The 144,179-nt window shown below is 37.6% G+C and overlaps 2 protein-coding genes across 9 annotated transcripts; both read left to right on the top strand.

Moving 5' to 3' along the window:
• Nucleotides 1–57,655: 57,655 nt before the first annotated feature.
• Nucleotides 57,656–63,762, top strand: GMF (Glia maturation factor). Its single transcript, XM_071598456.1, has 4 exons — nt 57,656–57,754; nt 57,846–57,942; nt 58,018–58,200; nt 60,310–63,762. Exons 1-4 carry the CDS (start codon nt 57,752–57,754, stop codon nt 60,447–60,449), a joined length of 423 nt encoding a protein of 140 aa, XP_071454557.1. The 5' UTR covers nt 57,656–57,751; the 3' UTR covers nt 60,450–63,762.
• A 16,828-nt stretch (nt 63,763–80,590) lies between these two features.
• LOC139700018 (ceramide phosphoethanolamine synthase-like) lies at nt 80,591–138,457 on the top strand. 8 transcript variants are annotated; one of them, XM_071598455.1, is made up of 9 exons: nt 80,591–80,801; nt 81,113–81,345; nt 122,851–123,012; nt 123,474–123,565; nt 123,652–123,838; nt 123,923–124,069; nt 124,451–125,023; nt 125,363–125,482; nt 136,682–136,777. In XM_071598455.1, the coding sequence occupies exons 5-8, from the start codon at nt 123,737–123,739 to the stop codon at nt 125,432–125,434; spliced, it is 894 nt and encodes a 297-aa protein (XP_071454556.1). In that variant the 5' UTR covers nt 80,591–80,801; nt 81,113–81,345; nt 122,851–123,012; nt 123,474–123,565; nt 123,652–123,736; the 3' UTR covers nt 125,435–125,482; nt 136,682–136,777. The 8 variants fall into 8 exon arrangements, with proteins under 8 accessions (XP_071454556.1, XP_071454549.1, XP_071454552.1 ...); XM_071598448.1 differs by lacking the exon at nt 125,363–125,482 and adding an exon at nt 136,895–138,457 and having other exon boundaries at nt 80,598–80,801; nt 136,682–136,804; XM_071598451.1 differs by lacking the exons at nt 80,591–80,801; nt 81,113–81,345; nt 125,363–125,482 and adding exons at nt 90,830–90,906; nt 136,895–138,457 and having other exon boundaries at nt 136,682–136,804.
• Nucleotides 138,458–144,179: the final 5,722 nt, after the last annotated feature.

The following is a 144,179-nucleotide window of genomic DNA, read 5'->3' as shown; positions in this document are numbered from 1 at the left end:
CCCGAGGCGCCCTAATTGCGAGGCATAGGCAGTAGCTATCCCAAGAGCAGCACCGCCTTGGATTAGCGCACGCAAAGGGCAGAGCGGGCGGCCGGCAGGTTTTGAGTCCAAAGCAAACGCGCTTTCGTGACGGATGATTGCCACCGTTGCCCCTCCGGGAAGAGGAGGGGCGGATGGTTCGAGCGGGGTGGGGATGGTAGTAAAATGGAGAGGCATTGGGAACGTGCATATCAGTTGCCTAGCATTAGGAATCGTCACGTGTTGCGAGATGGAATCGGCCGAAGATGGAGGGACCGACGAAGGGCGAGTTTGCTAAGAGGCTAGGATAGGTTTTCGAAGAAGACGTTGAGGCTTTGCTGAAAAACCAGACGGAGGCGATGGGTGAATGATCATGGGGCGGCAGGGAGGAATAGTTCTGTTTCTTCGCTAATGGTGACTCACGGTTACCGGTTTTCCAAGGACTTTCAGATATTCACTTCGTTTAACTTAAACGGCATTGGCAACCTATACTGAGAGTCCAGTGACGGAATGGTAAATCAAACGCCCCATATTTTACAAGTTCACTGTTGCCTATGCGTATTTCAATCTGTACTCAAAGCCTTCATTTATTCCTCCTTCACTGAAAAGCGTAGGGTAAATTCAAAACTATCGACTGATCGAATAAAAATGTAAAAGCGGTAGCCTTTTAGTGAAAATTCAACAAGACAAGCCCTTTTTAGCGATAGGATCATATGCTTCAATTGGATAGTAAAGGAAAATTACGGTAGGTTATTCACTTCATATTTCATATTATTCATATTTCATTATTCATATTAATTCAAAGACCATGGTTATATTTTCCTACAAAGATAACTATTGTCATGATTTTTAATAAACTAATTTGATCTTAATGTAGGAATTTCTGTATTATCTTAGGCGCCGAAACGCATTAAAACTCAATCAATCTGGCAAATTTTGAATTTTCTCACATTACAAGTCAGGCATTATCAATTATCTCTTCTGTTCTGACCAAATTTACCAACTAGATATAATATCCAGTCAATATTTCCAAGACATTTTTTCTACATTCCAAGCCATTTTGTCAGCTAACATGAATTATGTCAACAAAAGGAGACCTTTATGAGTTACCGTTATTGATAAATTATTTCGAAAATGGTATAATTTAAAAAATATAATTTTGTAAAAATCACTAACTTTTTTAATATGGATTAAGTATAATATGCTCAGTTCATAAATACATGAAGATTTTCCTAAAAATAGAATTGGGTCAGGAGTACATGTAATTAAATTTTCAAGGAGCAAAATTTTGTTATAGGTGCCTACTTAGCCCTTTTATACAGGTAAGGCCTATTATACAGGTAGCCCTGTATACTGGTAATATTCTATATTACGTAATTATTATAATTGGCAGTTTAGTGCTCAAGGTAATTTTTGGATAGGCTCGGAGTGAACATAGCTACATATCTCAGCTCAGTCTAAGAAGACACACCGAGACACCTAAACAGCATTAAACTGTTCTTCAAAATCGCATACTTCCTATCTTTATTCCGTCCAACATGCATATTCTTTTCCTCAGCGTACCTCGCCTGCCTAACGTTATTTCACTCTATTACAGTCCTCAACATTCCATCCATACTCAATGCTTTGTACTTTATATGCTCCGCACTCACCTTTCCCGCCTCATTTAGATAATTCCTAACAATCCTCTCTCTCTCTCTTCCCTCACCATGCCTAGTACTTCATTTTTTGCATTTTGTCTTTTTTACCTCCTTCATCCTCCTTCACACCCACAACTCAAATGCCTTTAATCCACGTCGGTCATCTTGCTTCAAATTCTAAATTTCCTCTCCGTACATTACCACGCTCCATTTCAAACATTTAACGAGTATTTTCTTAATTCCTACTCAGCGTCTCTGTCATCGCTTATTTCCTCCTAGTAAACGTTTCTCCTTCTAACACAATTCCTCTCCTTGCCCCTTACTACTTCGAACTTCTTGGTCCAAAAGTATTCCCAAAATAAGTAAGCCTGCTACACCCGCTCTATTTTTTCTCTCCTTCAGTATTTATTTATGCTTTGTCTCCATTGAAAACCTCAAAGCTTTCGTTTTATATGTAATACCTATCACACTGCATAAAGTGCTCAGCAATGATTGCAACCCCTTGGCTGTCTAATTATAGCTTGATCATCCGCAAATCTATCTACAAGCCTATCCTCATCTACTTTCACTCCTGCCTACAGCTCGTTCCATGTTTTCCTTGCCATTACTTTCACATGTATATTAAAAAAAACTTGATATTAGAAAGATCTCTCTCACTCTCCTGCCTATCATTGCCCACCCCGTCTCTCCATACTTTATTAACATAGAATAAATGTTAGTTAAACCCGTAAGAATTTATAGGAAACTTAATTATCGTACATGTTCAAGGTGACCTCCACTGATTTCAATAGGAGTTATTAGTGGAAGCTACTGCAGTTACCATATTAAGAATATATAACTCATAAGAACATGTATAAATCTCTTCAGTACACGCTATAATTTTCACCTTCTGATAACTATTGCTGTACGTGTAAGTAGGAAAAAAAAATTCATTTTCATAAGAATTTGTAATTGTTTCAACTAGAGATTTAGTGGTTAATTCTGCAAGGGTACTCTTATTATTTGGTCCTATTGGTCCTCTTATGCCAAATTATACTTTGTACGAAAAAGTATTATTGAATATTTTGACATTATATATACATATATATACATATATGTGTATATATATATATATATATATATATATATCAATTACATATATACGATAAAAATAAACAATACATACTATATATATATTTATTTATTTATTTATATATGTGTGTGTGTAAATTACAATTAAAATGTTCTTTATCTAATGAAAAATATCAAATTCTGGATTTATATTTTTTGGCTCGCAGATAGGTGATATTATAAGGTAAATTTAAATTCACAAGATAAAGCTTAGAACAATTTGTGAATACATTTTTTTTACGTAAGTGAGCCAACGTAACCGAAGAAAATTCCTGGAGAGAATTTTTAGATGATAGATATATGGTGAAATCGGCATTAAATGCAATCATTCTAACCTTCGATCAATGGCACGTGTTGAAGGAAGATCGCTAAGCAATGAATTCCATTCATATATACTGGAACGTGACGTGCTCTTCTGCGATCACTGAGATACGAAAAAGCTTTGAGCATTGTTTTTTGTGTGAATTCTGCTGAAAAAAAATTGGACGAAACATTTGAGTCGTGAGTCGGAAGGAGGAGTTGGGTTGGAGCAATAAACCCAATCAGCAGTAAATGTGGGGTTCAAGGGAAATGCGAGGGAAGAGGCGAGATGCCTCCTCAAAAACTCGATCACGCTGATTGCAATTCACGACGCAGTAAAAAAAATAAGAGGAATTCTCAACGGAGAGAAAAACCGCGCGGGAAAAGAGGTATGAGAGAAGGAATCCCCCGGGAAGGAAACACGCCTCTTCAACCTTGGATTCTTCAATATGATCGCATATATTTATCTGCACACATACCTATATAAACATACAAGCGCATACACACCCACACGAGTATATATAATTCCAATTGCTTTCAGCATAGGGAACACAATAAAAATGGGCGGTCAAATAAGTGAGAGCAGTATGAATAAATTATATTCAGGTACATACTGCGTTCTAAAACGCGTGCGGCCGTCTTCTCAGCGTCTAACGAAACGACTGGCGCGAGTTTGTTCGCGGCGGCCGTTAAAAGGCATAAACGATTGCTCCGATGAGACGGACGTCTCTATAACGCCAATGTCATCCCATTAAAAAGCTTTCAAAATTGCTCGCAAAACCTTCGAACAAGAGCACGCACGTAACCCGTGAGCGCTAATTTCTCCGGCGGATTGTTGGGATAAGCCGATTTGTAATGTTCCCTCCCTCCCTTCCCCTCAATTTTCTATTTCCTTCACCAAGCTTCCCATGCGCTTTGCGCTCCAATTTGGCCGCGAGCCGTGATTGTTGCGTAGCCCTGCGCGCGCCAATCCATTAATTGAGATGTCGTCTGTTACATGCCCCCGCGTATTACGGCCCTTTGCATGTTTCACCGGAAGAAACGCGTTTGCATCTTTTTTTTTCGTGACACTGCTTCTCTTCGGGCGAATATAAAGTAGGCGTAATGCTCATTGATTGCTTGAAACGTAGTTTGAATTCCTGCATCATAGAGAAGAATCAAGCGACTTTACCACGTATGATTTTTATTCCCATGCCTCGTCCTTGAAGCGTCTGTCACGGATAAAAAGACCACTTGAGTTCGAGATAAAACAAGATAAAAAAATGTACAATAGAGAAACCTGTCGACACCAACGACTTACTGTCCGATGATTGATTTATTGTACCTCTACACTGTGTTTTCTTCGTTATGTCTACACTCGTTCGCTAAAAATATCTTCTACTTACCCATTAGCTAGGATGTGACAAGGGAAGTTAAACGAATCTATCACGTCTGTACATGGAGCCTTTCCCACTAGAAAAAGTCGAAGCACTTCAACTATTTTTGGCGACAAAGGATCATTCGCTATACCACAATTTTAAAAACCTCACGATGCATAATTTTGTGATCCCTCCTTTCGACCTTGAATAATTTTTGAAAATCCATTTTTTTATTATTTCCAGCAAATTATTATTAAAATATATTCGTCATTAATGAAATAGTATTTGAATATTTAACGTGCATTACAGGGAGAAGTTTAATAATATACGTATATTACTATACTAATTATTAAATGAAAATAATGTTGTTATTTTAGGTTTTTTGTGATTTTACTAGTTTGTGCCGGTAACATAAACGATCATAAACAGTACGCGCATAAAATAAGCATGGATATCGCTTGAATGTACAATGCCTACCAGAACCGATGGCTTAGGAAAAGTGAGCATTAAAAAGATACCCGCCCGATTTTTTGCACATTACTATTACTTTTAGGAAAATAACCGTCTTTATCACGAGAATTTAAAAAGCTGCAATTCTATTTAGATTGCTCTGGATAGATGAATAAGTGATATTTAGTGGACAAAACAGGTAAAATCGTTGTCGCCATATATATGACGAGAACATAAGAGTATTGATTCGTTGCCTCTTCAAATACGTTACTCATTATTTATTTAACAAAAGGTAGGTTTCACGATTGTATTTTGAGATTCCTCGTTTATGCTGTGAGTAGTAGATTTAATTTATTCGATAAATTGAGATGATTCATAAATATATTTACCCTACTACAAATAAACACTATTCCCAAAATCGTGTTGGTAGCATTTATCCCATAAAAAGTGTTTCTTATTTTTTACGCCTCTTTTTAAATAATTTGTACGCATGGTTAAATTATGAACACAGCTCATATTGTAAATCCAATATTAATTAACATTATTGTGAAGCGAGTTTCAATTGCTTACAAAGGGTTGAGAGGGCTTCATTAATAGCATATCAACACATGTTTACGGATACTAATTAGTCTATGGTTGATTGAAGACTAATTTAAAATTATTTTTGTTGAGGACATCGGCGGCGTCGTAATAGCCTTGTGGGTAGGGCAATGGTCGGCGGTAACCGGCCATTGGGACTAGGTTCAAATCTGGGTAACGAGCAGAATGCAAACAGTATGATTTCAGGTCTATTACTGGTGATGGTTTTGTGAAAATCTAAAGAGATCGTCTTTAATAAATCATGCAATCCTTACTTTCGTACTTTACTCTTAAGTTAACCCTTGGTCTTTGCAGGAGACAAGCCTCACGCCTGCGAGTTATGCAACAAGTGTTTCGACCTGGCGTGCAATCTTCGGGCGCACAGGAAAACTCACTAAGGTAGGTGGTGGCGCCATCGGGTGACTATCTCATGAACTTCATCGACCACCACCCTTACATTCTTGGATATTCAGCCGAGCATTGAGACGACACTGAGCGGCCTCGCATGCAAAAGACGTCTAAGATAAACAGAAAATACAAAATAAAAAAACTAATAACGAAATAATGCATTTAGCTAATACCATTATTAAAAATAATATCTAAATTAGACACGAGGAAAAATTTTTCTAAAATGTGTTTTTCATTCTCATAGCTACTGGCGGTTTACATTAGTGTTTCAATGAAATTTTTATACAGCAAACAGAAGATTTTCAATTAGTTTACAGTAAAATTCCTACTCTCATAATAGTAAATTTGGTTACTCCTATGTTGATTTGTTAGCCATTTAAGGTTATTTGTGCATTTTCCTTGCCCCAATTGTTGTTAAAGAGCGAGAACTGAAAACCCGGCTTAGCAATATCAAAGGAAATGAACACTCTGAGGAAAAAGAAATTCAATAATTTTAATGAGCCCAATGTTTACTATCCCTGTTTTCAATTAATTTAATACGTGTAAGTAGCGTGCAATTTGGGGTTTTTCTACACAATAAATCAAAGCCCTTTGTCTGCGCCGGACGTAAGTTTACACTTGCTTTATTTAAAAGTGTATAGTTTATTAACAAAATTGAATTATACTGGAATTAAAACTTGATAGGTGAAACTTGACTACAGGTCATTCTACTACTTCAATAGTTTTCCTATTTGTAATTTCGTGTAATATATCTTGTAATAGCATATCTCTTGCTATAGGATATAGATAGCTAGAGATATAAATAGATATCTCTTGATTTATCAGTTGAATGCCTCATATTTCATCCCAAATTCCCCATTCACCTAAAAATTATATTTACGGAATCATTTTCCCCATTTGACTTTTAACCAAATTCACTTTAAGTAAACATTATTGATAACATTTTCTCCTTGAATAAAATTCGCCCCAAGTTTTTAATTGAGCAATTTTTTAAAACCTTCAACGAGATCTAGATTCTAAACAAGATGTTAGGATAGAATATTTAGATATATGAGTGCAGAGATGGATGGAAAAGGAAAATTAAAAGGAAAGTAAAACAAGCGAAGAAGTACTAGGCATGGAAGAGGATGAAAAAGGAATTTTGAGAGAAATCCAAAGGAAGCATGTAAGGTGCATGCAGAAAATTTTGATTGGCGATGAAATTTTAAAGAGTAATAGAAGGGATGATGTTTGACAAACGAGGTATGAGAGAGAAAAAGGATATTGGACGGATCGAGGGGATGTAGAAAGTAATTAGAATTGAAGATCGGTTTAAAGCAGTGTGGGACATCAGGTTATGTCTCTTTAAAAGAAGCTAATAAATTAAGGGATGTTAAGTCTGTTGGAATTCTACACTTACCTCAAACGGAAGACCGCCATTACTAATAATACAGGTAATTCTAAAATTATGAAGCACGATAACGTGGTCTAAACTTGTTTGTTTGATTGCCGTACGTCAGATAGGTATTTGATTGTTTCATTGGAATACTGGACCAAGAATTACGTATCACCCTTTGAAATTCTAATTAGTTGGTATTTACAAATTTGTGCTAAGATTATTCCAAAGAATGAAACACTGAATTTTGCTAATTTGGATGAGTAGTTGTCAGTGTTCATATATAATGTATGTTTCATCATATACTCAATGTAATTTCATTGGTTATTTCACTGGCATTTGAATTGAATATTGCATATTTCATCTTAGTGATTTATTTAGTTCTCTCTGATCAATATATACAGATAAACCTATATGTGGGTTTCTGGGGCCCTTATTTGCGTGCTGAACTGACCGGAAATCTAGGCCAGAAATACCAGAGCTACACGATCGTAAATGGAACTAAAATTGGCAACCGCTATATTATCAAGCGGGTGCATAACCAGAATAACTAGACTTACGTCAAAAACATGATCTTGTTTCCTCAAGAAAATTATGATCTTCCTATCCTAATAGAAAATCTTTGCTGTGTAGGTGCGGTTTATATATAATTTCACGCTTCAGAATCGCAGATAAAGGGTAGGTTTTTAATATAAAACGCTCTATACTTAAAAATATTATATTTTGACTAGAAACCTGAACTTGACGACTAGATGAGGGAATATTAATTCCTATTGGTCGAGGAACAAAACTCAGCCATAATGTCGTTCCTATAACTGCGAATAATGGAAGAATGGTCCCAGGAGTTCAGTTGCTCATAGCTTAAAGCATGGAGATAGTTTCACGAAATCCGTGCGGATAATTTTCTCGGTAAGCTTTTCTGACAATTTTCACCAAGGAAATTTGACAAAAGCGAACTGTTTCAGGCTAATATTTAGGGTCATCTGAGTCGAAAATCGTCAAAATTGATGACCGAAGCAATCTTTGAAGAAGTCCTGTAATCAATACTTATTCTATTTTAGAAAAATGGTGACTTCAATTAAGGCCAAGAGCTCTCCACCGTCTGATGAACGACCTCGCGAATGTGGAATTTACAGGTAACGCTTATGGAAACGACGAGAACTGCCCACGGGACTCGTAAGAGGTATTTTACTATGGGCTCATTGTAGAATGTCTGAGTCAAATTTGTAAATTGCTGGGAGTAAAATTTGAAACCATGCGGTCTCATTCAAACGATTCCATTTTTCGTTCCAATGTAACCTTACATTTTGGTATCAGCATTGGCAGTCAATTCACTTCAAGTACCAAGAGCTTTAATGAGAAGATGGGCGTCAGCGAATATCTTAACAACTCCAAATGCATTCAGAAACCTTTCAAACATTTTTTTTCTCCCCCAACGCTTTGCTCAAGGTGCAAAAGTCTCACCCTCCATATCAGTCGCATTTAGAGTTTCAAACTTGGTTGCCAGGTCGTATAATCAGAACCGCGAAATAATTTACGCTTTCCGAACCTCAGGTCTCGCTTTACCGCCCATTCACACACCAAGTGATCCACCTGCGACCACTCAAATCATCTTCCCGTTCCCCTAGTAACCTTTTCTCTCGTGGGTCCCTTAAACGTGAAGTCTGCCTTCTCATCATTCTCCCACCCTCAAGTTAATTTGACAACCCCGAACCCCTGAAAAGGGCCCCAAAAGGACGAAAGAAGGAGAGAAACTTGGAAGGTCTGGATGCATTCCGTAATTTTCAGCAGTTGAAGCATCACAATTCTGCCATTTCACATTGTCTGCCATTCACCACAGATTGGCTCAGCAATGAAAGAGACTCAAAGTTTTAGCATGGCTAAAGGTCCCTCGGCCAAGAAATTGGTTTTATTTTTTCGAGAATTGGCCACTCGATGTCTAATGACAGTCGTAGAAACTTAAACGAGAGCAATTCATCTGGCAAAAGGTTCGCAATTTATCAATGGTTCCTGGTTTTTTTGAAGTAAACACTGTTCTTTCGTCAGATTAGGTGAAATCTTATGCATCTTTTTGGCACAAGGTCGACCTCGCAGAGGGTACCAGGCAGTTAGAGTGAGCATTTTTAAGCTGAATGAAACTTTTCCTCATCCTCCAGAAAAGTTATATAAGAAAATTATGTGCCATAAAGGTTTTACAATCGGAAATTCGGTAGAGGGAAGGCAAATCATTTATGTAACCATTGAAGAGATTCGATGGTTTCAACTTTGTGGAAGTTTTTGTCCATTAAATGAAGAACACAATGCATTTTTCCGCTGTTGGTACTACTAGTTTCAACTATTAGGCGTCATTATCAGGCGAAGAGATATTTATATGCTTATAGAGTAAAGATATATTTAGATGTATAAAAACAAATTGATAATGGCGTTAACAAGTACTTGGAAACGCCAATGAATGATTTTTTTAAACCTTGAAGCACGACTATTTTATAAGTCTTGCATTTTTAATTGTCAATCCATTTCTATTGATTGTCCATTGTGATTTTTAACTTTTACGTCAAATTCAGTAAGTATATAAAACTATGAGCGCACGGGTGATCACACGGGCTATGTTTTGTTCTGGATTTAAACCATGCATGGTATCATTGTTAAATAATCAGTCACGTTTCAAGATAAATATCATTGGTTTATTTTCTTTGTGACAATACCTTACAATATATAGGCTCAGATAGAGATATCCCGTTCGCATGAGCCCTTCAAGAACTCGCATTGCGATGGCCTGTCTAGGAAATCCCACTGGCAGAAGGATTTTAACTATTTGAAATCTTCTCAAGTAAAATTAATTTTAATAGTACATTCTATAAGTTTTTAAGTAGTAGGTATTTGGCGATGGACCTCATAGGTGCACGTGTACTCGTTAGACGGTTATATATTTCATTCTTGGCCAGGAGGTATGAATGAATTATAAGATTTGTAAGAAATACTCTGTGGAATCAGTGAGTTTTTGATGAAAGATGTGAAGGAGCCAAAGTTGGACATGTAATATTAAGAACGTAATACACGTTTTTTCCGTAATGCTCTCCACACGGTTTTTATATAATTATCGCAAAACGAATTAAACTTACACTATCCCCGACGGCGCTTTAAATCCACACTTCAGTGTGAAGGTCACTGAATCCTTGCTTTGTGGCAATAGTACGTATGTATGATTAATCCGTGATCTTTCTTTAGATGTATGGATATAAACGAGATTTTGAGCGTCAAGCGGTGAGAGGGGATTATAGCAAGTTATTCTAATTCATTTTCTTCTCTCTCCGCCAATGTTTAATGACAGATTCATCATCCCAAGATATTTTATTTATTACCATTATAATTTTATTTATTGACCATATGACTATTTTCTTGAAGAATTTGATGCAAAATCAATTGAAGATTATGATATATCATTGAAATTGTCATAATTTTTATGCAACGTATCATGAAATATTTTCTGGGGTACTTTGTTGATAAGCATTTTCCTCGTGATATAATGTATCCCGAGCGGTATTGAATTTAAGAAGCTATGCTAAATTTTTATTCTTTTATTGTTATGAACTTGAAATATTTTCTCAAATTTATGTGTTTAGTGATCTCAAAAATTTTCTAGTCATTTTAGCATGATGGCAATAAAGATTTATTCTAGCTCCCGGTATTTTTTCATATAGCATAGCATATGCAAGTTTCTATTTTCGACCCTGTATCTCAGCATGATTGGAGTAGATGTTTTCTTAACGCTTGCCACCACTGGTGGAACATCTTCCTTCTTTGTTATGAAAGCAGTGAATGCCTTTACTAAGCCCAATACCTCTTCTTATAAAGATTTGGTACATTCAAAACGTTTGCGATATTTTTAAAAGGATTATTTCGTACTATCTTGGTTTTTATTTACATTTATTTTATTTAACTTAAATATTAATACCTGTGGTTTTCGGGTTTTCAAAATTTATTTTCTAACTCTGAAAATGCATAAAATATTTCATGAATTATCAATGAAGGAACCTTTTTGAAAGCATGGCAAACGAGCGTTTTACTAAGCAACATACACTGATTTAGACAGTGTGTGAATTTAGAATTAATTATCCATTGAAAGGGTGGAACGGAACTCGGCTGAAACAGTAAGAGCTAAGGCGGGGTGTAGCCTAAGTCAAGATATATATGCATCGTTTTGTCGTGCATACAGCAGTGGGCCGTTTTTGTTTTATATTTTGAGCAGAGCGCTTTCTTCGAGAAAAATCTCTCGTATTCGATGTTATACTTGTTTCCATTGCCGAATTACCGCGTCACAGAGGCTCGTGGCAAAAATAGAGGCAAGCTTCATCTCTAATTTTGTGTAGCATCGATATTCTTTAGTGACCTTCTAACCGTTGACTGCATTCATACACTCTTTATCTACCGGCCTTTCATAGAGAATGAAAATAATTGTGGAATTGAACAGAGCTCGCTTTCACTATTTTGACCTTTCTTGTCACCCTTGGCATAGTTTAGCCACAGGCACACAACACTTTCCAAGATATTCATATATGAAGCGAATATATTTCCACAAATCACGAAAGCATACTGGAATCCTAAATCCTAAGGAAAATCACCCGAAAGTCGCTTCTTTCGTAAATATTTTAAGTTCATCTAAATGAACTCCCCTGAAAACATTTCTCTGTTGGTGTCAATTTGGAATCCGAGGTACATTCACGTTAGGAAAAAAATCGGAGCATAGCCGACCAGTGTCAATACTCGAGGATAACCTTGAACTCCGTTGAAGCTCTTCACGAATGCAGATGGACACGTTCATTATACTATAAGGAGAGCATTGTGCGAAGCGGCCATTTAATTAACTGGCAAAATCAGCACTTCCAGGAAGCCGCAGGGATCTCGTTGGCGCAGTATTCATACGGTTACGTGGAAGGACGCGAGGCTCCGGCCTTCTGCGAACCGTGCGGAAACTGGGCGTGTCATTACCGCGAGCTCCGCGACAATTGGCGACGCGTAAAGATCCGGAGCGTCACGCTCCACTCGATTGGGTAGAAAGAAAAAATGCGAGCGACTTAGTCGACAAAAGAAGAGGCCGAGCAGGAGTTGAGGGGTCTCTACTCCCGTCCCCCTTGCAATCGCCTCACGGTCCATTGTCTCGGTTCCCACCCCGTTTCTAACAGTACCCTACCTTCACCAAGAAGCGATCCGTCCACTCACTACGGCAAGGGTCGGTTTTGTCATTTCTTAACTGGGCGTGAAGGCAATTATGTCTCTGCATTCGACCTCATGTGTTTCGATCACCGCTCCTCCTCAAGGTCAAAGGATTTTCAGGATGAGGAGCGTATGAAGGCGCCAAGACTTGCAGGTAGTTACTTTATTAGGAGGGGAAACGAGATTTCGTGTCATCGCATTAGAATGAATAAAACGTCCCATCACGAAGACACGGATGATGATCAAGAATGAGTACTCTTTCAAAAGTTATGATCTTTTATAAAAAAGTTATGATTTTTAACCGATACGGCATGGCTTTATTATCGTTTATTATTGCTGCATCTTTCGGAAAATGAGTCACGATTGGATTTTATCCAGTATTAAATGTGATATTTCAACTAACAGCATGGTTTTTCTAAAATATAATTTAAATTATGTTATATGAGGAGTTAAAACAAATAGAGCCAAAAATCAAAAGTTTAAATGTAACTTTTAGCGCAAATAACATTAGTAGTAAGGTTTCATTATTTTACTATTCCTATGTTTAGTTTCAGTCAATCTTTAATTTTTAGAGGGTCAACGTTCCGACAAAGCTATTTAGATACAAGTAGTACTTATATTTTTTTGGTATTGTAATTAACTAAATTAACTATGCGTCTTATTTTCGACAAAAACTTATTTTTTATAAGAGTAATTGCCATTTGAACGTATCTAATAGTGGTATTCATCATATGAAACCCTTCCCACCCTGAGGGCGCGGGTTCAAATCCCGGCGGTGTTGAATATTTTTCAGAGGTATCTCGATCCCTACTTGAGGTGCTTTGTGGAGGGTACTTTGAGTGAGTACGCCGTCCGTCGGATGGGACGTTAAACTGCGGACCTCTTGGCGCCTTTCGTAAAGAGTAGGCTAATGCCGACGCCGGGTTTCTCTCCACCCTTCATCCTTTCCTGTCCATCCCCTATGGCGCAAATGACCTTAGCTGTCGGTCGCCTCCCCTCAAAACTACTACTACCCATATGAAACCCTTTATATAGTTAGCGCTTCTTGGAAGGTGAAAATCATATTCAATTCAGCACTATGTGTAGAATGTTCAGTTGTTAAATAATACAATTTTTAAGGGTGCCAAAAAACTTCAAACTCTTTCAAGAAATAATCTTTTGCATAGTTATAATAGGTTCCCTAGTATATCACTTGCTAACATTTTTTTATGCATCACCCTGTGACATTGGGTTGGTAGACTGAAATTGATCATTAATCGAAAACTGGTTTATAATGGCACTTCTTGGGATTCCAATCTCTTTTCCTTTCACTCTTTTCGTTACATTTTACACGTTTATCTACAATTGCCTATAGCAGACATTCCATTCTCGTCCCTCCGATGCAGTAATACCTCCTTCTATAATTTCCCTGAGGACTTTATCAGTAATTTAAGTGTACCCAATAAGGCCTCTTGCGTAGAGATATCAAAAAATGTTGCCTTCCCTTATGGTTCCCTGATGACAAGTCAGCAGTGGCTCATCAGGACCCTAGGGGCATACAGACAATCGGATATATCCGGTGAGTAAAAAAAATTGGAATTTCGCAATTCGCTGATGTTCGCCGTACGAATTTGCATCAATAATTTTTTTCAAAAACTTTTCGCCAACAAATCCTTATTGGACACAGAATTCAATGTCTTCCCCTCTTTCATATTTGCTTAAAAAATTCGATATTTTTCCACCCTTTCACTTTCTTTCCTCCTCTTCGGGAACCGCATTCCAGTCTCTTATGATCAATATGTTTTTTTGCATATCCTCCTCAATATTCTTACATTTCCATTTTCAGATTTCTCAGTTGTCCACATCCTTTAAGTGACCTGGCATTCTTGTTACCATTCTTAAATAGTTTTTTAAACACACTTGACAGGTGTACCCCCTCGAATCACCACCTGCAGTTTCGAATGGGGTTTACCACGAAGTTATTTTACTTGAGAAAGTCCTATTATGTCCTTTGAAAATTAATGCAAGGGAAGGAAATGATGAGATTCTGCTCCTTTGAATAGTAATCTTCGGTTTTCCTTTTTCATACCACGCTACAATTCAACAGAGGTAGAAATAATTTTTATCTTTCATTCCAGTATTGATATGAGTATTACTTCAGCGACCAATGTGAATAAGTGCTCTGCTCATCTGGATTGTTGATGATCTATCGGTTAGTGACTTCTCCTAGTATAGTCATGACTCATTCACGGAATTCTGTAGAATTTGTGCACGCTTACCAAAGGATAAAGCAAATAATCTCCTAATATCGGCACTTATTTTCCACAGAATTTATTCAGATACAGGGCTTGTCTTACAGATAATATCTGTTTAATATTCAACTCCCCTATCTCAAAAAGAATTTACGCTTAAGCACGTGAAATTCGTCATACATACCTACTCGTATTCCTTCCTCCGGCAAATCAGAAGCGGAGGCTGAGTCTTACTGGCCTTCAGCTCAGTGAAAACCACCTCAAAAAGCTGAAGGAGGAGCGAGAAAACATTAGAAGGAACTAGAGCCAACTGAAGAATATTTATTTGCATAGGCGGGAATGAATGGGAAGAGGAAGATGCTGATGAGAAAAATATAATGAAATAAACCTCATCGGTCAATAAACAAGCTAATGACCATTAATGTGCAACGTCTACGATAAACATAATAACGGGAGTAATAATTGGAAGCCGGACAAAGACAAGTCAAACAGATGAAAGTTTCGTTACTTAGTAGTTTTTCTTGTAAATAAAACGTGGCAAAAACATCATAAAATAATGCATGCTGTTATAGTTTATTAAGATTAAATATATACTAAGGTTATATAATTAGTCTAGGTACTGTTTGTTGCTCTAAAGTGTGTATAAAAGTTATAAAGGCAGATTTACAAAACTTACAAATCCGCTTTCAAAAATGTCTTGCTGAAATCAAGGTTTTATAGTTTTTATAGTTTCTTTCAGTTTGGCAGAGATTGGGATTCTTCTCCCCACATTGAATGATATGAATCCCTGTTTTGCCTTAGACTCTCAGCCGAAATCCAATGTACCTCTATGCTGTGCGTACATGTTTGCCCTCTCCACTCTCCAGCTGGGTTCGAAGTATTACGACCTTTGGCACGACTTCAAACTGAACACGAGAATATTTTTTCTGTGTTGTTTCCTAACCAGAGCCTCCTAAATTTTGAAAGTTGAATCATTAGGGTCCATAATCTCAAGGAAGAAGATCCTAAGGCCAATAAAAATAATTACGAAGAACTCCTATACCGGTATTTCGGTCACACAGGTGACCATCAACGGGGAGAAAATCAAATAGGGCACTTGAACTAAGAAGAGGAATGTGCACAGGCACCGTCCAAAGTCAAGTGGGTGTTCAGGTCGGGGGGTGAGGTATATATACCTGGAGGGGCAAGGGGGGAGGGGTTAATTGATGGTCCGTAGGTGGGGGGGAGTTTGTTGAGGTCACGTGGGAAGGAGTGGGGGAAGAGTGGTGGCTATTAGGAGGGGGCTGTCTGTTTCTGAAATGACTAACAAAATTAAAAAGTGAACTGTTGATGATGCCTGGTTCATTGTTCATAAGTTTATTCTTGTTTAAGTGTATGTGTAAGCTCTCACAGGCATCGAGTTTATAGTGTTGTATCGGTTTTAATAATGTTAAGTCGTTGGGAGTGATAGAGTGTTCCGTTTCAAAAATGTGTTTGGCGACCGCTGATCTATCGAAACGTCCGTTCTTAAAGTGTCCTATGTGTTCCTTGAATCTGATTTTGGGATTACGTTTGGTCTGTCCAATGTAGGAGAGTTGGCAGTGTGAGCAAGTAATTTCGTAAATACCTGATTTGTCTAACTGTGGTGTTATGTCTTTCGGGTTCCCTAAACACGTAAGAAGAGTGTTACGGTTCGCGTAAGTGACCTTGGTACCAATTTGTTTAAAGACCTTATCAAGGCCTCAAGGTCTGTTTTCTAAAAATGTCAAACTCTAAGCCCTCATGGTTTTTAATTACTAGTATGTCCAAGAAAGGCAGTGAGTTATGTTGTTCGACTTCAAAGGTGAATTTTATGGAATTGTGTTTTTTGTTCAGCCGGTCCAAAAAGTCATTTATGTCACACTTGCTGGTGTCAAAAATGGCAAAAATGTCGTCTACGTATCTAAGCCAAGTGTTGGGGAAATAGTCAAACGTGTGTTTACAGTCTTTTTCAAAGTAATGTAGGAAGATGTTAGCGACAAAGCAGGAAAGAGGATTTCCCATAGCTGTGCCTTGCGTTTGTTTGTAAAATTTTTGGTTGAATTGAAAGTATGTTATGTCCATGCAAGTTTTAGTAAGAGTAACGTATTCTTTAATTTCAATGGGTGTTATGTCTTTTGTGTGTAGCCAATCTGCGATGTTTTCAAGGGCTTCTTCCACAACGGAAAGACAACAATAATAAATTTATCGCATTACCTTTCTTCCCCACATTAACCCGAGGCCTTGATAAGGTCTTTAAACAAATTGGTACCAAGGTCACTTACGCGAACCGTAACACTCTTCTTACGTGTTTAGGGAACCCGAAAGACATAACACCACAGTTAGACAAATCAGGTATTTACGAAATTACTTGCTCACACTGCCAACTCTCCTACATTGGACAGACCAAACGTAATCCCAAAATCAGATTCAAGGAACACATAGGACACTTTAAGAACGGACGTTTCGATAGATCAGCGGTCGCCAAACACATTTTTGAAACGGAACACTCTATCACTCCCAACGACTTAACATTATTAAAACCGATACAACACTATAAACTCGATGCCTGTGAGAGCTTACACATACACTTAAACAAGAATAAACTTATGAACAATGAACCAGGCATCATCAACAGTTCACTTTTTAATTTTGTTAGTCATTTCAGAAACAGACAGCCCCCTCCTAATAGCCACCACTCTTCCCCCACTCCTTCCCACGTGACCTCAACAAACTCCCCCCCACCTACGGACCATCAATTAACCCCTCCACCCTTGCCCCTCCAGGTATATATACCTCACCCCCCGACCTGAACACCCACTTGACTTTGGACGGTGCCTGTGCACATTCCTCTTCTTAGTTCAAGTGCCCTATTTGATTTTCTCCCCGTTGATGGTCACCTGTGTGACCGAAATACCGGTATAGGAGTTCTTCGTAATTATTTTTATTGGCCTTAGGATCTTCTTCCTTGAGATTATTTCTTTAACAGCCAATAGCTCCACATATTCCATTAGGGTCCACTTTGCTTTTATACATCACTTCTTCATTTTCAAGTGCAATGGAAACAATACTACTACTGACATTACCTCATAAGTAATATCCAACATAAAAACTTGAACATTCTAAGATTCAGTTTTTCAAATTTTTTTCTTAATCTTAGATAAATTTTGGCACTCCATTGTACGAATTAGTAACCAACACTCATATGATATTGATGATTTTTAAGCCCAAAGATATTTTGAGCTAAATATTGGACGAGGAACGCCTCTCTCTTTGACCTTGGTCATTACGCCGATTTTATATGCTATGAAATCGCTTCACGGTAGAAGTGACGCCGCAATCGTCGGTGAAGCGACATCTGTGTATCCACTCACAATGTAGGCATATCTTAGTCTCCGCGAGAGATTTCATGTTTGGGATCGGTCATCGGTGGGGGAAATAATGTCCCCCACTCGGAATCGAATGCATCACCTTTCTGCATCATCACCAGAATGTGATGCCGCGGCGAGGCGCTGCCCAAGGTGTGGATGGGAGCGCCCTTCACAACTAGCCAACTGGGGGCCAAGGGATGAGGAGGGGGATGCAGGGTGGGAGTAAGGCCGAGGAAAAGAGAGAGGATGAGAGGTAAAGATAAAGGGGAGACTTTGGGCGTGGTTATTCCATTGGCTGCAATGTTGAAAAGGTTGGCGTGTCAGGTTGTCGAAGGTGTCGCGCGTTGATATCTCGAAGAGTCAAACGTCTCAGGGCGGGGGGGGGGGACCTCGAGAATACGTTGCAGCGCGTTCCTCTTCCCTCTTTCTCTTTTTCTCTCCGCGGACAGACGGCGTTTTGTGTTTTATTTTCCCGGTCTTGTTCGATGACGGATTGATCGGTAAAGTTGCGGAGTGTTTTGTCCCCTCCCAACTGTCGCTACGATATGTTATGCAGTCAAAAGGGGAGTGCGTAGTAATTCACGCGTGATCGGAGGACGTTTCTGAGAAAGATGCATATCTTGCAGAAATACACGGTCCCTCTAAATTGGATGAATTTTTACCGTTGATAAATCCGTGAATAATCAACCTTGGGCTAGAAAATAAAAATTTTGGTGCTCTTTTCACGATTGAAAAGCAGCTGCCTGGTATCTCTGGTAGTCATTATTTCATATACTGCATTCACTAAATTCTTCAAGTAAGATAGACATATTGTGTCTAGTGATTATATTAAGCCCATAGTTTGGACGATTTAATTGGAATAACTAAAGTTTTTTTTCAAATCGCAATCTTCAAGAATGCAGATATTTTTCCGAAATGAATTTATCTAATATCGTTTCACGATGGCAGTTAATTTTATATTTTTCAATTCCAAGTTAGTTCAATATCCTCCTGTCGCAAAGCAATTATATTTCTCTTTATGAAATGCAAGATCTCAAATGTACTTACTCTACTATTAAAATTTTTATTCATTGGATTAAGCCTCTTCGAAGTCATACACACACATACGAAGTTTCAAGTATTATGCTTAAAATAGTAGCAGTTATTACTTTCATGATTAGCATGTTCAGCTATTATTTAGTGGAAAGAGTAGGGCTGATGATCACACGCCTACTACTTTCAATGTTGCGGGCTGGAGTACTTAGTATGGATGGAATGTTGACTCCTGGAGAATCGGCCTCAAGAAAACCTAATAAAAAACTATTATGTAATTATAGCATTCCGAGATAGCATACGATTCACTTTTAGCTCTCTTAACGTTAAAATAAATCCCATTTCTTGAGTTAGCATTTACATTAGCTTAAATTTTACCAAGGTCATAATATCAGCGGATACTTGGTTCTGAAACTTTGCTAATATATTCACTAGACTCTTAAAGATATTACATTAAGGAAATCGTCTCAGGCGTGATTTCTTGGAGCTGCTTCATTATTTAATAGACCTTTAAAACTTTGGTGATTCCACATAAAAAATGGAACTGTTCCGTAGAATTAAAAAAGTTTTTAATATGTCTTAGATAATCTAGTTGATGATTTATGTTCATTACCCTTTGGGAACCAAAGGAAATTTGAATAATATCTCTTGCTGAGAAAATTCAAAATAAAGTTTGATAATAGCTTCGAAATGGATCATTTCCTTTCCAGGACAAACAGTTTGGCACAATGAGAATGGGGTTATAATAACGTCTTTTCAATCACTTCTTCTTGATAAAAGAAATAGATTTCAATCAACTGCAACCTCAGATGAATTTTATCATGTTCTGGAACATAATATTTTTACAATGGCATTCATAACTCTCAATATTATTCAAATTAGGTTCATCTTGATGCAATTTTAACCCCTTTCTCATAATGAAATCGTATCAAACTTTCAAAAGGAATTTTAAAATTGAACTTTAACAAAACCATCCTTTTTAGATTGTTTTAATAAAGGTTTATTATGGCCCAATGAGGCGGCGCTCGCTGCATCGAAGGAATCGTATTCTTTGAGTTTACATACAGCTTTAAGAATTCGAAGTTGTCCAATTTCAGCTGCAGTCGACGAGATATTCCGATGTTTCATTTTTTTATCAAACCCTTCCCAAGATGACCCCATAGTTGGCGAGAAAAGGGACAGATGAACTGAAGAAGAGGAAGCTGCTCCTCTAATTAAGACGATCGGCGAACGGTGACAGCAGCTCCACTTATCGCTTTCCATCCAACATTCTCTCCTCCCGCCAAACCTTTCCTCTCTCTTTCTCCCTTCAACCTCTCTCCCTCTCTTTCATTTATCTCTTTTTACGCTTCCTCTCTCGTCTTATCCTCCTCCTCCTCCTCCACGAAGCCTTCCGATATGGAAGAGGCCATCCTTATACATCATCACGACTCTCCTTCCCCGTCCACCGCCACAACCACCACAGCCCCTCTTCGACAAAAAGAAATGAGCGTCTTTTTATCTCCCGCCCCCAACTCCCAGCCTAACATGCTCCTCCCAGCTGTCCATCCAGTTACCACCGAACAGGCGATACCTACATCCCCCCTTTCTCCTCGAGCACCGGCGGCTGATACGACCCCTGTGAGAATGATATGCCTCCCAACCCAACCGCTAATCCGACTTCCAATCACTTTGATTCGCATACTTGCTTCCTTCTCCTCGCCCGCCCGCCCGCCCACTTCGGCCCTACCTCGCCTCTGCTTTCCCGTTTTGAACTTCGTCCTCACCAAGTTGTATTAGATATATTGTCTAGCCGAGCTATCGCGCTTCGTCCACACCACAGGAAAAATACTAGGTCTTCCGAGGCGAACATTTAATAGCATTTTGAAATGTACTCTAAGCACACTTTCCACGCGAAGTCTTTAGATATCCTGGAGGAGACAGTGATTTTTTTTAACCTGACAGGGGAAAAGAGTGGTTTTTACCAAGAGTCACGTAACTAGTAGGGTGAAGGAATCGTGGTTTTATCGTGAATACTCGCTACTCTGCTCCACAATCAAGTAAATATGTACCATAAATTAAAAATATACGAGTAGATGTTGCCATTATTTGTTTCCGAAATTGGGATGAGTTTTACGTACTATTTCCGAGAGTAAAAGTAGGATATAGCAGGTCGTAGAGGATATTGGAACTGTATTATTTGAATTCAAATCTAGCATTAATTCAATCCAAAACTAAAATAGAGAATATGCTCTTTAAAAATAACTTTTTGGAAGTAAAATATGACTTGATTTCCGAAAAAATCAGTTAATCTAAATTCAACGGAAAAGGTGTTCAAGTAGTAACTAAGGTGACGTAGTGTATTTACTTTATGTACTATATCGCAGTCAGAAGCAAAGTCACTCGGCTGAACATTCACATTTTAACTAAACTTTAACAATGATAAGAAATAAAGTTATCCATGGGTATTATTTAAAATGATTTTTGCAAGGAAGTAGGTATTTAAGCAATAGAAATATTTAAAATATATTTCCTAAAAGCTACTGATTTTGACTTTTATGACAATATCAAGAATTTTTCGCTCTCTATTATCACACTTCTTGATATAATGAAGAGAGTTGTACATGGTAAAAGCAAAAATAAACATGATGTATAACGATAATAGTTTATCAATTAGAATCTAAGGCTTCATGGAAGTTTTTAGTTTCCATATCAAAAGATTTTGTGCTTTTCCGCCAACTTAAGTAGGTGGAAAAGAAAATAAACTTTTGATATAGATAGTTATATTAAGTTATGAAGTTGATTAGACAACGCGTTACCTTAAAATATATCTAATCTTCGAGTTTTTTACTACCACTGTCACTTATCAATGCTATATATTCTCACAATAAATGTAAACAATATCTACTACTGAAAAATCATCAAAACGGATTTTAAGCATGATTACTTTTACTTGAGGAACTTAAATGATAACATTTATTCACGATTCATTTACGAAAAAATGAGAAAAATTAGAATTTAAGTATATAATGTTCAGCACGTCTCCTCAATATTTTTCGTTGGCGTGTGTCACCGGAAACTCGTATGCTCTCTGAATCTCTAAAGGCAATGAATGCCATTTTTTCGAATAATATTTTCTATAAAATAGATATCTGCCTGATATACTGCAGGTATATGAACAGTCAGCTTCCTCTTAAGTCATATTCTCCCACAAAAAAGGAGGTGACCCTTTTTTCCACATTTGATATAAATTATTATTACACGAAGTATAGTAATGGTGATCAGAAGTCACTTAAGAATTGATTTTAGTATTCCAGGGTTTTGTTAAGCAATAAAGAATTGCTATTCCAAAGGGTACTTTGACGATTTCAGTCAACTTTCGTTTGACTCGTCTCCATTGCGTATTAAATTGGGTTGTAAAAATTAATTTCAAAAGTAAACTTCGTTTTTCAAAAGCTATTACGCCATTATGTTCCAGTTTGTACATTAGTTGTAACCTTTACTCAAAGGGAAATCCTGGGCCAAAATCGGAGGGCAAGTATTCCCAGGTCTAGCAATCTTCAATCATTAATTGTGTGACCTCGTGGGGGCCCGGGAGCCTTTCTCAATATCTCACGTCCTTTCCGTCCGGTTACCTCAGCCTTCCGTCCTCCCTTCGACCTTTGCGCTCAGTCCTGGACCCCGGCCGTCGGGCTGCCGCCACCGCGGGAGGACGGGGGTGGGAATGTGGAAGGGGGAAGTGGTGTCCGTCTGTCGCTTGGTCGGCGGGGCCAAGGGGGTGTAGTGACTTACCCGTCGCCCGAGGCGGAGTGGTGAGTGCATGCTCAGCCACAAGCATCACTTGTCGACCCCTTGACGCCATCGGGGGAGGCTTGGGAAGCAGCCGTGCGTGAAATCTGGAAGGACAGGCCTATCCGCCGGGCCTTACCGACACCGGACCTACCGGGCGGATACAACCACCTCCATCCAACACCGATGATACGGGTTTCGGTATCCGCATCCTTCAACACTCTCCCTTCCCCATCTCCCACTCTCTCTCTTCTCCCCCCCCCCATCTCCTTCTCTTTATCCTATCTCTCCCGCACATACTACGCTTGAATTCCTCCTCCCCCGCCTCACCTCCGATATCTCTTCCCTTTCCGTCATCGCTCCATCATCCTCCTTTAATTACCATCGTTTTCCCTTTGCGCTCTACCGTCTTCTTCTTCCACGCGCTCGTAAAAGTGCAGTCATCGACCTGAGGATTGGTTTCGAAAGAGAAGTTAGTGCTCTTCTCATAGGTGGAAAGCTGTATGGGGAGTAAAATTCACGCAATTAAACGAGGTTAGAATGGCGACTACCTTTCTCCACCTGATATTTTCCATAAAATTCCGGTACCCAGAATATCACACACTTTGGTGTCGGTAGGGTTGGCTCATCCTCGTCATGCGCATTGTATTCGGAAATCCTCCGATAATTAGCGATAAGATCCAGTCCACTTAAACCCAACAGCCATATATCTTATACTGAAGTGACTCCAGACCCACGCAAAGACCACGCCATAACACAACTGCAGAATGAGAAAATTGGTCTTAAATTCTGGTTTGTACACCTCCAAGGTTTGTTAATCATTCGTACGGTTTCAAGATAAAATAATTAGCAGCAAGATTGGGGAAAGATGATGAATACATCGGTGCGTTCTATTTATTTCTATCGATATAATAATAAAAATAATGAAAACACTGTGATAGTAAATAAAATAACTCTTTGTCAATACACAGTTTTGTACGTAAACAAAGATTACATTTAAATATTTCAGATTGCTTTACACCTCAACAACAAATTAGGCAAGGAAAATCTAAAAGTGGAAGTGTTTTGCAATTTAGGAAACAAGTTCACTGCACTCGGAAAAAAGGATGATGTTGGAAGAAGACAAGTCTTAAACAGACGAATATATGGAAAAATAAGAATATATTATCTAAGAAACGATGAAGAGTTTTACAATCGATAAATGTTTCATCAAGATATAATCCTTGAATAAAATTCGATGTCACGATATGGATGTAGCAGTGAAAATAAGTTCCGAAGGCATGAAATATCCACTCCAAAAATTATGACAAAGGTGAATAGAGAAGATGAAATGATGAGATGAATTACCGTCAAATAAGGTCTACGGGATCAAAGTATATTAATTAGTAAGATAACTTCAGGGAAAGTCTCGAAAAAATATAGTATAATGCTTCACATTTAGAGTACACGTACATTTTGACATCTACGTTTAGGATTGAAAATTTTCATCGTGCCATCGTCGATACCTAACTAATACCTAACTTTGAAGAATGTTCTGATTAAATGAAAATTAATTGCAATCCTTTCAGGAGTTAGATATGTAACCATTACAGCAAATAATATTTTTAGCTAAATATAAATTACTTTAAATATTAGATTGGTGAAATAAAAAGCGATATCTTGATCACGGCCATTACTTAGTTACGGGTATCTTCACCATGTTATGACTCATTTCACGACACATTTCTCCGCTTTGGTCGCCTTTTTGGCCATAATACTGGTGTAGAAGTGAGTTGTTCATTACAATTACAGAGTTTCCAGCGATTAAAATTGTACTCTTTATGTAACATTGGTGCGTCGCCGAAATTATTGGTGCACACTGGATCAGAAGACACAATTGTTTAAATTGAAGAAGTACCTACCGAGCCAAACAGATGCGACCACTTCTTCAACTTGCAATCCGTGATAGCAAGTACCTGTAGTTCCCCACTCCCAAATCCGTCCCCTAAAGTACCCTACAATCCCTTGCCTCGACAGTACTCTATGGCTGTCTCACGACCACGGCCACTACAATACGTGTTTCGACGAAACCACGGCCGAGCTTGAAGAGCTTTTAAAGGATTACTATACACGTCTAACACTCACCTTTGGTTATCTTGAAAGGAATGCATAAAATACAGAAATGGTAATGGGTGATGTACTCTGTTGTGCCAAGTGCACTATCCTCTGTCCCAAATTTTTACCGACAGATAATATGAATTCGTTTGTGTTCGTACCTAGGAAATTCAATGAAAACGTTTCTCTCATCAGAAATATGCCTTTGATTTTAAATATATAAGTTATCTTAACCATGATGTTTGACATTTGGTGCGTTAAGTCCAAAAATAGGATTTTCTGGAAATGTTTTAAGAAGCGAATGTTTCATATTTCCAGTAATTAAATAACCAAGTCTTCTTTAATCATTTCATTCTCTTGCTCAATGTCAGGAAAGTCATTGGCCTGAAAGGTACATTCTTTGATACTTATCCTCCGTTTTCAAGGCTTGCTTCTTCCAGAAAGCTCTTACCCTTTTACCTATTTACCTGGTTGTTATCTCATTAAAGCTTCCCTGTGCTGACAACGCCGTTCTTGAGTTCCTCTTCGGTTTCGAAACGTTGTCCACCGAGCCACTGTTTCAAGTGCAAGAAGAGGAAGGAGCTAGGTGCAATATCAGGACTGTACAGTGGGTGCTCAAAGAGTTCCCAACAAAAATCTTGAATTTTCTTATTGGTTTTGGCAGCAATGTGACGACTGCTTCTTGCACTTCCTCGTCTGACTTTAATTTCTGTCCTCCAAGGTGTTTTTTGAGAGCGGGAAACAAGTAGTAGTCGCTGGGGGAAACATCCGGGCTGTAAGGAGGGTGGTCGATGATATCCCAGCCGAATTCATTTAGTAGGGTGGTCGTTTGATGTGACACATGTGGGCGTGCATTGTCACGATGCAAACACACTGCTTTGGTGAGACACCTTGTTGTAACCGAGGACCTCCGACACAATATTCTGTACGGAGAAGTAGCCACTCTCTTCATTAAGGCCTTACTTTATCTCATGAAGGGTAATTCTCCGGTAATTTCGCACCATCTCGTCAATTGGAGGCACCGTTGATTCCGGCAAACTCGGCCACTTCCGCACGTTTTTGATGTCCATATACTTCTTACCATACACTTACACTAAATAGCGATGAATTTATATCGGAGAAGTAGTCGACAGTTGGCTTCGCAACGCGGCTGGAGAAAGGTACGACGCCGGTATTAAAAAGCTGCTTACAGGGATGCAAAAAGAGATTGATCGTCAAGGCGACTATGTAGAAAAATAGCTAAATGCTCAACCTTTCCAAAAGTGCACGCAAAGTTGAGAATAAATTTGATTTTTCATTAAAAAATAGGAGAACTTACTCTTCGAATCGCCCTAATATATGTATAATATGAATTTTTTGAAGGAAAGTCTCACGAATGTGAGACTTTCAATGAGTTTCAAAGAGTTTTTTCCTCTCATCCTTACATTACGTTCATGCCATCAACTCTCTCCTTCTTACAAAAGCTTCTTTGCCTAACACGTTCCTTCTCCTTACGTCCTTTCTACTTTGGAATATCGGTCCAAAACACTTCCAGACCAGGTAAACCGGTCCACTTGTACTTAACGTTTTCCTGTTCTTATACAGCCTCATAGCCTTTATTTTGTTTATAATAATGCATATTTTGTACTATTTACCATAATTATCGACTGAATATTGAAAATATGCTCTAATTATTTCAAAATTAACGGAACTGACTCAACTTCGGAAGTACTAATTGATGACGTTTATACTTTGAATGTATCGGTAAAACTTTCTTGAAAGTGTTTAAAGCGGTAGGTGCGAATTGATTACATCTTCAAAGCTGCAGGTTAAGATTATCTTTAGCAGGGAGAACGAAAAAGAATCACTTATAGTATATTCAAAAATATCGTTCTTCTCCTTTATCAACATAATCGTTCATTTCGTTGAGACGAAATCCGTCGAACATCAGCAACTTCGCCCATTTTTATTTTCCTCTTTGACCAATCCCATTCGAACTTCCCCTAGCTAGGCTTAGAATTAAAATTATTCCGTCCAGACCTGATCCAACACCGCTAACATCCTTAGTAACAATTTAGCGCTGATTCAAGAGGCCACACACTTCCGGGAATGCTTCCACTCCTTCTCCAACGGCCCTCGCTCCAACTCTTGGGCGTAAAAATCACGCCTTTCTTTGGAAGGGAGAAGCTTCCTCCATCACCTTCCTTTATGCTCAGCGCAGTCATTTGCGGACGGTCATCCGGTCAGCCCGTTACGTCTTTTAAACGCCTTCGTCCCGCGGAGAAGGTGGGGGTGGGTTTCAGCGAAAAGCATCATCGACGCAAATGAATTTCCGCCGAGACGAGGTGAATGAATTCGCGGATGGGTGTGGGGAGATGCGAACGAACGTTGAATCACTTAGTATTAAATGTTTACTTTGAAAGAGATGAGCAACTATTTTTTTTTCATTTACTGTAATCGGAAGTGCGAAAGTGACTGTGACGAACGGGAAATGCAAAAAAAGGTACCCCTTTTAGAGTTCTTCATGCATGGCGTCGTAACCAGGTGCCAACTGACCGGCAGGAAGCGATATATTGGCCCCTCCCCTTTCAGAGGCCAGAGCCGTTTGACCTCCCTGCCCTGAATATGTGATACCTACCACCATTTGTCCGTTCAATATTTTAAAGTTATTCATTTTCAGTTTTTCTCCGAGTATTTATAGAAATCCTTTAATTTTAGCGATGGTATTAGATTACGTGATCCAAAAATAAATATTTCAAAACACATGTCCTTTTAGCCGTAAAACAAGTCGCTCGGAAGAAATTTCCGTTGAAATCAAGGTAGATTAGAGACTATGAGGCCACTGAACAGAGGGGTTCTTGAAGAAAACACTGTACACCTCTAACATAGTAGTATATGTGTAATTTATTCCTCCGTTATAAAGGTGGCACGACTATCTTTACAAAACATTCGGCAAACATAAAGTCATAGGATGGAGAAGTCATTAGATCAACACAGACATTGAATTCAAGCTATTTACCCTCTAAAAATTTTTAATTTACCCATTTCATTAGTAATTATACATATATATTTTAAAATATGATGGCCAAATTACTATTCTGGCTAATTCTGCAACATTTTCATGTTTTGTATTATCATAGGGTAGTAATGAATAAAATCCTTCTAAAACTTTCTACCTCGTCTGCAGTGCCAATGATTTGCCTTCTCTGAATATGAAAATGCAGACATTTTCAAATAAAGTCATTAAATTTTTAATAAACATTCAATTAAAGGGTATTATGCATAACATTCTGTCCAGGATCTAAATAGTTTTGTAAATATACCCAATAATTGGAACTGCATTTACAGCTAAGTGTAAAATGTAAACATTAAGTGATAATATTTTGTATTAAATATCCTACCACCCTTTAGAATTCTAAAATTAATACCATAATTAGTAATTATTTTGCTTGATTGAATCTTTAAATGAAAATTTTAATTCGTTACATGTCGTTAATTCGGTCAATAATGAAATTATTGGTATTATTATGATCAACATGTTCTTTGTGGTCTTTTAAATAAATCAATAATATCTGCTTTAGACAAACTTTCTCATCGACGAAAACATCAATTGATGTAACTAGCGTGGTTATCATTAAGGTACTCTTCACTTTGATCAATGTGCATCTAAACATTTAAAAGCCCACCAAGTCTTCCGTAAGCCCTTCTTCCTCAAATCTTTTTCTTCCTCAAATCTTCTTTCACCTCATTCCGTTATGAATCAACCCAAAACTAATATCACAAGTTTTTCCAGCCAATCAGAAACTATTTTACACATGTAATTGCATGCCAGTTAGTTCACATAAGGAAATTAGAATGACTTGATGTCCCGCAAACTCTTAAGTTAGTAAAACTCTGCCTTGAAGAATAAGAAAAACTGTAAATTACACCAAACCTTTTCTAAACAAACGGCAGGTTTCATCACATTTGTGACACCTTCGGGTAACTTTTGATGAAATTAACAACTGTCTTCTCAATATGCGATTTCAGAAGCCTGATACCATTGGATTGAAACTATTCCATTATTAATTTTAACATTACGTAATCGGATGGCAGTTTTTAACTCCTGGGCGATTTCGCCTGTCCTCACGCGTCATCCTCCCATCCTATGCCCCCACGCTCGATTCTCTCGCAATTGAAATTTCTTCTCACCTCCCTAACCGCCTCCTGATCGCTCCCCACCGAATTCTTTTCTCCCGAGTCCAGCCACCCGCACGTCGCCCCCCACCTCTCCGTGCACGCGAGACGGGCAAACGACACGAGCAAGCCCGCCTGTAAAGTGCACCGCGGGCGGATTCTCCTCCCCCACACCCCGTGCACATGTGCTCTCTCACACCACCAATCCATCCCCTCTCACCCTCGGCTACCTCACGCTCAGAGTCGCCCCCGATGGTGCTTCCTTGTCCTCTCCTCTGTCCCTCTCCAGCCCCCTCCAATGGAGCACTCCTTGCACAAACATCCGCCCAAGCTAAGGGAAACGACCTCAGAGAACCCCAGTGGAGGGCGCGATTAGTCCTCCCCCTCCGTACGTAAATGCGCAATTGGATCGACGCATCGTGGAAGGGCCAATGATTTAACAAGTCCATTCCGGAGATTATAATAGGGACGTAATTATGGTTTCCCGATAATTAACCCCGCTCTGTGAAGACGATTTTCCCGAAAACATCGCTTGTGGGGGCGTGAGCGAAAAGACAATTACGAGGGTGAGTCCAGTGAGAGCCTTAAAACTGCGTTGCAATTTCGAAATATCGTGCCAGTGCCAATTTTCGTTTTCCACAGTGATAGCCATGATTTGATGGGTGGCCCACGACTGCCAGGATGATACCAGAACGCAACAATAGCGTAAACATGGCCGCTTCACTTTCAACATATAACCCAGGGAAACAGCGATCTCTCATTCGTTTATTCAGTGGTGAGGCAGGTGAAACTTATCAAAATTCATCTTCAAAATGAAACGAAGTGGAAACAACTAAGGTTATTTTTATCGCAAAAGGAAAAAGTATATCTTTATTTTTTAGCCAAGAGTTTTTGCCTGGTAAACAAGAAGATTAAACCAAATCGCCTCTTCAAAAACATTTTACATGTACCTCTACGGGTCGTATCCGATGTTTTGCCGCTTCCATATTGGTGGGTGCATCTCCCATGCTGTGGTTATCTATTAGAATTCAAACTTTGAGTGATGTTCTGTAACAAGGAGAGCGGAAAACCTTTTGAGTCCCTCGAAAACTTAATTGTTGATGGGAATCTCGTACACGGCGAACAACGCCCAAACCTAGTCGTGCGTAAAAATAGGCTTAGTTTCATAAATATCTCAGAGGCACTAAAATAGAATTGAATATTTGTTTAGCTAAAATTATGTCGCCCATCCATGCATCCAAGTTGGGGCATGAAGTGAAGTGATGGGCTACTGATTGGATAGACCTAAATTCTAGTGATACCTCTGGAGAAACAGCAGATGACACAGAGAGAGGAATTTCTCTCCCTAAACTAATGTTCACAATACATGTACCTATACGTAAGCAGCTAAGAGCTAAGCCCTACCGTTACCTATAATATCAACTTTCACGTTTATCCCACATTAAGAGGGAATAAGTTCCCCACACAGAATGTTACTATATGGAACAATGGGCTTCACCGTGACATACTATAGCTTTATCAGGTACAGTGTCTCATGATGAAATGCGTTTATAAAAGCGGTAGCAAAATTTTGTGAAAAAATACGTCGTCCCTTCTGTTATTATAGATGTATAGAACTTCCACGAAGTGAAGCCTGATTTCATGAACTTTATTCATGTTTATTACTGTGATTGTTTATTCAAGATCTAGGCCCTTCAAAGGAAATTGTTCATAAAACCCATTTTGTAAAACTGGAATATACAGAGATGAAAATACGTAGATGAGGTAGGTGCTTTTCCACGGGTAGGGGAATGATTAATTGGCCGGTTGCTATGTTTGTTTACGCTTTCGTAACATTTTTCGGAGTATACGTTGGTGAAGTAGTCTAAAATTTCGGAAAGAGAGGAATTGCAAACTGTGAATAGGATAAATGAAATAATTCTACGTGATTATTTTTTGCAGAAATGTAAGTTAGAAGACATATGAAGAAATTCTAAAGAACAGTTAACACTAATGCATGGCATGAAAGTTGGACTTTTGGGAAAAAGTATTATTCTCGGTATGGTTGCTTTCAAGGTGTCCGCATTTGAGAATAACTTCTCCAAAAAGAAGTGCTACCATGACCGCCAGGTTGTAGATTATGCCGCTCGAAGAGTGCGGCTCAATGAAGCGATAAAACCATTGCTCGGGCGTAGTAGAGGCGACCGTGCAAGTCATGACCCCCAGGTGAGTGGTAACCTGAGAGTTATTAGCCGCTGACCCTTGATCATATTAGCGATGCTTTCAGAAGGATGAATTGAAAACGGACAATTGATTTCGCATGGATATTGAGAGTGAATGCAAGAAAATCAAAATTGAAAATTCATGAAATGGGTTCTTCCACTAGGATATGAGTTCCCTCAAGGACTCAGTATTGTTAAGACCTTCCGTCATGAGAAAGCATATTGATGAATGCTTAGGAAACAAGCTATGTGATCTTAGAGTTACCGAGTTCTGAATAATACCTCTTAGGATAAGTATATATTGCAACGGTGTTTTCGTAGCATTAGAAAGATACTTAGAGGAAAATGTGCAAATTTCCTGGATTTCGAGTCTTTGTATTACTTAACTATAATAATTTTGCAGCAGTTAATGTGTTCAAGAAGTGAGTATGGTGGATATTCTTATCGTTATTTTTAAGTTTTTAATCTTCCAAAAGAAGATAGATCCCGAGGAAAACTGACCAAGACAACGAATAGCCCTAGATCTTCGGGAAATAACTCGTTAAATTTGAAAAGTTTAGCGACTTTATATCTATTAGGTCTCTGGAGTCTTTTTTTATGATATTTTCTATTTTTAATGCTGACTCATACTCAGAGGAAAAGGAATAGAGAATTTGACACTGATGGTAACTACATGTATACACAAGTAGATGCGATCAAACAGAGCTTATTCAACGCCGTTACCCGTGCCGGCACATAAAAAGTCGCGACCTTTGGCTTGGCATGTGGAGCCCTACTCAGCACCTAAGAATTTTTTTAAATATGTAATGAAAACTGGATCAGAAAAAGCAAAAGGACAAAGAATAATAAAGAAAATAATTATTTATATTCGAAATGTCAAAAGTAGAAATATTTTGTGTGTTGAAACCGTGTAAAATAATTTGCTAATGGGTGAAATCTGTATTTCTGATGTCGAGCCCTTTCTCGCCTAACGATTTTGGTCATTTTTCAGTACAGGAGTTATTTTCATATACAAGAAGTAATCTTTAATTCAAGAATATTTAGGAGTAATATACAGAGACGAAAATAATGATGGATAAGAAAATGTGAGTCCTCGATTCTGTATCAACAGTAGACGCGGAATAATTTCAGGTAAAGTAGTTGCATTGGGATAGGTAAAAATGAAACTGTTTTAATCTTTACTTGGTGGAATTCATTCATTAAAGACAACATGAAATAGAAATTCCACGAATAGCATTTACTCATTACGACCATGGTTTATCACTGTGTGATATCATCATGTACCACTCAGTGATAATGCACAGTGGTGAGCCCATTGTCGTATGAAATAAATATCAATCGTGGAATTTCTATTACAAATAGTCTTTATGATCGATAATCATAGATAACATTTGAATGAAGAGGAAATGCCAACTTATCAGGCGTTCTTTGATAAAACGAAAAATAATCGCATCCATCACAAGAGTTTCTGGTGAGGCATATCGAGATTTACCATCGAATTCCGATTCGGAGCATTTGCAGTGGAGGATTACGTTCGAACGCCGGTTCTCGAAGAGGAAGAAGAGGAATCTTCTCTAACGATCTTTGCGGCAACGCAAAGCCGCTAGAGCACTCTACCGCATCAAAACCGAATGCTCGTAAAATACCAAATCGATGTCATTGCCATGGCATGGAAGACTGGCAGTATAAGGAAAACTTAGCTCTCGGTTCCGGTTGCTACTTAAAGCAAACATCGTCGCGTTCGAGTGGCACTGAAAACCTTGGTGAGATCTAAAGCGTCCTTCCACGTGAAAATGTGGGCATCATCCTCCAGTGCCCTAACGTGTGCCTTTATTGAAGTCGCGATGAAAGAGAGTGAAATATCATTTACCGTTTTCCATATTTTCGTCATTAAACAATGCCATCCTACGCTCCGGTATTTTATTTTCCAGTATGCCAACTGTAATTTAAACTTTGAGCAAAATATGAACAGCTCTGGCACTAATTTGAATTTTACGCCCCACTTGAACGGAAAATCGGGTAGCCGTAAAACAATAACATTCTGGATTAGATAATACGAATTTCTAGAACAGTTCTTTATCAAACGGTAGACTTCATTATCGATTTAACAGCTGAAGTTGATACTATTGGTCATTGAATTCATTTATAACCGGTGAGTTATATCGGAAAATGCGAACACCGATTTTCGCCACAATACCTTGATACTCGTATTTATTTCACATTCTATTATATTTATTATATATTTATTTTAAATGTCATTTTTTCAGTGCCAATTCAGAACGACTGAACGGCGGGTTTTTTTGCGATTTTATAATTGACACAGAACTAGAGCACTTAAGTGTGTAAATCAAAATAGCGATAGTAAAACGGAGTAAAAAATGCTATCGGCAAACATTTTTATTGATTATTTCCATCTCTTGTTTTCATTTTTGTTAAAAAATGTTATTATTTTAAGATCTTAACAATCTGATTTCAATTTTTATGGAAGAAAGTCATTTTTGAAAAAGGATGTAATACTTACTGTGTCTGTAGTACCTAAAGATTTTTCTGGTATCTCTTCACCGATTGTATGATATGAAGCATGAACTCACCATTAATTAGACAGATGGCTAATTAGCTTTGATATTGAATCAGCTTTCGGTATTATACTTTTACTCCAAAACTTAGTGTGAATACCTCCACCATATATTTCGTAAATAGCTTATTTTAAAATATAAAGAGGCCATCATATAAACAGCTGATTCCCTCACTATTTTAGTAAATATATAAATATATATATAGCTTTGGCAGGCAAACCTGAATAATAACTCCTTTCATCCTTCGATCTACTAACATGTGGTTGATTTTTACATATTTCTATTTTATCTGCTTACCTTTGAATATTATCCTGCCTAGTTATTCTCCATATTCCTCATGTTTTTTAAGCCTGTTATTAAAAACATTGATTATATTCAATCACAATACTTGTGAATTACATGGCTGACTCACATATTCATTAATTTCCCAAAAGTAAAATATCTTCTGGAGATTCCCTAAATAGCTGTTAGAACAACAGTCGTAAAACATCTATTAGGTAGCCCATCACTCTAACTCTGCGGTTTCGACATTTCATGTAAATGGTCAAAAATCCAAGAAAAACACTAAGACGTCTTATAATGAGTAGTGTTTTAAGTCATATTTTATTCCCTTCTTTTTTCTTTAACCTTTCATTTTATGCAGTACGGTAAAGTAACCCTTCCCCCTTTCTCCCCTCACTAAAACGCAAAGAAAATTACATTCGCCATGAAAAAAAATAAGTTCTCAAAGAAATAACAGATATTTTCCCATCATTTTACGCTGCTTTTCAGCTTAGAATTGCCATTACCCACTTATGGATGTATATATAGCTTTTAAAAAATCGCTTTATGAAGGCGTGGGTAGGCTCCTGAGGGATAAATAAGCTCAGTGATAGTCTCTGGATGTAAACGCATTCAAAGATCCATGTTAACTCTTTAAAGGGTTTTATTTCGTGAGTCTCATTCTTCTTCCTCGCACTCTCCTACGTCGTCATTCTATCTGCCCCACTGCCTGTTTCACCATATTTCACGCGTCCATGTTTTTTGAACGACGTGAACAAATTTTCACGCGCGGGACGACTTCTCAAAAAGCCGTTCCTGAAAGCACAGCTTGACTCCTTGCCATCCCGTCACACTGCCAGGGAAACCCTAAAAATCTCCTCACCCCCCAGTTTCTTCCTCCTCCTCTTTCCCCACTCTCACGTCCTCCCGTAGTTCCAGAGGTCTCCTCACTTCACCCCCCCCCCTCTCTCCCCTCCTCCCCCAACGCCCTCCTCCGCACAGTCCCCTCGTAACCTCACTTAACCTCCCATGGTTATCAACCTACAATCTCACACGTACCTGTCGCGTCAAAACTGTCTCTTCACAATTTTGAGATCCACTCAAGCTTGAGCCATCAAGGCGCTTCTCCCCCAACCCTACTCCTCAAGACGCATTGGGATATGAAGTTCACACGGTAATCCCTTAAAATCTTCCGTCCGACCTCTGTCGTTCTAAATCTACCTTTCAAGTAGTGGCATATGACGAATCCCAGAGATCTAACGCAAGTGAGAACACTTGTCTTAAGCCCGATTGAACTCCAAGCATAACGAGGTATACTTAGGGTCAAAATATTTTATATGAAAGACTAATATTCCGCAATAAACTTTTACAATTGCTTAATGTAACGAAATAATAATATTTTGAGATGAAGTTTAAAGTACTTTTATCAAAATGTTTTTGCTAAATTTTTACGAGGCGGTAGGTCATTTAAAATTAATTCCTCGATGTTTTAAAATGGTCTGAAACAATAAGTATCTGCATTGTGGTGTCCACCGTTCTTTTGCGAATTTGCATCGGAAGTCAAATGATGAAATTTAAAGATATCCTATACTGGATACTCTATGAATACCATTTTTTGGAACGAAATCACAGAATGTTTTATGAATATTTTATCAAAAAGTCAAAAACACAATTAATTTTAGCCATCATCCAAGTGTCAACAATCCCTGTGTAAGTAAATTCGTTCTTCAATCTCATTAAAATTTGAATTTGACGTAAGTTACATCTATCTCATTGCGAGTGGATCCAAAATTATCACGGGGCATCGCCCCTTTTGAGAGTGAAACAAGAAAAATGGAAGTCCGACTGTTGACTAGTCTGAAGTTTCAATTCAAAAAAGACTCGAGATTCGTAAAATAAGAGAAAAACAATGAAAGACGTTGAGCCGCACGATTCTGAGAGATGGACTGCTTGCGGAACTGGTTCTGGTTGTAGGCTGACATAGACCAGTGAAATAGTATTCAAATCAATTTTCAGTGACATTGTATTATAAGGCACGACCCAAATAAAGTTCTCATAACCCACAGGACAGTACCGACAACTGAGATTTTTCGGATAGGTATAGCGCGTAGAACCGTCCCATTGAAAAAAAATTGAAAGGATTTTTCTACAGAAATCATAGCGCTAAAGCCATGGTTCTTAGGATCATGTAAAAAGAGAATTTTCATGAGGTCATGTGGCAAAGAATCTTCAAACCCTCAGGTTACTATAATGAAGGCAATGAGCAAGGCCGATTCCCATTAGCCACCTGGTCTATTTGAAGTTGGGAACTATTTAAATGAAAGTTAAAACATTTCTCTATTTTTTAATCTGAACTCTCAATTGGTATAAATATTATTTTACAACTTAGACGGTCATGATATAGTATGTGAATAAAAAGGTAGTCTGAGCCTAGTACCGCTCAGCCAGTCAAGAAAACCGGATGACATGCGATATGTCAATTTTCTTCTGTTCGTCGCATTGTATTGAATTGGTATTACTCATATTAATGATTGAAAACATTTCGAATCTTAGCCCTAATTCAGACGCAGGTGTAAAAGGTGATCTCGTGGGCCGAAGGGTGGGATAAATCATTCAGCATGGCTTTCTGATGATATTGTACAGTATCGCCGTAATCACCTCCAGGTAATATCGTGTCGAGATACTGCTACTCTCTTAATTGTTTTATGTTTTACTATCGGGAAATTTATGATAAAAACTCTTGGGTGAAATCTGGTCAAAAGGCTATTTTTTCTTTTTTTCTATTCTTCTAAATCATTTTACGTTGAACTCTCTGAGTAGGCTGCGTCCATTGCTGAATAATTTCCAAGAATGCATTTTAGCAGCAACAACATTAAGTAATTCATGTTTCACTTAATTTTAAAATCATGTATTTCGTTTATCAATGAATTGGTTTACAATGTTTACTGGTTTTATGAACTGGTTTACTTATATTGAACTGGTTTACATATATTACATATTACGTGTGATTCCCTTCCTTTATTTTGAGCTTTCCAAATATCCCAATATTTCTTTATTTTGGTAATCAGCCAATCAAACTAAATATTTGACGTGTCCATTTACTGTTATATCACCATTTAAATTGATCTCCTTTGCAGTTACCCAGTTTTTCGTTGTATATTGCTTCGGAGTGGGGGTTAGAACCATGTGTAGAGAAGAAGACGAAGTTTTATTTCCGGCTTATGCTCGGTTAACGTTTTTCTTTGTACGTTCAAAAAAGTCATCGACTTCATTTATTTTTAATTGATTTGAATGAACTGAACACCAACTGCGGCGCTCGCCTTCACTGGCTTGCAACTAAGCATGAAGAAGCTCCAAATCTAGGTAAATATTTCTTAATATTAAATGTATTAATTAAGATGCGTGAATCATAAAAAGGGATCACTGATGCCATTTTCAAAATACATGGTATACTTATGAAATATCATGTGAATATTAGGTGCTCAAAAGGCACCGCAGTCAAATAAAGTGCACCTCGAATTTTTCATTGTTTGATTAAATAACTTGGCAAGAATTCTATATTAAGAACTAAAAGTCATGAGCTCCCTTATACGTCAATTGATTGAAGAGGCACTTTCTTAGGTTGCGGGCACTCATGAGAAATTAGCTAGGCTTAACACCTCCACTGCCACATCCTTGGTTTTATCCCCATGCTTCCTGTCCCCACGAGCACTTCTTACGGCCTCCTCATCACCCTATCCATAACCCCGCTTAACTCCCCTCCAGCATTCCATGTATTTGGGCCCCATGACATGAGCGCGCCAGGCCTGAGAGAGATTATCCCTCCCGACATTCCTCGCGAGGGTAAGTCTACCGTAAACCCTGCTCGCATCCCACCCCCTAACGTAACTTTCTCCCCCCTTTACCTCTTCCCCTCCATTCGCAACATCTCTTGTCACCTGCTTCTCATGCAGGGTCCATTAAGTGGTCAGTGATAAGGCCCCACTCCCTCACTCACCTATCCGCCGCGCACACTCTGCCCATATATCAAGGATTTTTCGCTCCATCTTGAGCAACACTTTTTCGGTGTCATGTAGCATGGCACCTCCATTTTCCCCGTCTTCACTTCCACTTCCCCAACTCCCACTCCCCGCATCTCGCCCATACATCTCACCTTTCCTCTCGCTCCTGGGCTCAAAGGGAGCACCGGGGTTGGTCGCGTCCTCCCAACAAACAGCGTGCGAGGGAGAGAATAGAGGCACGGCTCAGCGGCGGAGACCCGTGTACCGCAGGGCTCATGACTGGGTCCGCCCGACTTTTCCGCCTCGCTCCGGGTGCGCGATAACCCCCAGCGACCTTTTCGCGCGGAGTTTATTTTTTCTCATGCGAGCGTTCCGCGTCTTCTCTCTTATTCTCTCTCTCTCTCTCTCTCTCTCTCTCTCTCTCTCTCTCTCTCTCTCTCTCTCTCTCTCTCTCTCTCTCTCTCTCTTCGCCCATTACAACGGCTCAAGAAGTGTAATGTGGCGTTAATGCTTTATTAACTGCTGGAGATGCGAGGCCACCGCGTCATCCGTTATCCCCACTCCGTCCATCCACTTGTATGCAAAGGAGGGACAGACGAGTGTGCGTCGGTGTTCATTGTAGAAAACAAAAACTTGAAAGCTTTCATACGTGAGTATAAACACACGCAACAATGCTCTTGAGATTCCTCGGCATCACCGGACGGCCGTGTGAAATAATTTCCCCGCAAATAATGAAGTGTAGTTTTTCGAGGATTTTTCTACTTTCTGATACGTCTTTAATGTCTGGGGGAGGATTTCAAAGCTGAGAAAAAAATAAGAGAATAATTTTATTTGCATGCGTTTTCTGCGTTTACTAGCTAAATTAATTGATATGCTATGATCGTTAAGGTCTGAATTTCTCAAGATTAGTGTTAACTATTCTTTCACGACTTGACTCCAGAAAAATGACTGAACATCACAAAATAGCTTTCCACAATTTATCCTTAACAGAATGTCGCAAATATTAACTTATCAAAATTTACATAATCCTCAGATTTAATTCTAGGTAGTATTACTAGAGAAAATTAATCGAATGCAGACAAAATTTTCATAAAAGGTACATGACTTGGCGAAGGCTGCAGTGGTGAGAATTTAATTATGTTTCTTTGAGGCTTTAGTAAATCAATTTCAACTTGTTAAACAATGAAGTATTTTTTAAATTAGCTACTCTTATCACAGTAAAACTCATATAACTTTGAAAATTTTCCAGCAGTTATACATTCTAGTGAGGCAATATATCTCAAGAGACTGTACTGTTTCTTAACTATTAACACGTGTTTAGATATTCAATTTAATACGACAACATGTAGAAACTTAACTAAATATTTGGTCTAATCTCATGGAAAACTTAACTCACAATCCTGTCATTTAGTCAAGTTTTATATGTCATTCTTATAGTAAACAATTACACTAGTTGAAATAAAGCAAATCGTGACCGAAATAAAATCTCCAGGAATATAAATGTTTCAAGGAAATATTTCAGAGAAAATTTTGTGTCCAAAGTACAATCGAAGAACGCAGACACCGCATTACATACCGTTTCAGAAAGATAGCCATATCTTCAAACATCTATGGAATAGCCACCATCAATCACGGCAGCGCTGTTCGTCGAACAGTTTCGTGATTGCCTGCCGACTTATCCTGCCCGTAATCTTACACTCGTAATTGGAAAAATAAACAGTAAGGCAAACGCTTCATCCTTCGTCTTTCTATCGCACTGACCTCTTGCTTTCATCCACATACGCGTACCGGGAGTGCAGGCTCCTGGAAATAAATCCCCTTCACCATTTACCCTAATCGCTTTCGGATTTCCTCTTTGATTCCGCGCATATCTTGCTCCCCAGAGCTTCCCTGCATCCTCTCTCCCCTTCTTCCTCATCCACACCCACAACCCCCATTTGAAAGCAGAGAAAGAAATCTCCGTATCTCGAAACAGTTCCCCTTTCCTGCGGATCCGCCCGTCAGGCCTTCCAATGAATGCGTCACCTGAGTTAAGGGATACCGAAGATCGCCGCCCTCAGAGGGCGAGTCGCCTTCAAAACGTCCGTCGTCCTATTATCGTGCATTTAATTGCCCGAGAGTGGTCACGAGTCACGAAGGTCTCGGAGGAGCGAGCGAACTCCCGTCCCGGAGCAAAAATTTACCCGCCGCATCGCGCGTCGCGCGTCACCTTGTTTCATCCTCAGGTTTTTCAGTCAGCCGGAATCTTGTCTTCAACTCTGAAAATTCAACGAGCGAGATAAACAATTTCCACCGCTCTCATCTCAGGGAATAGTGTGATGTGAGTTTCATCTTAGTCTGCCTTACGCATCCGGCTGTTTAACAGTTTAACTCAATTTGCTTTATTCCTTGGATGTAAATGTATATTTTGTGTGCAAATAACCCATTCAAAGTAAAATGTATTATTCTGAAAAACTGCAAAAGTAATTGATATTTTTTATGTAGTTTTAGTTCCGTTTTAAAAGAACATTTTTAATTTTGAAAATTTTCGACACCCATGCATATTTTTTGTCGCCTAAATTATTTTTTTATGTTTTAATTCCGAATTCATGGTATATTTAATTTATTTTCTCAATGCTTAATTTAGTTGATACTAAAGTTCTAACTTCAAAAATTCACTATAATTTAACATCAGGAATGAAGAATTAAAAAGGAAGAGATAATGCGTACTCACACGATAAAACACAATGTAATAATATTCTTCAAGTATTTTACAAAGAGTTTACTGACTAATTTGAATCATGATCGTTCTTGCTTTAAATGATTACCTGAAAGCGTCGTACGTATCCTATTCCGTTTAACTAATAGTTAATGAAAAATTATTCATTTAGTACAGGGAGATGGAAGAGGAAAAAGCAAATTTCAAGCCTATGAAATATTAATTCACTGAGCTAGGCCAACGACCGAGAAAATGCAATAGCAAAGTGTTTTGCACTTCGCTGCCGAAGTCAGAATCAATTTGCCTTATCTTACCCCTTAAAAAATTTCGTGTATACTCGTGCATCTAACTAAGTACGGACAGTTTCAAAAATTATCAATTTCCATATTTTAATCATTTTCCTTTTTAGGTAAAATGATTTTTTTGGGTTTTGATTTAAGAAAATTTAAATTTTTTTAGGTATCAATTAACGAATTGGTCATGTATACTTAAATAAAGTCCCAGCTGGTCCATGAAGTTAGCAGTGACGCACGTTATTCCTGAGCAATAGTATGAAATATTACACGACAACAATCAGCTTATCATTTATGGGATATTTTTTAGTTTACAGAAATAGGGATTAAGAATAATACTATCTAAATAACCTTAGACATACACATAAATATAACACCACTGGAAAGATGCATTTTAATAAAATCAATTACCCAGATATTTGTGCTTTGTTAGGAAAAGCATATTAAACATTTCGGTGAATGCCAACTTTTGCATTAAAATAACCCTCATCACACTTAACAAATGCTCTCTCATATTTATCTCCATGTCGTGTTGACGAGGTCATTTTAGCATGTAACCGCACTTAATACATTCGCCATTGTCAACATCCTTCATGCTTAATAAATATATTGGCCACCAGTCTAATATGAAGCACATCCCCGATGACGAAAAGAAGTGCAATCATCGTGAGATCTTTGATTTCAATTTAATGATCCTGGTCCAATTTTAAAGAAATGAGGGGGTTGCAATTAATTCTCCCAAGCATGCATATTGGTGAAACCTCAATCATCATTAAATCGTTGTCTGCTTTAAATGAGTTTCTCATGTCCTTTTTTAGTATTAGCCGCTGTACCGATGTCGAGATTCCAGGGCGCATGCAATCCCCACTGAAGGTGGCGTTTTTCTTGCGACGGGTAATAAGGAAATGAGGACTAACTAGCTGCTTTTCCAGTCGTAAATATCTGGCCACCGACCCTAGGTGGTCTTGAAATCAAACTTATGACGTCCTTAGCTGTTTCCCTCACCCCGCCCGAAGGAATCGCCACTGCGCGCAATATTTTTGCTCCTTCGCGCTCTTACGCTGCCGCCTTCTCTCTTGTCCTCCCATCTCCTTCGCTTTGCCCTCTCTCCCTCCCCCCCACGACGGCCACCCACAGCACACAATTCTCACGTCATAAAGGAGAGAGGAGGGGGTGTGGGAGCGCGAGACGCGGACTAGGTGTAGGTATAAGAGAGCCCCACGGGGCATGAGAGCCATCGCGGGAGAATCACCGGTAGGCCGGAGGGGAAAGGGAAGGAGTCCCGCCCTATTCTATCGCGACCATCGCCTCCGCATTTGCATAACTGACCTCATAACCGCCCATGAATCCACCCATCCCCAAAAACCCACCCATCGTCTCGTGTTGAGGGAATGGGGAAGGGGTGGTCTTGGATGAATAAAAAAGAGGAAGAGAGAGTCTCCCTCTTTCTCGCCGAGAGGTGATCGATGGATATGCGTAATACTCAAAGAGCCGCACTCTCCGTCCATCGCGAAAGTTCAACCATTAGACCCTCTTAAAAAGTGTTATCATTAGTCCCTGCGAAAGTTTTATCAGCGGACAAGCCTTTGAAATGTGTTTTTCCATATCTATGACCTTCAGCCGTATCGTTACCTTTGTTTATTCTTCAGCCTGCCCTGGAATGGGTGAACGAGGGCCATCCCTTTTACTTGTTGTCATGCCTTTCTCATCAGATCAATTCCTCTCTCAAGCAGGTTCATCATATGCGTACCTGCCTACTTGTCGCATTATATTTTCCACGTACCGATCTATTCAACTTCTCTTAAGATGGTTTTTTATTTTGACTGATTCCAAATTAATTTAACCCGATTTTCACGATTAATCATTACTCACCCGTTTAGCCTTTTAAACCTAGCGTTCTAGGGGCAATTATCACTCTCTTCTCGAATACGTAGATCTATTTTGCATTCTCTAAATGGGCGCTTACGCAATAGTTCTCTATTTTATGATCATTTGATAAGAGTTTCAACGGTGAAATGGCAAAAGAGTTGTATACAATCGACGGCCACACCACAGTCTATGATCTGAGCAAGCGAACAATTCTCGGGATCTCGTTCCGATTGGAACCCCGAGAATATTTCACGGAAGCGATCCTCCGTGAATACCTCAGTTTATATATGATGACTTGAGCCTAAAACCACTCCTTTAGGGACCTCCAATTATTTCTCCTCCTCTTCAGTACATTTGCCCATCGGCTATATAGAAGAACCCCTATATTTCATTCGGCCTTTGGAATATAGCATCGGGGTCGGAAAAACATTTTATAAGGATTCGACTTTTCCCTCCTCTTTTTCACTAGTTACGTTATTTCCAGGGTTATTGTCTTTCAACAACATAGCCCATACACAATTTTGAAGCCTCTAAAGATGCTGAGCTGATTGTACAGTTGATCTAGGTATTTTATCCCAATACTTACTACCTAAACTTATGCCATCACATCGCCACGAAATAGTCCTGCTTAATAGATACATATACAGGTATTACGTAAAATTTTCCCTTCGGAAGTAATTTTTTTCAAGCCTTATCGGATGTTTAATTCATGGCCTGAACATCTCTCATAATGAGCACGAGTAGTTTATTAGTGACAATCGTTTGGAGAAAAAATGAATCACTGGTGAAATTATTCTTACCAGGTCCATTATGAACATTCATGATCCCATTCTCACTCTTGGAAGATTTTAGATATGCTCTGACCAATTATACATTTCTACCTGTAAGTAAAACTAATGCCATCATTATCATTTAGCATTTGCTTGACTAAGAGCTTCTCATTTTAAATATAATGTTTTGGTAGTTGATATTTCACATTTTCTTAAACATTTACATCTGCATCTCTGGTTTTTCAATTAATTAATTAATTTAATTAATTAATTAATTATGGCCAAATTTGATCAAAAACGAGAAAAATGCTCTATTATTTTTAAAAATTGTCAAAAATTGCAAGGTAAAGTTGATATCATTAAGGCTAATGAAAGGTGCGTAACAAGTAAGTTTTTAAATTACTTAAAAGCAGGCTTAGTTTCAAAACGGGACCATAAACAGTGAAGAGCTGGATGCTTTGTCAAGCTCCATTAACAAGTTATCCTTTGTATCGGTATTGGCCAATTTTTAAATCCTTTAAGGAGTTATGGCTCAAAGTAATATCAGGCCTTTGAAAAAATATAAACCCAACACTCTTAAAATTTCGTGATATCTGTCCAAAGGATAGCATTATATTAGGAATAAGAATCTAAGCGGCAAGATAAGATTAATAATTTATAAAACATAGATCAGAATTACTGATTTTTCCTAAAATAATAAACTACCGAATCTCTCAGTAATTGGAAAATGCCATACAAGTGATTGCCTTACGCGACAAAAATCAGAAACTAGAATTAAAATGCCTACTTCACTCATTAGATTCATTTTAGCAAGTATTTAGTAGTAACTTCAATCAATGAAATGGAGACATTATATTGTCAAGATTCAGGTCGAAACTGAGTGTAAGTTTAACTTTCCATTTAAGACAGATTGACGATTCAATAATTTTTGATTGCAAATCTATTGTTATTATTAACTACATTCCTATTAATTAGACCACTCCATTATGCTATGAATGACCCCTAGGGATCATTCATAGCATAATCTTACTATATACTTACTACTTACCTGTAAATATATTGACTTATAGCCAGGATTTATTGTAGTGTCAGGTTGTGTTTTCGTAGGTGAGGCTAAAAAATGCATCGGTGTTCAGTCTGTGTCCAGCCAAAATCTAACTCATACGGCAGTCTACCTAATATTACTTAACCATGAAAACTAAATTCAAACAGTGAAACGTGTGTCATACCATATTCATTTTTCCCAACTTACCTCTTTAGGCCTCAGAATGGGTTTTTCTTTATTCATAACCTTTCCTTAACCTCATCCATTGTCGAACTAATACTTCTTATCCCCACAATCCTGTAGTGACCTGCCAGGCACTATTTGTACGTACATACTATATGTGCACTTTCCATAATAACGCTTAGATGGAAATAACGGTGATCGCGAAAATGTTAGTCGATCCTGATAGGAGTACCCCTAGGAATGGCGTAGTAAAATGTGCAGTTCTACATCTTCACGCATATACTTCATACATGTATACATAAATATATATATATATATATATATATATATATATATATATATATATATATATTTATATATATATATATAAATTATATATATTATATATTATATATATATATATATATATATATATATATATATATTGTCAGAAACATTTCCAACTTTTGCAAAATATATATTCCGTATCTTACTTGGTGATTAGGGATGGTGCTGTGGCTTATGTACTGGCTTCCCACTCTGAGAGCCCGGGTTTGAATCCTAGATGAGGCAGAATTTGTGGTGTCTCGATCCCTATTTGGGGTGCTATGTGAGACCACTTTAAGTAGAGTACTCTGTCCGTCGGATATGGGAGGTTACCTTTCTTTAAAAGTATTCTAATACCGACGCCGGGTTTCTCTCCACCCTTCTATTTCCTGAGTATCCGTCCCCTATCAAATTACCCTAGTGGCACGAATGACCTCAGCAGTCCATACCCGCTCCTGATAACTACAATGTTTATTTTAATTTATCACTAGTCATGTGTTTATGCAAACGTCCGTGGAAATACGAAATTAAATGAGCATCGCAAGTAATTGTGGGAAATGAACACGCATTGCTGATTGAGCTAAGGAAATCAATCCAAATCTTAAAATAATGCATAATTATTGTTTAATACCTACTCCACCTGATTTCAAATAAAATTACATGATTGATAGCTAGGATCAAGTAGATTACCTTTCTGAAACTAATTAGGGTATGATACGATAGGTTTAACGTAATGAATAATATATATTGTCAAAAATCGTCTCAAGTAACTCCATAATGAATATAATACACCCTAACAAATCAGTATCATTCAAACTATGACATGTTGAAGTAAACCAAAAAATCTAGTGAATTTAAAAAAACTGATTAAGACTACCCCTAAACACCTTCACTAATCAACTAAGCACAGTCCCATTATCCCTGCTGGAAGGAAAATGTGTGAGTTATTTTTGTTTCATAGGCGGAATAATTAAAACCTTATTAAGGGATAACGGCTTTAGACCCACCCTTCTAGAAATACTCCACACCAGGAAAAGTCTGGTCGCATCAATAAAGATATCGATAAGAGCAATAAAAAAGAGAAAAAATATGCCGTTCTTGGCATGCACTGCATTTGCTCCGATTATCGCTTCTTTTTTTATTCTCTGAATGTCATTAGCAAGTTATACCGACCAGAAACTCGTAAAATCAATGTCTACCCAAGTGGTAAGACGTTCGATTTTTGTATTCTATCTCCACACAAGCCTTTTCCTTTGTCTTACATGGAAAATTAATGACACGCATTCATGAAAAAAAAGGCAAATAAGCAGTCATGGTATCTCATTAGTTGGCTCGATTTTTCTCTGAACTCTTTTGTTCTGTTTATTCGCGCATGTGTATGTGTGAGTGTGTGAATGCGATGTGGTAGTCTAAAAACTTCACTGAGCATCTCACGCCCTCTCTTAATATTACCTTTTCTCGGAGTATACTATCGGCGCTGTATGTTTCCTGTATGCGAGTGTTAACGAGCGTGAATTAATGTATGCCCGCTCTTGATCGTAATTGAATATCCTAAGGGTACGCTCGTCGGTGCGGAACGAATTGAGTTGCATGACTTACTTTAAATTCCAAGGAAATGGTGCTTGTCGATGATAAAAATCAGTCCGCTTTATTTTTCGCCATCTAGCAGAGTTCGATTTTCTGCAGATATTCGCATTCGTTCATGGATTTCTGATTAAGGTAATAACAAAAAAGTAGCCCTTTACACCCGTAGGTTAAGTGAATTTATTTAATATTTGATTTGAATTCCGTAAATAACACTCATGAGCAGAGAAAATTGGAATCACTAAGGTATAGAAATTTAATTGCAGTTTTTTATGCAAACTCTTTCATATCTTTCCAAATATAATCTATTCAATCGTACGTTAAATTTATATTTGAAACAATAATACGTATTAAGGCTGAAAGCATTATAAATAAGCAATAAATTGGAAATTATTTCAATTTTTTATCATGAATTAGTCTTAAACCTACAAGTAGTATCCCAAAAGTCGTAGGACTGTCGTTTAAAAATAAATATTGCCAGAATTGCATTCACGCAAAAGTATTGTATGCATAGCTGGAATTTCTCCTTTTGAAGTGTTCCTACCTTCAGGTAATGTAGTTAGGCATGGCTAAAATCGTATATATAGCTAAAAATGAAATAATCAATGTAACTATCTTATTTAGAACGCTACCTCCATTTTATAATCTTCATGCGCTAAATACTGTACGCATTGTGTACTCTGATATATGGTTTTGTTAAAATCAAATTTAATTTTAAATATATAAAATTATAATAGAGTATTAAATATCTAAAATGTACGTTCTTAAATCCTCTTCCAGTACATCAAATGGTGAAATGGTTTTCATGTTCCTTGATCCAAGAAATATTATGATGAATGTACCATTAGATTTTCTAATGCATCAACTCTGGAAAAATTTAAATTGCATTGAGTTCATCCCGTAACTTTATAATGAATTTCAAACTCAATATGTTTATGTGCGTATTTTGTGGTATCTGTGATACAACAGCTCAAACGAAAATTATTTTCCAAATTTGTATGATGGCTTAAAATAAGCATTCTTCCAAGATTCCCCAAGCTCCCCTTACTTTAGAAATACTTTTGCAATCAATTTCACCTCAAATTGCTGCAGTTATATTAGCAATGCTAATAGCTGCACTTAATATTTCTTCCATATACTATGCTTTTTACGATGCAGTGTTATAACTCATTCAACCTTACATAAATGAATCATATTTTTCGATTATATTCCGGGTCATCGTTACACAAATGACCTGAAAAACCCAATACTTTCATTCGTACACAGGCCCTCAGTCGCCGCGGTCACCGCGTGGCATTCCTCTGCAGTCGCTGCACAGTCATTTCCGCGTGCAAAACCCTTGGGGCCCTCACGTCCGTGGTCTTAAACCCCTTTCGCCTCCCAACCATGTTTTCGTTCGTCTTATTTTCTGCGCGTCGCATCTCTTCTCTCGTCTACCTCAGGCTCTCTCTACCTCTCCACTCCTCGTGGGTTACCGATTACTCTCGGCCTCCCTTAAACTGTGAGTACGTATTCGTGTTTAACAGGGAGGACACATGAGAGGTTTTGAAGCAGTGACAAACGACTGCTGGGGGCGTTTAGGAGATCCCAGGGAACTCGGCGTCATTAGTCCCTCGCTCTCCCATTACCTCCCTCACTCTCTCATAGTATCCCACAGACTTCATATTTTTCACTTCTCATTCGTCTTCAAGATTTTCTCTATCTGTCCCTTATGTCCCCTTTAAATCTTGTGCAGGATTTGGATAGGTCGACCATGTCAAATCTTTAACTGATTATTTATTTACCTGGATGCATCGCGACCAAGGAAGGAAACATTATGAAGCCATGCCACCCACTCATAGTGCTTTTTCAAGAAAACGGAAACACGCAATGGGTTGGATTGCTGGCTTCCCATGTAAATTGAGACTGGAATTATACTGAGGATCCATAACCAAGCGTTCTCTCCATGCACTCATTACATTCATCATTTGCCATTTTCCGTAGATCCTGGCATATTTTTTCGGATAATTTTAATCAAACGGTCTATTTTTATATGAAACTTGCATATTTAAATAAGTTTTTTTATTTAGGTATTGAACACAACAGTGGACATTTTGCGTCACTTTTAATCGTATTCGTAAATTAGAATTGCAAAAGTTTTTGCGCATTAAATGCACACCTGCACGATGAATCTTTGTCAAATTCAATTTCTGATCACAATCTGTAATGTGTTTTCTTTTTCACAAAATAATTCAATCGAGATCCGCTCCGCAAGCAACATAAGTGCGAATTTTATATTTTTGAAAATGTCAGCGAAAAAAATTCTGGTTTAACCGTTGTTCTCAGGGACGCTACAACCTAAGTTAAAACTAATAATACCATGTAGCCTATTACTTTGAGAATAAGTCTGCAATTCGAGGTAACTTTGAAGATTAAAATCCGATGGAGGAGAGGAAGAAGCTATTCTGGCTTAATGTTTGGCCTCGCACAACTGTGATGGTAATCCACCGGTTAATGGCGATTATACTTAAATTTATCCTTGTTGACAGTAATGAAGAGCATGAAGAAATGCTTTCGAAAAAGAAAAGTCCAGCTATATTGAAATGGAACTCCGATCCTCGGAGAGATCCTTTACTTTGTAAAGCAAGTGCATGATCAGCACGAAATTATAAGTTCAGCGAACGGCCGATATTGGTATTATGTATTGTGTAAATATTTCATGAAATTTTTCAATAAATACTAAATTACGTTAATCATGGTTCAATTGTGAGAATCTCTTCCAAATACCGACTTGTTCAGCTAATGTATTTAATATTTGAAAGCGGGCTCTCCTATTCTTTTGTGCTTCCCACTTTCATTCCTCTTGCTCACTTATTTCTCCCAGTTCATACATTTTTTTCCTCCAATAGTTTGATTTTTTGTTACAATATTAAGTGGCTTTTACCAAATGTTCTTCATCGCTTATTTTTATTTTATTTATATTTTTCAACTCTAAATAAGGGCAACCGCCTATTTTTCTCACAAGTATGCAAAATAGTTCACCGTTTCTTTTAATATGATGAATTCGTATGTGTAGTTTTGAGTATTGTGAGGGCATATTTTGGTTATTTCATACTCTTTCCTCATTAGTTATTTCTTCGATTAGTTTTCTTTTAGAGCATACATCACGGAAAGAATTGAATATTTTCCACAGTTGCCAGGGAATATTTTCATTTTCACTTTGCAAATAAAAGTTTTATGTTTAGGTACAATTAATTTTCAACCACAGCTATGAATAATCATGTCCTCGTTTATATATCATACTATCTTACATTCATTCAAATGGAATAAATGACCAAATAACCTTGATATTTCCCGAATTAAGTCGTTTATCTCAACAAACTTCTCTGCAAAACATTCCCTTTCGTCGAAGCACACGTTCCTTCCCTCGATCCTCGGCGTCTTGTCACATCCAGTCTCCTCTCCTTACATCCAAATGAAGTCTAATCCTTACGCCGAACTCCTCTCCGCTTTCTGAGGGGATTCCTTTGTCTAAGCCGAAGGTGGAGTGGCGCATAAGCTGCGGCTCGGAGCATAATGACTCGTTCACTTAGGATTGAGATAGATCCCAGTCGTTTCTCCGCACCGTGTTTATCTGCCACGTTATGTCCTCGCAAAACACATCCTTCTCACTCTCTCCCCTTTGACAGCCCAACGTTTGGAATTTGAAAAATTCCCGAGGAACATCTTTATCTTTGTTGATTCCTTCAAGACCTTGAGGGTTTGTGAAACTCGTAGGAGTCCCTTCACGCCAACTTCACCCGGAACTTTAGAAATTATTCACTGGGCTAGCCATTTTTATCCCTGAAATGTTTGTTTACCTGTGGGTTCCTTTTCGTTTTCTTTTGGTACATTATAAATTTAAGGAGTTTTAAATGAAACTGCAGTATTCTATTACGTATGCATCATAAATTTGATGTTGTTTATGTGTCATGAGTCCAAAAAAGACAATATCAGCAAACTCGAAACTGCGCCCTGTAATCAAAGAAATTCTCTGTATTTGATTATTTCCAGGACCGAAAATGGTATTCATTGTAGAGAACTTATGAAAGAATTTTTTAATTGATTGATTGAAGCGCGAACAGTTGATTCGGATTCAATTTTTTGGATTTCCGTAATACGAACGAGAGGCTCTGAATGAATTATGCGTTTCCAAAAAATTCTCTCAAACGTGAATATTATTCGAAAATGTTCACCAGGCGATGTAATTTGTTGATCATCGGTTACGCTAAATTCCAGGGACGTCGAGAACAAGAGATCAGAGTTGCTGATGAAGAAGGCTCTCCTTACCCACTCCATTAGCCTCTTGCTTTCATTATCCTTAAGCTGGCAATAAGTAGATGTAAATCCTCATGTAAAACAAATAGCTCGCGTTGAGTCCTACCCTCAGTCCTCTTTTAAGTTTTCAATCTCCTCTCCCTACCCCCAACTTCGCCCTTAGCCTTCCCGGGAGATCCTCTCACCGCCACCACCAGGACTCCATCCATCCCTCAGTCTCCCCATCCCTTTAATCTCTCCCTTTCAATCTCGCTCTCTGCAGCAACCGACCACTTCTCCATAGCGGCGGCTGTCTATCGCCTTCTATCGGCCTCCAACAGAAGGCAGCGTCGAATATAACCCCCCTTCCGGGACCCTTTCGTACTGCCTAGCCAACTCCCATCCCTATAAACCGCATGAACCGATTCTCTCACCCACCAGTGGCATGTTCCCTCCCGTCATCCTGCCATTCCCCACACTCCTCTCCACACTCATCCCGTTGCCTGGGCAAAAGAATGTCCAACCCGAGTATCCATCCCCACCTCTCCGCCGAGGAAAATACCTTCCCTTACTCCTCATGAAAGGAGCCACTCCTCTTGTTATGAATGTTCCAATCGTGGAATGAGGTTCGCATTAGCGTCGTGTGTAGTATGCTGTATTCCCACGCTCTTATTCCGATTTTCATTCCTGAAAATTATATTTTTTTGAAGTACTATCCATGTCCTTCATTTGGAGTTGAATCACAGTAAGATGTGAAACGGCAGTGAACCGTCCATAGGAGAGGACGCTGTACATAGTACGCAATGAGACGAGCCTATTGGGAAGAGTAATTAGTAATGGCAATGCTCTACCTTCATGGAACAGATGCCTAATCGCCTATAATAAAACTAAACTACTAGGTGATCATTGCTTTCGGGAATTATTGCACCATGAATATTACCGCTCTAGCTCTTGAGTAATTTTGAAACCGTCTGCGGGGGAGTTGATTACGCAGAATGCGAAAGATAGTACGAAAATGTTCACTCCGCAGCGACCTCCGAATATCGCCAGGCCTTCTACCCGGCATCCTATTTCTCGTTCCCGTATTTTACTGATAATTCAAATTCATTGATGAAATCTCCAAAAGCAATCAGACGCCTCGACAATAAAATAATTTATCTATCAATAGAACAAAAATATGTGAACTGTTTTTTTCTTTGTGCAAGACTTGTTCTAGACTTTGTACTAGACTTCTTTGTCTTTGTACTAGAATTGGAAGAGGATGGTCATGGTTTCGGAATAAAATCATTGTTATTAGTGCCCCTCCTCTTTGTCAATTATGCCGAAAACAGCGAAAATAATATTCCAATTACGATCGGGCATTTTATGTGATTAATTTTAATTTTCATTCGGTTTATTCGAGGGTTCCATTGGATTCAGTAACAAATGATTCTAGAAATACATAATTTCAAGAGATATTCTTCAAGTGGGATGATTGGACACGATTTCGTTGAATATTATATTGCCTTTCAATCATCCATTATCTTTTACTAGTATTCTCTACGCATCACTACCAACTCTCTGAGGGAGGTCACCGAAGGAGTGTAAAAAACAGGAAATGTTTTGTCTACGCATTCATCTGCAGTGAGGAGGAGGACCCTGCACCATCGATATGCAGGTCTTCCCCCAGTCCCTCGAGGTCTCATCCCTCGAAAGCAGAATTCCTTCCACCCCATGGTCGTCGTGGACCGCCTCTTATCTCCTCCGGTACGGAACCACAATCTGTAGAGCAGCCTCCTTCCCCCTTTCCGGCCCCTCTGAAGTTCCCCTTCGCCCACAAAGATCGCTGCCTCCACCTCCTCAAGTCTCATTCACTTCTTTCGCATGGCGGTCCCAAGATAACGATGCCAGGGAGACTTCAATGCCCGCTGCCCGTCTTGGGACGAATATTTAATTAAGATGGAGGCTTCTGATTGCGAACGGAAACCAAATGTTGCTGTTGTTCTTTTTTCGTATAAGGGAAAGGCTTCAGATGGGCGGTGGAGGGCAGGATAGCAGGATTCGATTTCTCTCATCTCCACCTCCCCTTCAGGGCCATAACCTTATCCACTTTACGGATGGGATGTACCTATAAAATAACCCGAATAATTCTGTTAAGTATACAAGTTCAAGAGTAATTTCCATTACATCAATGCTATCGTTAAAAACCCTGTTGTTAAACTATTTTTTGTATCTTATATAGTATTTTAAATATTAGCGTGTATGTATGACTATTCGGAATAGTGTGCACTTTATACAAAATACATAATTCTAGAGCTATGCTGGTGTATCACTTCAACGGGGCATTTGGTTATAGAAATCTATGGGAAATAACTGGTATGTAAAGGGGATTGAGATGGTGCGGGGGTAACGTACAGGCTTCCCACCCAGAAGGCCTGTGTTCAAATCCCGGCGGTGTTGAATATTTTTCGGAGGTATCTCAATCCCCACTTGAGATATTTTGTGGAGGGCACTTTGAGTGAGTATGCCGTCCGTCGGATGGGACGTTAAGCTGCAGACCCCTTGGTGCCTTTCTACAAGAGTAGGTTAATGCCGACGCCGGATTTCTCTCCCCCCTTCCTTTCCTGTCCATCCCTAATGGCGCAAATGACCTCAGCTGTCGGTTGCCTCCCCTAAATACTAGTATTTGACAGCTCAGAAGACCCAAGACCCAGCCAATGTTCACGTGCATTGATTTTAATAGAATTTTTTAAATCGGGTTTGCCATCTAAAATAAGAGAGAGTCTGTCAGTGTGATACTTTCATATTGCATTGAATAGGTTATAAATTAGTCACAAAAAAGTGTGAAATTCACCTTTTAGATTCCATCCGTCAAATTTAGAAATGCAAGATGCCAGAACTCTTCAATTTCAGGACCTTCTGAAGTACCGATTGAAATAACCACCGGTAGGATAAAATTAAAATCTAATTAGTACCCTACAATACCGTGTACCGGTATTTTTTCTCATCTCATATCCTCACCCTTCCCCCCCCTCTCTTCTTTCCGCTTGAAAGAGATCGCAAACTTTATTTTTACCGGGTCGAGCAGGGTTATCCGGATGAATTCCTCTGTGTTCTCTCCCACCCTCCAAGCTCCCAATTTTTTATATCTTCTTCCTCTCACCCTCTTCCCTCATACCTCATTTGGTTACATCAGCCAGCAATCATACGAGCTTTTTAATAGGGTTTCTCCATCTCTTTCCCTTCCTCGGGGCATTCTGGTGAATCATATGGGATGAACAGGCACTCTCTTTAGATCTCCTTCTTTCCTTCCGGCCGGTGTTTGATTTTTATATTTTTATGGATACATTTCTCTTTTCATTTTCTGCTTGAATAAGCGTACATTCTTGAGTGAAATAAGGTTTTCTTGCAGGGCTTAAATCATATTTAATGTTCTTGTTTATCATATAATGTGATCCGTCAATCATTTTAATGAGAGCGGCTAAAGAATTCATCATTATAAATTTATGGAAGGATTAACACCTTGGGATATGCAATCAAATACTTCAAGCTCCATTACATATTATTGCATTCTGTCGATGTTATTGTAAGAAGTTGGCATAGTTTCATGTTAATTATTACATGGTATTACTACAAGGTAATAACTGCTAATCTACAGTGTATGTATATATATATATATATATATATATATATATATATATATATATATATATATATATATATAAGTCGAATCTATTCTATAATCGTTTACTCGTGGATTGAAAGGGTCATAGATTCGACTTAGTACATAAATTTGCTATTAAATGTTTCTTTCATTGTACTCATGTTTTAAAATTTTCGTAAATTATTATAATCAAATTTATATAAAAAGAAATGTTCTTATCCATTTCGCAAGAGCTTCTGTAGTGAAATGCAAATAGTACGGTAATATTCTCATGCATTTCCATAGTTATTATTATTAATAAGTAGTATACCGGTTAAGGTAGGTTTTGCAATAGCTATTATTTATCATTAAAAATGTGGAGATTTCTCGAAATTATAATAGTTCCATTTTCGAGGAAAAAAATATTTAATAGGTATTTATTATAATTATATAAAAACAAAGCTAAGAAGTTTGAGCACAGCCATTGAGAGGGTTGCATCTACATACCACACACACTTCTCATATGAAGTACGGAGTTGAAGATGTGAAAATTGAGTAAGGGTGTTTAGAAAGACTCATTAGCATTTTATTATCATTTTATTGAAAAATGCACTGGTGCGGTGTTACCTAAATTTATGAAAATGATTTGACGTTATATTTGGAAGACTGATTAGATTACATCATGTTTTCTTAAGCCGTAAAAGATTTTTTACACGACTGTGAAAGTAAAAAGGGGGTGGGGATAGAGATTCGTGTAGTGATTTTCGGGGAAAGTTAATCCCTCGTCAGTAATCAGAAACATCCAAAATATTAGAACGATCACATTTACACGGCGGTATTTACCGAATAGGTTGACAAGAGCATTAATCTTATTGCCAGGGACCGTATTCAGTGAATTACAAATACACACACATACTCAATTTAATGGATGATTCTGAATGTACTGTCTATGTTAAAATAGGGGTAAATCAAGGTAATTCCCGTTATATTTCTTTGGGATGGTTGGAAAGTCGTTCTTTGGAAACATTTTCTTGAACATTTCTATGGTCTCGTTAAAGGATTAAGTTTGAGGTTTAAGTACTTTTCAGAGTAAGTTTAAATTGAGTGCGATCGTGGAGAGAGAAAAAGAAACTATAGTAACTATTTTTAAAAATTGAGTATTTGAATGGCTGTAGTATGAGACACACTTGAAAAGTTGAAATGTCATTTTGGTTACCCCTGATAAAGGCTAATAGTTAAGTAAAAATATATTCACTTGTAAAATGGGTGATTTCAAGAGATTTATTGAGTTTGCTAGACATGAAATTGATGCTGTGATCGTTGGTTAAGGGCAAGATGCTAATGAGAGGTGCTAAATACGGACGAAAAATGCAAAGATTTGCGATGCACATTTGAGGACAAACTGAAGTTTAATCAGGGGGAATAAGGAGTACGTACAGAAAACGAAAGTAAGCATGACGATTGGGAAAGAAAAGAATGATTTGCTGAATACGTTACTGGTTAAGGTTCATGGAAAAGACGTGGCTGGGGGAGTGAATAATTTATAGATAAATAATATCGTCTATTTAAATTTTCAATACATATTTTCATAAAGCTACATGACGAGATATTTCATAACTTCAATAATAATTTGTGCGCAACATTTAGTGGTCTATCCTGACCTTACAAAAATTTAACAGTATTTTAAAATATTTATTATTTATCAATTTAAAATTTCACAGTTTAATATGAAATTTAAATCTTTATTAGAAGATTATGAAATCGATTTGTCTACTCTTGACGCATTAGTTTTGATTATTTTCAGATGTGTCTTCTTTATTGGCACGAGAATGAATTGTGAAAGGCACTGGGTAAAAGGATTGTAATCATTTTAAATGCAATACTTAAAAAAATATGATGCCGAATGTAAAGTTTAGAATAGCTGGCTGAAACCAAGCTAAAATCAGTGAAGAAATAATACTAAGATAAATAATTGAAAAAGTTATTGAATGACCTACACATTTTGAAGGAAATTAGCAAACAACTGTGGAAGAAAAATTAGTGAGTGAGATGTATTAATGACACAGTAACAGTCTCAAAAATAAGATGAAGGCATGAAAAGAGTGTCTTGAATGAAAAGTATTGCTTCTCGTCAAACCATTTCAAGTGATGGAGGTTACTGATTATAAATTACTATTATTCTTAATTTACTATTCAAGTTGAAAACTTAGATAAAATTTTATGTTTCCAAACTTGATGGTTTTTTAAATCATTAAGCGATAGTTTCAACAAACATTTCCTCGTTTCCGATTTATTTCCGAGCTTTTATTATTTATTTTTACTTTATTTTGTAAGCACGAATTTTTATATTGATTTGAATGACATATTTTTATATCTTTAAATGATTTAAATATGATTTCACTTCTGGTGGCTAAATGAATACCACCTAAAAATAAGAATCTTAAATGAAAAAAATAAAAGTTAATATGAAAAACTGGTATAATTAATTTGATTATCAAACTGTTAAAATCCGAGTTTATCGCAGCTGAAAGAGCATTGATTTCAAATTACTTTTAATTATTCAATCAAAACCTAATATATTTTCCTACCGGCCATGGAAACATGTAATCCGCTAATTAAGTTAAAATAGTCAATAAAAATCAAGTTCAAATATGGTATCATACATTTAGAGTATTGATGGTAACTTTTACTTACGACTATCTATGATTTATTTAAATTCCTTTTATCGAATGGATGGCGTTAATCTTTCATAAAGTCATTAATATTTGAAATCAGTACAAATGTGGATATTCCCATTTCCCGGTTCAATATTATAATGCGGTATCAGTTCCTCATTTGTTCAAGTTAGTTCATTTTGTCACCACTAGTTGAACTACATTCGCAGTAATTGCCCATCCCAGTTGTCAACAACATCCTGGAAGGGTGAACTAAAGTGAATATTTCGTGATTCCTTCTGCTGCTTATAAAATGGTAGGTTTAGAGCTAACAAAATATCGATCATTCAGTTTTTTCACTGTGTTATCTTCCATTTAATCTGCACAAGTATTCTTTTCCGTTACAGTCGCACGGTGTAAAAGTATGTGATATATCTGCGGACGTCAAAAAGGCTCTTGAAAAATTTCGTTTTCGCAGAGATAAAACAAATGCGGCACTCATCAGTGAGTTAATTGAAGCGTTATTATAATCACCGTATTAATGATTGTTGGTAAAATTGTTTTCTTTGTCTTTAACAGTGAAAGTAGATCGAGAGAAACAGATGATTTGTATTGACGAGATCATGGAGGATGTAAGCGTTGATGAGTTGAGAGAAAACTTACCAGAACATCAACCTAGATATGTTGTTTTCTGCTACAAAATGGAGCATGGGGATGGTAGAATATCGTATCCCATGAGTTTCATATTCATTACTCCCAGAGGTGAGTCATAAATCGTAGATTACTGAAGAGTGTTATTTCATTTTATGTATCCTTGTTGTTACTATGATGCTTCAGATACCCTTTTATGACTGATGTGGCTGCTGCTTAACTCGTCATGTTTTGTCCCATTTTCAAATATATATTTTTATTCATGCCTCGCGCGCTATCAGATACGTTAAATGACATCCTGCTATGCATAAAGGAGCGATTATGGACTTCTGGACTCAATTCATTTAGAATATATTTCCATATAAAAAGATCCAATTTTCCTCTTACCTTGAGTAGGTTAAGTATCGTGGACCATGTAAAATATTTGGAAAGTCACACTAATGACACCAATATTGATGTGGAAAAGGTAAAACGTGCTAAAAATATGTCCAGAGTTGAATAGAAGAAGCTAGGCTTGACCTCTTGATGCTCCTTAAATTAATTCTACTCCTAGAAACTTGGATTAATTTAACCAATGGAAAACAACTTAAGTAATTGGTCGTGATCATTGAGAGGTGTTCTTTCGCCTTATTTAGACCTCATCTGTAATATACATACATGGAGTATTTAGTGTGTTACTGAACTAAACAAGATAATGAGAATGGAGCCTCGGAAAGGACGAAGGTTACATTCTTAACATACTCCATTAATATCACCTGTATGCGTTAAATAATGATACTTGGTAATTGTAACCATGCAGTTGGTTGATGAAATCCCAATTAGAAATTTAAGATAATTGATTGCCATAGAGGTCAGCTTTCTGTATCCTTTTTGCTCACTTGTAATGTTACCACAACATTATTGAATAGCGTGAATAATCAGTAGACTATAAAAATAAATATTGCTGAGTATTAGCTGGATAAAATCATGAATTATAATATCATGGCTGGTAATTTAATATCCCTGGCAACATATCTAGAAGGCAGTCTCCGGTGCAATGTAATGAAAATACCTCAAAGTAATTTCCTTAGAAATTGGAAACTTAGAAAGGTATTGGCAACTATGGAGTGTAACGCCCTGCGATGTGTGTCATGTTGAGTTAACAGCATTCAAAAAGAAGCCGCAAATGGGATCTTAAACGGTTTGGGCGGGACTTTGGAAATTTTAAGAGTAAATTAGTTTAGGAAACCTCAAAAAGGAAATATTGAATATAGATTTATTGGGTATAGATATGCTAAGTGTGTTCATATTTGTTAGTTGCTTATATGCTAAGCTTCTGTATTATAAGTTGAAGACTAATTTCTAGGGAAAGGGAGAAAATTTATCTGAGTTAGCTCTCATAGAGAATAAAACATGGGAGAAGGGTAGGTAGCGTATAGCAGGTGAGCAATAGAATTTCACTTATAGAGATAAAAGCAGACAAATCTAATTTATAAATTCATGCAATAAATAGTCATCTGTAGGTAAATATGATTGTTAATCTGATGTATTTGTGGCAATAATTTAAGATATTCATGGAAGAAACGCCTGATAGTGATTGGGAATTGCAATGCAATGCCAGGTGACGGTAAGTACTGGAGTGAAGTTATAAACAATGGGTAGAAAACTAACCCCAGTTTATCAGAGTTACAGTGGAAAAGAAACCATAAAAGGGGACTAGAACTGTAAAAAAGTATATGTATTTTTATAAGGAAAAGGTCAATATACAAGTATTTGTAATTGCATATCTGGAGCAAAAGTGGGAGAAGACAGCATGCCCACGGGGAAATTTGGGGCATAGTCTAGAAGGGAAATTCAGAAAATGGGTGTTCACTCTATCAAAAAGAGTATTGGAATGTGAGATTTCCAAAGTGTGATTGAAAAGCACCCAAAAACTATTAGGATGAAGCTTTAACCCTATAGTAACTCAATCAGTATTCTACGAAAATATATGCTTGTAAATTTGGACTTTTATAATTTTTCATGCTAATAATTTTATTCACTGCTAGGTTACCTTCATATACTATATGCTGATTGTTATTCATTATAATAATTTATTTCTTTTGTTAAATTATTCACTGGAGTAGGTTGTGAAACTCAATAATTTATACCCCTAAAAATCCTATCCTTAGTATTAGAATTATTAACTTATTGTGTTTTTCAATATATTGTTACATTATGTATCATTCTACTCTCCCTCAGATAGCCAAATTGAGCTTCAAATAATGTATGCTGGGACAAAAATGGCTCTCCAGAAAGAGGCAGGCCTGACAAGGGCATATGAAATTCGTGAACTTGAGGAATTCACTGAAGACTGGCTGAAGGAAAAGCTTAGTAAATGAATTCAATTGCTTCAAGAATGCTTGCTCCTCTCTGGCATTGCATACTCCATTGTTGATTCATGTGACCAAATTTGTATGAAAAGTATATTTTTTAAATGCAATGTCTTCAGAGAGAATTATGCCAAAAACATAATTTTGTTGAAAATATTTTGAATAGATCATTCCTATGAACTATGACCAAATTTTGTAAATATTTATACTATTCAAGAGTATTTGAAAGTGGCTTCAAGCTTTGTAATCCATTTGGAAGTATTATTCCTGGAGGAATTACTTGCATTAGCTTATTTTCTAAGCTGTAACTCATTTTATAATTCACGTTATAAGTGACTAATTAGCTGTGTTATGATTCTTGCCTGATGTCTTGAGCAAATGTGTGTTCCTTATATAAATCATTTGCTAAATGAGATAGTATTGGCTGCCTGGTTTAAGACATCACTAATTTTGTGTCCTCTTGTGATTTTAACATTACAAATGTCATTAAATTGCTTATGTACAATGAAAATCCCACCATTTAAAAATCTTACTGAAAATAAGAGTAATTTAGAAGGATTAAATCAATATTTATATTCTTTGTTGATAAAATATCAGTGTCAAAGAGATATTGAACATCTTAATCATTAGCCACCCGCATTGTGATTTCTTTATTGGGGCCATATAACCTAAATTCTCTTATAAATTGGGTCTTAATGAATAACTGATCGAAGCACTCTTCCACTTGATATCAAGGAGAAAAGTGCTTTGATCAGTTATTAATTATGTTCGACTTCCACCACATCATGCCTGAAGCTACTCAATTTGTAAATTGGGTCTTTTCCTAATCTAATTCTGAGGTTTTGGAGTAATTAACAATATCACCGCTCACATATTGCAAAGCTCATTAAGTTAGCATTGTGAAGTGTCAGGCAGGAAATTATGAGTTTTATAAGGCCTATACCTTGCAAAAAATCCTAAAATATGTAGTTTTACAGGTTACCATAATTACAGAATGGCTCTCCTTTTTAATTAGCGTATCATAGGAAATTGTCTACTAATTTGTCTTTCACTCATGTCCTAAGTTTTAGTTCATTTAATTTGAAACTTATTTATTCCTCCATTAAAATTCCAAGGTTTTATTAAATATTTACAGTAGTTACAGATCTGGCTCAGTAGTAAATTTAAAAATAAAATTAAAGGCTTGCAGTTTTCTGATTAGTAAAATAAATGTAACCTGTTTCAGAGTTTCATGATATTATCATGTGAAAACTAAAGTACTAATTCTAGACTAAGTAATAACCTATTGCAACCGAACTTGATAAAATGAAAGACTTAATGAAGTGGAAAACTGCTAGTCTTTATTGTAATTTTATCTTTTTGGATTGAGCTTGAAATGTAATCAGTGTAGAAACAGGAGATTGCTTTTCCTCTCAATAATCACTAATTGGGGTTATGGACTTAGCTGTTTCAATTATATTTATGTTTGATTTTTGGGATTGTTTTTCTTATAATCATGTTTAGTATTGTGTTACATACATAGTTTATCAACCGCTTAAAGTACAAAAATGATAGCATAGAGTACAAGAGACGGTATTACAAAGTATATTTGCTTTCAAATTGAGGACAACATAAAGTATCATTTGTGCTCAGATCATGAATTGAGATTCTTAAAAATTCATACCGCTTATTTTCAATATATGTAGAATAATTTGCAATATTAAAACAATTAGGAGTAGTACCAGTCAAGTTTACTTAGGTAACCCCCTTAACTTTTGTCAAGTTATCATGTGATTACCTTAGACCACTAGGTATCCTTAATTTAGGCTGTTTAATTACACCAACTTACATATGTATATCATAAGCAGTGTTATGTATTTAGGCAAATGTGATAACTAACTAGAAATTTAAAACCCTCAGTGGGCTGGTTTATTTGTGACTTTTTAAAAGGATAGATAACATGAGTTTCATCATGTATTTCTTTTCCTAATGAAAAATTATTTTTTGGGACTTCTTAACCTGCAATTTACCAATGCTCGGTCTTAAATATTTCTTGATAGCATCATTAAAAGCAATTTGCAACGGAAAGTGATGAAAAACCATACAAACTATTTTCAATAGTTGAATAGAAGCAATGTCTATTTCTCTTAAGTACAATTGCAGTCAGTGATTTTAACTTTGATTTCAGTGCTTGCATATATTTCTCACTTGAGGCATTTAATTCTCTCTATCAAAAAATATTAAATCCTATATTTTGTTTTGTCTGAGGGGAATCAAATTGATTTTGTATTTCAATGTTTTCTATCGTATAATTATACATATACTTTGCTGTTTTTTACATAATCATGTGACTTTGAAGCATTGTACTTAATGTTTTTGTATGACTTTAATGATTCAATTTGTCTTCATTCCTGAGTAACCTCTCAATGTTTAGAGCATTTATGGTGAAAATTGTTGTCAATGATAAAAAATTTGTTGTGCATTTATAAGTTGTAATGTTTCATTCCAAAGCTAACAAATGAGGAATGTGTGCCATGAATCTGCTAAAATTTTAATTCTAGAGTTTTATATTATTTAGATTTTCACTAAATATTCTGTAAACACCTCTAAATGCTTTTCATGTGATGATTAACTTGGTGATATTATTAAGATTGGCCTAATTCAGATGCCAGAATTTGTGTTGATTACCGGTCATACTGTTAGTCTAAGTTTAGAAAAACAGGAAGGTACCCTGTGAATTGTCCTAATTGGATTGCCATTTTCCCTCCAAAGATTAAAAATGATCTTCCACTAAGACAAGAGATTATTGTATTTGTGATGTAAGTTTGAATGCTTTAAATGTGATAGATATAAAGTCTTTTTGGACGGTCAAAATTTTAAATTTGAGGGAGCTTTAATCATGAGACTTCATAAAGATGTCACCATCCTATTATCAGTTTAAATGTTCAAATATTCATTCATTTCCTACATAGTACAATAAAGGAAAATATTCAAATAAAATATTATTATAACTATTTTAAGTTATTCAGCATTGCATATTTATTTTTGATTGATTTATGCTGTGTGTTGAAGTTAACTGTATTCATAAAATACAAGTTAAAGTTAGGTGAATTTTAATTACAAATTTCTCCCAATCAAATATTTTGTAATTTATTGAAATAAAATTTACCATGGTTTTGGTCAAGAACTAGACCTTTAAATATGCATTTTCAATTCAGCTAATGGTAAACTGCCTGAATTTCTTTAATTTCCTCATGCATCACTATATTTTTAATTTTAAAAAAATTCTACATGGTTATATGAATGATATATAAGTGGAGAAACAATCAGTATTTTAACTGCATTATTAAGTGCATAAATAAATTTTGCATCTATGTGCAGTCCATTTCATCATGATCGTATGTGTGAAAATTTTCTGGAATGGGACTAATTTATGTAAAGAGTTACTTTCAGTGATAAAGTTACAACTTCATTATTATTTGCAGTGTTTTATAATGTGCACTTCTGCATTGAATGCTAACATAATCATTCAGTTGAACTTTAAATTCAGTGCAAGTGTTATTGATAATTTTGGGCTTTGCTGCAATCATGTGACTACAAATACTGCCATTACGAGGGTTATTATGTATTTAGGGTCGCTATGCTGCTACTATGTCTGTATCATAGTGGGCCTAAATATGTACCAATGTAGAGATAGATATTTTTCTTGGGGTTATGCTTATGAATGATATGAAGTAAATGTTCCTACCTGTAGGTGTCAAATCATTTGGATTTTCCTTAACTTCTACTTTAGTGATTCATGTGTCAGAAACTTTCCTTGGACCATCAAATTTGATATTTTATTAGGCAACTTTTTTCATCAAAATGTTAGATATGACTGGTGCACCTTCATTGTCAGATCATTCCATTCAGATATTATATGTTTTATCCTTTTTGCTCGCTGTATGTTCATGCTGGAAATTTAATTCTAGTCAAATGAAATTATTGACTTTTGACATTTCACACACTTAATTTAAAAACACGACCCAGGTTTCAACGTTGAACATCATCATCAGGTGATCCTCAACCAAGCCAAGCCAATAATGCCAGTAGGTGCGTCGTTTACCCATTTCCAGCAGTGCTGATTAATAGTGTTTGGATTTTGATGTTTGAAGGACGTGTTTATCATGAGGGTGAGGGATTGTGTTGCGAATTACTATTTAGTGGTTTTCATACATGAAGGGTTGTTTTGGCATGCTTGTATTTGAAGTGAGGATTTTCTGAGTAATTCCTTAGTTTCTCGATTTCCGGGGTATTCAAGTGAGGATTTGCTAGAAGAGACTAGGTTGCTGAGGTGGGTTGGTAGTTCGGCAGTTTTGAGGTCGTGGTGGTGTTTCGGAAAAACCATGGGGCACTGGGGATCATTCATTGGGTTTTGTTTTGGAATTTGGTTACAAGGGTAGAGGTTGCAGTACACCTGGCTGGGCATCCATAGTTAAGAATCAGGTGAATCATTGATTTGAATAGTAGCACTTTGGTAAGGAGACGGAGGGGACTGGTACATTTTATTAGGGGTAAATTGAAAAAAGGCCATATTCGGCTTTATTTAGTGTGTATTTGATGTGAGTTTTCCAGGTTAGTTTTTTGTCTAATTGCACTGTAAGAAATGGCCGCTGATGCCTGGGGAATTTGATCGTTGCTGTAGTATATGGGGGTATTGTTTAACTTGCCCCATTTTCGGGCATAGTTAATATTAAACCATTTGGATAGGTTTACCAAGAGTTTTAAATTGGACATCCATTCTTCTGTTTGATCAAGGTGTTCTTGAATGTTTTCTGCTGCATGATTTGGGTCGAAGGAAGTTGAGGCTATCGCTGTGTCATCTGCTTAGAGGTAGAGTTGAGATTTTGGGTGTGGAGGGAGATTGCTAATGTACAAATTAAACAGGAGTGATAAGAGGGCTCCCTGTGTGATGCTGGCTGAGATGGGCTGGGTTGTTGAGGTAGATTTGTTTAAGGCGACAAAGGAGGTGTGGTTAGTGAGGAAGGAGTGGATGGATTTAAGTAGAGATATCTGTTGATGAGATTTTGTAAATGAGGCCTCCATGCTAGACTTTGTCGAAGGCCCATTGGAGATAGAGGAAGACTATTCAGCAGATCACTTTATTGGAAGAAACTTATGAAAATAGCCTTAAGCCACATTTACAACCCCGAATATTTAAAAGATCCCACTGCCAAATGACAATGAATATTCTATCTAGGGAATATTTCTCAGGAAGCAATCAAAATTTTACCTTAAGAAAAAATTAAATGTGCCTTTTAGAGAACCTGATCTCTCACATGAAAAACAAAGTTTCCAAAGACGAGAGGAGTGGAGTGTATGAATTAAAGTGCTTTAAGTGTTCCACGAAGTGTATTGGGCAAACAGGAGGAAAATTTAAAGAAAGGATAAAAGAGCACCAAATATGTGTAAAGAACATAACATCCCTCTTTGCAAAACACCTCATCCAGAGTGACCACAAAAGTGACTTTGTGACTAAAATTCTTCTTTTTGAAAATAAAGGTCAAAGGCCTGATGCTTTGGAGCAGTTGGAAATTTTGAAATGCATCCAATTACAGGGTGAACTCGCCAACAAAATTTTGTATCCCTCCAGCTCACTACTCCTAGATATACTAATCTTCCAAGTCTACGATTGACACTAAAAGATGTAATTCTTTTTTTCCTCCCAGCCACATTTAACCTTTTTATCCATCCACCCTCTCTTACCAACCTCCCTCTGCTGATCAGAAAGTATGTATACCAGGTTTGCTTCTATGAGGACCCACCTGATGATGTCCAATAATAACATTGTCCACCTGATAATGACATTGTCGGACTGCGGTAGAGTCATGTCGAGGTAAAAATTAGTGTGGGGTGTATTTGCCTCCTGAAACACACCCTATCAGTGGCTTGCAGAGTACATAAATATATAAATAAAATAAAGTAATGTTCAGCCTCGAAACTTGGGTCATGTTTTTAAATTTCAGAAGTAGTCTCAGGATTATCTTTGTCCCTTGTATTAATTATTTATTTTCCTATCTTATTGTTTCTCATTATATTCATGTTCTAATAGCTCATTTATAAATTGAAGTTGATTTTAACATTTAAAGCATGATGTGATATGCCATTTTATTACAAGTTGGTATCTGCGCTGTCTATTTATCATTGAAGAACAAAATGAGTGAGTACAAATCATGAGTAAAGGTTGCAGAATAAATTCTTAACAAATTCATCTGGTTATCATACTACTAGAATTATCTGTTCTAGATGGTGGGTCAAATAAGCAAAGCATTATGCACAGGTATTCCATACACCCAGTACTGTGTTTTTAGTTGCATAACCTGGATCTAAAATGGGGAGTAAGAATATGAGAACACCCCTCAACAAGCTAACAATTCCTCATAAATAGTCATGTAAATGCCAAAATGCAAATAGTGCCTTTCTCTATCCCCTAGTCCTATTTCTGTGGATAATATAGTGCAATCATTATTTTGGCTATCTTAATTAATTGATTAGTGTATCAGCCAATCTGCAGTAGTTTTTTTTGTTTTTAGATTGTTAAATTTCATATTTTACTTACGCGAGTTATTCCAGTTGCTTAAGTACATGCTATTTTTTTTGTTACATTGTTTACACCGTATGGTTTCTTCCTCTTTTCATATAATACTTGAGTGGTCTGAAAAGTTTCTGAATCAGAAAATTTCAGATAAAATATCTTGTATCTTTGTTAGGTAGGAAACTTTTCAGACCACCCTCATATAACTGTAAGAGCTGGGACTCAACAAGCTGTTTGCTTCTGTAATGCTTAGTGCATAATTTTCAATATCAGATTGCAGAGTCTGTGCATTGCCCAAGTGTGGTGGAGGAAATGATTATATTTGCAGGAAATCTGAGGGTATTGTAATGTTCAAAACCTCCTTTCAGATTTCATTTTTCATTACTCCATATTTTCCATAAAGTGATAAAACAGCTCTTTTGTTGGAATCAGAAAACTTATAAAATGTTGTCAACATATTCTACCAACATCAGATATGTTTTGTTTCTTCTTTTATGACAATTATCATGGTAAAATGAAGATCAATATTAACAAGCTAACTAAATGAACTAAAATGAGTCAACATCATTTGCTGAAATATTTTAGCCTCTATATTTTTCATGAGCTTAAAAGTTTTCGTGATTATTAGTGTTTATAGTTGGAAGATCAAAATTTTATTTCTGTGATATTTGTCTCTGATATTATGTCATTTCAGAGTAATGACATAACAACTGTCAACTATATATATACATTGTCAAGCAGCTGCTGATTCTGCATTTTTATCATCAGTGAATTCTTTTCACGAGCAGCAAGGAAATTTTGGCAAAGAAAGGAGTAATATTAAAACAGGTAAAGATGCCAGCAACAATAGGATAAGAAATAAAACACAGTTGGATAATAAATGTGGTGAGATTGATTATTCTACTGTGCTAAACTACTGTTGTCAATCAATGAGATGTAATCGAAAATTCTGCTCTCATTGAAATTTTTTTATTAACAAACATTGTTGTCCTATCTTTTAATTGGATGTATGTTATAACTTTGAATTCATATTAATATTCAACACTAATGTGAACATTTTGCTTCAAACCCCAATAATTAGTACATATATACCAAATTATCAAACTTGAAGTGAATATGAATAGTAATTAGTAGTAGTATTAGTAATATCTGTGTTATCTTAAACAATTCAAAAGTGTTCTTTCTTATGTCTCATGACATTACTTTGGCAAAACACATTATTGATATCATTTGCTGCCATGTCACTACTTACTGCTTGTATGGTTGAATTCTTTTGATTATGGTGTTAACATTGTCCTTCAATAATTGTTCTCAAATTATTTCGGATTGGACACTCTCAGCTTCACCTAAGCTGTGTGATTATTTGGGTACCAGAGTTTTCTGGGAAACCTTAGGCAGCACAGAGAAAGCATCTGGTTCCCCTACTCTATTGTGTGAATTCCACACAGAGTTGGGCTTGGTTTTAGGTGAACTCTATCATCACCTATCAAACTGGCCTTCAGGTTGATAACTGTGTTTATGGTTTTAATGAAATGAAAAATATAATAATAAACTTGCTGCCTTATAAATGGTATAATAGACCTTACTTACTTATCTGTCTTGTATAACCATTTTTCACAGGCATAATAAAGGCATATGAAGATATTAATTTAAAGCTAGAACCATGAGGGACAGAGTGTATAATGATAATATAGAAATAGCTAACTGAATACTAGTTGCTAAGGGGTTAAAGCAAAGCTGAAGCCATTTCTACCATCATCAGAATTATCATACTCTAAATAGAAACTGCCAAGGCATCCGTGGTGTAATGTCCCATCTGCTAGGTCATGCACTCCACTTGAAGTATTTTCCACAAGGCAACCCAGTAAGGATTTGGATACCACTGAAAAATTTTGCCACGACCAGAATTAATTCAACCCAGGCCCCCTGTGTAACCATATAGCACACTAGTCACAATGGCTCAGGCCCAAACACTGAAAGCACTGTGATATATTGAAAAAATATCTCTCAAGCAATTTCTAGAGCACAGGTGCAGGATATTTGTGAGAACACTGATATCACTCCTATGGGATTACCATGATGTGGTGACGATTCCCCATGTCCTAAATAATGAGGGTATTGGGGAAAGCAATCCTGTTTCCGCTGGTGTAGAATTTATGGTCCTGGTGCTAGCAATACGAGAGCATTCTATTGATGACGTTAGGGTGAGAGCTTATGGGCACAGTAATATTGCAGATGTACATGCCAACATCAAGCCATTCAGGAGAGGATCTAGAAGAAGTTTACAAACAACTGGAGTAGGATATATAGAGGTAGCAAAAGGTAAGGAGAATATAATAGAGATGGGAGACACGAGTGGTTCAAGAGGGAAGCAGTGTGGGACAGTCGGGATTGGATAAACAAAATTCCAAGGGAGAAAGACTGATAGAATTCTGTAATGAGAGAAACATCAGCGGCAAACATACTCTTTGAACAACTTTGGAGAAGGTGCACATTAAAGATGTCAGTGGGTTGGGAAATGTATCAAATTGATTGCATCCTAAACAGAAGAGGGATACAAGAAATAAGTTAAGTAATGTAAGAGCTACTCCAGCATTATAAATAGCAATCACCACCTGGTGATTATGGACAGCTAACTGTGATACAAGAAGATGAGGAAAGTGATGCAGGAACCCTGATGGAACATAAATATACTGGAGGAAAAGTAAGCAAAATAAAAGTTCATCATGGCCATCAACAGAAAATTAAAGGAATAAATGAGACAATCATAGGAGGATGATGGAAGAAAATAAAGAATATCATGACTGAAGCACCAGATGAGCAACTCATGAATAAGGTGATGAAATCTAAGCAGCCATGGATAGCAGCTAAACAAAGACCAAGGAAGAGTGAATACTGAATGCTGCCAGGAAAAAATCAATGTCAATATAAGAAACAGAAGCAGGAAAACTACTAGATGATTTGAAAAAAGAATAACAAATTCTCACAAAAATTGAGTGGATAATGAAAATATACTAATAGAATATAATGGCATAGGGAAAAGATGGAAGAAATGCATTGAATCTATGAACTAAGAGTCCATTGAAGGATCCAAACCATTTGAAGGTGGCTGCCTTAATTAAGGAAGAAATCTTGCTCAAAGGCTTGGGAAGTGGATTCAACAGAGCCTATTCTGACTTATCAGTAGTATTAGTAGTGATAAGGGGAGGCGGCTGACAACTGAGGTCATTTGCACTGTTGGGTGATGGATAGGAATGGATGAAGGGTGGAGAGAAACCTGGGATTAGCATACTCTTAACAAAAGGTGCCAAGTGTCAGTGTTTAACATCTCATCTGATGGGAAGCATGCTCACTTAGAGTGCTCTCCCTGGAGCACCTCAAGTATGGATCAGGATACCACCAAAAAATCTGCCACCCCCAGAATTTGAACCCTGGCTCTCTGGGTGGGAAGCTAGTACACTTGCCACTCTATCATCTTGATTGCCTTTTTGCATATTTCAGTTTGCAGATGACACTAGAAGTTAGAGGCCTTTGCAAGCAACTTTGAATGCTGTGGACCAAATACTCTGTGAATATAGTTGGAAGGAAACATAATATGTGTGTGAGGAAGATGGATGCTGAAGACAGATATCACAATCCAAGGAGTGAGACTAGAGAAAGTGATATTTTCTATCTACCAGGACTGTAGTATAACTTGAGATGGAAGAAGTTTGACCAGCATTTATTGAAGAATAACTCAAGCTAAGAAGGTGTTCCTGAAGAAGAGATGACTAATGTTCAATGGCATCAGGAAAAATGTGATGGAACTCTTTTATGATTTTTTCATATAAGAAAATGCAATGATTTTACAAGCAAGCAGGGGCGTATGAAGTGACTTGTGCATGAGGGAGGGGCTGTGGAGGAGGAAAGGTTTAGTTAGAAATTGTGGTTGTGACTGGTGTTGATGAATATGGAACGGAATATGGAAGAGGGTCATCAGTGTAGTGCAATAAATGAAGACAATTACATCAACTCATGCAGATTGGAAGAAAAATTTGGTGGCAGTTCCCAGTTCCTAATTTTTCTGACCTAAAGCCCTATTATCTTGTGTAAAGTAACAGCGATAAAGAAGCATTTTAGCTATCTTCCATGCATGGACTAGACCAAGATATTTACCCTTCCCCAAAAATGATCATTTAAAGTAGTTGATTCTCAGCAGCACATGGGATCAGTCCTGGAAGGTTGTCAGAAACCTCCCTCTCTCCATTTCCACACCACTGCTACTTATGTAAAGGAGACAGGTATTACTCCGTATATTCTCAACCCTTGAAAATTTCTAGAACTCAGCAGGTAGGTTAAATTAGTTTTTAGCTAACTTATTTGGAGGATTTGTATATTGATTGGGTTCTTCATTTCTTTCCTGAGTTTCCATCTTCATCTAACCAAAAATTCTCCCTTTCATAGTCGTCCTAACATACCACTTATTTTTCCTCTCTCTCCTTCTATTGTCCATAGCTTAATTCAGTCTCTGTGCAATATATAAATCATAACCTAGATATATTTCATTTCCTTCTTGACTTTAACAGCTTTGTATCAAAATCTCCTGGGCTCATCTCATTTCTCGATTAATCAATCCATTTCTCTTTATTGATTATGCTCAAGAACCACAATTCAAAACTTTTGAATATCAGTGAATCAATGAGATGACTACATGATATTATGGACAAAAAGCACCAAAAATATTATTGCTATAGATGATTACTCATTAGAGCCATTATGAAAATGTTCATTTAGCACCCCTATTCAAAAGAAGAAAATAATAATTGTGTATATGGATTTATGGTGTTCCAAGCTAATTCATAAAATGTATTAAATATAGTTAACAAAAATATTAAGATGCAGGAAAAATAAAAAGATACTTTCCTGGCATAATAGAAGATAATTCGTCCATTATAGGCTTGCTGGGCATGGGTTATATTGGGCTTTAGGTATTATATCTTTCACTAGCTTGGCTCCATTTAGAATATGCTCATGAAGTTGGGTTAATTGCCAATTAAGATCATGTACTGTATAGAAGACTTAGGATTTTAAAACAGTGTAATGATAAACTGAGTAATGTGTCAAAAATATTATGGGAACTAGGTAGGGGATCACTCATAGAGCAAAGGTTAAATTACAGATTAAATATCTTAAATAATGTGAAAACAGATCTCTTTAGCAATCATGTTGAAGGTTTATTATTAGCGCTATCATTCTATGGTAGGAGAGACCATTTCAATAAAATTTGAGAGGATAATTGTAGAAAAAGCAGACTTAAGATTTCTATTTTTCCATGAAAAAATAGGGATCAGAATTACTATATCCAACTCTGCTAGAAGGGAAAAAGTATTTTTCTTTATTTAATTTTGAGTAGTCTAGTAAGTTGTCATCATCTCATTTAACCTTAGTTGGTGCTCATCACAAGAAGCTCCTCACATGTATACAGAGAATAATATTTCATTCAGATGCCACGGTGCATGTACCTGTATGGATTATGATCTAGATTATTTGAATTATTTTACAATATACTACAAATAAAAATTAAGAAAAATAAATTTGTGATGCAGCATGGTGGTGGTGTGGTAACCTCCTGCCACACATTCCATGAAAAAAAAACAAAAAATAATCAGAAATAGGTTCAATGGTATTTAAATATTGTTTTGAATGGTAGCCATCAAAATGCCTCCCAACCACAATTTTGACATAGCATGGTGTAAATAATTGTTAATAGATAGATAGATTATTCTTCTTTAATTGTAATCATTCTGAGGTCAGCAAGTAATATGTTCAGAGGCTGGTTGATATCTATTATTTTTTTCAGAATCATTAGACTAAGAATAGACATTCATACCCCTGTGATTCCTGAATCCAAATTGATTTTCTGGCAGGTTATCTTAATTTTTTTGTTCTTCCTATATATTTGTGTGAGTAGAAAATATCAGTCTTGTGATACCATCTTTTTTGCAGTAAAAAAATGATGTTGGTATTGTTGCCATGGATAAAACTAGAAGAAACTCGAGAAACTGTGATCACATCAACAATATTTTATTTAGGTGTAATAGCTCCAATTGCATCTTGGAAAAGAAGAAAACAATTGCTACGAGAAACTACAACTGCATAATATCATACAGACTTTTTATGATTTGCCTTCAGGAGAAACCAGGCCAAATTGAAGGGGTCTTTCGCATTCCAATTTAGCATTAAATGAGGAGTAATTTCAAATCAATGGGGAGGTAAGTCAATACCAGGTAGCCAACTAATGTATTGCATATTTGTGATAGCACTCACAAGTTTATATACATTGATATCCAATTGAAATCATAGCGAAAAGTATTGCACTTTCTATAACACATCACCGCACACTATCACACACTTGCACAGTCCAATCCATGGCCATGGCATCTAAGGAATAGTAGGGAAAGGGCCAATAATCAGAGGACACAACCCAGAGAATTGAGTGCATTTGTATGAGCCAAGTCTCAAAAAATTTGCTTCACGAAAGTTATAATCTATAATGCTAAATATCTTATTCTAATCTTATATAATGGCAATTACTTACCTGCCTTTTAACTTGAAGTACCAGGTTAAATGAATAATCACAATTATCCTTTTTACACCAGTTTATTATTCTAAGAGAAATTTTTTGGCATACATTATCAATGTTTATTATTAGCTTAGTTTTAAAGGGTTTAAAGTTTTATGCCTCAGAAAACCTGTTATATTTCTTGTAAAAATGTCAGGATCAATGTATGTTTCAATTATAGGCAACAGATAGTGAAAGCCCAGGTGCTGCTCAGTCCAAATGGGACTATTATATTCCATTAGAATAAGCAGTTTAGAAATATAAGTATATTATTATTATTTTTAAAGAATGTCATATATAAATTTAAAATTTCAGCTGTTCAAATTGTAGGACAATGATGACACTTATGCCTCTAGGGGTTACTCACTTGGGATAAGGGAAGGTTCAAGTAGTAGAGATATATGAAGAAGATTTGTGTTTGGCAAAAAAGCTTTCATAAGAAGGGGAGAATTGATGACAGGGGTATTTAAGAAGGTTAAAGAAAAGACTGGTAAAAATTGTGGGAAGAAGATTGGTTTTGTGCGACTTGGAAACTAGGTTGCTGAAGCAAAATTATTGGGGTAGATTAGAGACTTCCCAATTGTGGGGGAGATGGATAGAAATTGTTGTATGGATGGATAAGAAATAAAATGAAGAACTAGACATGGGGGGGAGGAAAGAGGGTTTTTGCAAGAAATACAAATTTGGTAGAAATTATCGATCTAGAGCATCTAGACATTGGGATGCTGGAGACTATGATACATCGGAAGATGTTAGGCATGTTAGGTTGGTGTAATAAAGGGATAAGGATTTTTGATTAAATGAAAGAAGATAGAAATATGTGGAATCAAAGAACAGTTTATTGCAGTTCAGGGTGCCAGGTTTTGTCTTATTGGCTCAGGCTAAGAAATACATGAGTTTATTCTTTATGCCCATCTGGCAATTAACTAAAATAGACTATCAAATAATAATAAACAATAAATTATTTTTTGCTCAAGTTCCCCAGTTAACTAATTTCTCAAGGGCAAGTTCTGTCAAAACATACTCCAAAACTTTGTCTCTCCATCAAGGTTTTTCATGCTCCAAAACTTCATCTCTCCATCAAGGTTTTTCATAAAAATTCCAGTCAATATGCATGTTAAATGAACACTTTTGTGAAATTTAAAAAAATTGAAACCACATTCTGTATAAATTGGATGAGCTTACTGCTCTTTTGCCTCAAAGAACCTGCAGGAGATACCATGAAATTAACTTTTAACTTGAGCATCTGTAGCATCTCTTTCCTTTTACAAACTTCCTCCTTGCTATTAGATCTGTCCACTTTGAGTACAGGCGTTACTTTTTTCATTATAAACACCTTATCGTTTGAGCACATCTGCACTTGATATTCATTGAGCTTCTTCCATCCCATATTATCGTTCTTTTATAGTAGGTAAGTGCTACCATTTGTTCTAATATATCTCTTGCCTGTACGACATAGAAATTGTGGAAATATTTGTAGCAAGTTTTCATTTCCTTCTCATTTATTTTCATTTTGTATTCATGCAAAATTCAATTCATTTTGTTCAAGGATGATATCTAGTCCTTTTTGGTTCTCTGCTATAACTGCTATGATATCTGTTCAGTGAAGTATGTTAATTTATTTGTTTTTCTTTAGCTTCTATTTTTCTTTCATTTTCACTGTGGCATCTTTGTTGGTGTAGAGTTAATATATTTTGCTCCACCAATGAAATAAATTCAAAATTTCTCCAGCTGCTTAAACATAAAATTCCAGGTGATGCTATCAATGGCCTCCTCCAAGTCCACAAATGCTGTCTATATAGAATGGCTTGTTGGCAAGTATCATTTTCTCAGCCAGAATCCTTTGGCAAAATTTAGCCTCCAACATACCCTTGTTCATTCTTTATTGAAATTGGTTTTGCAACAAGTTTTCCTTAATTTTTTGTTTCATTCGTTAACTTCTAATTTTTTGCATGTTTTTATGCATGTGAAACTAGGCTGAATGTTCAATGTTCCTTAGATTTGTCTATTCTTGTTTGATTTAGCTTTGTCCATTATTGCTAATTTTGTTGGCTATTGGCACCTTGCTTTTTTTTGTTTTTCAATGCTCTGTCGAATTCTCTTCTGAGTGTGTTTGGAGCTTGGCCAGCTTCATCCTTCTCATGCTTTTGCGTTTCTTTATTTTTCAGTTGTTTTGGTTATTGACATAGTTCAGTATTCATCTTCCATATGTTCGCTATGCCTGTTTCTCCAGTCAGTAGAGTTTCATGGACATTTCTGATATCATTGGATTTAGTTTACTTCTCTGAACTGACTCTTTAAACTATTTTACAGGCTCTTTTGATGCTTCCTTTCTTCATAGAATTTCTGAAATCTTTTTTTAAGTGTTCAATCAACCCTTCCTTCATCATATTTGAGTTTTGAAAAACTCGGCTCTTTAATTTAATGGCTAATTTTCTTGTATTTTCTCCTTTCTTTGATAAGCTCACTTATCTGCTCAGTTGCTCAAGTTCAAGTTTTAAGGCCTTGTTCAATTATCTTTTCTGTTACTCATGGAATTTTTTAGTTTCAGAATACATTTTTCCATAATTGGGTGGAAATTCACTGAAGCACTTCTCACTTGTACTTGAATGAAACAGTAATCCCTCAATTAATTCTACTTGAAAAGTTCTTATTGGTCTTCTACTTACATATTTGATATTTATTGTCAAATTCCCATTTTTTTACACAAAGTGAGCCATGTCTAAGCTTTATTAGTGAAATGATGTAGCTCTATGTTAGTTCTCCTTTTCATAAAAGTCGGGGAATATCCTATGAATACAATTTTCCCATAATATATTGCCTTCATTGTTCAGTTTCTATGTTTACCTCTTTGGGAATTTTCTTGGTTGCAAATTCATTGATAAACTTTTAGGTGCAGCCTCCAACCTGTTAGTAAACTATTAGTTTGTTTAACTACAGTAGGAGAGCTTGATCTTCAATAATCCAAACAAGCTTTTTTAGAATTTTCAACTATCAATCAAAAAATTCTCTTTTTCAAAGCTATTAAGACAATATAATTTGTTCATTGAACTAGTAAATTAACAAGGTTCTCATCATAGTTGAGTATTTGAAGCTTCCTGCATTATTGGAAGGGGAAGATAATCTAATTCCTGCAAAATAAAGAGCATATTAAATGAGAAAATCTATTAATTTAAGTATTTACCGTTTAGCTTTTGATCATGAAATTCCTTTTACTTCAATTAAGCACCAGCCAAGTTTTACATTGGCTTGTGTTTTTGGAAAGGTCTTAAAATACTGCAGAATGCATATGTGCCATTATATAAGTTACTGGAGTATTAAAAAGTGGCAACCTAAGATATATTGAAGTTGGATCCTAAGCTCTATGATTACAGGTATCTAATGAAAATGTTGGCAAATAATCTTAGCGTTAGCACACTGAAGCAAATCATTATTATTGCAAAATTGCTTGAGTCAGCATGGGTGGTGAACCACTGGAAGAAGTGAACATCACCATTAGGTCTATAACCAGCCCTCAGGGTGATCACTTGTTTAAACGCGAGAAGCATGGTAAATCATCCATTTCCTTGATCATAAAAGTATACCCTTGCCTTTGAAAGGATAAAAGGTGAAAATTTGATCATTCTATTATGGTAAGGAAATGTTTCGAGGGCAATGAATGAGCTCGCCTCGTGTGAGTCCTGATAAGTGGGTAGGTTCAGAAAATTATCAACAGGAGAGGCCTTGTATATTTCTCCTGCCTTTTCCATGAATCGTGGTAAATGTTTTCCATCTTATGTTCGAAAATAGTAGGTATCGAGCATTACGAACTTTGAAATGTCAACAAAATATGAGATTGTAGGTGATAGACCTGGGCTACGGACACCGCCAGATACTGGCATTTCAACACAAACAAGTATCCTGCGATCACTCGAAAGTTTCTGGATAACTGTGAGCGGAGTTTTCTTCCTGCAAAAGATAAAGAGTCACTTCCCTCGCATGAGTCAACCACGGGTGGGTAACGCCACGACGATACGTAGGTATCAGCTTACTTTTCTCTGATATTCGTGTGCGTAGTAGTTGAAGATAATTTGAAGGCAAGGAACGCAACTGCTGCAAAAAAAACTCTCTTTACGTAGTGTGGGCCGTTCTTCGAAATTCTACTCATGGCTCTTTTGTTTTTGGCCCCAAGCAATAGATAATTGTTGGCTGTTAGATCGGTGCGTATGTGAAATTGCGATTCAGGGGACTCACGCACCTTTCACGGTAATATTATATGACATTAGATAACCCATGTTTATCAAAATTTTACGATTCTTAATCGTTGTTTAAATGTATACAGTATCTAGTTTTTGTATGCGAGGGAAATTTACGGAATGGAGGCGTTACCATCAAGGTCAGTATGCCGGTATTTGAGGGGAGAATGACCCCTCGATTTTCCGCTCACAGCAGGAATCTCACTATTGCTGAAGTCACAATTGTTCGTATTTGGGGTGGATATTGAAGTTATTTGGAGACAAGATTCAGAGGCAGGCAGATGGAAAATTACTCAGCAAGGGCGTTACGCCATAGTACTTGAAAAATACTCTGCATATACTAGGGTCCTAAACTAAAGTCGTATCTGACGGGGTGTTCACTTCACCGATGTTCTCTTGTCTCTCACGTGGTGTCGAGCACGCATATGTTGCCAGATTATGACACCCAGTTATGTTTGTTTTTGTTTCCCTTACTTAAATTAGTTAGTGCAAATGAGTGCACGGACACAATCAGTTGCGATCACCGTCTTACATGTTCTCACCGTCGATATCGTAACTAGTAGCCCAGTAGCTGGGGTTGTTTTTTTATAGGCACGTTCTAGGCGAATTCCAGTTGTCTAGCGACAGATTGGAAAATTTGGATGGGGGTTCACATCCAATGGGCAGGTTGCGCATTCAATGACGGCCACTTATGGCTTTCTCTGATTACTGTGGAAACGTTTTATCTTTCAAGCGCAAAAGTTCTCAGGTGATTCCTTCATGAAACCGAATGCAAGTATACGAAAAAAAATTTATCCTCGTGGATCCAGGCCACCCTTCCGTAGGAAATTCGCAGTATCTGAAAACTAACCGCGATATAAATGAATGAAAATGGCATAGAGGCCCCATATTTTGAAAATAATATATAACGGTTTTCAAAAGCAAGGTTTGAATTACTTTTTTTTATTTTGGCACCATGTATATTTTTAATATTATAAAAGTCACGAATGTTAACTGATGACGCGAATATTAACTTTGACGTTAGCTTTTTTCACGAATAAATATTTTGTCAAATATGTTGCAAAGGTCTCCACAGTGTACGAAGTTACTCTGACCACTTATCACAGTCGTAATGAGTCGTAAGCTACATGTATATGAACTGCGTTACTGTCCGCCACGTTCAAAGCACGTTCCACTGTCATAATCCGAAATGAACAAATGAGGCTTGTATTCGCTCATCGGTGCTTTAATTTCATTTATGGAAGTGCATTTTATTGATATATTATCCTACTCATTTCCTGCTTTGAAAGTTAGGCAAAAGAAGACGAGACTGAATAACCTTAAAGCCCATATCCCCACGAATCACATATTTTAGCTTTAAAAAATAAGTTGAATAAAATAATACGTTCCGTGGGTTCAGTAAAATTCGGACGCGAAAATTAAACATGGTAAAAATAGCATAGACGGGAAGAATTTGGTTGAACAATGAAATATTAATCATTGAAACCCAACCGGAAAAACTTGGCGTGCTGAATTGTACTATTTAGAATTCGTGCGCTTCTATTACTTTAAAATATCGGATGCAAAACAATCCAATGAGAGGGACTCAGGGATTTCCCTTCTTCCCTTCTAGTTCAGAGATTTATCCATGGCTGAATAAACACCTGCCATGTCACTTTGTAGTGTAAACTCACACATTGCGCTGGAACCCACGATGCTTCAAATTTCCTTGAGCTTGGTCATTGACCTAATTGAGTGTGATTAAGTGAGTCGTGCGAACGAATACTCTTTAAGATGCTATTTTTATCTGACACTAGAATGACTTGTGTGGTGTTGGCCATGGCCTTCACAAAATTATACGAAGAGAGTTGTCTCATTCTTCTCACTTTTAACTCCATTTCCCTCATCTTTTAATGTTTAAATGATCATGGTCAACACATTAAAGTCACGTTTAATATCTTGAGATACAAAGTGATGAAGGAAGTGGAAGTTAAAGGAATAATTTTGCAAATTCTCCATTAAAAGGAGGAATGATTAGCATCAACACTCAAATTTTCCCACTTGAGCTTGCGATACTAAGTGACTCCGGTGCCGCGGGTAGATAGTCGGGTTAAGCTCCGATTTTACTCCCGCAGCAGAAACCCGTCAATTTCACCAACTTAGGATATAAAAAATAAATTCAGGTATCAACCTAAAGGCACCAGCACTGTACCACTCGGGCTGTGAAACACTCGGTTCCTCGCAAGCCTCAGGCACACTCACGGTATGCTTTCAAGTAAAAGTCATAGAGGACGGTAGTCAGTACCCGAAAATTCTATTCACGGGAACTGACATTCTTCCTGAAGGCAGACGCCGCCTGTTTCTTCTCAGCCTTATTATCTAATACCTCACTATTATATCCCATCCGTTGGAATCGGCGCAAATGGTGAATAATCTAATAGTAACAGAATTAAAACTTTCACCGAGGTTCCAAAATCCATCCTGGAAACCGTCTCTGGATTAAATGCACAGAAAGCTGTTAGAGTCTTCATAAAAATCCATGGTTTGCTGCGGAAGGATACCTGTGCGGTAGATGAGAAACGCGTATCCCCTTTGCAAGGGAGGAAAGCGTTGAGAAGGCTTGTAAGCTCACTCGTCCTCCAATTGCCAACCGTCACCGCCGCCCAACTTCGGTTTTCCTCGAGCCGTCTGCTGTCGGATCCCGATTTTTTATTTTTCCTTCCTCTCCACGACCTCTCGACTGCGTGTGGCGCTCGCTCGTTGTGAGAGAGGGAGACCGAGGCGCTGCCCAGCACGGCAGCGGCAGCTTGCGTGCTTGCTCCGATCGATCATCCCGCGCTTGAACGTCAGTCATACTTTCCTCAACGCTGAATCACGCGTGCCGAAAATATATCCTTTCCCTCAGTTTTTTTTTGTTCCCACCCAAGAGCCGTGATTTCGCGCGCGCGCCAAGCTTCGCCGACCGTCTCTTCTCTTCTTCTTCATCCGCGGCGGTGAGTACCTGCCCACATCCCCCTCCAAGCTTCAGCAAAAAATAAAAAACCGGTTCCACTTGGCCGGCGACGCCGAACTCGCCACCCACAACACGGGAAAAAAATGAATCGTTTACGGCTGCAATTCGTATGAATTATTTAAAACCATCCTCGCGACTTGAGAGAACGAATTTTATTGCATGTTATTTCCATGCCCACTCGTTCAGTACATGACTCTGTCGCCCTTCAGATCCGAGCGGTGAATGCTCCCGCAGCTTTGGTTTCAATATTTCGCTTAGAGTTCATCTTTTTTTTTCTTCCTTTCCGGGCAGGCCGTTCGGCGCAGGAAGGCTTGGGGAAGTATTCCGAGAATACCATATTACGCTAACGGGAGGGGCCGTCGCGTCACTTCTGTCCATGAAGCCAAGGAGGAGCAACCTACATTGTCCCTCCGGTGTTGTGACGCTCGAGTGATTGGGAGTGGGCGAGAGCAGCCGCCGAGAGAGGGGTGTAGAGCCGGGACGCCGCCTCGTGGAGGATACGTCGCCCTCGCCGGATACATATTGTAAGTCATATGATGGCAGGCTGATCTTTACTAAATGATGTGGGGCTTGATCACGCATCTCTGTTACGCGCTCTCATCAAAGTGACCTACTCTTTGGTTTACTGATATTCCATCATTTTTCTCGTCAAATATTGGTCTTCGAACCCCAACGTAATGGTATTCCTGTTGCTATCCTGAATTGTTGGAACTGGGTCGCAAGATTCAGGATTGCAAACCGTGAAAGGGGAAAATCGCGTTATATACAGCGAGAATCAAAGCCCAATGAAAAGATAAAGCCATTGATTGTGCCCAAAATTACATGATACCTTCGCCTATCAATGTTGTTCGTCCACGTGGTTGGTGATAACGTTATGTCATACATGATGCCGGTCAAAACGCTTACGGTTTCCGAACGTTGTCAGAGAGATTTAACGCAACCAATAGGGCATGAAACTGGAGTATAGCGCGAATCCGAGATATACGTATTGAATTTTTATGCTTAGTTTCGGTTTTCAAAAAATAAGATTGGTACCTGCATTTTGTTCCATGTGTAATAGGCCTTAGGGATGACCAATTAACTCTGCGAAGTGTTACGGTAAAAAATAAAAACGATTTTACTAGGTTAGAATGAGCCATGTCACCAACAAACAGAAGACGCACTGAAGAACAGTGCTCTTTTTGGCATCAGCTTACAGGAAATGTGAAAAGGGGAAGTTAAAAAATGTGGGGAAATTCAAAAGATTTTATATGAGATAGTGGAAAAGGAGGAAGTTGAGTTGTTAACGGGAAAAAATAATTTTAGTCATAGATTTGCGCATGTGCAACTCTTCACAAGTTCAACAACAGTTAGAAACCCCTCCTTATCACCCACTCTAGCTTCATGGTTAGTTTTGGTTAGCAATGGAGCTCAGAACGTCATTAAATCACCTGAACCGTGCGAGGAGCGTGAAAGTTGGCTTAGGAACAGCACTAATAGATATGTTTTCTTTAAATTGTTGGCTTGGTACCAATATGCCATCGGAATATTTACCTATCATGTCGTGGCATTTCTTTCTATTGCAGGAGTTTTCCTCTTTTTAGTTGGCCGATGGCTTCACAAATTTGGCAAAAACAAGCTCTTAAGGAAGCAAAAATTGAGATTGTACTCGTAAAGTGTGTAATTTAAGATTTGAAATAATACGGTCCGGAAATGATTTCCTATATTGTAACATCCACCTATTTGTGACTGGGGATCGCGATGGTGATGCGTTTAATGTAATTCCATCTAGGTGCCACCCCGGCCAGGCCTAGGACCCGGGTTCAAATCCTGGAGGTAGTAGGATTTTTAAGGGATACCTCAATCCCTACTTTGCTGCTACTATGCCATGTGGAGGAGGGCACTTCAAGTGGGCTACGCCGTCCGTCCCATGTTACGCTAAAATGTGGGTCTCTTGGCGCCTATCGTTAAGACGTTAATCTTTAACGCCGACGCCGGGTTCATCTTCCATTCCCTAAACACCATTTCCCTACCAAATTAACCACATGTTCCTAATGGTGCAAAGGACCTCGGCTGTGGGTCGCCTCCTTTAATAACTAATAATACTGTGCGACTTCTGTTCGATGGGCAATGACATGCCACTTGCCAAGTTGTTACTAGTTTGCCATTATGATAGTGGAGCGAATGGTAATGTTGGACATCGAAACTAGAAATATGCCCAATATAAACTGAACTAATCTGTGACGTGGTGTTTAAAAATTATGACAGCATAACCGAAGCAGACTGGAACACATTCTGCGAGTGACATTTAAATATGATGACGATCACAATCTATGCATCACGTGGGTTTATTTCCTTAGTATTACGATAAAACAGCTTTAGCAGATGTCCTAAATGCTATACGATGTTGATGCAGCACATGACATTTACAATTAAACTTAATAAAGTGTGTGATGATGAAGTTTTGGAAGAAAGGCAATTCCCTCCCGAATGCCTGCTGCATCAGGAACATCGAATTATAAGAAGTTGACTCGATCAAATACTTGGGCGTCACCCTCTCTCCCGACATCTCCTGGATACACGGGGAATATGTGGATAACATAACAAAAAATAAGGATTAATTAGAAGGGTGCTGGGGAAATAGGTTGAAGAGGTCAAAGAGAAATGTTATCTTTCGCTGGTTAGGCCTCATTTAGAATATGCTGCAAGTATATGGTTTCCTCTCGAAGTTGGATTGATTGCCGGATTGGATCGCGCGCGCAGCGTAGAGGAGCTAAAATTGTGAAACTTTGTAATGACAAACTAAGTAGCGTATCAAAAATGTTAGAGGAGCTAGGTTGGGAATCTCTAACGAAGAGAACAGGAGTTTCAGAAATAACTTTGCAGCTTCCACATAAAATAACTTATTTATTTTCTACTAGTTTCGCTACACTGTAGCATCTTCAGGAACGTTCCTGAAGATGCTACAGTGTAGCGAAACTAGTAGAAAATAAATAAGTTATTTTATGTGGAAGCTGCAAAGTTATTTCTGAAACTCCTGTTCGCAATGGATTTCCACAAAGTCTCGGCCTCAACCATCAGTCTAACGAAGAGGTTAAATAACAGATTAAATCTCTTGGAAGCTCTCTTTTATGTTGAAAATGTTTTATTAGCTCCGCAGTACTACGATAGGAAAGGTTATGTAAGTAAAATTTGAGAGAATAAGTGTAGAACAGATACTGGATATTTTTCCCACGTACGATAAGGGATCAGAATAACGTTATCCGACCTCGCTAGGGGGGATAACCTGAAATTTGCGTCAAAAGTAATCTGGTGTGTAATCACCCCCTGCCACACACCCTAGGGGTGGCTTGGAGGGTATCATGTATGAATGAATGAATATTAATCACATCACCTAAATGATTCTTTGTAAACAAAACGCATCAACGTTTTGTCTATTGATCGATCTACACAAATGGCCGAAGGCATGGCACATTTAATATTGAATTTTTAGGGATGGTGAAATATACTTGAAAATTCCAAATTAAACTAATTAAACATTACCCGAAAGTATTCCACCTAATTTTACCCACTTTGAGATTCCATAAGAATGCCGTGTTCCGTGAAGTAAGTGTTCAAAATGAGAGTTTTTTGACTGCGATTATCTTTTCTCGAATGTCGCCATGCTTATAGAATCACAACTGGATGACCCGACAGGATTACCCCAATTCTATGCCATAGCCAGCTTAGGGTTGGCCCTGGCCATTTTGATCTCTTTTTGTTTTCACTTCGGGCATGGGGAGAGGGTGGTATTTGAGCATTACTTTGCATAGTACCACTTCCCGAAGCACCCCCTATTTTTCCAGACGTCGGTGCTTCTAAATCATAGGCTGCGTTCGTAGTCATTGGCATTCAGAGATGTGTTGTGTAATGACGTTCATGAATACAAATTCATTTCAAGTAATATCTCTTCCATTTATTCTGGTCTATTTTGGAAATTAAGCGGAAACTTTCACTACAGCGTGCACATTTAATATTGAATAAAGATGCTTCGTATTTTACAGATGGGAATTGTTCGTATGGTTAAAATACAGAGGATATGTATTTGGTAAGTCGCCCGTTAGGCCCCGGTATCACTCACAAAAAATGCGAATGTGGCAAAGATATCTGAAAAACTGGTACTTATTGATCAGTGTAAATGGCCTTGTACCTCTGTGAGCACTCAATGACGGTTTTTAAGTCCTAATGTAATACGGCTAGGTGCAACCGCGGCCAGGCCTGAAGGAACACGCTTAATTATTTGTTTTTAAGCCCTCCTTGCCCGTAAGAGAGAGATCTCTGAGTATACATGTGATTTAGAAGAGGCTGATATTTTCCGGATAGGCAAAAAAATCTTATTGAGAGACCAGATGTTTTAAAAGATCTATCGAATGAGTGCAGCCAACTTTAGTACCAGTAGGTACCTAACAATTTTGCTATTCCTAAGATCTGTCGAATGACTACCGTTATCTTTGAACATGTTTGTGCCAAACAAAGTCGCCAATCCTTGAAATGATATTTCGAAACATAAAAATACAAAATTCCTTAATACAAATCTCTCTCTTAAGAAAAACTGAGCTCGGCTTTTTTTGAATTTTGAAGTTCTTTCTAGTCGTTTTTAGGTAACCGGGAAGCTGATAATGACGGATATATTATCAGTGGCATTTAATAAAATGACCTATGCCTCGTAATCTCAATGTTTCATTTTAAGGACTAGGGTGAATAGTGATATGTTGCTCTATATGTGCATCACGACTGCAAAGCCATTTCATATAGACGGAGCGGGCTTGCTTTTCTCTAGTATGATTTCATAGAGTGCAGAGTTCTAAAATTTCGTAATTACCTAATCCGAAGCTAACATCCCTCAAGAGGAAGAGACCGTAAATCCAGTGCTCTTCGCGATGATAAACAGATGCGGTCTTGGTTTATTTTCGGAGAGACGTCAAACCATGAGACCGGATATCACAAGAATATATCCTCCTCTACTAAGGGCGTCTGTTTTGTGGAGATGGAAGGGGGAAATGAGCCATTTGCTACTGCCTCTCCCCATTCACGTGCCCGCCTCCCCACGTTCCACTCACTCTTCCTCTCTGCCCTCCATTGGCTGGGAAGAACCTCCGCCCTCTCGACTCGATCCCTTCCGATGATAGAAAAGATACATCTGAAATTGAAAGGATGTATTCGAAGCACAACGAGAAGCAAAAATGGGTAAGCTGAACGAAGATGATTAGATACTGCGGATCGCTGCCGCTTCTAGCGTGTGGTGTTGGAGAAAGTAAAAGTTTAGTTCGCAATCGTATTGGGTGGGGCAGAATTTATTACATCCAGATTTCAATGTGGCGGGGAACTCAATCAGACGTGGTGACCTAGTTCACATGGCGCACAACGGCCAACGGAAAAGTCCCAAGCTCGTGGGTGGAAGTTCAGAGTCAGGGTGACAATCGAACAAAGTCCAAGGACTGATTAATTTCCAATGTCCATGGAGTAAAATTATCACGTTGGTTACTCCTCCACTCCTACCTTAACGAAAGCTTGATTTCATGCCCTGTTGTGCCCTCAAGTTTGCTACAAGTTAATCCCTACTCTTAAAATTAGTCCGTATGCCAACCTCCTCGGTCTTGACCACAATGGTTTAATGAAAGCTAACTTTAAATGAAGTTGGTTGTAGGAGCTGTATTCATAGTTATTATTTCAGGTGAAAAATCAATCGCTCGCGACAAAAAATCCAAAATAGAACACGTACTCTAATATTATTGGCCATGCATACAAGTAATTTTACGCGCTGACCTTCATACTTAAGATGCTATCAAGTTTGTATGGGTGCATATAACTTTTTTATAGCATCTTTTGCTTTATTTAATATCTTTATAGAAATAGGCCTGGTAATAGTTAGAATAGAGAGGCATGACAACAGCTGTGCATAGCGTTTTTATAAGCCTACTGCTTTTAGGTCTGCCCTGAGGGTCTCGTCTCGAGTCCCGGCAGTGCTATGCACCTTCAAGGGGAGCCACCTTCCGTTACTTCAGCTGTAAACGAACGGGGGAACGGACTGCGTCGCCACTCGTAACAACTCCATAGATCGATCCTCATATTAAAATAAATTCATCTAGTACGCCGGCAAAAGTAATTCACCCATACAGGAAATTTTTGTTATTGTCCTAATTATGCAAAAAAAGCATGCGCTTCTCAAGATTTTTTATTTTCTTCTAAAAAATTTTAAATAATTCAGGATTGACTGGATTAAATTAAATGTGCTATTATACTTGCTCATGATTCGCGGATAAAATCAATATTTTATTTCTTTGTCACAAGCGAATATAAGCATTTGAGATTCGTAGAGTGCATTCAAGTTTCTTCTTGCTTGCCCAGGTAAAATTCCGTATATCTTATCTTTGTGCACTCCGTTGCGCCACGAAAGAAGATCAAGAATCGTGTTGAATATGGCGCTCTGAGGGGGGTATACTTATATCATCGCAGCATTGATCACAGAACTGCAGTGAATGAAAGCTTAAGCCCTTCCAATTGTAGTTGTTGTGGCATAAGGGCAGTGCGTTAGAGGAAACCCATCAATGCGTTAAATGATGGTCGAAAAGTGTTCGAAACATCAACACGGTCCTTGGATTGAGTAGTCCAGTCGCTCCATCCACCGGAGAACGTTTAAGCGGAGACCTCTGAGAGCGCGCACACCCACTTCTCTCATCCACGGCCTCCCCTTGACGGAGACGGCTAATGACTTCGGCTATAGACGCGAAAATAGAAAGCAAACCTCGGGATACCGAGACGCGTCCGTCAGCTGGCACACATATGACTGCCACATTTCCCTTTCATAGTATTTAAAAGAGTTCTTGGAATTTAACTTGCTGAGTTTCGATTTTTATCTGTTAGTACCCTGCAAGCCACCGCTAGGGTGTGTGGCAGGGGGTGAATACACACCAGACTAATTTTGACCCGAATATTTTTACTCCTACCGCGGTCGGAAAATTTTATTCTGATTCCTTATCGCTCGTGGAAAAAAATGACATCTAAAATCTATCTGTTCTACGCTTAATTTCTCTAATTTTACTGGCATGATCTCACCTACCGTAGTACGACAAGGTTAACGATACATTTTCAACATCACCACTGAAGAGATATCCTTCTATTTATCCAAGAGATTTTATCTCTAATTTAACCTTCGCTCCGTGAGTGATTCCCCAGCTCCTCTTAATACTTTTGATGCACTACTCGGTTTATTATACAACGTTTTAGAATGCAGCGTTTTTTAGTACCTCTTGGGGTCGGAAAATCTCAGAGTTATTACATGGTAAATGAATATTCACAGATTTACCATGTGGGATCAATGCGTCAATTTAAATCATTAAAAAATGCTGAAATAAGTTTTATTTAGATCTAACGCGAAATTTAAGATGTTGCGTTACTCGTTCGAACAGCGTGAGCAGCAATATGGAATTAGAAGTTTGAGGCATGCCTTTACCAACACTAATTTATGGTACTGGTTTTGAAATATTTCGTTGATTCATTGCACAGTTTGGCTGGGACAAGCGATCGTTTTGAATTTGTGATCACAGCAGAAGGAAAGAAGTTGGCTGATCATGGATTCTCAAACGGCTCCATTGTTTTTGAGAGGTTCGACGACCGCTTTGTCTTACTTGAAATACTGCTGCCGAATGTTCGCAATTGGAAACCTCTTCGTTTCGTCTCAGCCCACTTAGCTTCTTCCAGCTAATCGAAGCGTAACGTAACTTACAACAACTTGAAAGTAATGCAAATGAATTATAAATATTAAAAAGAAGTAGGCGTACGTAACACAAGGTTAAGTGGATAAGGAAATCGTTTAAAAAAGTAGTGTTGTTTTGTTAGAGATTTCTTGTGGTGAGCATTCATAGGTTATTAACGCCGGAAAAAGGTGATTAAGAATGAAATACGACTGTTTCAAACCTCGAATTTGTTGAATCTTGGGGTTTGACTATCTTGGATTTGGGTGTATCCGACTTATGGCAGATTTATGATTGCCTGTGTAGTTTGAGGTGATTGCGTGAACCGATTCGGAATCCATTTATTATGTGGCCCTCCGATCGGTATAACCTGCCCGAATAGCTAGCTGTACCTTACTTATCGCTTGTGGGTAGTCGTCGGTGGAGAATGATAAAACGTTTATCCCAATATTTATCAAAATATATGATTATGACATTAATGCTTCTAGTTCGAAATTCTTAACACCTGGTCACTTCGACTGGACTCAAATCCATTTTAGTTCGATAGTGATAAGAAATTTTAAATAATTTTTTTCCAATTTTATTAATATCTCAGTGGCATTCGCATTCCTCGCGATTTTACTGGACGCATATACTCAATTCGATAGCATGTACGACTTCGACTCATCAGATCATAATTATTTCAATAGCATTGGTCATCTCAGTTGTGTGGGAGAAAGTTTCGAGAAGTAGTGTTTTTTAATGCATGGGTAATGTGCACTTATTTTCCCGCATACTTATTTTGATATTTTCTTACGATGACCTGTTGATTTAATGTTTATCATAATTCATATACATTATTCATGTATGATATTTTCTGTTTATTTTCCTTGACCAACTCACGGGGAAGTAATGAATAAGGTATCTTTCGATAAAGTTCCATGCACAGGCTTGTAGGGAAGGAGCCCCTTATTCGTTTCAGTCTGTATTTATAATAAATAATATGAAATAAATGCACCGAAGTAGGTCATGAAATTTTTGTGCTGGCGATAGGAACGAATCAGAGTTTAATGTACGATGACACCGCACACAAAGCATATTATTTCTCTTCATTAATTGAAAGGGTTATGCAAATAACATCAGTGTACTTCGTATTTGTTGGATATTAAAGTTAACTAGCATTTTTTTCTCTTTTTCCTCGAGTAAATATTTAAAAAGAACACCAAAAGACAATCGACTCCAAAAACCATGCGATCACAATTCCACACTTCGGCCTGAGTATTTGTGTGTAGGAGGAAGTAGCGTTCGCATAATATATTCTGCTGTTTTTTTAGCATGCGGGTGCACCTTCAATTCCCAACCATGACAACCCAACACAACGATAAACGTTCGTTTGAAGTGGCAGATTTTCCTCCAGGCTATGGCATATTTGTTTAACAATAATTAATTTTCAGTTTGATAATGAAAGTTGGCAAATATGGGACGTGGATTTTGAATACACTGCGCATGGACTGTAAAAAGGTAATCGGAAATAACAATTGGAAATAATTTATGGGATAACATACTTTCCAAGTAAATAATTATTTTCTTCTGATTTTACCGTGGTTTATGGGATTGGCTGCAAATGCGGGTAGTTAGACGGTATTAATGCGTCAACAGCGATAACAAGATGTAACAATGCGAATAAGGCAATGACGATCCTCTTAACAGTAATTGGAGGAATGAGGCGGTTCCCAAAAGGAAGTTAACCCTCATTCCCTCCCACAAAAACTATTGAAAAGCACAGGTTATGATTATAGACTGCATCTTCTGTTATCTTATCAAATAAAATCAATTCCATTCGGGAACTGGCTGAAGCGATTTATTTCCCAACGATATGTTCTATTTTTCCTATTAATTAGATTTACTTGTGAAATCGATGCTGTGAATCCTATTCTCCTAGCTTTATCTGATTTAAAAGGAATTCCGTAATGATTATATTTTCCCCGATCGTTACGGCCTGCGTTCATCGCTGTACCGTGATTCGCACAGTCTCTCGAAGGGAGGAAGGAGAAGCAAGCTCGAGATCCCAGGCTCCAGCGCCCCACGTGTGTGTATTTCCCCTTTAAAAAGTAAGAGCGCTGGCTGGAGTCCCTGCATCGCTCCACACAGCTGCTTTTGAAAACATTCAAATGCATCGCCCCTCCTGTCTCACCGAAAAGTTCTTGCCGGCTAGAAATAGGTCACGGCCAACAGTTTAACGAACCGACAAACGTGCCCTGGTGTAGTGGGGTTCCTTCGACTGGTGCTCACAGGCCAGTCCTACTCTAGCTCTTGCCTGTGAACTTGCCGAAGAGGGAGGTCGCAGTCTCTTCGAGTTAACCCTCTCCGAGGCGAAGACTGCTCAAAGAATCCGTGAGTATTTTTAATCGAACCTCTCTCGAAACGGTATCCCTGTATTTAATTTGATTTAGTTCTTTTTACACCCTGAATTCCGTCCTTAAAGCTTCTATTCATGTAGCGATCTGACAATATCGCATTATTTCTTCCATGAAGTTAAAAAAGATTATAAGTTTCCATAACATTGATAAATTGAGTTATTTTGTCTAGACATTTAGAATGCTTGTGTTGCTCCATCTATTTTCTTTCTTGATGCCGTAGTCGCAAAAGGGTTACGGTCGTTAAAGCGTGGCATCAGCGGCACTCTCATTGAACTAGCGTTGAAGCGTGAAGTAGAGGAAGGGACATTAAATCAATCTTTTCAATAGTAATATCCCATTTGGTATGCGCGAGAGCGGAAAGTGATAATGAAACGCCATTCAGAGGTGACTGTTGATCCCTTGGCATAATTAACAGCGACGTTGCTCATGGGGGATCGTCATACTCTCTGCCGATGAACCACGTGTGGTGAGTCAGTCACGTGAGGCCTACCGGAATATCACCTGCTCTGCTTACGGAGGAGGTGGGGTGAGAGGCCTTATCGCTAAAGAAGCGGTTCTGGAACTTTGAAATGTTCTGATGGTCGCACTGAGAGAAAGTTCCCGACGTCGGAAAGACCTAAAACTATAGTGTGAAGATACCATTCCATCCAGGAGCATAGGCATACGCTGTTTGGCTATAGGTATGTGACCCAAGAATATTTTCGTCCGCTCCCCTTACTCTGTAAGCTGTAAGTAATGCAGTTTTTGACACATTTTGGATTTCGATTGAGGTTAGGGCTATAAGTGACGGAAATACAAGTGTGACTCAGGGGAGGAAAGTAAGTTCCACTCGGGTGAGACGTCATCGGGCTACTTATAGAAAGAAAATGCATTTGTCAAATCTAATGGCATTTGACTCAGTACCGTATCGATTTATTTGTTGCGATTTTCCAAGTTCCCATAGTTTCGCCTTGATAGTTTGAGTGGGGGGTGGGGGTGTTGAAGATTATTGAAATGTCCGGTGATAGTTAAATTTGATACGAAGGCAGCATGAATTAGCATACATATATTTTAATCCGCTTTATATTATTTTTTTAAATCCTCGTTTTAGATTACATACAAGTACTTGAACTACTGGTTGGTAATTTGTTGCAATGACTTCTCCGTACTAAACATCGTATTTTTTCCTACCATGGGGTAAAATAATAGGGCAGTTGTCACGGCCACCCCGTAAGTCTCCAGTGGACTGCCCCCTTACCTATCTCTGTAACCGGCGATAATCCTCTTGAGTAGATAAGAATTTATTGAGTTCTGTGCTTTCGAGGCTCGGATGCGTGTTGCTCGCAGCAGTAACATTGTGCACAATTCGTTTGGTGACGTTAAACCACTCTAACCTACGTCCTATGCCCGATAACCGGTCTCAATAAAACCCATGACATCCGTTTTAGAGTGCTCATTCGCTGCGCAGCACATGCTTTTCTCCCCACCCCCGCCCCACCCACGATTAGAATGCATCTCTCGCGGGGACGGTCGGTGCCCGTGCTCTCACGCCCTTCAACCTCGAGCGTATGAGTGTAACGGTAGCTCATCTCTATTCAGTTTAGGTCTGAAACGTTGCGTCGAGGGGACATCGATAAGACTAACTGCCAAACCACATGAATAAACGCCGGATCAACGATGGGCACACGGCTGTTTTAACCACGTTCTCTAGGGTTCCAAATTGCAATCTATTTGTTGAGGTGGGTCTATAAGAACGAGTTGTAATTGGAGAATTAAAATAAAATCACCGCGAAGGAATTTTGACGGTAGCGGCTGAGAAATTACTTAATTTATAATTGCTCTCCGTGGAGGAAACATGGTCAAAGTCTTCGGAGAATAAGAAGAGGAATTAATGAAATTAGGTAAAGAAGCTTTTACAAAGAGGAGGGAGTTGATGGTTGAAAAAGATTAATGAAAACTTGGGTGATCATTTTGTACGGCCGTTGGTCGTAACTGGTCGTTGAGGGGTAGTAGTAGTAGTATTTAGGGGAGGCGACCGACAGCTGAGGTCATTTGCGTCATAGGGAATGGATAGGAAAGGATGAAGGGTGGAGATAAACCCGGCGTCGGCATTAGCCTACTCTTGTAGAAAGGCGCCAAGGGGTCCGTAGCTTAACGTCCCATCCGACGGACGGCGTACTCACTCAAAGTGCCCTCCACAAGGCACCTCAAGTGGGGATTGAGATACCTCCGAAAAATATTCAACACCGCCGGGATTTGAACCCAGGAAACCAGTACGTTAGCCCCCGCACCATCTCGATCCCCCCAGGGAGAAGGTTTTGACAAGCGATCGGGGCAAAAACTATGCGGCACTGTAAAAGATTTATTCAAAGTTTGGGCGTCAGGTTTTCTCTTGTTTGGCGAGGATTAGAAATGTTGTGGTCGATAGTCTGTGTACATCCAAAATCCACCTTACCTAACATAAACAAATAGGTGGATTTAGTTGCAATAATTTGGGCTTTAAAGTCCCCCATGGGGCCGGGGTCATAACTTATCCAAAATTTAAAAACTAAACTTCCCAGCACGATAATACGTCTATGCCTGAGCCCATGGAATGTCATGCCAGCACATGCCATGTCAGCACAAACCCTCGACCTTTCGGTCACCTTCGGGTTCATTGATCTAACTGGTCGACTTGTGAATTGGTATCTATACCTAATGGCCTCCGTCTGTCAATTGGCATTCTCCGAGAAGCTGCCCTCGGGACCCTTTCGAGGAGACGTGGAAGCAAATATATCCGAAGTGTATACTATATATGTTTGAAACATAATTCGATTATTTGTACGTTTTGCTATGAAATTTTGAGTACCTTAGAATTTTTGGCTTGTCTAATGTAGATTTACCTTGAAAAAATGGATTTTACAAATCCGTAATCTATCTATCTCGTAGTCTTATAACATCTAATTTTGTCGCCGGCCCTGAATTCAATTGAATAATTGATAAATATTATCTGAACGTTCGCATATCAAGAGAAATATTGATCGCCTGTTTTCAAATACTCTCTAATGTAGACTCTAAAAATAAGAGAAATAAGTTAACCAGTCATCAAATAAATGAGGTAATTTTTCTTGCATGCCAAAGTAAATGTTAATATTTATATTTTTCTGTCCTATCAAAATGTAATTATATTTATGAACATCACCAGGACATTAATTTGTTTTGTTGCGTATTGAACGTTTTTTTAACCTGGATTTATGCATCCCACATAACTAAAATCACTGCAAAGTGGTTTCTTTTATTATTTTAGAGTTGATTTTATATTCTTCACACTAAATTTCAATGGGATTTCAGTACAACGGTAGTCTAAAATTACTCCTATTATGAAATATCGTAATTCAAGGAATATTAGCCCTAATATTCAAGGAACCATGTCTCTTTCCAATACCAAGATTATCAGCAAGTAACTCCTCAATATTGATCCGTCCGTCGAGGAAGAAGATATACTAGTATTCACATTGAAAGGATGATAGCAGATTATTTCATGTTTTGCCTTTTTATTATCATTGGTTCATGTTGTCGGTAACGCCTACCATTACGGCTTTGTAGCAATTACGGCAGTTTTTGGTGAAATTGCTAATATATTTGGAATGAATTATTTTTATGCGATTTTTTAAGACAGACAATGGCTAAGCTAAACATTAAAATAGTAGGGAAAAAATAGTGCAAGTAGAGCAGTTAACGTATCTCGGAAGTGTTTTGGACCAGCGCGGTCAAAGTAGTTGGGACGTAAGGAAAAGAATTGCGCTAGGCAAAGAGGCTTTCCCAAAGATAAGGGACTTGATGACAGGGACGTTGAGTGAGCATATTAAGAAAAGACTCGTTAAAACTTTGATATGGAGCGTAGTTATGCACGGCGCGGAAAAGTGGACACTGAAGCAGGATGATAGAAGCAGATTGGAGGCATTTGAAATGTGGGTGTGGAGAAGAATAGAGAAGGTGAAATAGACCGAAAGGAAAACAAATGAAGAAGTACTTGGTATGGTGGGCGAAGAGAGGGGTTTTTTGGGAGAAATCCAATGGAGGCAGGAAAAATGGATGAAGGGCGTATTGACTGGCAGTGGGATGTTGAAGACTGTAATTGAGGGGAGAATGTCAGGCAAACGAGGAAAGGGCAGGAACAGGATAGAGATGTTGGACGGGGTGAAGGGAGGAGGTAAGTACACAGAGATGAAGAGGGACTTGTGGTAGAGTAGGATGCTGTGTTTAAATAATTCGAACTTAAATTACACATCGAAATTGCGTAGGTGTGTACCTGTGCATTATCTTGATGGAAGAGAATCATTATATTTGCCTAATTATGACTCTTTCTAATTTCTTCGCTAAACCGGTGCGACAACGACGCATAATACTCTCCATTTGTCGCTTGTTCTATTTGCAAGTAATCGATGTGGATTATTCCACGTGCATCCCGAAAAACCGTGGTCATCACCTCGTCGGTCGATTTCACCGTCTTCGCTTTATTCGGAGCTGGATCACCTTAATAAACCCACCGTTTCGACAGTGTCTTTGTCTGTGGAGTCTAGTAGTGTGTCTATGTTTCGTTTACAGTTGCACGAGTATATTGCCAGGGTAATCGGTCAGGATTGTGACGGAAAAGTGCCAAACCAGCCTCCGAATAGGCCACACGATTGCTTTTTCTCCGCCGAGAGCAAAGACGGAAGCATTCATCTTGCCGAGATTTGTTTCATACACAATTTTTTTGGTCCGTGGCCGAGACTTCTTGAGTTCGTTCATTCTTCTTTGAACCCCCCCCGAACTCATACTTTTCTCCCCTATAACACTAGAAACTTACTCAATTGACGTTGAATTTCAATGGGTGTTAAACCGCGCTAAAGGGAAAAATGATAAAAACACGCTGATCTTTCACAATAAATGGCGTTTCAGGATGCATTGAAAACGCTTCCCTCAATACGGGCAGTTGTACATACCCAGCGCTCTGTGCGGTGTAGTCTTCTACGCCATGTCTTCACAAATATTGTCCGCGTAAATTTATCTGAAGCACTTTGTTCTCCCTACCATAGATACTGAGAAAATAATTGGGTGACCTTAGAACTTGAACGCACGTCGTACTATCGGAGTGGTGTATAGCGCAGTGACCGCACTCCAACCTTACGATTCTCAACAGATAACATTATTCAATTTTTTATAACTGAGAAGGTTGCACTTTCCAATATGACTTAAATAACCCGCAACCTAGGTTCTTCTCTCCTTGTGTCTGTCGCGATTTACCGGCTCATTTGCTGACGAATCCATTTCGACACCCGACAATTGCTCACAAAACCGAATAAAAAGGAATTACGCAATGACTCTCGTTGAGTCCTGTCTTCTCCTTAAACCATAAAGCCGTTAAGGATAACCATGACCCTCATTTGATACGTTCTAATTGGACTCAACCTTTCTTCTTTTGAAAATACATCCACTCCTAGGAGATTTATACCAAGCACAACAACTGTCTATTACTATTTAAACGATTCCTGCGAGATAAACCGGCTTATTAATAGTACTACTTGTAGTATTTTCAATTGGGAGTAGGTATCTCAATAGAAAGTCTGGTGTTTCAAGAAAATAATTGGCTACCCTTACACTTATGCTGAAGCGCGAATTTTTTACGACAGGAGCGAGCTATGTCTATGCATACACTATGAAATTCAATTTGATGCCGGGTATGTCAATTGTTTCAATCCTGTATCAACCGTCGAATGATCAAGTCTTTTATATTGTTCCTCCAAATATTTAACTTTTACGACATGATGTTCTGTAAAATCCTGCAGCATTTAAAATTTAATTTTTATGGGTTTTTTTCGTCACTGCATACAACCGTGGGGGACCGAAAGAGCTTTCGGAAGCGCTCCAACATATTTAGATTCATATTAACTATATTTTAATGTTTACAAAAATTGATGATGATCAAGATATCTCTCCAGATCAAGCAACAACTAGAAACTGCTAGTTAAGGAATCTCCTGGGAACGGTTGAGGCTCGTAATTTGAAATTATACTCAATTACTACAATAGCTCAGGAAGTCTAACTAGGAATTCTTTTGCACAAAAATATCCGAAGACCAGCTTAGATGCTTTTTGAATACGTGCTGACGAATCGCATAAATGAGATCTTTCGATATAATGTTCGAAAACGGGCCTCAACTTTGAAAAGGGATTCGTAATCTGGTGCCTGTAGTAATTTTCAGCGATAAAATCAATTACCACAGTTCCTGAGAAACCAATTCTTGGGAGAGCAGATTATTTTCACCGTGAAACTTGTATATACCATTTGGTGGTCAGCATGGTTAACCCCGATAAAGTCATAGTTGTAAACTACCAATTTGCCTGAGATATAAAACTATTGTATTTTACTCGTTTATTATTTCATCATCGCATCCAGCAGGCCAACTATTTGCATTGACTCCAAAACTCACGAATTGATAATTGGCCTTTTTCCTTGCTTCTCACGTTGACACCCCGGGGGCATGTGTCGGCGGTTGCGGGGATATTTCACCAGTATTCCTTGTATTCGGAAGCCGCCCTTTTGGGGACACTTTCAAGTCCGTCAAACTGGAATCCTTCACCTCTTTTCGTCTTTCGTCTAGAACAGATTATAAACCTTGGGGGTGAATCCTTTCCTTATTCTCCCAGAAATACCATTTCCAATCCTGGGAGGAGGGGATGGTCCATTAACGACGTCATCCAGTCAGGAGTGTGAGAGAAGACCTAGTTGGACTGCGGTGAGGTCAGTAGGCACAAGGATGAATTTGGAGGGGGGGGGGGCGTTGTGAAGGTGACGTAATGTTTTAACCGACCATATTTTAAGGTTTTGTTTTTCCGTGAAAAAACAAGGGAGCCTATTCAAAGAAGAATCAAAATTCTCCTGGTGATACGATTTCGAATACTTCTTGAATTAGCACCCATTCTTCAATGAGTTCTGAAGAAACGAAGCAAGCGACGCCCCTTTGCCATCCACTCAAATGCTTATTTGTAAACAGCGCTGTGTCTAAATGATTTTTGAACGGATTCTGATTAACTTTTGCATTCAATGGAACTAGCATTTTCTTCTGTCGTGGCAAAGTTCAAATTTCAAAATATGCCAGGGGATCTGTTTTATGCACTTGAGATCAAATATCAAAAATCAGTTGAAACTTTGGCACGATTACCATTTTTTTTATTTATTTGCGCGAACATATGCATCTTACGAGGATTTTTTTTGGTTACCTATATCAAACAATCAACGTTGCAATTTTGAACGCTTAACTCTTGAATACTAAATGTTATTTTGAGATTTCTCTGATATTGATGTTTTTTAAAGGAAATAAAATCCATTGGGGACAGGGAAACTGTAGTGTTTTTTGTGCAGTGTGGCCGAAAACAGATAGGACAACTTTGGAGAAGAGTTGCGAAATGAACAAGCAAATTCATTAGAATTAGAAGCTCACCATAGCAACTGTTAATAATCAATTTATATAATAAGGTAATCTACCGGTTAAGGTAGGTTTTTGGATGGACACGACTACCAAAAAAATATTTTGTGACTCCGAACGAAAGAAATATTCCAGCAACCTACTCTAAATCAGGTCCCTCTTCATCTCTGAGTTCTTCCTTCCTCCCTTCATCCTGTCCAACATCCCTATCCTTTTCCTGCCCTTTCATCGTTTGCCTAACATTCTCCCCTCTATTACAGTCTTCAACGTCCCCATGCCGATCAATACGCCCTTCCATTTTTCCTGCCTCTCTAGGATTTTTTCCACAAAACCCTTCTCTTCGCCCACCATACCAAGTACTTCTTCATTTGTTTTCCTTTCGGTCTATACAAAAATTTCCTCTTCATCAACTCAATCCACAACAGAAATACTAGGGGTAATAATAAACTTCTTGTCCCACATCATCGCACGGAAATCTATCACAAATCTTTTCATGTTACAATTTGCCGTCTGTGGAACTCTCTCCCAGATGACATAAAAAACTCTTCATCAACAACAACATTTAGAAGAGCACTTCACAAGATCATTTTCCTCAGGTACTTAACTTAACCAGTATACCCTCCGTCATTCCACTCAGCTGTTATACAGATCACTGTGTCTACTTTTTTTTACCCTGCTTTTTTGTTTTGTCATCTCAAGCGGTAGGATTTTGCATAATTATTTTTAGAAATATCACGAAATATGTATTTAATTTCTCCAATTCAATTTCAGTAACTTAATAATATGTATACTCTGTAAAAATGATTGTTACAATGCACATGTATCTTTCCTCTAATTAATAGGGTTTTCGCAGGTTTTTCACACCCCCCTTCTCTTCTTGGTTGTTTTTCCTGCGTGGGATTTTACTAGTTGAGCAATGCCACGCTCTCCCTAGCTTTTCCCACAAACCTCATTCTTTGCTTAGACTTTCCTCATTTTATTGTACTCTATCTTCGCTGTCATTTAATTTGAGTATATGTAGGTGTATTCTTAATTTATATATGTATATGTATGTATGTATGGGTGTATATGTGCGTACTTATGTATGTGTATGAATGCATGTATGTATGTTTATGTGTGTATATGTATGTGTGTGTGGATATGTATGTATATGTGTAGGTATGTGTATGAATATAGGTATTATGTGTGTGTATGTGTATGTATGTGTATGTGTGTGTCTATATATATGTATATACTTTTTTTCTTTTCGATGTGCAAATCTGTGTTAATGAATTGATGTCTGTCTATATGTATTTATGTGTTCATATTAATGTAACTATAAGTTTGATGGCTAATATAATATGTATACGACGATTAGTTAAATGGAAGAAGGGACCATTTGGTCTCAATTTCGCCCAAATAAAGACCACTATCTATCTATCCATCTATTTCACCTTCTCTATTCTTCTCCACACCCACATTTCAAATGCCTCCATTCTGCTTCCATCATCCTGCTTCAGTGTCCACTTTTCCGCACCGTGCATATCTACGCTCCCTATGAAAGTTTTAACATGTCTTATCTTAATATCTTTACTCAACGTCCCTGTCATCAACTCCCTCCTTGAGAAAGCTTCTTTGCCTAGCGCAATTCTTCTCCTTACGTCCCTACTACTTTGACCGTGCTGGTCCAAAACACTTCCGAGATACGTAAACTGTTCTACCTGCTCTATTTTTCGCCCTCCTATGTTAATGTCGCATAACATTTGGTGTATTAATATTGATTGTCATCCCATATCTGTCGGACTGCATTTCCGTTTCACTCAGCAATACTTGAAACCCCTTGGCTGACTGAAAAACCTAAGTATGATCATCAGCAAATCTAACTGATTTTACGAATTCCCCGCCCACTGTCATTCCTACCTCCAGTTCTTCCCATGCCTCTTACATCATTTACTCCACATATAAGTTGAACAGCAACGGCGATAATCGGCAACCCTACCTTACACCTCTCCCTAACACTGCCCATCCGGACTTCCCGTTCCCCACTCGCACCTGAGCAGTCTGAGACATGTACATGTTGCGATTTAGCTTTCTGCCCCTCCACTGTATTCCTATTTTCTTCAATTTACTCATTAGTTTTTCCCAATTCACTCTATCAAAGGCTTCTTCGAAATCTACGAAGCAGGCAAATACGACATATACATACACACACATATATATGTATATTTGTATATATATATATATATATATATATATATATATATATATATATATATATATATATATATACACACACACGTTGATATATATGCTGGTTCCAAAATGTTTTATTTTTACAATTTTATTAGTTTCGATGCTAGTTGTGGAGACATTGAATCAACCTTCGCAGAAGAGAATAAGACAAAATAATTACGACCAAAAATATTTCCACTCAGTTCAGCGTTTAAATAGGTAACGATTTTTTTTCTCACGAAGGGCTTTCGTTGTCAAGTAAGTAACTCCAGATAGAAGCTTAGTGATCATATGACAGTTAATGGATCGAGAGGTGACCAAAGGTCAAAAATTAGACGAAAGTCAGTTTTGAGTGGCCTCTAATTATTTCCATTCCTGTCTGAGGATTCTTTTATTGGCGAACGGCTGCATAAGAACGCCTTATCATGACTCGGAGTGACTACTCATTTTCGGATCATGTTGTGTTGAATCAAAAAAAATGTGAGTTTTTACGGAACCCAAGGGCTCCATTATCGCCTTATCATGTAAATGTTGTGGGGAAACCCATAAAAAAATTCATAAATTTAATCTCTTCAAGCATATTGTTGATACGTATAAGGATTATGAAGACAAAGCAACGCTGCTACTGTATGTTAAACTGGTCGAACCCGATGGATAATGTCTTGTCATTGTATGAGGTAATCGACCGAGAACATTTGCATTAGTGGCATTGAATGGGTTGAACCTATGGGGGCACAATTCGCCGAAACCTTTATTACGTATTGGACCTAAACTGTCGCTGCAATGTTTTCGGATCCTGGAAATAATTTAAGAACAAATAATCGGGCGCTTGGTTGAAATAATAATTATTTTTTGATTGAAGAGAATGTGTGTTCGTACTTGTTCAATCGAACGCTCAGTTTGTTACCTACATACATAGTTACATGGTTACATAGGTAAATGAAGTTTACTCAGATTCACTCCACAATATCCAGCTCGCCATGGATGTAAAAAGGAGGAGGATGCCATGGCCAATTGATTTGGAAAATCGCTCCTCAATTCTATTCATTCCCCCAAAATCCCCATTTCATATAGATATCTTTTAGAACTCAACATTACTTGTATCCAGCCATTCAACGTTTGAGTGTTTCATAGGTTTCACATGTGGTTCTTGGTATTTTTTAGATCAACTGGGATCTTTTCGAGCTCGGCCACCCGGAGATTCTAAGAATACATTTGGGGATGTTGTCATCGTCCCCTGCTCTCCTGCGGTGTATACATTTGTCATGTGCAGTGGCTCTGATCAGTGTTTCCCGAGCATCATTCTATCGAGAGTCATGTTAAGATATGCTGTGCTTCGAATAAATAGATCTTATCGTTAAGGCTACTTCATCTTTTCAACCAGGTCCCCATGAATCACGTATTCCCGACGTATCGTTGGCACGCAGCGGCTTGGTGAATCGTGACCGTTGTTTGCGCAGAAAAAGTTCGATTTCCCGCTGAAATGACGGGCGCTTTGGCTGGACTAATCTCGTGGGTGGGGTACTCTCCTACGCCCAATGCTGTGAATGGTACTCTTTTTTATTCCGTATTGCATGCGGTGACACGCTGTTTTTCGTAGGTGGAAAAGGTAATAAGTGTCTTATTTCCGACCTCGCAGCATATCTAAGGTAAAGATGGTTATAGGACAGAGGAGTATATACTATCGGAGTGAAGAGAATTCAGAAATTTAACTCTCTACGACGAAGTTAGCAACGCAGTTATCCCTAGAAAACAACAGTTTACGGGGGATTATTTAAATTTAAAAAAAATGAGAAACAACGTAACAGACAAAGGTTTTCGAGAAAGAAGAAGGTTAGGTTAAGCGTTAAAATAAGAGAACAACAACCAGAGAAGGTGTAACAGTTAACGTATTCTTGAAGCATTTCAGACCAAAATGTTCAAAGTGGTTAGTGGGATATAAGAAGAAGAATTGCGTTAGGAAAAAAAAGAAGCTTTCACAAGAATGAGAGAATTGACAACAGGGACGTTTAGTATGGCTGTTGAGGAAATATTGGTAAACAATTGTACATGGAGCGTGGTTTTATGAGGCATGGAACCTAGATCGTTGAATAGACGATAAGCGTAGATAGATTGGAGGTTTTGGTGATGCAGGTAGGAAGAAGGATGGACGAGGAGAAATGGACGAAAAGTAAAGCAATCAAAGGAATACTGGTCAAGACGAGAGTGGATTGTCGGGAAAAATCCAACGGGGGCAGGAAAGGTGGGTGCAGAGTCTTGTTATTGGATATGGAATTTTGAAGACTGTGTAAAGAGGGGAGAAAGTTGTACAAGCGAGGTATGGGGAGGAAAAGGAAAGGCATGATGTACGGAATGAAGGGAGATACGAGGAATGCGGAATTGAAGAACAGTTTAATGTAGTTTGGGATGCCTGATTGTGTCTTGTTAGACGGAGCTAAGTAATGTAATATAGCGATTATGAGGGTCTGTCCGTCCAACACTCATCTTACTCGGAAGACGACCAATGATTATTATGTACATGGAGCCTATGTAAATAATATTACTGCACTAAAACGAGATTTAAAAAAGAGATTTTGGCATTGTTGATGATTGTGATGGTTTGTTTTAGGGAGCTGATGTGTTAGAATTATTGGCCTTCAATTTTTTGTGACCATTAGAAGCAGCATTATCAGGAACCAAATTATCATTCCTTTTGCTAATAATGTATGGCCCTGTTGTTTTTGAATTCTGTAGTCTCGAAGGTTTGGACCTTAATTTTTCTGGCGCAGTAGCATCAGAAAGAAACTTATCGTAATAATTTAATCGTTAATTTTTATTTTTATGCTTATGATCGAATATTTCGTATTTTAGCATAGTCTTGCCATTATCATCGGATAAAAAAACCATAAACACAGTAATCAACCCGAAGGTCGGTTTAGCAGGTGATGGTAGAGTTCACCCAGTACTAAGCCCTATACGGCGTGTGAAATTCACACATCAGGGTAGGCGGCCAGTTCCTTTCCCTGTGCCGGTTATGGTTTCCCAGGAAGACCTGGTACCCGAAAAATCACTTTAGCGTGGTATCATCGGATATGGGACTAAATAATATTTATGAATGAATATGTTCATCAATATCGGATTGTTCTTGCAGCTTTTGCTCTTTTTTCCCTTCTCTCCTAACTTGTCTAGCGGCTGCGTATTTCTTAGTTTCACATCTCTCGTTGTGCGTTTTGTAGTATCTCAGTAAGGGATTCCCTTTGGAATTTTTACTCGTTTATTTTCCCCTTTCATAATTATTTTCAGCGAGATAAGATCCCTAATGCACGTTTCCTGATATTCGTCTTTTTTTCATTGCTCTTAACATTTTTCCCTTTACCCGCACTGTGTGGAACTTTTTCGTGGGTGACCTGATCACTTTTTCCTCAGCAATCTCCGCGAACCACCCTTTTTTTTCATTTCCTCTTGAATTAATTTTCTCTATGCTGCCACCTAGTAGCAGATTGTTACGAAAGACGACAGATAGCTGATACCATTTGAGCAATTAGGAATAGGTGTGTAAGTTGATGGAGATAGAATTTGTAGGGAATGGGGGCAGGGTGAATAGAAACTGGGCTCTTGCATTATCCTACTCCTAGTCTACTCTAAACGAAACAATTTAACACCATTTAACAGACGACGTATCTGGTGATCTGATTTGGGACCACCTTCACACTTTCCACATGCGCCCTAATAGGTATCTACATCTAGATTGTACCCTGCAAGGCACCCCTAGGGTGTGACAGGAGAGGAGGAGACATTTTACCCCAGATATGAAACATTAAATAAAATTTTGCCAGAATACTACTTGCCCATAAAAGCAAAATATTTGACAGAATTGAGTTAATACAATCTACAGCTACATGCACTACGACGCCTGAAAATAAAATGCGTCTTTACGCAGGCGAGACAAGTTGCTAGTATGAAGAAGAATAAACTGAGGGTTAGTTAAAATAAAAAAGTTTGATTTCTTATTTATATGTTCATCTCCTTATTTATCTGAGAACACGCCTCTACGTATGCTGGACGTGCTGTTAGTAATGAGAAAATCAACAAAATAATGGTTAGATAAAAAAATGACGACATTTTAGGTTACTTAGAATTTAAAAATATTGTATTTTCTCCCCAGTGGGCCGTTTGCAGTTATTCTCATCCCATATCGTTCGCGGGAAAAATGACATTACAATCTATCGGTTCTACACTTGATCTTTCTAATCTTGCTTATTTTTATAATACCACCTTCCATTAGACGATGAAGCTGATGATATATTTACAATATAATGGTCAAAGAGATATGCTTCCAATTTATGCTGGAGATTTATTCAGCAATATAGCATTAACTGCGCGAGTGACTCCCAACCTACGATAGCTCCTGTAACAATCTAGAACAAAACTCTGCTATGTTCATCGTGACTACGTTTCACTAATCTAGCTCATTCTCGCTGCTTTCGAACTAATTCGGCAATCAAACCGGCTTCGTTAGGATCCCATAAACGGGTAGCATTTTAATGAGGCCAAACTAACCAGATAACATCATTCTTGAAACCTCTCCTCACTTTTTCCCAGTACTCTTTTAATGAATCCTATTTTCTTACTAACTTGTCCGCGTATTTGCAAAATATTTCTTATCCTAGAGAATTTGTGAGTAATGTAAGCAAGTATTCAACTTAAGTATTTAATCAGTATCGGAGTACTTGCGAAAAATCCTGCCACCGCCTGGATTCGAACCCAAGGCCTCGGGGTAGGGAGCCGGTAAACAAACCACCGCGCCCCCGTGTCTATCAAATCTTAGGACACACTCACCTTATGATTGCACTAATTGATTGTTTTCCTCTTCTTTAGCTAGATATTTTCGGTGGAGAGGAAATTTTCATTTATGTGGCATATAATTCTTCTTGGCTTTTGTTCTTCTGTAAAGTCTTAATGAGCTACTATTGATACAAAGTACCGTAATACACTAAGAATTGTATATTATCTTAGCTAAGAAATATATTACTTTTTGTGCGCAGCACGTTTACGTCAAGAAAGACTGCTTGGGAAGGATGAAAGAAAGCTTTTGTAGCACATGATAGGAAGCGCGCCTTAGCCTACGTGCTTCACGTCGGGGAACTCTTGGAAAAAGCCTGCTACCTCTGTCATACCTTCGTCTCCAGAAAATTCACAATTTATGACAGCGGTAAAACCGTCCATCGACTCTTTTCGTGATGTATTTTGTTGACCAGCATGGATATAGTTTAGAATTTTAGCTATTTCTCCCCTTCATGATCTGTGATGGATACTGAGTCATTCGGTTTTATTAGTTCACCCTTAAAGGCGTATTTTTTTGTAATAGCGTGTCATTGAACTGCTGTGTACGACAATGTGCAGCGTTTCGGAAGCCAGGCGATAAAAAAGGAGAACGTAAGTACCTCGAGCATGACAAACAGGTACTCGGTGTGAGATAATTTTCCCGAGTGCCATGTAGTGGGCGACCAAGGAGCACCAGTGCTGCGTAATTGACCTTCATGGTGTCGCCGTACCGTCTCCGACTTTCCACGAAGGCCGGTTTTTTTGCTCATTTGACTGCTTTTCACTGCTTTGAGATCTTAATTTTTTCTTCTCGGTAGTTATTCCCGGCGTTGTACACAATTGTTCATAGTTATTTCTGTTCTCTTTTTCTTTCATTGGCTTCATTAGGTGTGGAGCAAATCGTTCCGTGCTTCGCAGAATTTTTTTTGTCCCCGGTAATATCAATTATTTCAGGAGTATATTTGCAAGCTGCATTACCTGTGTTTATGTTGTATTTTATTTCTGCTCTTTGATAGTCAGGAAATGCAGTGGCCAAATGTGCAGACTCCCAAAATTGCTAACCCAAAGCATTCCCCGAAAGAAACATTCTTTTTGACTCCATACGTCAGTAGAGATTCCATTTATGCGAAGGCTTTTGCACCTTATAAAATTATCAGTTTCCATTTCCAGATTTCGCCTGCGTTGTTCAGCATTTTTGGCAAACAGTTGGCTGTGTGTTTATCCCAAACAGTATTATTGTTGACCGCTGTACTTAGTCTCTCCATTTTAATGGCTGGTCGGTTTTTCTGTGGGAATATATGAAAATATCTTTAGAATGATTTTTACATGAAATACCTGTATTTGATATACGAGGGTCATCCGGAAAGTAGTACCCGTTCGTGCCGCATGAAGTGCTGACGACGCGAGTAGCCGCTGGACGAGGTCAGATAGCTTCAGTGGCTTGTCTGCCTTCTCTGAGCCAAGTTGCGTGACGCTAGCATTGCCTGTGTTGTTTCTGTGATTGTTTACAATGTTTAAAAAAATTGAGAACGCCGCCAGTTGTGAAGTGAGGGCAGTGATTAAATTCCTCAATGCAAGAAACGTTCGCCCATGTGATATTCATCGCCAATTAAAGGAGGTGTATGGAGATAATGTAATGGACGAGTCGTCTGTTCGGCGGTGGTGTCGCAACTTCAACATGGGGAGGGGGAACACACACGACGATGAGCGTTCGGAGATACCGTCTGTCATTACAGACCAACTGGTGAGCTCAGTTGACGAATTCGTGAGGAACGATCGGCGCGTCACAATTGATGACATCTGTGAGCATTTTCCCAATGTTTCTCGAACAATTGTTCATGAAATTGTTAAACACCATCTGCATTATGCAAAAATTTGTGCAAGATGGGTCCCTCGCGTATCTCAATGAGCTGGCGGCGAAGGACTATGCAGCAGGAATACAGAAACTTGTCACACGTTATGACAAATGCCTTAATTTGCTTGGAGATTATGTTGAGAAGTAGTTTAAAGTATCCTCTTTCAAATAAAATTTTTTATGTTTGTTAATATTTACTTTTGTGTCTTTATTTCACGAACGGGTACTACTTTCCGGATGACCCTCGTATTTAGGACCGTGTTGGAATAATGCTGAATTAAATATATCGATTTTACGCTTATGAAGATGGTTTTCGTTCGTTCGGAAAGTATGAGTGTGTTTCCGCTTTACATACTGATGTAACAAACTTGCAAAAAGCTAACCAGAATTCTTTATTTAAGGACGCAGAATCTTTCAGGATAAGGATTCATGAAAATAGTTTCCTGTCGCTGGGATTCACTGAAAAGTGTCCATCAAAAATTGCGTGTGAATTACGGAGCAAAGCCCGTATGATGCTCCTATTTCCCAAGAGATCAGTGCAATCATTGAAATTCACACTTTTAGACAGGTATTTTTAAATCTGGCTATACATTTTCACGATTCAATCGAAACGTAGATAGTTGTCGAATTATAATGTGTGCCGTTTCGGAACCTTATATCAAATCCAATAAATAGTCACAGTTGTGTCCAGGCTGTAGCTGGTGAGGGTCGGTATACCTCAGCTAATGCTGAAACCAGCAGAATGAAAAATTCATGCGTCAGGATTCGCTCGCGATTTCATAGAAAGTCTCTTTCCTCGAAAAATCTCACAACATGTGAGAAGCTAAGCGTACCCAGAGTCGTCCCCGGAATCGGATCTGAGCCCTACGGTAAAAGTAGGCCAGTTTTCCACCCGCTGGACTATCATGTCTCTGATCTAATTACGGATCGACGACAGGACGAAATAAGAGCATGTATCAAAAGGATCGATTTTGAAAAGAACTTGGGCAGGCTTTCCCATTTCCATTCTGCGCCCGTGTTGCCTGAGAGAAATCCATGTCGCGACCTACTGGAGGCAAGGAAGGAGTGCCAAAATGCATCACCAGTCACGTTAGTAACCCTACTGCGTGTCGCACTCAAAACTCCTGAAATTGTTTGAATTAGGATTCTACTGATTTGCGTTTATGATGGTGCAAATTATTGCCGTTAATTTTACCCGGAAAGGTTAATTTCACACCGGACGCATTTGCTTCCATGTCTTGCTGCTCTTGCGTAGGTTATATGGCCTCATGGGCTCCATCCATATTTTATTGGTGTTAGTTATCTCTGGGAAATCAAGTCCGCGTGCTCAAAAAGGAAGGATTTCTCGTACTTAATTAGGACTGTGCCCTCGTTCAATGATACGCTGCTTGCGAGTGCTTGATGCTGTTCTCACAGCGATCAATAACGTTTGCTTACGTAATTTAACCTTACACGCATGAATTCGACTTAAAGCATACTTTACTTAAATAAAAATGATGCAAATTCGCACGTTATTCAAAATATTCTAAACTCGGACTTGATTCATGTGTTATCTTCTTTTGTCTCCGACCTAATCAAGATGGAAAAGAGTGGCCGATGGCTGGGGAATTTGGTAATACCCAGGAAATCGCGGAGACCGGGAAAAGTCGGGAATAATGCCGAAAATCGGATGTATTTTTCAATGGCCATCGAATTACAATATTTAATTCAAAATAAGTTGAAAAAAATATATCAGAAGCAACGAACATTTAAAAAGTGATGATTAAGGATAGTGTATCGGTCCAGGTAGGTTTTTTGTTGGATCCACAAATTGTGCACTGTTGCACTTATAACCCTCGCCTAGCGCGACAATATACGCACTTACGGATTAGAGTTGGCACAATACATTGAATCAATTATAGCATCTAGTGCATTTCAATCTCATCAAATGCGAGAGAATAAATAACTAATTTGTTGGTTTTCCTTTCCGTCTATTTTATTTCCTCCACTCCCCTCCGTAGTTGCATCTCCACCAATTCCACCAATATACACTTATCATCTTGCTTCAACTACCAAGTTTCCAAGCCGTGCAACATTACGCGCCATATCTAAGTTTCCATGCTATTTTCTTTAAATCCTCATTCAAATTTCTTGTCATTAACTCCCTATCCGAGTAAAGACTTCCTCCTCACGCAGTTCTTTAATTCTCCTTCTCTCCACTACTTCGTCTAAAACACTTGCTAGCTAGGTGAATTGGTCTAACTGCTTTAGTTTATGGCCTGCATTTTTAGTGTTTAACGTAGAACTCCTATATGTTGAGAAATATATTACTGTTGCTTCATTTGCGTTGGCTCTCCAATCCATTTCTATCCCACTTACTCGCATTTACCACAAATAAGGTATAAATTAGTGTGAGTTTTGATGGAGGAATAGAGCTCATGATGAAATAAGTATGAATAGATAACACTAGAAAGACATGTCTTGTACAGTTAGTAAACATTTTCTTGGTGAAAGGAGTTGACTTAAGTGTTGTGTTCGAATATTGTTCATGCGTCGGAATCAATGAGGGAAATTAGGAAATAAAGTAATGGCTATAGGTAGAAGACAGGGTTTGCAGTTATCGCCCGGCCTTTTCAGCTTTTGTATGTTTTATTAGACAAAATTAAAAGTCAAAAAACACAGGCGGTTACGTATAACCCCTTCTTATTTCTCTGCCTGTTACTGAACACCTGAATTTTTATTCCACCGCCCTTATACCTTGTATTTCCTTTCCACTCCTTTTGATTCCTAATAGTTTTTATGTCAGACCTGCAGTTTTGTTAGCCAGCCAACCTAAATAGTTGCATTTTTATGGCGCATTCCTAGCAGTCGTACATTTTAGATGATAGGGTGGATGAAGATAAATCGAAAAGGAAAGTGAAGGAAAGGAAAATATTTCCAAAAGCATTTATTTCCAAAAAGAATTTAAGTATAAGACAGAAAATTAGTTTTAATATTCGCGTATTTTGGTAGTTTGTTAATTTTACTTAACGAAATAGATTTGTTTAGTTAAACATAGCCATTTCACAAAGCGTATCTAAACCATTCCAATTATTTCGCTTTTTGTTTATTGACCAGGGATCCAAAGTTGCATAGTATTCAAATGCTGGTCGGCCTAAGCGCACTGCGCTGAAAGAAAATTACCAATTTCCTTTGCTTTCATTATAAATAGAAAATCAAAGAAAATTCATGGTGTAACTTTGAACTTTTCCGTTTTCTGATCTTTGAAAATGAGTGGGAGAGTAGATTGAAATTCTTTGAATAGTTTGAATGGAGGAGAATGAAGGACTTGAGAAAAGTTGAAACGGCGAGTATGGAGTAAGACAGAAAAAGAAGTTTAGCATGGGGAAGAAAAGGAGTTGTCCGGAGAAATTCGAAGAAGGCAGGAAAAGTGGACTGACGAGATATTTTGAGGCGATACAAAGTTGAAGGTCATGGTAGGAGGGAGTGTGAATATTAGGTAAGCGCGAACGAAGAAAAAGAATGTCTACGGAATGAGCCATGGAAAGACGTTTAAGAGTAATAGTAACCCAAGTAGAGGATGCTTATATTGCTCGAAAGTGTATGAGAAATTTCGACGCTGTGCAATTACTTTCAGGGGCAATCGAAAATTTAATTGTAGTCAAAATGCAAAGAATAACCGTGTAAAATCATTCGTATTGACTGGGATCCGGATCCCCTCGATTTTCGGGCCAGACTTAGGCGTAGTGCTAATTGTAATTCTAAAAGTACAGACCAATAATGATAGCTGTAAAACTCATGATGTCCATTTAAAATGGGAAGTCGCATTTTATCTATGGATAAAAATATTATTATTATGGTAATCTGCCGTTTAAGGTAGTTTTTTGATGGACATAGACTAAACACCTCTCCATTTCTAAGCCTCGCTCCAAAGACTCAAGATGATACGCCACATTACAATTAACCCTGCTTCAATTCCGCATACTGTCTACCTCTCTTCATTTAACTCAACGTGCCTACTCCATTCCTCTCCCCGGCTAACTTCCCTTACGTTTTCTCATGCATCAGACTTCAACATTATACCACCCATGAAAATGTTCTGCACTCGCTTTTCTTGCCTCCTTTGGATTTCCTCATTCAACCTTCCTCCTTCTCGCATCCTTAATACTTCTTCATTTGTATCCCTTTCCATCCCCCTTCGCACCCATATTTCAAAGACCTCCATCTATCTAGTACGTCTCTCTTATAGCTTCAACGATCAAAGTCCCGCTCCGTACAAAACCACGCATCATATCAGAGTTTTCATCAATCTTTTCTTAACGCTTTACTCAACGTTTCTGTCATTACTTGCTTCCCCATGTGCAAGCTTCTTTATCTTGTGTAGCTCTTCTGATGACCCTGCTGCTTTCACCATCTTGATACAAAACACTTCAAAGATACGTGGAATGTTCAACCTACTCCAATTTATGCCCTCCAGTTTTGACGCTTGACATAGGATACCTCTTTCTGGAAAACCTCATAACATTTGTTAGTTTAAATGTTCTCGGAGGTATCGTTTTGTAAGTGATTATTATTAAGAAATAACCGAGATATCTAAATAAAATTTATTTTTCATATTATTTGATCCTTATGTATATAATTTTGTAAATTACAGCTTTGATGTTGATTTATTTCGCTTAGGGAAGCCATAGATTGAAGTAACTCACAGTATGGAAAAGATAGAGGCTCGTAGTGTGATTAAGAGCCTTTATTTGAAAGGTTACAATGGCCGGAAAAGCTACGATGAAATGATGGCAGTTAATGGATATGATAGCCCGTCATATGGCGTAGTTGTGAAGAGCAAACTGGCCGGATATTCCTCACAGACGATCCAAGAAGTGGAAAACCATCACTCACGGACCCAACTGCCACAGCGAAGAAAGTGGACTCAACCTATTAGACCGAAGAGAAATGATCATGAATGAGACTGATCTTAGTTACGGTAGTGCGCGAAAATTATTCACGTAGAACTGTATGAGTCAAAGGTGTCAGCACGCTGAATTCGATGACTACCGATTTCTTTTCAGAATCAAACACGGCGTGACCTTTCAAGGCGAATGATTTTTACACTCTGAAATTGTTGCATTGAAATGCACATTAGCGGATGACTCCGTTAAAAGTGACTGTTGCGGCATCTCCCGCAGTTTCTTTGGAATTTGTCAAAGTATAAACACCATTAGTGTTTAAGGTTGGCTTTAACCTCGTAGATTGTGGCGCGTCGCGCACGACTAGCGAATGCCTGTGACATTGTATGTACGGTATTTCGTCACAACATCTCGTTCCTTTAAAAGCCCCAAAATTTCAGTATTTAAGAGGACGCCTCGGTAGCTTAAGTGGCTAAAGCACTCGACCGGATTCCTAATGGTGCTCGGTAATGACTGGGGTTTTGAATTTGACCCTTTGGCCGACTTGTTAACAAAAGCTTGATCATCTGAAAATCTGATTTAATGAATTCCGCGTCTGCTTTCATTATGCTAAGATATACGATAAACATAATCGAGAAACTAAACGAAACCTGGTGGGCAGAGGGATATGAAGAATTTCATAGAAAGGGAAAATTTGAAGTGCTATGCTAGAAGGTAAGAGACTATATGATACAAGATAAAAAATATTATTATTGGAGACAGAAGAGAAGCAGGGGAGTTGCAAAGAATACGTGAAAGAGCGTAATACAATTAAACAATATATTAAGGCAGCCTGCTTCAAAATAGAGAATGGGACTCAAACGATGGTAGCTTGGATCCAAGAGAGCTAGATAGGGAAGCACTACTGGTAATGAAGTCGAATAAAGTAGTAAGAATAAATAATATCCCATAAGAAATACTGAAGAGCTTATGGAAAAATAAAAGGAAAAATTAAGTATCTAAATAAGCATTAATAAATAAGGGATTTAACCAAACCGCATTACATGAGTTCTGATCCCATCCCAAAAGTGGGTGAAGCGATATATGACGATAGTACTTGGGGACGAGAAGAATAATATCATGTGTAGCAAAGATAGTGGCAAAAATGGTCATTAGAAGGTTATAAAATACAACAAGAAAATACCCAAGCAAAGATGTTTGGGTTTAGAAAGCGGAGGAGAATACATGATGCAATGGCAGTATAATGCTTTTATCGTAAAATCTAATAACATTACTGTAATAGAAAGGAATGCAAAATTAATCTGGTTATTTCTGTGTCCATCTTGGATTTGGAGGAAGCAGTGGACAGAGCAAAGTGGAAATTGTTGTAGGGAAAATTCCGAACTATAGGAGTAGACCAAAGGATGGATGACATATTCTAAATGTATTTACGTATCAGATGGAACGGATTAAGGTAGCGTGGAGAGAATCGGGATGGCAGTGGAGAAAGTCAATGCTGTCCGTTATCGCTGGTGTATTTATTACTTATATATATGCTACATAAACTTGTGTATACTGAGGAAAGTTGGCGTGGAATAAAATGGCTTGGCCAGGGACGAAAAGTGAGCGGTGAGATTATAGAGTCGAGTCGGTGGATAATGAAGTAATAATCATGCAGTCAAACAGTAATTTAAGTAACAGTTATTTATAAAACTTGACTGGGGCAATACGAGAGGAATGGGATGGGGGTCAATCGCAAGAAAACACTAGTAATTTTAATCTTAAGGAGTAAGAAGGTTAAGTTAAATATTAAAGTAGTAGGTGGTAAACCAGTTCAGACGGAGTAGTTATTTTTCTTGGGCAGAATTTTGGAGGAAAATGGGCGTAGTTATTGATAAGATGAGAAAAATGGCGTGGGCGAAAAAAACATTTGTGAGGGGGGTATTGATGATCAGTTCGCCGAATAAAGACTTTGGTATGGAGCGCAGCGCTGACTTTAATGGCCTGAAATCGGTTTAGACAGCATGAAGTCAGCAAGTATTGAGAACTGAGGAAGGAAATGCTCGTACTGTCGGGAAAACAAGATGTATAAAGAGGTGGTTCATTCTTTAACTAGTAAATAATAGTTGGGGGCCATCCAGAACCTAGCTTTAATAGTTGCATCATCTTCAAATGAGCACAAATTCGCTACCTCGATAAAACTTGGGCGAAGTAATAAAATAATAAAATAGTTTTTCAGCTGACCCTGTTAATGAAATAAGTTCATATGACAACACCTGGAGGGTTGTTTATATCTTCACAACCTTACAGAATATCCGTTTTGCACCTGGTGACGTTCATCATATAACTTATACCCCCAAATCCTGAAGGAAATCGGGAATATTCTCCAGAAAATTTACATACTCTGCAATTACATAATTACTATAGCACTGTATTATATTGTACCTAGCAGACTCAGCGTAATATAACGCGGAGTCATTTACATAATCGTAAATGGCGTAATCCTAAAAAGAGTACAGCGACATCGCAAAAACCTCTTTAATGGTGGAGAATAGTCCTCCCATCTCTCTCCAGCTCACGAAACTAAAGAGAAATTCAATTTCCAAGATGTCAATAAAATATTATACGATTGGCCTGTAAAACGTTTTAGGCCCGTCATATAGAGAGGAGAACTTGGAAATCCATATAGTATTATTTTGGTCATAGGCTCCTGCTTGCTAATCCGTCTGATAATGAAAAGCTCCCACATTAAACCCCGGCTTTTGAATTTTATGGATGCTATAAAACGATCTCATTACATCTTCTTGTGAAACCGTATGTGGTGGTGGAAATATGAGGCAATTTCCTTACTGAGCGAGCAATTACGGTGGTAAAGTAGTTGTACACGATATGAAATTAGTTTATCTGGTTAGTTCTACCACGCCACTCATCATCATGCTATCCTTATACTAAGTAATGGCTGTGGCATTTTGATAATACAAAGTCGTGAAATTTTTGCATCAGCCTTAATACCTTGCTCTTCGTCCTCGAAATCGGTGAGCGAAATATTTTGTTATATCAAAAAATGAATTTTATTCATCAAAGAGTTTTGTTATTTCGTTTGTACACCCCTTTTGCGATTACATGCTCTTTAAAAATTGATTTACCGTTTCCTTTTAATCGACTTTTTTTTACTTTATTTCTGAATTTTCTCTCCGAGGTGAGTTAGATCAAATATATGTCATTCTTGGCTTTTCATCTTTCGAGCAGAGGGATTATATAGGCTAATTCCAATTTTTCTTCCTTTGTTTATCTTTCGTTTTGGAATAAATTTTATGCCAATTTCACTGCGTTGAATGAATTGTCAGCCAATGATTGCTCAAAAATTCATGTGCACGTAATTATGGTATGGACTGCTTAGCTCTTTTCCCAAAATCCCGGCAATCGGTAGTCTATGAATAGTAAAATTTCATTTTACCTATGTCAATGGGTCAATCCTTAAAATCAGTTATCAATTTTTTGTATTTTACATTTGTATTATTTTCATTCTTTATAGTCCAACTCATTTCACCGCAACCACAGGAATTATCCATTTTTTCTTTGCGCAGAAAATCGTAACTCGGTTTTACTATTTGAATGTATTTTGCTTTATACATGGGTACATTTGTATGCTTCTTATTTTTATGTTCACACAACCATAACTGCGAAATGGTACGAAATTGGAAAAGAACCTTGGAAGAACTTCTTTTGAGCTGTTAATTATCTTTTTAGCGAACAGATCAAAGGGAAACGCAATATATTAGCCGAGTTCATATTGAGGCTAATGGCTTCCAACAAACGAACCTATAAAATATTTGTTTAAAAATTATGGTACTTAATAATGCATCAACGAGATATCTTTTCCTACATCACTAATTTTTTCTGCCTAAATTTCTTGATCACTTAGTAATTTTTGTGACACTGGTCCTGGCGCATGAACGATTCACCCACTGTGGCACGGTTTAGATATAATTTGACAGTATTTACGTACTAAAGGTTATTCGTTTACGAAAGAAGGTATTGTCGAATGGTGACTGGAAATGCAAAGAATGTGGTTAGGTTATAGCTCCGGAATCTCCCCGCGGACTTCGAAGACACGTGGAGGAATTTTTCATCACATGCTCTCGACCTGACGTAATCTCTTCGTTCTTCCGTACCCCGGCCCCGTCCCACGCGCGAATTTATTGTCCGTGGAATGAGAGTGGAAGTGGGCTAGAAATTTAGGGGTCTTGAACCGAGGGGTAACCCATATGAAGTCATCAGTGGTCACCGCTGGCAGTCGAGTTGCTGGTGATGGTCTTTGGCTACAGCTGTGAATGAATTTTCCCTCTGGTGGCTGTTGCCTTCCCATCAAGAACTTCAATGTGTTTGAATGTCATAGCGCAGGCCCCATGGATGTGAATTTCGAGATATTTCGGTTTTAAAATAATAAATTTCGACTATAAGTCATCCGAAAACAGGTCTTTAATGGTACTTTCAATGGATGACATACATCCATAAATTCAAACTGTTCCTTTTCGTGCTAAACAAAGTTAAAAAAGGCTAATTTTGAATTAGATCAGAGACACTTCCTTTTACTAATCTCTTCCCTACTCCCTGTTCTCTCATACTTATTTCACATCATTCCGTCGCATTCGCACACTGAATAGTGCAAGCCTTTCTGTTCTCTACTCCAAGTATTCTTTGCCTTCAGAGTCTTTACTGCGGTCATTCATGAAGTTGTTATCAAAATAAACCTTTTTAACATGACGAATGGTGATTTACTTTTTTGTCATTTGAGTAGTATTGGTATCACTTTAATGATTCCTTTGTAACAAACTGGTAGGAAAAGAAACGAAAACTTTAGATTGAGAAGAATCGTAGAGGGAAGAATCTACAAGATATGTATTCTAAGGAGATGACTTAGCATTTATGCACAAAAATATTCGTGGGGAAGGTTTCACCAGGCTCACACAAATTATGTTTCGGCTGCCTAAATCACCGCAGAAAGTACTGGGACCGTACGGGCTGAGGAAGCGTATTAATATATTATCTCTTGCTAGGAGTCCACCAGAATAAATATGTCAACAAAAAGTAAACTACTCGGGAAATCATTTCAAGTATTCCACGTGAGTAAACTCCGTATTTATCGACGTTTTTAAGTGAATTTCAACGCGTGAATTTTGAAGGATTGATGTGAAGAGGAATAATGACATAAGTGTGAACTTATGAGCCCCCCTGATGTCATTAACACATCTGTCCCATCATTCAGTTTGGACATTTAGAATGTATACATATGGAATTTGTGGTTCAGTTCATAGGATATTAAAATTTATTTGTAAATGCTCGATTTCTTTCTTGATATTTCCTATAGCAAGGGATAAGAGTTTTTTCTCTCGTAGTTGAATGATTGCCGCACGTTTGGAAAAAAAATTCTTTGAAAGATGGTAGGAATTAATGGACAGAATACGTGGTTATGGCATATGTGTGCTTTCATGGCACGTTTGATAGCATAGTAGTAATTAGGTCACTGATATATAGAAATATAAATACACCGAGGATGTATTTGTTCGTGTTGCGGATTTCGAGAAGGCGCTCGCTAAAGTAAATTGGGTAGAATTAATGAATATTTTAAAGAGTCAGATGAGCAGATTGGATCTGTAGGCGTTTCATGCTCTGCCTGTACATGTCTCAGAGTGACGAGGTGGATACGGTTTGAGAGTCGGCATAGGTAGTGTTAGGAAGGTGTAGGCAGTGTTAGGAAGGGTTAAGGCAGGGGTATCCATTATCAACAGTACTCTTCAACATACCTGAATATGATGAGGAAATGGAATAAGGGATGGGAAAAATTGAAAATAGAAATGAAATTCAGTGGGGAATCCGTAAAATCAGTTAGATTTGTGGATGATTAAGATTTATTTGGCCAGTCAGCCAAGGGGTATTGATGAGCGCATTAGAAAATCAGTCTGATTGGTATGAGATGAGAAAATACGGTAAAAAACAAAGATTATTTTCCAGGAAGAGGGAGGCTTTGGTAAACATTCAAATATAATGGTAAAAATAGAGCTGGTGGAGCAGTTTAGCTATCTGGACAGTATCTTGGACCAAGGTGGTTTAAGTGTTGGAATCTAAGAAAAATAATTACGTTAAGTAAATAAATAGATAAAGAACGTTCTACGGCCGAGTGCATGGAAAGAATGTAAAACCCAAAGCCGTACACTTAAGGGCACTTATAGGTGGAATAAAGAAGGGGGTGGGAAAGTTATTGTTTGGCGGGAAGCCCGATGCCAGTGACCCGTCACTCAAACAAATGAAAAATTAAAATAAATAGTTCTACCAATTACTCCCTTGATCAGGTATTTGCACACCAATTTGACCTTCACAAGTCGCAACCACACACACACTCAGGGTTTACGGGGCGGGAAGCCCGACGCCAGTGACCCGTCACTCAAACAAATGAAAAAATAAAATAAAAAATTATATAACACTTACTCCCTCGCTCAGGTATTTGCAAACAAATTGACCTTCGCAAGTCACAAACACACACACACAGGGTTTACGGGGTTGGAAACCCGGCGCCAGTGACCCGTCACTCAAACTCGGAAGACACAAAAGTACAGTGCTGGTGGGGAAGTGCCGAAAAACCTGACACCAGGTGTTTCGCCTGCTAAGCAGTGTCCCCTGTCCGTTACCATCCCCCCCCTCCCCTACTTAACTGTTACTTACATATTTTGGCTCCGACTAATCATTCTTCTCTGAAGAGGCCTGCTTAGCAGGCGAAACACCTGGTGTCAGGTTTTTCGGCACTTTTCCCCACCAGCACTGTACTTTTGTGTCTTCCGAGTTTGAGTGACGGGTCACTGGCGCCGGGTTTCCAACCCCGTAAACCCTGTGTGTGTGTGTGTGTGTTTGTGACTTGCGAAGGTCAATTTGTTTGCAAATACCTGAGCGAGGGAGTAAGTGTTATATAATTTTTTATTTTATTTTTTCATTTGTTTGAGTGACGGGTCACTGGCGTCGGGCTTCCCGCCCCGTAAACCCTGCGTGTGTGTGTGGTTGCGACTTGTGAAGGTCAATTTGTTGTGCAAATACCTGATCAAGGGAGTAATTGTTAAAACTATTTATTTTATTTTTTCATTTGTTTGAGTGACGGGTCACTGGCGTCGGGCTTCCCGCCCCGTAAACCCTGTGTGGGTGTGTGGTTGCGACTTGTGAAGGTCAATTTGTTGTGCAAATACCTGATCAAGGGAGTAATTGTTTGAACTATTTATTTTAATTTTTCATTTGTTTGAGTGACGGGTCACTGGCGTCGGGCTTCCCGCCCCGTAAACCCTGAGTGTGTGTGTGGTTGCGACTTGTGAAGGTCAATTTGGTGTGCAAATACCTGATCAAGGGAGTAATTGGTAGAACTATTTATTTTAATTTTTCATTTGTTTGAGTGACGGGTCACTGGCATCGGGCTTCCCGCCAAACAATATCTTTCCCACCCCCTTCTTTATTCCACCTATAAGTGCCCTTAAGTGTACGGCTTTGGGTTTTACATTCTTTCCACGTTAAGTAAAGATTTCAGAAGGAGACAATTGATGACAGGATCTTTGTTTTGGTGTATGTTAAGAAAAGATTAATTGAAACTTCTATATTGAGAGCACATTTTTTACGGCTCGGAAAATTGGTCGTTGAAGGAGGATGATAAACGCAGATCGGAGGGTTTTGAAATGTTGGTTTGGAGGATGTAAAAAGTGAAATGGACAAAAAGGAAAAAAACGAGGGAGTGGGGGGGGGGGGTGGCTAGGCGTGCTTGGGGAAGAGGGGAATTTAAAGGAGGTAGGAAAGGTGAATGCAAGTCATTTTGACTTGGAAGTGGATGTTGAAGACTGTGATAGAGGCGGGTAAGACGAATCAGAAACTAATTAAGAGTCAACATGGAAACGAAGATGAATTATCACTTTTATTTTTTTGCTAGTGTATTAACCTCCACGTTAGGTAAGGGATGTAGAGGTAGGGAAATGATAGGCATGCTGAATGGAATGATGGGAGGAAGAATAAATGCGGCATTGAAGAACGGTTTATTGTAATGCCAGATGTGAGTTTGTGTTTTGTTAAGTGCGGTTATTAAAGAAATTGTCTTTGTCCAATCTTAGTCCATTACAAATCTAACGTATACGGTGGAGTGCCGATAATAATAAACAGATATTTGTCAAAATTTTCTAGATCAATGTTTTGGCGATTCGGAAATCAATTGAGAGTCAACATCTGCATCGAATCGAAGGGGAATTATTAGTTTTATTTTTTTTGAAAGAGTATTAATTTTGAAGGTAAATATTTTTCTCCTCTGAGCATATAAATAACATATTGGAAATTTCAACCTTAAATGACGAAAATAGTTATTTTATTCTACGTAAAGACGCGCGGAACTTGAATACAAAATGCAATTAAAGCAAAATGTAGGCTAATAATGTTAAAATCGGTCAGGTTTGCGACTCTGACGGCCTTTAAAAATAAGTCGATGCATCACTCTTGTTTACTAGTGTGCTTGTGAATGAAAATTATATCTTCCTAGGATCAGTGTCTGACAAATATTTTAACCTCCATATACACCACTTCGTCATGACCGGTATAGTGTTAATAGCCTTCATCCAGACCCAGGTTATTGGCACTTGGTTTAGCTTCCATGTAAACCATCACCTCAGAACAACTGCCTGAATTTGTTGAGTTGGTCCCCAAGGTGGGCTTTCATTTTCTCTCAAGCCGCTTTGAAGCTTGTGAGTGTTGTTAACATTGCCTTGACCGAGTCCCCTCAGAAAACGTGTAAGACACAGATAACAAATAGTGTTTGGTACGGAAACCCATGGAAATGAATAATTTTCCAAAGGACAAGAGTGTTTTTAGTATGGCTATGACATATGACGGTCATGCCTTTACGAGTTCTCCAAAAACTCCTGAAAGGTCCCCCTGTTATAATTAGAGTGAGTCTTGAGGTAATCTTTTGCGTGGAATTAACTTTTCTGTGATTATCACATGAAGTGCGTGTATTTGCTACCATTCGACTGTGCGCTTAACTGATTATTTCCCCCCCGTTCGATGTCAAATAATACGGTGATTTAAGAATGTATCTTCTATTTTATTTGCTATTAAACTAAGTTGCAATAAGGGAAAAACACTTGAATAAATCCTGCTCATTCCACCTTCCATAATAATTCCTAATTCGCTTACCGGGCCGATATAAATTAACAGTCACTCATTTTTAGTTACAATTACCTATTTCCAGCTTTAACAATGCTCTTCGCCGCAGTCGATCAGCAATGGCATTTCTCTGTATAGGTAGCGTAACGATTTTTGGTGCATTCTAAATACCATTGTTCCACTTAAGTGATTTTACCCAAATCCGCACCTACCTAAATCCCAGTCTCACGCTTGGAAACTGTATTCACTCTATTTCGTCCAAACCCATAGTATTTTAAAATGCAGTACGCAAAACTTGCTCATTATTTCAGTAAAGGATAATTTTAAACTTAGGCATTAATTCTATAAAAGCGGCCAAGCTCTATTTACGTAGAATTAGGTAACACACATCGCTGGGATCACGAGTATTGCGTTTTAATTATAAGCTACTCGTTTAGACGTATTGCCAAATATATCCAAAAGTTGACATAATTTCCTTGTTAGCAACATATATAATGTCTATTTTTGGTTACCCTCGCATTAGCCCCATTTAGGGTGCTCTCAGACCCTCTTCCCTTCTACGTCACACCTAATTTATCATGGAGTTGGGAATTTTTTCTGGTAGAAGCATCGACCACTGCATAGGAAAGACGTCTTCCAGGATGTAGGTGTAATACATTTCTTCAACAGTATTAGGAGGAACATTGAATCAACAGCAGTTAAACATTCTACTTTCCATGGTCGGATATAGTAAGTTCACATTGAATAAGCTGAATTCAGGCAAACATTTTGAAGCATGGCAAAATTGTTGTTTTCCGTAACGTAAGAGTATATTGGCTAACCGATGTGCCAAGAAAGGAAAAAATAAGGTTTATATGATGTCTGTTAACAATTTTCCTTTTTTGAGTAAGTTTCGCTCAAAAAGAGAATCACCATTAAATGCTATTTTTTTCGTTTTAAATGATAGAAGCAATAATAGTATGTTGAGTGTTTGAGTAAAATTGAGAATCCTTTAGCGTCAACTTGCCCACTTCATGCATCTTTACATTTTTTGCTGTTAAACACAAACACTACGACTGTTTAGAATCGGCTCAGGCCTCGCAGTTACTTTTTCATATTTTGCGGCAAGCCGAAAAAAGTGAACATCGAAAAGGGGATCGTGTTAAAGCCCTGAACCAGCGCTTGAAGAAAATGTGTGTGATAGATCGAGGGAAATATTTCCCTAAATATTCATGTCCTTTCTTTATTTTTGATAGTGTGTTATTGTAATGGCGAGGTGAGTATTCTTCACATGAACATTGATTAATCTAGTCGCTCGTATTTACTACAGTTAGGTCGGGTTCAACGTTTTTCGATGAGGTCATTCACGAGTAGTGACCTCGCAACTTATAAACATGAAACTTGGCGTCAAACGGAAAACTGCTGAAGAAATATTAGCATTTCAACTCAGGATTTCTTCACTGCTGTCTGTGAAAAAGTTTCGTTGGCTAACTGACCCAAGAACCATTATTGAACTTGTATTGATGTCTTCTTTGTTATGTAAACAATGAAGATGAAAAAAGTTGTGTATACCATTGAAGTGCATTATCCTCTTTTCAGGACGAAATGCGGCCTCCACTCCCACCCCTATCCAAAGCCTCGTGACAGGGGGTTTCAGTGGGGTGTATTTCCTCAACGAGCGGCGGGAGTAGCACTTCAGGGATTTCTGAAAAACGATTCCGTCAGCAGATTATAAGTCTTGTCCTAAGGAATTTATTAGTGGTAATATAAGATGCATTTAGTTATTAAATAATTGCATTTAAGTAAATAGGAAAATGTTTGTGCATGCCAGTTAAAACAAGTAATGTGTCCAAAACAATGGAAATTTGGAATTCTTGCACTCGCTCTGTGCGTTCAGAAGGCATATACAAAGTCTTTGGGTGGGGAGCTTCTGTTCGAGGGTGTCATCAGCGTTGGTTTGTCGTGTTTTCCTTGGAGTTCTTATCGTTTCAACGCTATCTTTAACTAAAAGCTAGGTAGTGTGCTTTTGTGTGTTAAGTTAGATTTGTGTGTTAAGATTAATATTTAGTTCATGTTGGATAAATACGCATGCCTGATTGTAACATTAGCAAGTAGCAGTCCCATTGTTGATTTTAGGGTATTTATCAATGTAGAAATTGCATTTTTCTTAATATTATAATTATATTCTAGAGTATTTTTACTCTCTTTTTTCTCATACTTAGGAGTCATTTGTGAAGACTGAAGACACGCTTACTGCTCATTTTGTATTTTTGCTATGGTTGTGGACAGGTTTCATAAGATAATTTCCAAAAAGGTTTGAATGAGTTTCCAAAAGTTTGAATGATCGAATTATTTTACACAAAATGTCCATTATAAACGAAGTAACTCATTAATTTGCAGGTGATTTTAGGCTCAGCCATTAAAGAAAAATATCATTTGTGTCCCGTATGAATACTTCAAGATAATTGCCAAAAATATTTTTAAAATGGCCATAAATGTTTGGGAGAATAAATGGCTGCATATAATTGCAGGATCAACATTAATTTATTTCATATGGATGGATGTAGCCTTTTACCACAAAATTCAGGTATGTGAACTTGTTGGAAAACTTTGTTATTTTTGAGTAAGATTTGTTACCCTAGGTATATAAATTAAACTTTGTTGATTTCAGGCAATCACACTAACATCTGGTAATGCTACAATACCTCCACAAGAAGAAAATTCATTTTCTCCAATGTCCAAAGTAGCTATGAAAACTTTGTTACTTGATCATCTGAATCATTATATTTATTTGCCTTTGGCTGTCATATTTAACAAGGTGGGTGGCATACAGTACAATATCATATTGAGTAAATACTATATCTGGTCATTATATCTTGTGGTTTGATGACACAGTCTTATAACAACATGGTATGCTTTGTCTTAAAATGTGCCCTTTTTTCATACAAATTGATATATTTTAAGAAATTTTATTATATAATTTTAAGTGAACAAGCAAAAATCATAAAGGAATTATTAGAATCCAAATAATAGCTCCACTAACTTATTTATCAATAATTATTCCAGTAAGCACTGTGAATTTCTTGAAAATTACCATTCCATCGTTAATGTTCGATGGATTCCCTCTGGATTATTTTTTAAATTTAAATGATGTTATGTGATGAAGTTTCTGATGCAAATTGAAAAATTTTATTTTCAGGTTACAAATTTCAGTGACACATTTTATTTCATAACTCCAAATATGATCAGTGGCAGTCATGTGATTTTGTCACTTTTTGGAATAAGGTTTTTTGGAAGTAGTCGCCTGTCCTTGAGGCAAGTGGGATTTATAATTTTCCAAGTTCGTTTCTTCCTTGATGCCTTGGATGGCACTGTAGCCAGAGCTCGTGCCCACCACAGCATTAGTTACCTTGACATGAATTCCTCAGGTTTTATCTTGGATGGTGTGTGTGATGCCATTGGGGCAGCTGCATTTTATTTTGGTGCATTCATCTTCTTATGCTCCAATAGTGCACCCTCATTATTGAGGTTGAAGAACAGGGACGGACAGGTGCTCATACCACTCATCAACACTTTGAAAAGCAGTGATAGAAGCTCCAATTTGGACTTAACCTCAAATGTTACAAATTCAAATGTGCTCCATGTGCGGAATGTCGTCATAGTTCTCATTTGTTCAGGCCTTCAGATGCTGTTTGGGTCCATTTTCTGGAATCAAACGTTGGGGGATTATCATTCACTTTTAGAAACTGAAGTCTCTACTCATGAACAGAAGGTAATAATACTCAATTAATTCATGCCTTTCATTTCTTTGGGAGGCTTGTACAATGGAAATCTGTCTAGAAAAGTCAAAATGAGTTACTGTGTAAAATAATGATTGACATTTCAATATTCTCATGTTAGTTGATATTTGTGAACTTGTGAAATTTCAACGTGTAATGGGAGCATTTGTTTTGAAAATTCTTCACAGATTCTGTTGTACAAGTAATTTATATAAGTTATTTTAGAAATCAAAGTGAAAATATTTGTATATGTAGTCAATAAGTAAGAGAATCTACTACCTATTTCTTTAGAAAGCATTCTTATCTGATTATTATTTATTCCTTCTTTATAGGTTTTCTTCAATGTAAATATTAGATTGATTTTAGTACATACTTACATGATAATGAAACTTACTAACATATGATACCACCAAGGAAGTACACTGGACGTGTATTGGGCCCATATTGTGGAGGTTTTTTGTCATTTTTATTCAGTGATTACTTCCATGCTTATTTCATTACCACCAGAGCACCTGCATGCACTTGTGTTGTGTGCCATCACGTTTTTCGTGTGGAAGAAGTTAGTTAGGAAAGTTTGGAGTAAAATTTTCTTTTCTGCACTCTTTGTGTGCACAGCAGGGTCATAGCCCCAAACCTGTTTCTCCTTGTGCTCCCTGTTTTTCTCCCAGTGTTCTATATTTGGTTGATTTATTAATGTGTGTACTGTTACTTCTTGTAATTAAAATGATAGATGTAATTGAATTGAGTTGGAAACATACTACTAGATGTACAACTTTTCTATGATGTATTGCATCCTCATGTAGAAATGGTGGAATGAATGAAATATTCTAAATGTAGCTCTAGTAATGAGGAAGGTAAATCTTATGTGATGCATTTTTCGGTTTTGGTACTGTTTAGTTGTTTGAGGTTGCTTAATAGGCATTTGGAATGAATAGTTAATTAAAATGAAAAGGAACCGTTTGCAAAGAGAAATTTTGAGGCTATGTTGAGTTTTAAGAAATTGATTATGATTTATAGCTTTGAAAATGAGTTTATTAATTGTCATCATTATCAGTATTTCAAACCTATACTGATTTAGTTCACCATAGCACTCCATTCTTCTCTATTCAGTGTTGATTCTATTGTCCTGTGGTAGTTTCTCTGTTTTACATCCTTCTTAGTTTTCCCAATATACTTGTCTCTGTGTCTTCTTTTCAGGATCCTCCCTTCTTTTATGTTTCTCACTAATCCATTGTGTCTCAAGGTGTGTCCAATGCATCTAGATCTACTTTGCCATATAGTTCTCCAAATTGTGCTTTCCTCTTCTATATGCTTCCTCATTCTTCACTTTTTTTGGCCCATCAATCTTTAGCATTCTCCTCCAGCAGCATGTTTCAAAGGCTTCTAGGCTTTTCTGTCCCCCTTTTCCTATAACCCATGTCTCTGATCTATACCATTTCACTGATTTATAGAGTGCCATGCTTCATATATATGTTTTGATAAACTGCTTCCTTATTTGCAACATCATTTCTTTGGGCATATTACATCCCTCTTCTTTGTGAATACCTTTTTGACTTGAGCTATTTTTCACTTAATGCTGGTCAAACTTCTTCCATCCCAAGTTATACTGATGCCCAGGTAGATGAAAAATTTCGCTTGCCCTTGTTTAACTCCCCAAATTGTAATATCTGCCTTTAGCTTCTCACTTCCACATCCAAGGATTTTGGTTTTTTTTTGTTGATTTGGTTCATAACTTCCCCACATTAGGTAATAAATTGCTTGAGTAAATACAGGGTGTGTCAGCATAACTTTTCAACCGCAATACACTTCCAAAAAAGGAAGTTATGTTGCCGCACCCTGTGGGTAAACAAACCATTGCAGTGAGAGGGATATAACAGCAGATTGGAGAAGAAAACAGAGAATTACTTTGATGAAGGCCTCTACAAGGGTTGCTATTTATTTTTGAGCCTAATAATCATTGTTGAAAATGGCTTTATTGTGTTTAGAAGTATTCCTCATCATAATCAATACTGTTTTGCATGCACTCGAACCAATTTCATAACTCTTTTCCACTCCATTTGAGGTATCTGTGAAAAAATTTTTTTGAATGCATCAACGGCTTCTCCAGGCGCTGAAAAACGTTGGCCTCGCAATTTTTTCTTGATAAACAAGGTTTGGTCAGCTGGTTATTTGGTGCTAAATTAGGACTGTACGGGCCATCAATTCGACCTTTTGGCCAGTCAAATAGGTAGTTCTTGCAGCCGATCTGTGAGAGCTTGCATTGTCATGATGCAGAATGATCCTTTGTTGCCGCTTTTATTTCCATATTTCACCAAGCACTTGTGTCAAACAAATGCTCGTGTACCATTCAGAAGTCACGGTTCTACGTTGCTCTAATGGTACAGTTGCCACATGTCCAGTTATTCCGAAGAAATAGGCGATCATTATTCGATGTGATTCATGTACGAATCACATTGTCAGATTTGGCTTGGAGGAAGACCCATACAGTGAATTGCTGTTTTGTTTCAGGCTCATACGCATAGATCCAAGATTTGTCGCCTGTGTAGATGTTATACACAGCTTTTGATGCACCGCAATTACATTTCTTGAGAATTTCTGTGCGCCATTTGACACAAACATCTTTTTGAGCCTATGTCAAATTATGCGGGATCCAACGCAAGAAAATTTTTTTCAGAGCTAAATGTTCATGCAATATCTTATTGATGCCCGTCATACTAATCCCAAGGATACCTCAATTTCACGATAAGTCACATGACTATCTTCCTTTACTAGTTCTTGCACAGCGTCAATGTTTTCTGGCACAACAACTGATTTTGGACGACCTTCATAACTTTCGTTGTTGAGCGATTGGTGGCCATGATGGAATTCGTTATACCAGCTTTTCACAGTGGCAAAAAATGGGGCTTCATCGCCAAAAGTTGATCCCTGTCTGTATTGATAATCCACATCGAAGTCATAAAAAATGAAAGTGTTTACACTCCATTTTTTCACTGAGACGAAATTTTCGAGTCACTGTAAACAATACACGTTATGGTCAAATGACAAAATGTTCTGAAGAAAGTTAGCGTTAAAAGGGACAAACTTCCAGGCGGAAACATCAGGTGACGCCTGAAGCCTAGTGTTGTCAATGCTCAAAATATAAATAGCAACCCTCGTATTAAGAAGAAAAGCATACCATACCATTGGTATTGATAGAAATGAGCTCTTACGGCTAGTAATATATAATAAATGTGAAACTCCAATAGCCGTAAACAGTTTACCTTTCTAAACAAAGTAAAAATGAAATTAATTGGCTAGTGCCACAAGTCAAGAAGGGAAGATTTCTTTTTTTTACCTTTTACCCCTTTTACCTACCTCATTATCCTTTTTTACCTTTTACCCTTCTTGACTTGTGGCGCTAGCCAATTAATTTCATTTTTACTTTGTTTAGAAAGGTAAACTGTTTACGGCTATTGGAGTTTCACATTTATTATACATACCATTGGTGTTAATGTTAGGAAAGGAATATGGAATGCAATCAGGATGTATCAGGATGTATTTGCTTGCTAAGGGAACTTTGAAAAGTGTCTGACCAAACAGATTGGGCAAAGTTAATTAAAAAACTGTAAAATACTAGTTGACTGGAAGAATTTGGATTTTATTCAAAATATTGGGAATATTAATGCAACAATTTCAGAGCGTAAAAATCATTCGCCTTGACTGGGACTCGAACCCAGATCCCTCAATATCCGGTCGAGTGCTTTAGCCACTTAAGCTACCGAGGCGTCCGTCCGTTAAGTGGCTAAAGCACTCGACCGGATATTGAGGGATCTGGGTTCGAGTCCCAGTCAAGGCGAATGATTTTTACGCTCTGAAATTGTTGCATTAAAATGCACATTAGCGGATGACTCCGTTAAAAGTTACTGTTGCGGCATCTCCCGCAGTTTCTTTGGAATATTGGGAATAATTCAGCCTGCTCGAGTGATGGTTGTGTTTGGGGTATCAAAGTGGGTATTGCAAGTATTAGGGAGAAAAGATCTGTTTCTTTTTTGGCATACACCCTGAGGAAATTGTAAGAGAGACTAGAAAAGGGCTAGTGATAGTAAATTAAATAAGGAAGAAATCTAACTTAATCAATTGGTTACTAATAAAGTCTTTTAGGTGCAGGTAACTGTGTGAGATGCTGTGATAGTTACTTTAATAGAATCATCTGCTTGTATAATGTGGATGTAATGTTTCATGCAAGCATTTTTTAAAACTGCTTATTGTTGTCATTGATTAGATTTTAATGAATGACAAAACTTTAATTGATTCAGTTAGTCTAGGTATTGCGGTCATTTATATTATAGAGGATTAGTTTTAGAAACAGGGAATTGAGAAAACCATTACAAAGTGCAAGTAATCAGATTCTTAGGTAAATGAATGGCTAAGAATGAGGAGGAAATTAAGTAAGCATCTAGTGAAACATGTCTAATATGTCCAGTGCACATCTAAAAATTTTCAGTTGTAAGGATAAGAGGAAGTAAGTTGTAGTAGTGAGAAACTACTCGTTAAGAATAGGGAATTGAAGGCAAATTTAATGGTAATAAGTAAAGAAAAGGTCACTGAAGGCTTTAAATTGGATTGTAGTTGTCCATGCTTCCAATCCTTGGTCTTTGAGGAAAGATGATAGATTGGAGGCTTGTAATATACATTTGAGGAGTGGAGAAAATAAAATGGATGTAGGGGGGTATAATTAATTACTTGGGCTTGCTAGGGTAAAAGGGAAGGTTGAGCATGATATTTTCAAGCATCTTTTGTGGTAGTTGATTTTATGAATTAAAAAACTCAGTGAAGTCCATAATGCTTGAAATAGACTCTTTTATAATTCAGAACCTGGATTGGAAAATAAAACATGGACTTAATTTATTTCGTTCATAAGGGGAAAGTTGTTGGGAAAAGAAGGGATAGCAATGGAATGATGAAAGAAATGGTTAAGGGGAAGCAATGGCTTAGAAAAAAATTATTGGAATTATTGAACAACATAGATCTGAAGAATGATTTCATGAAATCTACAACTTAAGATGACTATGGCATTGCATAATAATTTTCAGGGTGCATTCAAAACCTTTCACCAGAAGATTAGCTGTGATAGGAAATTATAGAATGATCAGAGTGTAAAATTACACAATTTACCTTCCCCAGTAGAGAAAATAATTATTAATAGCAGTCTATTCATGGTAGGTTTTAGATTAACCCAAGGACTAAGCGCTGTTACCCCTTAAAAACCTGTTTAATAAGACACTAATTGCTCCAAAACCAAGACCACAAACTACAAAAACATCATTCTTTAACTCTGTGTACCTACATCTACCTTACTTTCCACCTTCGAAGTTCTCCCAAAGACATGTTTTCCTCCTACATGCTGATAAATTCTCCATTTGTTTTACTTTCTGTCCATTTTATCTTTTCCATTGTTCTCCAAATCTATGGCTCAAAATACTCCAATTTATGAAAGATCTGGTGTTTTCCTAGCAAAGGGTAAGGATGAAGTTTTCTTGGGCTTCCAGCCAGGTTTAGGTAAACTCAACATGATACTCTTAAGTCCCAAGAACAATGGCAGAGTTAGCCATTGTAACATCGGCCGCTGATAACCTGACCTGCCTGGAAACCCCAGAGAACTTAATCCACTCCAATTTATGGTTATCCTCTTGCCTTAAACAATCAAGTTTTGGTCCGATTAAACTACAGCCCGCATTAAAGTTTCACAAATAGTTTCTTTAATACATTACTTTAGTCATCTTATGTCATCAAGTCCCCACCTTCTTCACAATTCTCCTTATAAAGTTTTTATCCCTATGCCCTTTGTTAAAAGCATCCTCAAATAGGTGTAATATGATCAAGTTTATGCCAGGCTAATTTAATGTTTGTCTTTGCCTCACATTGCCTTTTTTATGATTTATTTTCATTCAACGCATACCACATTAATTCTGGAGTGAACTCAGGAATGATTACAACCACGTAGCTGGTAGGAAAACTAAAGCTAGGCCACCTGAACATCTGAGTTGATCAGTTTCCCAGTTCCTTTCTTTCCTTTTTCTATTACTTCCCATATCTGATAGCATTTCTGCCAGTACATGGTGAAAAATAGAAAGTGGATAGCTGTCTTACCTCCCTGCTTCTCAGTTCTGTACTCTCCTTAGATACAAATTCAGGTTTTGGATGTGATGCCTCCCTCTCCAATTCACTCCAGTCTTCTGTAATATGTTTGTTAATTGTGTCCTTCATACTCTGTCAGATATCTTTTTGGAATCCATAAAGCATGCAAATCCAACTAGATTATATTCTGCATTCCTTTTCATCGGTGGCTTTAACATATCTCTTGCCTTGGTACTTCACCCCTTTCTGAATCTAAAGTGATCTATCCGTAAACGGTCATTGTCTCTCTCTTTTTTTTTAATGATCCTAGTTAATACTACCTGCTCAAGTTTATGCCATGATACTTTAATGTTTGTCTTGGCCTTACTATTTCTTGAAAACCACAATGCCTTTTTCTGTCTGTAAAATCTTACTAATCATCATCGTGGGTAAACAATCAAAGGGTTTGTTAGCAGCAACTCTTCAAATTATTTTGTAACATGCTTCTCATCATTCAGTCTTGGTGTTCTTCAGTAGTTCTTCTCTATATTTACTGCAATTATGGTCATCACTAAGCCTAATGATGCAGACATGGTCCAGTTTGTTTCTCTCTTCTTCTGATAAGTGTCCTTCATAGGCTTCTCCATCCGCCCACTCTTCAAAGTACTTCATTTAGAATAAATGAAAAAGAAAAACTTTGTTCCAATCCACCACTTTATTTCAGGTACGACTAGTTTCGACGCTACGGCATCATCCTCAGGTACGCCAAGGATGACGCCATAGCGTCAAAACTAGTCGTACCTGAAAGAAAGTGGTGGATTGGAACAAAGTTTTTCTTTTTCATTTATTCTAAATGAACTTCCACAAAGTTGAGGCTGAAACTATTGAGATACTTCATTTAGTATCAAATGCTTGTCCATTTTATTTTTGTCATTCTTTGGTAGCACCATGTTTCTATCACCTTGAATCTTCTTTCCTCTACTCCTCATATTGTACGAATCTCATATCTATATTAAAAAGTTTCCAATAATAAGTTTTGATGAAGCTTCCTTATGTATGTGTATGTTAGTACTTTTTGCTGCTTGTAGTTTTCTCTTGAGATAAACTGCCGTCTTTGCAATTCTTGTGCTGTTAACTTTATCCTGTTTTGATTGCTTCTTCCATTGCTAGTGATCTTGCTGCTTAAATAGAAAAACTCTTCCATTTTTTCTGGTATCTCACTCCATAATCTTAATTGGAGATATTCTTCCCTACTTTGACTGCCAATCATTCTGTGGTTTTAATCCTATTTATTTTTAGTTTATACTTTTTCATCCCCTTCTCCATATCGTCGAGTACTTTGCCAGGTCTTCCTTCTTCTGTTCTAGTATAGGTATATCGTCCGATAGTCACAGCATACTTATCCTTTCTCCATATGTCCATAAGATCTTTTTTCCTTGACCTTGTCAATTGCCTACTCAATATACACATTGCTGCATACTATATACACTGTATACTGTATACTCACATAAACAATGTTAAGGGTGATGACAAGCAGCCCAGCCTTACTTCCTTCTTTATTGTACCATTTTCCCTGCTCTCATTACACCTTATTATTGATGCCTCTCTATACAAACCATCTACTTCATGTTTAAATGATTAATTCCAATCATTTTATGTTTTTTAGGATCATATTCAAGCTCTCATTGTTAACCCTTATGTTCTTATGTCCATATTTGGACCACAAATTCTTGTGTGGCCACTATAAGAATTTTTCGAAAGAATCCATAAACATGGTATTAATTGAACAAATAATTGTTATCCAGTACTTCAGAATAGTTTGAATAGTCATTGAATCAATGAACCTACGATATCATATTTTAATTTTGATACATATGCGACCTTGTTTTAAGTATATTCAACTAAATATGTGGACCCAAACATTTTTATTATGGAACATGTAGTAATGAAAACAACAGAATACCTGTTTGCTCTAAACAAGTAAATTTTTCATAGGTTATGCGCCTATGCCTTCTCATTCGATCATTTTTTTACTGCCAATGTAATTTCTTATTCTTGTTATATTTTTTCCCTCTTTTGTTCTTTCATCTTCATCATTGTTTACCCTTTTGATACTTCCAGGTCTGAACTCAATATTCCCTGGTTCTGTCTCATGAATGTCTGCAGCTCTCTTATCTCCATTCTCATGCCAAATTGTATAATTGATAATGTTTCTTAAGATGTTCCATGGCCAATGGCCACCCTCTGGTATTCCTCATCTTTGAGTAGGTCATGCATACAGGTACATTTACCACAAGGTATTCCAACTCCAAATTTTATAGCATTATAAAAAGTTATTATTTCTGTTTTTGTCACGTTACCTGTCATTTCAGCAAAGGGCAACATCAGGCAATGTTGAAAACAAAGGCACATTTTTTCTTGCTTTCAGTGTGTATTGCACAATGTCATACCATGTAATGCCTTAGAAAACCAGTGAGGTAAAAGTGTTTAATTACCTTGAGGGGATGTAAAACACACTGGAAGCTTACTTCTGTTTTTCCTCACTGTTCCCTCATAAGTAAGTCAGTTAAATTTTACAAGATCTGAAACTAGCTCATTGATAGTAAACCAGTCTTCTGCAGCTACATTACACTAATCAATTCTTTTACCACATCTTAAACAATTTCTCATTTGAAATGATCCCTTCAGCTACTTTCCTAAGTAAGCTTCATGGCTTCCTTTGTAGTTTATAGCATCCCTCAATGAAAATAACTTTAATCCTTAATTTCGGGATTTACTAGGGGTATAATGCCATAAATTTGTACCTGCCTCTTTAGAGTTTTGTTAGCCTCTTATGGATAGTAACATATTTCCAAAGATAAACGTTCACTGCAGTTTTGAATAAATATCTAAAAAAAATTAGTGCAATTTTATCTTAAGTCTTTATTTTGTTTATGGTTACCGTCTTACTGGAATGAAATCATTGAGAGGCATTTCCAATAAAAAAATATGTTACCGGTACCATCCGTAGATCACAGGTCACTCGCTGTATTTGATTCACTAATTCTCATGAAGTGAGTCATTTGAAGTAATTCCAAGAAAGCATTGCATAATTTACCATCGCCCCCTCTTTTTGATAATATATTCATAGTATTTCATAAAGCAGAAACATGAATATTACCTTTAAAAGAAAATACGCCTATCACTGCAGTACCATTTCAGCTGTTTTAACTTGCCCTTTGAGAAAAAACATGTTACTCACTCAAATGTCTGGTTGTGTTGCTCTACTCTTCATCCACCGGAATGGCCACAAAAAATTCTCAGTACATACTACAAACACTTTATATTCTCTCTAATTAAGATACAAAAAGTGAATACTTGTTAGTGTAATCCCGAAACTTTCATTTAAATATACACTGACATTACACGTATTTTAAAATTGAACAAACCAATTCTCACAATGGACTGCAGTGTCATATAATAGAGATATGTATAAGAATGAAAGTTATAAAATATGTAAAAAATATGAATGAAATATGAAAGATGGTGAATGCATGGCCTGAAAAGTGAGACAAAATTAGCAGTGTCTATGAAAATGCTATATCTTAAACATGCCTCCTTATTCGTCTGGTATGCAGTTGCTACTGTTGCTATGGATACGACTGGGAGTAATCATAAATCAATAAAGTTTAATTAATGTTGGAACATCCCTAATACCATCAAGTAAAGGAGTAAACTGAATTTTTGGCAGAAACTACAGGTTGTTAACTTACATATTTTATTTTTTACATTCTGGGCAGGTTAAAATGTCTATTAAACACCTGGGATACATGTATTTGATAGGAAAACTTGAGTAGTTTTAACTCAACGTTTAATATACATGTAGCATTTAAAATTACTGTTATGTTTTGTAAGGAAGGTTTTAAATTGGATTCATCAGCCAATTCTCATGAATAATAAGATCTGCATGTCTTTCCTTGGTAGCAGACTCATTTTCTGTAAACCAACACAGCCACTTGTGTTGTGCCTCTGTTAGTAAAAAAGAGTTGCAGGACTTAAGGAGGTGTATCAACTTGGCACCACTCTGACTGATATATGACACAATTAAAATCATATTTGTTTGATAAAAAGGCATGGATGCATGTCCAAAATACTGTATTTCAGCCTATGAGGTTTAAAAAATTTTTCTGAGTAATACAAAAGTCTAAAAAATAGTGAAAATAATTACCCAAACATGTTACATAAATTAAATAAAAACAAAAACACAATTTATATTAATCTATAACATAACTGTTAGCCTCGGATTCAAGAGGATGAAAAAGGTAATACAGATTAAAAGAAACAATGCTGAAGCATTTACAAGAATGAAAGAAATAAGGTTTAGGAAGCCATGGAAAAATTGATGTGCAAGGACAGAGAAGTGGGTAAAGTAAAAGGAAGATTAAAACATTTCAAAAAAGGGACCTTGAAAGCCACAAATGATGCCATAGGAACAAAAGATAAAGAAATCATATGGATTGAAGATAAGATGTTTAGAAAGATAGACAAGTGGAGGAAATGGAAGATGTAAACATAGAAAAAGGATTAAGCACAAAGAGTTGAATGGTAAACTGAGGTGGGAAATTAATTGACCAAGTGATATTTGGTGGAGGATGCAGTATGAGTATGTGAAGGGTTTTTATAGAGGACAGATGAAAAGGTTGCCCTGTACAAGGAGGTGAAAGCATTATCAGGAATGTGAAGGAAAAATGTGGACGTTATTAAAGCTACGGCAGGAAAATTATTTTCTAGCCAGAAAAGATAAAGGAGAAATGGAAAGAATTCAAAGAGGAGCTATTTAGTAATAGTATTAGGTCAGTAAGTGTAGACATGGATAAAATAATGTAGATGAAGAAAAGGTCCCGACCAGATATACTTGATGCTAAAATAGTAAAGGAGATGAAATAAGGCTGTAGGAAATAAGACTAGGGATAAAGGAAAAATAGGGAAAAGGAAATAAGGCTGTAGGGATAGATAACATCCCTCCTGATCACCAGAGTGTAGAAAAATGTGGAACGAAAGATTTTTATGGGTTAATTCATAGTATTTATGGGTGAGGAATTTGGCCAGGAGTTTGTCACGTCAGCTTTCATCCCAAAAAAGGGTAAGGCGTCTATATATAGGACTATGGAATAACGAGCTTGATTTCACACACCGTAATGCTTCTTAGGATCATCAATAAACGGATAGAGACGAGGTCAAATGATTACTTAGGGGATCAACTGTTAGAGTTCAGGAAGGGAAGAGGCATGGTAAATATTTATGGCTTATTAAGAACTTTCCAGTATCAATTTTTTAAATCATCCCTGAAAAAAATCTAAATGTTTTCCAGTTACATCATTAGCTCTCAAAATTCTATGTACTTCAGTAATACCAGAAGGTAAACCTTAATACGCAGAATGGCATTTTCAAGGCATATTCATTTTGCATAAGTGTCAAATGTATTAATCTGAATATGCAGTCTTTGATTTACACATCATAAATATGGTGGCATCAATTGTAATTTTTAAATTACTAATGGATGTTTCAATTTTTAGGTTCTCCAACTAGAAATCTTTAAATCATCATCCTTATGGATAATTGCATGGTTCTGGAAAGTATGTAATCCCCAGGCTATGTTAGAGATAATTCTTATATCAGTTTTTATGGACAAGCTCTGGGTAAGTAGTTAAATCAATGTAGAGCATGCAAATTATATTCAGTCATTTGCTAAATCCTATTTACTAATTAGTTTTATTTCTTTTATGCAGGAATTCCTCAGGTGGACTCAATACACGGGTTTTGTTATTCTATTTGTTCTCGCCACAGTCACAAATGCTCATATCCATTATGCTAGAAGTTTAATAATGTCTGCAGAGCGAGTGGAGGCATAAATATTTGTAAATACAATATGTACCACAAAAACAAATGCCCTGTTGAGATATGTAATGAGTTTTACATTACAAGTTGAACATTGGTAGTAAACATATTGACTCACATTGGCAGTAGTTGTGTGATTATCATATAAATGTTATTAAATATGCATATAATTGTTTATGCATATATTTGCAACTATTCATATTAGTTATGAATGAGAACTTTTTCTAAGGGCAATATTCACCAAGTGATTTGCAATCTAAAAGTTGACAAACTTCTATTGGAAGAATTAATGAAGGTGAAATGTGAATAATTCTTTGCACAGAACATAAGTATCAATTAATATTTGTTGCTAAACTTCTTAATTCATTTTCATGAATTTATTTTTTTTAATTGATTTTTCACAGGATTGCCTTCGTTAAAGTGAATGTGATGACTGTAGTGTTAACATTATATTCAAGGAATATTGTGTGTTAACTGGTATCCATCTTTCAGTAGTATCGTGATTCATTGATCTCTCTGAATAGTTACCAACCTCTTGACTCCATTGTTACAATATAAAATTTGCATTGGAATTTCATATTTATAAAGTCACCTCATTATTACCACTCTTTAAAATTCCTAAATTCCCACAGCTGCATATAGTCATGCACATTCTCAGATGAAAGATATTCATGAGATTTGGAGAAAGCAGTAATACCCCTGCCCCTGCACTTGGAGAGTTGATGTCTGTAATGAATGCTGAATTTAATCAGAAAGTTTACACAAGGGAAAGGAAAATAAAGAGTAATAAATAAGTAGCTGTCGCTTTTCAATTGTATGAGTCTGGGGCCTGCTTCAAAAAATCATATCTTCATACAAGAGATTCATTTTTGTAAGGAAAGATTCTTAATTTTTTTAAATTCTAGTGTTGTTTTAAATGTGGAAATGCTAAATCAAAAACTGTTAAAATATCAATGGTGAATATAATGATTCTTGAAGAACCCTAAATATAAGCCATGAAAATTGGTGACTGAAAGAATTAAATATTTTAACTATGATATCACCTTGAATAAATCAAGTGCTCTCTATGTAACTTAATTCCAAATGAAGCATGGAAATTTGCGCTCATAATGTCTACTTTGTTTTTAAAATTATTTTGATTGGGGTGATTAACGTGACAGGTTAAAGTTTGTTTTCAGCTTCCCATTGGATTTTAATGACAGTAACAAGATCCACACCACCTTACTACAGTAGTTATGCATTTATAAATTTTATTCGGTTTGTGTTTTCTTTTTATAACATATTTTAAACGTGTTTTGGTTTGCATATGTCTATAAGGTGATGAATGAACTGAAAGTATGGTCTTTTTGTTGCCATGAATTATTTTTCCTGCAATTTATGGGCATAGATGAATAAGACTAATTGCACCATAATGTGTACTGTTTTCCTTCAATAAGATTCATATAAATTCTCTATTGCTATGTTTATTATTTATGTCTGGAAACCTTTTTTAAATATTTGATATGGCCACTTTGATATAACATTTCATTTATGAAATTCCTGTTTGTTGACTATCAGTGGTGATTAAAATGTGTCAATCTGGTTTTGGTTTATTGATGTGGTAAATAATAGTGACAGTGTGATATAGTTTTCAGAGAAAACCTTATTTTGTTCATTAGTTCACAGGGATGCTATAAGAAACTCGATTGCCAGTCTGTTCATATGAAATACTACCTTGATCAAAAAGTTCCCGGAATAACCACCGTGTGGCGCTCCCATCGTTCCGATTTGAGTTCTGTTTTTTTTGTTGAATTGGTACATCTGTTGTTGATATTCCCTTTAAATCTTAGTGTCATAACTTGACATTTGCAAAAGTTACGTAGCCAAGAGTACATCTATCTCTGTGTGTGTTGGCGATTTTTTACAATTGCAGAAATGGATTTAAATTTGCAACAACGAACTTGTATTAAATTTTGCGTAAAAAACGGATTTAGTGGCGCACGGACGTTGGAAATGTTGGAAAAGTGTTTCGGCAACGATTCTCTAAAAAAAACGGTCGTTTACCAGTGGCACGAGCGGTTCAGAAGTGGTCGTGAGTCAATCGAAGACGATGAACGCAGTGGCAGACCATCGAAAGTCGGTGAAAAAATTGATAAAGTAAAAGAAATGTTGGTCAATAACCGCAAATTAACCATCAGAGAAATAGCGGAGGACTTGAACATTGCCTATGGATCCGCCCAAGACATTGTGGTTAATGATTTGGGTTTCCGTCGTGTAGCAGCAAAGTTGGTGCCAAAAGACCTCAATTTCATGCAAAAAAGAGACCGTGTTGACGTCGCAAAAGACATGATTTGCGAGGCTGAATCCGATCCCACATTCATCAAAAGGATCATTACTGGAGACGAGACGTGGGTTTATGAGTACGACACGCAATCCAGACATCAGGCAAGTGAATGGCGTTCACCAAATGAGCCGAGACCAAAAAAACCACGTCGTTTTCAGTCAAAAAAGAAGGCAATGCTGACGGTTTTCATGGATTACAACGGTGTAGTGCATCATGAATTTTTGCCAGAAGGCCAGACAGTAAACAAAGAGTATTATTTGGGTGTTATGAGATGTTTGCGTGAAGCAATTCGCCGAAAGAGACCAGAAATGTGGGCAGAAAACTCGTGGATTTTGCACCATGATAACGCACCGTTGCACAGTGCTATCATTATTCGTAATTTTTTGACGAAAAATGCAACAAATACCATCCAACAGCCACCGAATTCACCTGATTTGGCTCCCTGTGACTTCTTTCTGTTCAATCGAGTTAAAAAACCATTACGGGGAACGCGTTTTAGCAGCCGAGAGGAAGTAATGGAAAAATCGCAGGAAGCACTGATGGACATACCGAAAACCGAATATAAAAAATGTTTCGAGGATTGGATCAAGCGCTGGCATAAGTGTGTTGCAGTCGATGGGGATTACTTTGAAGGGGACAATATAGATTTAGATGAATAAACTTGTATTTTTAATTTTCTGAATAAATTCCGGGAAATTTTTGATCAAGGTAGTATAAGCTTACGATTTCATCATTGTGCTGATGGCTATTTTGAAGGATGCATGCATCATACCATAACTATCCAGCAAAGATAGTTTGTTGCTATGGTAAGAAGGGGCTTTGATGGAAGCCATGGGCATGTATATTAGACCTCTTTGGTCTATTGTGGTAACTGATGTTTTACCTGCCACATGCAGACGGGATGAGGACAGCACAGTAGAGGTGAGGACACCTATCCAGAGCCAACATTGCATAATTTCCGTGAACTAATGGAAACCTGTGATTTAGCATGGCTAAGGCCTTTACCCATAGTCCAACAAAATTTAGGCAGCAACCTATAATTTGATATTTTTGTTTGTCTAATATGTTGCATATATTTCATCAGGTTTTATTTTATTCTTTATACATTACTCTTTTACATAATTTCTTTCAATTAGGATTAGATTTCTATTAAAATTTTCCCCTAAATCTTAGACTCCTGAAAAGAATGTTTTCCGATAAGATATATGTGGGTATTTTTTCATGCATGAAGTGCTCAATATCAATCAGAATATCTATAGCAGAACTAAATACACTGCCATACATGTTGTCATTTTAGAGTTGACCAATTTGAATTAATGAATTTGACTCGCTACTCACTCACATCCATGTGTTATGATATCAATAGGAAAATTGGAATGTATCAAGGATGATTTACATATACAGGTATGTACATTCAAAATACAGTATCAGTCTCAATATGTCTTTGACAATATGGTTGGTAGCACATAGTTTATATTTATGAAATTTACATGGTTTGTAGCTCGGGAAATGTTCTATAAACATATTCTGAGTTGATTTTGCATATTTTTCCCAAAAATTACAACTAGTGCATAGGCTGTTCTAAAACATTTTTCTGTGGTATTTTATTACATAGTGTTATTAATTAATTTTGGCTATGGTATAATTATGACTTACATGGAGTTGACCATGACCATTTCAAATGTGCTGGAGGGTAGGACTCCTTGAGTAACATAGGAAGTAAGGAGGAAGAAGAGAAGAAATATACCACGTGGTCTAAAACCTACTTCCATTAACTTCATCTTCAATAAGAAAGTGGCACCTAATGTATAGTATTTCTTTTCCTTCTCTCTTACCTCCTTTCCTCTTCCATATTATTTTTCTGTTCATTTTAAATTGCCATGGTCAACTCCTTATAAGTTATAGTTCAAAACTGGCCTTTTCCTTGATGTCTGAAAACATTACTTGATTATGCTTTAGTAATAAGGTGTACAGTTAGCCCAGCCAGATTTTTCAACATATTTGTTTGAATAAATCGAAATTAAATGTTGGATTGAATTATTTTTATATTATATAAAATATGGAAACAAATGAGGGGAAGAATAATAAAATATTTTAATGCATAGAATTACAATAATAGAACACAAAGTATCAAGTGAATTCATACAAAATTTTATATCTCGTAAAAAATACTATATTTTAAATCGAACAATTGAGACGTGCCTATTACGATTCTTCTTGAAAAGTTGGTTTTTAATTTGATCACCATATTCCTTTTCAGTATAAAGATACAGCAAGTTCCATTTCGTGTTAACAATATGCTTGGATCGTTGTTAAAATCTTAGTTCCTTAGTAGATGCTGAACTGTATACCCATGGGTTTAAACCTATAGGTATACAGTTCCCTATGTATATGATGTGCCAACTGTGGTCAAATAAAATTAAACTGAAAGCCAAAAGAAATACAGAAATGCCATTTTGCACATTATACTTATTATCATTATATATGTATACAATACAAAACAAAAAGCAATTTTTCACTTTTAGACATTTTGAGTCTGGCTTTACGATGAATTTCAACAATAATGTACGTATTAGAGGCAGCTATAATGTAAGCCAGTTAAACCCATGCTTACAGGGAGTATAGCCACTGTTTAAATCTTGAAAGGATGGCATTTGCTGTGGTTGCTAGAGCGGTGCTCTATTGGCCTAATTCAGGGCCACTCAACTCATTTGCACTTGTGGGCCGAACTTGGGCGGCCCACATGGCTGATGATAAGAAGGAGGGAGCTGCACCAAAGATATGTCCAATCAGGTAATTGGTGCTACATGCAGTTCAACTGTGGTCTAATCATATCAGAGGGAGGGGAGAGGTCGTAGTTGGAAAGTAGAAGACAAGTAGGCTAGGGCTGCTAGTTGAGCATCTTAGCTCTAGGTCAACTAGTTGCTAATATCATGAAATACAAATGGAATGATATGTCAAAAATTTGAAGAAACAGATATCCTTATTATCATAGGACAACTTCAAATAATGTATAAGTGTCATAGTTACGATGATTAAAATAGAATTTGGTTTGTTTGTATGAGACTTCTACTGGCAAGGTCTGTGTAAATTTACCTCGGCAGTAATCTGGGATTTTAAAATTAGAAATGACAGCTTTGGCAATGCAGAGTTAAAATACACTTTTTGGCATCTATCTTCACTTACCATACAGAAAGTACTGAAATTTGTAATGCACATTTGGCAGGTTACTCCATTTAAAGTTCCTGTTGCGGTATCTCCCGCAGTTTCTTGGGACTAGCTGAAACTTGATGTTTGCGATGTAATGTCTAAATAATGAATTAATTAATGATGGTTAAATAAATGATTTCAAATATAGCTCTTAAGTTCTGTATGTAATAGTAATTTCAGGTTTTTACTTTGCATTACTATTGTATTTGTTCTTGTTAGTAAACACTTTTTGCCATGACAAATTCAAAGCACCATCTAAACATTTAATGCTTAAAGAGGATTTCCCCCATAACCTAAGATTTTACAGGCAAAACAAACGGGAAAACGGCCGGGTTCGATTCCCGGGTACGCCTGTGGGTACCCTTAGCTCTATCAAAGCTGTATGATTTTTCGGGTACCTGAAGACGCTCGTTGAAACACCGGCTAAACTTGTCAGAAAAACAACCTACGCGGTGACATTCCGAGAATGGAGAGTCTTTCATCTGAACGCCGCGAAAATCTACGATCCCATATTGCGCCCTTGTTTATACCTGCGACCTTTAATTTATGAATATGGGGAACCTTATCAAATGACTCTTGAAAATCTAAAAAGATCGCATCCACTTGCCCACCACTTTCGCTCGGTAAGAGTAAGTCTTGTGTGAATAATCCTAATTGGGTATCGCATGACCCAAGGCCATTGTACGACATATACATTAAGTTAGTTACACTGTTGCAACATATTTCATAATTACATTTCAACTAATAAAAACCATACTAGTCAATTCACGGTTGGGATGATGGATGATGAGCTCACGAGGTGTGTAAGAATTTGCATGATGTGGCGTGTGAAATTTATCAGGGCAAGGGGGCAGTTCTTTCTCCTGTACTGCCTCCTCCGGTGTTTCCAAATAGATCAGGTACTCAAAAAATCGCAGTTTTGATTTGGTTAAACTGAGGTGTGCCCCGTTGCGTCACTCCTCTGGTTAGTCACCCTCGCTCACACCTCTGAACTACTATGCCACCATTTAAAATTTAACAGAAATAAAAAAGAATATTCACGAGATAGTGATACGAATAAAAATTACGGAGAAATGAAATAATGAAATTGGACCTGGCAATGAAGCAACTTATTATCGGAGAAAAGACAATAATTTCTTCAGAGAGCCACAAATCACATCTCGCCATGCATTTTATACGATAGTGAAAAATATCGAACGTGAAGTTTTGGCGTGAGCGTTATGGACTCTAGTTCCGCAGTCAATTAAATGCAAAATTATTCCACAAGAAGCGTATATTTTGGTGGTCAAAATATTACTTCTAGAATAGAATGAACTATTTTCTGGTTCCCACCCTGAGGACTAAGGGTAGAATCTCCAAGGAGGCAGTACTCAGAGGTATCCCGATCCCTGCTAAGTGCCATGTGAAGAGCGCTTCCGGTGGTGTACATCCCGATGTCTTAATTACTTCTGCTTTTACATTTAGAGGAAGTTAACTTCGAGGAGGTCGCCGTGACCCTATCCTCTAGCACAACCTCCTTGGTATGCGCTTGCAATGAGTTCCAGAGGCCACGGGAGAAAATCCCTGCCGAGACTCTATTTATAATTATTGGAGTGTGTGAGGAGGAGCAGGAATGTGGAGCAAAATTTTTTTTAGAGTTCACC

This window comes from Hetaerina americana, unplaced genomic scaffold (genome assembly GCF_022747635.1).
Source record: "Hetaerina americana unplaced genomic scaffold, ioHetAmer1.1.p SCAF_10, whole genome shotgun sequence".
Taxonomy (NCBI): Eukaryota; Metazoa; Arthropoda; class Insecta; order Odonata; family Calopterygidae; genus Hetaerina; species Hetaerina americana.
This window is presented reverse-complemented; position numbering and strand designations above follow the sequence as displayed.

Bases quoted from the DNA above. Each gene is read 5' to 3' on its own strand.
- GMF (XM_071598456.1), top strand. The intron at 57,943-58,017 runs GTGAGTTAATTG...TGTCTTTAACAG, and splicing joins AACAAATGCGGCACTCATCA to TGAAAGTAGATCGAGAGAAA. The intron at 58,201-60,309 runs GTGAGTCATAAA...ACTCTCCCTCAG, and splicing joins CATATTCATTACTCCCAGAG to ATAGCCAAATTGAGCTTCAA.
- LOC139700018 (XM_071598448.1), top strand. From the start codon at position 123,737: ATGGCCATAAATGTTTGGGAGAATAAATGGCTGCATATAATTGCAGGA. The intron at 123,839-123,922 runs GTATGTGAACTT...TGTTGATTTCAG, and splicing joins CCTTTTACCACAAAATTCAG to GCAATCACACTAACATCTGG. The intron at 136,805-136,894 runs GTAAGTAGTTAA...TCTTTTATGCAG, and splicing joins TTTTTATGGACAAGCTCTGG to GAATTCCTCAGGTGGACTCA.